This window comes from Molossus molossus, unplaced genomic scaffold (genome assembly GCF_014108415.1).
Source record: "Molossus molossus isolate mMolMol1 unplaced genomic scaffold, mMolMol1.p scaffold_m16_p_15, whole genome shotgun sequence".
Classification (NCBI taxonomy): Eukaryota; Metazoa; Chordata; class Mammalia; order Chiroptera; family Molossidae; genus Molossus; species Molossus molossus.
In genome coordinates this window covers 50,019,352-50,163,530 of record NW_023425350.1, presented here as the reverse complement: position 1 = coordinate 50,163,530, position 144,179 = coordinate 50,019,352, and the positions used below count along the sequence as shown (strand labels likewise).

The following is a 144,179-nucleotide window of genomic DNA, read 5'->3' as shown; positions in this document are numbered from 1 at the left end:
TTGAGTTTTATCAATCATAAAATGAATAACTTAAATTTGATATTCTCGTTTATACTCTAGGGAAGAGAGTTGGATCATCCTTTGTAGATACATTCCAAAATTTATCATAGTATTCAAGGAACAAGGCTCATATTTATAATTTTCTGGCCATCTCACAAAGTCTTTGGCATTCTTTTCCAAAATGAACATGGAACTTGTTTCATGCTTAAGGGCTTGTTGTGGTGACCATCACATTGCCAGGCTTTACTCTCTTTGACTTAAGAAATTATTTTTAACTGTGTACTCATTAGGAAAAATTTCTAAAAGCATTGTTGTAAATCTGTTTTCCTCTTCTACTTTAATGGAAATGGTTTGACTTTACAAAATCACATCTTTATCCTCCTGCAAATGACAATATGCATCTCTCTCTGCATATTGAAATTATGTAGAGAACAGAAAAGAAACACACGAGGACAAGTGTCACCTTGGTGGACTTACCACAAGTCTTTGGAGAAGCCATCAACTGGGCAGGCTACTCCTCGGTTCAATGACTCAGCCACTAACCTGAATAAGGCGTAGTGTTGTAGGGACATCTCCTGGTTCACTTTGCATGTGCAGACACTACTGTTCACAGGTTTAATCTTGGCTTATAACAGGCATAACAGGTCCTCAGATTTTCAGTCCCAGCACTCAGATGCTAAGAAGTATTAATGGTTTTAGCACAGAAGACTTATAGGAAGAGATATAAATCAATTAAATCTCTTTAGGATGGAAAAAGGTTTGTGGGCAATATGAGCATGAGTTAATACTGTTCTCACAATTTATCTGATCATGGAATCAGCATTTATTCAGTTTTCACTCAAAGAACCATCACACTGTAACTAGGAAAAACATGGGGGAGTGGAAATTACAGAAACACTATGTTGAGCGATTCTATGTGTATGATTTTTTTTATTTCACTTGATAACTACATACAATTTCATTCACTGTAAAATCACAAGCAGATGCAGTATCTAGAAAGATTACAGATAAATGAGTGAAAAATTGATACATTTTAGGCTGAAAAGCCAAAGAGGTTTGGTTGTCACATCTAAAAAACCCCTATTTAATATAGCCAACTATTGTTTAACATTCTTAATGAAAAAGGTAAACACAGTGACAACAAATTATATCATTTTGTTATATTTTAGTCTAAAGGCTAAATTTTCTGATTTTATAATGCAATATATGATTTTATAAAGAGTAAGATTGGCCCTGGCCAGTGTGACTCAGTGATTAAAGCATGGGCCTGTGCACCAAAAGGTCTCAAGTTCGATTCCTGGTCAAGGGCACATACCTGGGTTTCAGGTTCCATCCCCAGCCCTGGTCGAGACCTGTGCAAAAAGCAACCAATATGTCTCTCTCAAATCGATGTTTCTGTTGCTCTCTCGCTCTTTTTCTCTTCCTCCCTCCTTTCCACTGTCTCTACAAATCAATGGAAAAAATATCCTCAGGTGAGGATTAACAACAAAAAAAGTAAGAATTGTTTTCTAAGGCATAGTGGATTTAGACTAATATTTCAATTAGTTGTGTTTTTGTTTTTTTTTTCCTCAGAGTATTCTGATTAAACTGTAGGGTAAATCTGCTACATGATGAATGAAAAAATAATAGATTTTTGAAATTTATCATCCAGGGAAATAAAGTAACTATAAAAAATAAACTTTGCTACCAAAAATAAAGAGTTGACTACATTTGAAGGGGAAAACCCCATATAGGTTTCACTTAAATAGCATTATAAAAGTTTTGCTGTAGAATTATTTACGAAGAAAAGGACAAGTCAATTCTATAGCTATATACACTCATGAGAACAAAACAGATTGAGAAACAAGTGCCACATGGACCAGATTCATGGTGGCTGGGGAACAGGCATAGGAAGAGGGTCTGTACTTCCATGACCACAAAGATGCTTTGATTTGGAAGTTTCTAAAACCCTGAGCTCGTATTCTGACTGGAAACCAATATTCCATTTATTTCCCTTTATGTACACTTCTGCCACCCAATTTCACTGCCTTGTTGTACCAACTTTTTATGAACATAATGCATATAGCATTGCTGAGAGGTGTGAGGGAACAATTTAATACAAAGGATAATGAAAAGGAAAGACAGTGAGGTTTCTAGATAAATAAGCCAAGTTAACAAGTTTTTCCTTGTCCAGGCACATTGCACACAGTTATCAGTCTACTCTTTCGATTACTTGTGTAGTTGAAAGACTTTTTCCACATATTATCTCATTGGCTCTTCACAACCACCTCCTTGGTAACTATCCCAGGTATTATCTTCATCCCCTCCAAGAGACTTCACAAAGGTGACAAAGCCAAAGCTGGATCAGATCTTCTGGCTCAAAAATTCAAATTCCAAAATTCAAAACACCAAACAAAGAAGGCAATTAGAAAGTGGGACAAGCTCTCAATAAGCCCGTGGAGTCACTGAATCTCACTGTAGCCCCCTGGCCATTTGTATGTCCCTTTCTTTCCTAGGTGCCCAGGGCTCTACCACCCCCTGCCACTGGATTGCATGATTTCATTCACATGAAGGAGTGGAAATGTGATGGGTTATGTCTCCCAAAAGTACCTCCATTTAAAAATAGATCAAGTTTTAATCCAAAGGATTGATGACTATGATGGAATTCAGGCACCAGTGACAAAGGCATCTTGCCCATAAATTATACCAATAAGGGTGAAAGCTGGTGGGAATAAAAAAATGGCTGACAGCCACATTCATGAGGTGTTGTGTCTACTTTCAAAGACTCTATGCTTCACAAGCATGGAGACACGAGAAGGACTTAAGGGGAAGCCTAACTGGTCCAAGTCAGAATAACTGAGGGGTGGAAGCAGTATCACTCTTAGACCCAGAGAACTTGAGCCCCTTCCCTAAGCCCCACACACTTTCAGAGGTCCTCTACCTGTACCCCTCCCACTGAGGGTGAGAAGTCCATTGAGCCAAGGGGACATAACCATCCTGAGCTCAGGCTTTCCCCTCTTGATTTGCTCCAGGTACCCAGAATCCCATAATTCCCTGTCCAAATAGCTCCCAGGGTCTTTTTGTCTTCTCCCCTAGGTCCATTCTTACAATGGTGTGCTTCACCACATATGGGTGCAGCCCTAAGCCTGAGGGGTGGCCATGGGGCAATTTGGAGAAAGAGGATCTGGACAGAACTTGGCCATGCATACTGAGGTGTCCATGTGCACACGTGTAGGGCTCCTCACAGTGAGAGTCAGGACCAGAAATGAGAAGGGCTAAAGAAAGAACTGGGAGGCTACCTTGTATTCTTGCTCCAACCCCATAAATGTTAGCAGTGAAAATCAAGCCTAAGAACAATCCTGGAGATCGGCTACATCAGTGTCTGATTGAGTAGCTGAGACTGTCCAGAGAGGCCCTCAACCTACAAACACAGTCTAGATGCCTACTCAGGTTCCCTTCTGAAACCTCCTTATTCCAGGCTGTCCTTTCCCAACATTTTTCTTGATTTAATCCCTACTTCTTTTTGGTCATTAAATGTCATCGACATATCTAGGTTTCACCAGTGCCTCCTCTTTGCACAAATCAGACGTCCTAGTCGCATCCGTTTTAGAACATCTGAGCTCCTTGCACAGTGTTCACACAGTCGTCCATTTACTCTGCCCTCTGCGGCAAACCAGGACTTCTGGGTTGACAGTGTGTATCTCAGTACACGGGTCAACGTCCCCAAGGTCCCACGTAAACTGGTCCGCTGGGTTACTTCAGCCGGATGCAGTCCACCTCCTCCGTGGCAGGCACCCCCGTGGTTTTGAGATCAAGGTCCGCACTGGACTTACTCCCGTTATATGACTTCCAGTGGAGCAGCACGATCCTCTTGAAGTACTTGATGGTGTTGTTCTTGACAGTCACGAAGCACAGGGTGTTGATCATGCTGTTGCTCATGGCGATGCACTCCACGATGTAGAAGGCGGTGAGGTAGTGTTTCTCCTTCACGAACACGTTGGGGAAGAAGTCGCGCACGAGGCTGAAGCCGTAGAAGGGCGCCCAGCACAGCACGTAGGCGGTGAGGACGCACATGAGCACCAGCACCGTCTTCCGGCGGCAGCGCAGCCGCTTCCGCAACTGCTCCGTCTGGAAACCAGGGACGGCCTTGAACCAGAGTTCCCGCGAGATCCTGGCGTAGCACAGGGTCATGGTGAGCACCGGGACCACGAACTCGAGGCCGAAGATGAAAAGGAAGTAGGACTTGTAGTAGATCTGCTGGTCCACTGGCCAGATCTGGCCACAGAAGATCTTCTTCTGGTTCTTGACGATGATGAGAACCGTTTCCGTTGTGAAGTAGGCGGAAGGGATGGCGATGAGGATGGACACCACCCACACCAAGGCGATCAAGCCGGTGGCTGTTTGATACTTCATCCGGGGTCTCAGCGGGTGGACGATGACCAGATATCTAGGACAAGAACACGAATGGGTCAACCGCTGTGACAAGGAAGTGCTGGATGATGAGATGTTTGCAACCGAATGGTGTGTGTGCAGGAAAAACACGATGGTATAAGGGCTCTCAAGAAAGGCAGACTTGAATTCGAACTCCAGTTCCATCCCTTATTAGCTGTTGCCACTTAAAGCAAGTTTTGTTTAATCTCTCTGAATTTCAGTTTTATCTGCCAAAGTTGTTTGTTTTTAAGGATTAAATATGCTAATGGATACACAATTCCTGGCATATACTAAAAAAAAATGGTAACTATAATTATTAAATGCAATAATAATGCCTTACATCAGTTTCTAGTCTGGCATCATTCCCAGGGCTTTCCTGTTTTCAGGACCATTCATCCTAATTACCCCACAGTTTGGAGCTAAAAAGGCCTGCTAATTGCAAAGACTTATTGGGAGAACTTGCCCTTTCTAGTGGAAGCAGTGGGCAAAGGTTTATCTTCATTCCACATTTTTTAAAGCATTGCTCTGCATGCAAAGGGGGAAGAAAACATATCATCATTTATTTTACTTTTCAGGTGGAAAAATAGAGGCCAGTGAGAGATGAGTGGCTTTCTCAAGGTCATGTACCATAGGACCCTGGGCAGAAAACATATAACCCTATCTCACATGTTTGATGTGAAAATCAATTAAGAATATACATGAGTGTATTTTTTAACCACCAAGAACCAGACAGTAAAAGATACTGCTTTTGCTCCCCGCCCCGGCCCCCCCAAAAAAACCACACTGCTGTGACCACAGTGGTCCAGGAGCAAAGAGAGAGCACTTTCTGGGTGATGTCATTTGCGCTGTATGAAAGCCTCCTTCCCAGAGAGAGTGTGCATGTTTATGCAGAGAGCTTTGATTTCCTGGAAGACTTTCCGGTCTGGCAGGGGATGGATGTCGGAGAAGGAGAAAGATAAAAAGTGAAGTGGGAGGGAATGACTAATCAACATTGGAAGTGAAAACATTCTCACGTGCCCACTGCTTATTCCAGGTAAAACCAAGAGCAAATGTGATGGGAAGGAAAGCCAAACCAATTTTGTTGCCTTTGAAACCAATTCCTTCGAAGTCAACTTTCTTGGGAGTTTGATTGGAAGAGAAGGTTTATTCTTTTTTTTTTTTTTTTCCTTCTGATTATATTTCTGTTGTTTCTGTCCCTCCCTCTACCTCCCAACCCAAGAAGCCAGCTCCACTGAGTACCATTTGGAGAGTTAACTAGAGTGAGTCTCCATATGTCTTATAGATCTGAGATATTAGATGAAGTTGGATAGGTTGGGTCCACCCTCTGAACACCCAGCTGTCTGCCTGGCATGTTCCACCACCAGCAACAAACCTTGGCACTCTCGCCAATCTCGAGTGCTGGAGGGTGGAATGGCAGCGTCTGCAGGGAGTTGGCAGTGCTTTGTTAGCACGTGTACGGGTCCTTCACAAAAAACCATGGTGCTCCTGCTACATACAATGAGTGCACCAAACTTGCTCTGACTCATAACAAAAGCTAAGAATTTAGTGATTTCGCTCTCACTAGCTCTCTCTATCTTCCCCACCAAGTTCTGTTGATTACTTTGTCAAAGAGTATTTCTATATTCATACATGTTTAGTATATGAATTTTCACTATGTAATTCTACTCCTTCTTTTTCCAATAGCAACTGCCTATGTCCTTAAAATGTTGCAAAGTCAAAGTGGTTTTTCAATGAGCAAGTAGAAGACCATGTCAATCTAGGAGTCAGAAGATCAAGAATCTAATTCCAGCTTTGGCCCTGGCCGGTTTGGCTCAGTGGTTGGAGCGTCGGCCTGCGGTCCGGAGAGACCTGGGTTCGGTTTCCACTAAGGGCACGTACTTCGGTTGCAGTTTGTCCCCGGCCCTGGTTGGTCGTGCGGGTGGCAGCCACTCGATATGTCCCTTCACGTCGATGTTTCTCTCTCTCTCTCTCCCTTCCTCTCTCTCCCTCCCACTCTATCTGTACAAAAAAGTGGAAAAATATCCTCGGGTGAGGATTAAAAAAAACAATCTAATTCCAGCTTTGCCACAAACTTGTTATGCAAATTTAAGCCTTTTGTTTGTTTGTTTGTTTGTTTGTTTAGTCCAGTGGGCTCAATTTCCTCATCAGTAACATGGGGACATCACCTGCCTCACCAATATCACAGATACTGTGAGGCTCCAATCAGACACTGCACGTAAACAACAACAGACTCTTAATACACAAGAAATTGTTAGCATTTTAAAATGTATTTTTTTCAGAGTTATTCTGTATACATAGCAATTTTCTTTCACCTGTTTTCAACAAATATTGCATTTGAAAGTGCTCTACTACTTTCTATTTTATTGGATCTATTTTATTGATTCTATTTATTTTCACATCAAAACTAATTTACAGTGTAATCTGTGACTACACATCAGATAGAGATAGTTATTTCATCCTGGCTTTCTCTGACATCACCCTAACTCCATCCCCAGGAATAGCACCAGGAACTGACCAAAAGGACTTCCAAATACATTTACCAATAAGCAAATTGCAGAAATTGTTTTAAGGATTGCCACCCGCCTTGGCTATGCGAGGATCAAAACTCAGAACTCTAGTATTAGTAATACTGCTTCTAAAGCAGACTACAATTTACAGAACATTTTCAAATCCACTTTCTCATTAGAATGGGTAAGAGAGCAAATACATCTATTTTACAGATGAAAAGATTGGGGTTTGGAGTGGTTAAATAACCTGCCGAAACCAACACAGCTGGAAATGGACAGAACCATGATGTAGACCGATCCATATCTTGCTCCAAATCCAGTGAGCTCTCAAATTTGCCATCTGTCCCCTCCCTTTTCAACCAGGGCCAGCAATACCCCTTTCTCCTGCCCTCCTCTTGGCATTGAACAGTCCTTCTCTTTTCTCTCCATCACACTTGATTTCTATCTATTGATGTTCCAAGAAGGAGTCAGGCAATTGGCAGCTACTTTTCTCTGCTTATGAGTATGCCCTTGGCTTGCCCTGTGTGTCTACCACTGCATTGGCTCAGGTCCAGGTCCACTTAGAGCCAACATTTCCCAGAGAACAAAGAATGAAGGCTGCTAGACTAAGAAATGCCCAGGCAGTAATTATATGATGATAGTGGGCTGGGTGATTAAACTAAGAGCATTTGGGCTCCCTCTCTCTCCCCAGGACCTAGCCCCAGATCAAACCATGGAAGTGGAAGTTGCAGCAGCTACTAAGCTGGTCATGGGATGGGCAGGGATTGCATGACTTATTCCTTGAGCCAGCCAAGTCCAACCAATAAGCTCACTGGGGAGCATTTGTGAGACCTAGGACTGAGTGTGATTACTCATGCCTCATTCAGACAGAAGAGGAGAGCCGCCAATAGGCAGGCAGACTGACCAGTTTCCCCTGGATTTGGGGTAAAAGAAGGGAGAGTACCCCACTGCCCCACGTGCTGGTATCTGAGGGATTTATCTCAAGGACAGTTCTGGTGTCTCCACGTCGAAGAGAAAACCCAGACCCAGAGGGCCAGGGTCTTCTGATGATGTTTTCAGTTTCCTGCTGCCATCAGGTCTGACTCCCTGTGCGTAGATTTTGAGATCGTCTGGAATACGACCCTATCCTTTCTGATCTCTACTTTCCATACGTTCCTTGCCTCTGCCCTACACACCTCTGCAAGGGACCTCATACCTCAAGCCTTCCAACTTCTAGGCTGTTGTGCTGTTCCTCTTGGAAAATGTTTCCTCTACTTTACTGATCACCATTTGTTAAAAGACTCTTAAAAGTCCCCCTCCTCCATGAAGCCTCCTTTGACTACTCAGGTACATGGTGATCTCTCCCTTCTCTAAATTTCATTTAAAATTTATTTTTTACTTTATCCTTTATCTGTTTCATAAGTGTTACCTCACTCCCCACCCCCCCACCCCACTCTAGGTGAGGATTGAGGATCATGTCTTACATTTTTTTTAAGCTTTTCCTGTCTGTGAATTCTGGGCACCTAGGATTTTAGTGAAACTTCACTCTCAGTAGTTCCTGGCACTGAGCAAATAGAAATGTGGCCAGTGATGGTGACACTTTTCAAAAAGGTTGTAATCTTTTTTTGGAAAACAGGACATAAAGGTGTCTACCCAGCATGAGACTGGGAGACAGCCTGGGGCTCAATAATGAAAGGTTGCAAGAGCAGGCGAAGGGGCTTGAGGCATATGTTGTAGACAATGGAGTTATTAGAGGTGTTTAGAGCTAGAGAGGGGAGAATGCAAGACAAGAGATTAATTTGGCTACTTGTTGCTTTCTTCCCGTAGGCCACAGGGGCCTTCTCTCTGTTCCTAGAACCTATCAGGTTTGTTCCTGTCTCAGGGCCTTTGCACTTATAATTCTCTTTCTCTGGAATGCTTTTTCCCAATCTCCACAAGGCTGCCTCTTTTCTTTCTTTTCCATCATTCAGAGGTGAGTTCAAATGTCTTTTTCTCAGATACACTTTCCCCGACTCCACACCTGGTAGCTGCCACCCTCAGTCACTCAGTGTTTTTTGTGTTTGTTCTTGTTTGTTTGCTTTTGTTCAGCATTTCTCATGCTCTAGGATTACCTTTCTTTTCGTTTGTCTAACTGTTCACTCTCTCCATCCATCCATGGGTGTAAGCTCCATGAGGGCAAGGGGTTTGTTTCGTTTTGTTGTTTTATTCACCATCATATCCCCAGTGCTTAGAATAGTATCTGTCACATGTAGTCTCTCTACAAAAATGCGTTATTTGAATGAAGAAATGTATGTCCAGGGTGGATTATGAGGGGAGTAGGGTAGGCAGAATGCAGAGCCAAGAAACATGGAGGGCCAAGGGGAGGCTGTGGGAGCCCACCGCTGCAGAACAGGCGGGAAGGAGGCCATGGTGTCGGCAGGCCCCGGGAACGGAATGAATGCTGGAGAAAGGCAGACAGCAGCCAGGACAGAGGACACTTGTTATTTAGATGCCTGGGAAAACCATGGAACCAATAACAGAAACAGAGGAGTCAGGCGGGTAGAGGAGCAACAGTTCTGTTATACTATAGCTTGATAGCTGTGTTTCTTAGCAAACCATGTATTTTATTTCTAAAATCACATCATTAAGCCCTGGCCGGGTGGCTCAGCTCGTTAGAGCATTGTCCCATACACCAAAGGGTTGCTGGTTTGATTCCCATTCAGGACACATACCTAAGTTGAGGGTTTGATTCCCTGTCAGGATAGGTATAGGAGACAATCAACCAATGTTTCTCTCTCACATTGATGTTTCTCTCTCTCTCCCTCTATCTAAAAATAAAATTAATAAAAACAGCCCTGGCCAGTTTGGCTCAGCAGTTAGAGCGTTGGCCGTGGACCATAGAGGCCCAGGTTCACTTCCTGCTAAGGGCACATACCTCAGTTGTAGTTTGTCCCCGGCCCCATTTGGGGTTGTGTGGGTGGCAACCAGTCGATGTGTCTTTCTCACATCCGCATTTCTCTCTCTCTCTTCCTTCCTCTCTCCCTCCTGCTCTATCTGAGAATAAATGCAAAAGTGTCCTCGGGTGAGGATAAAAAAAAAAACCACATATCTTTGGGTGAAGATTTAAAAATCAAAAATCACATCATTAAAACAATCTCTTCAATGAGAACAAAGAGGTTAGCCAATCAGAAATATTCATTCATTTGCCCTGGCCAGTTTGGCTCAGAGGTTGGGCATCAGCCTGCAGACCAGAGTCCCGGGTTCAGTTCCCACTAGGGGCACATAACACACACACACAAAAAAAAATTCATTCATTTATCCAGGGTTTTTTAAAATTATCCCTTTAAGGATTAATTCACAAGCTATACTATCCACTGTTTATTTAGTGTTTACTTTGTTAAACATTGTTCAAACAATTACATTTATTATTTCATTTAATCCTCAAAATGAAGTTTTATTATTATTCCCATTTTATACATGAGAAAATTGAGGGAGAATGAGGTAAAAAAAAAAAAACTAATATAAAGCCCTACAGCTAATAGGTGATACAGCAGGAATTTAAACCCAAGCAGAAAAACAGCTAACATTATTTTCCTACAAAAATTTCATTTTTTTAAAAGGTGGTTGGTTTTATAACCGTAGATATGTTGTTATATCAAGATAAAAATTAGTTGCCCCAAACTAAACAAATCAAACCTGAAAATCACTGATCAACTTCTGAACAACACGTGAAGCCAGACAATAATATATGAGGTCCTGGACCACTAAACTGAAATTAGATAGTAAAAACACACACAAAAACAAAACAATTGGAAGCAAAGATCACAAACATCAATAAAGCAACTTGATGCACTGGAGCAGCTAGTCAGTGGACCAAGGCCACCGGGTGGCCCTGCGCAGGCGACAGTGCTTTCCTCCAGGGTCTGGGCTCAAGTTCTCGCTCACGACCCACCCTAAACAACAGCAGTCTCCCTGATGCCGGGCAGGGTCCCCAACTGATCTTTCTCCATGTGTCTAAACTGCATCACATGAACACACTGCAAGAGAAATGCCTGCAGTTTTTCAGACAAGCATTGTTTGGTATGAAAGCAGGATAAGGGCTGGGATCTCACCTCTTACATGCTCAGAACAACCCAATGCCCGTTAACTTACCCTTGTTACCCTCCCCCCTGAAGTCACTCCCTGCTACAGAGTTACACCTTTCGACAATGGGCCCCCACATGGCAAAATGGATTTCATCCAGACAGCAGGGTCCCACCCCCCAGCAGGCACCTACCTACCCCACTGGCAGTGGCTGAGAACACCCCTGTGAAAAGATGTCTTGCTAGAACAAAACTTCAGAACATGACCTGCTGTTTTGCTAAGAAAGATGGTGGCAGCTTCTACTTGCTGTGCTGCTCCCTGGAACATTGTCCTGGGGTGTCCTGAGTATGAGGGGCAGGCTGAACTCCACCAGAGCCCTGAGGCCATGGAACAGGGAGGACATCTGTGCTTCAGCTTTCTAGGTTAAGGTACAGAGACGGACTGTTCAGATCCAAGTACACACAGGCCTAATTTGATCCTCAAGGTAACTGTCTCTACACTGTAACAAGGTGTTTTGTAAAGAGAGTCCAACTTTGGGAAGAGGAGCTTGCAAAGATTGTCCTGAGGAAACCAAAAACCAGCCTGGCCATTAGCACAGGTGATTATGCTAAATGAAAAGACTAAGCCTAACATCAGAGAGCTCTGCGTAGGTTGCTCTTGCTGATTTTGCTTACCATCACTAGAAACAGGTCTATGCTGCCGCATGCAAATGTATGAAGAGGGAGGGACAAGCTGACCAATACAACTAGAAAGAGTAAGTAAGCATATGTTCCCTTTTAGTTTCATTTTGTTTTGTTGGCTTTTTTTTTTTTTTTCCAAAATAAATCCCTCAATCTTATTTTAAAATCAACTGGTGCTGGTGGGGATAGCGGGGAGGAGGAGGTCATGTTTCAGTAGAGGAAGTCTTGATAAGATAGAAACCTTCTTCAAGATATCCAAGTTGATTCAAGAGGTACCTGCCTAGCATTTAATCTTGTCCCTCCAGGTCTCCTCTTACCTGTCTATCTCTAGACCTTGAACAGATACAACATCTAGGAGCATGTCCACAGCAGAGGGACCCAGAGCCTTCCCACTGTCCAACTCACAGGGGCTCTGCTACCTCCTGCCTGCCCACAGCTGGACATCTAGAACCCTTCTCACTGTTCAGTAAATGGGCTAACTTTTGATACTACACTTAATCTTAGTCAAAAGGCCAAGAAGCAATGGGGCCAACTTTTGAGCCATTGTGAGTCCACATCTATGGCGAATATAGATATGTCCCATCAATTACAACTGCAGTTAGCAATTCCAATGCCCCTTCCTTTGTTGTCCCCTCTGTCCCCTCACTCACCTGTCAATGGCAATAGCCAGCAGGGCATTGGTGGAGACATAGAGAGAGACAGTACGCAGGTAGTTGACAGAGGCACACAGGATGTGGCCATGCTCCCAGGAGAGCTGGCGTACCACGTAGTAGTCCATCTCAAAGGGGCAGCAGACAATGGCCACCAGGAAATCAGAGACGGCCAGGTTGGCGATGAGTAGGTTGGTGAGGTTGCGAAGCTTCTTGTATCGGGCCAGGGCAGTGATGAAGATGAAGTTGCCAATGCCACAGACTAGCATGATGCCCACCAGGGCCATGCCAATGACAATCTTGGCAGCAAAGAAAGTCCGAGAGTTGGTGACATCCTCATCTTCATCCAAGGGCATATCATAGTCGCCATAGCTGAAGTTGAATGGGAAGGAAGCAGCTTGGGCTCCTTGGGGGTCCAGCACAGCAAGCAAGCCAGTGGAGATGTTGGTGGCATTCTCATCCATGACTCCCACGGTGATCTCTACTTGGCCAGGTGATACTTTGAGCAATGCTGCTAGGAAGTCCTCTGGGATGATGATGTCTCCTCTCTTTGCTGACACTCAGTTCTGCCTTAATGAGTCAGAGGGTCCCTGCCAGCATCCTGGAGGTACAGCACCCGAGCTCCATCCTAAGCCTTGAAAAGACATACGAACAGTTGGCTACATATCTGAGTGAACCTGGCCAAATTTAAAACCATCCTGTAACCTAAGCAGACCCATCAGTTACCTGCTCAGAGTGAAGACTGGGTGACAGAGTGGAAATAAATAAACCAGTGAGAGAAAAGAAATGATTAACAACCACATACCCACTCATCCAGGGCAGGTGGGATTGCTGAAGAGACCATCAGGCACCGACTCAGTTTATCTCCCTTCCACCGAAGACTCCACAACGTCGCACTTTCTCTCAGGGACCAAGGTTGGGTGTGGGGTGGCTGAAGAGAAGCCAAGTGACCTGCTCCAAACTCCATTCCCTGTCTTCACAGCCTGCACTTTGTCCTTGTCGAATTGTATCATTCTGTCTCTTAAAAAAAGCGACTCTGAAAACTATCGAAGAGGGAGGGGTTTGAGTCAACCCTGTCTGCTCTCCATGAGCTGGTCTCCTCCCTTCTGGCAAAACCCTGCTTTAAAGTCACAGAGCCTCCCTAGCAGCCACTTCCCATCTCCTTTCTGGGCTTCTGATTTCCACACCCGAGTCTGCGTGGACCCTAGAAACCAGGCACAGCATTTACCAAGGGTTGACCCCAGGCAGAGGTCACGGGGTAGAAGTCACAGCCTAATCACTGAATGGCTTAGAAAGGGGGCTTTGGAGCAAAAAGCTTTCCTTGGCTGGGTGTGTGTCCTGAGGCAAACAGTTTAAACACTCAGAGTTTCAACATGCTCCAGGCAGGAGATCAATAACGTCTGTGAGGCATGGGGTTCCTTGGAGAGGGAGGATGTTACACCCTAGAATTGCAACGCATTACTATCAAGTGTTCAGGCTTCCTCAGTCAGCTTCGAAGAAGGGGAGGAAAATCCTAACCCTGATGACTCTGCCACACCATACAATGGGGCTGCAGGGTAGATGAGGGGTGAGAGGGGAGGGGGTTGTCCGCTGCACTGCTGGGGACAAAGAACAAGAGGAAGTTCCCTGTCCCTTGTCCTCTTCCCCTAGTCCCAGTTGCTCACAGTGCCTGAAAACATCAGACCAGGTTACTAGGATGTAAAAGAGAGGTTGGGGTCTGGAAAGCACTGGAAATGTCAGGAAAACCTGAGGTTCCTGGAAAAGGGAGACACAAGGAAGACACCTAGGACCCCCAGGAAAGCCTGCTGCCCAGTCCCTCAAAGGTGAGACATCTGGAGCTTGTCTGGGGTGGGTGGGGGGCAAAGTTAAAATCCCTCTGTACCCCAATAAAGTTTAGCCCCATTCTTGCTTCTCTCCCCGGCTCCTCACCCTGTTTTCTCAGATTATTTTCCTTCCTCGGAGCCTTCAGTTCTGTCCCTCGGGCCTTGCCCTTTGCCCTTTGCCCTTTGCCCTTTGCCCTGGTCGGGTGTAAGGAGCAGAACCCAGAGCTGCAAGGTCAGAGGGGCCAGGCTTGCAGCCCAGACAGGTAGAGCTGCAGTCCAGGTGGGGCCGCCCTCCCCCCGCAGGCCCTGAGTCTTAGAGGCGGCCACCTCTGGAGGGGCGCCCTACAGGCGTGTCACCCAGAAGGCTCAAAGTCAGGTTTTAAAAACAAAGAGTAATAAAAACTTCTTGTGGGGCAGGAGTGTTAAGAGATTTTAAAATTTGGGGGGAAACTGTCCAGCGATGTTTAATCCTTAGTTCTCACATCTCAGAGAAGAAACCCATTCCTATCCGGGGTCCCCTGGGGACCCTGCCATTTGGCGCTGCCACCCTGGCCAGACCCTCCCCTTCCAACCCTGGAAACCACTCTGCAGTCCCCGCTGATCAGCCCTCTCGGCTCCCAGCTTTGTCCTCGGAGTTTCCGAAGCTACACCCAGGGACAAGAGTGGGAGCCTGGCTCCCCTGAAGAACGAGCTCGAGAGCGAGTCTCTTGAACAGCCCCCTCCCCACGCCAAATCCCCTGCGCGGCGGGGCCGGCGGAGCATCTCCCGGAGGGCGCGCTCCGTACCTGCGGCGCCCGGCGGTCCTGGTCCGGGTCCAGGTTCAGGTCCGGGTCCGGGTTTCTTTATTCCGGGCCGGGCACAAAAGCCGCTTCTCGCAGAAGCCCGCAGGGAAAGGACAGGTCCCTTTTCTCTTCTCGCCTTCTCCGGCCTCTTTCCCGGCTCTGAAGGGGGTGCGCTTGTGCCGCCGCCGCCGATCCGAGGAAGGGCGGCTCCGCCGCGAGGCCACCCTGCCCTGCGCCGCCTCGCACTCGCTGTCCCCGCCCAGTGGCCTCGGGCACCCAGGCACTGGCGTGGCTCCACAAGGCGTGCGCGGGGTCCGGCCCGAAGCACGGCGACCTAGGAGTCGCCCGGGCACGCACGACTGGGGACTGGTGGCGTCCCGGGCAGCTCCGGCTAGGACACCCCGGAGGGAGCCGGGCAGGCGGGGGGCGCGTTCCCCGGGCTCAGTGTCCGCCACCGCCGCCTCGGGCGGGAACGAGGGCGCCCGCGCTCGGAGCAGGGCTCGGCGAGGCTTCTGCCCTAGGGGCGCCCATCTGGCAGGGATGTGCCCGCCCAGGGTCCAGGGCTTCTCGGCTGGCTCACCTGGTCAGCTCAGCGCCACCGCCGGGGTGGGCGGACACGGCCCTCTTCTCTGGAGAGATTTCAAAGAACCGGGAGGAGCCTCGGCTCCTGCCCAGGACACGGCCCTCGCAGGACACGCAGGGACCCACCCAAACCTCGCTGGCTCCGGAGGGCTCACGGGACACCGGGGTCAGCTGAATTTCAGACGTTTGTACCTCTGTGGAGAAGAGCCTTAGAGAGATGCTTTCCTCGCAGCTCCAAGGGGGGGAGGTGGGCAGTGCGGAGCCGGAAGGAGGGAGACGTCCCCCCACCCCCGCGGGATATCTGTTCAAGAAGAAGGCGAGGAAGACCAGAGCTAAGTTACAGAGCACAGACCTCCTTAAAAGTCTATAGATTTCTCAAGAAGTTAGACATAGAATTACTCTATGATCCAGCAGTTCGACTCCCAAGAAAAACTGGACGCAGGGACTAAGATAATTGTACACCAATGATCATAGCAACACTATTCAAAATAGCGAAAAGATGGAAAGATCCCAAATGTCCATCAACTGGAATTAATGGAATTTTAAAAATGTGGTGTATGCATACATTAGCATAGTTCTCATTCTTTTAAGAAAGGAATGAAGTATAACACGTGTTAGTGAGAATCTGGAAAAATTAAAACCGTTGTGTCCTGTTGGTGGGAATGTAAAATGATGCAACCACAGTGAAAAGCAGTATGACACTTCCTCAAAAAGTGACGAATAGAATTGCCATATTATCCAGAAAAGAAAAATAAATAAGTAAATACTTGAAAACAGTATTTGCACTCAAGTTCACTCAAGTTCATAACAGCATTATTCACAGTAGATAAGGTGCAAGCAACTCAAATGTCCATCAACAGATAAATGGATAAACAAAATGTAGTGTATACATGCAGTGGAATATTATTCAGCCTTGGAAAGGGAAATTCTGACATATGCTATAATATGGATGAACCTTGAGGACATTATACTAAGTGAAATAAGCCAGTCACATAAGACAATACTGTACAATTTCATTTATATCAGGTACCTGAGTAGTCAAAATCATAGAGACAGAAAGTAGAATGTGAGTTGGTAGGCAGGTGCTGGAGGGTTAAGGAAGAGGAAGTTATTGTTTAATAGATACCCAGTTTTAGTTTAGTTTTGTTTGGTTCTTTATCCTCACCCGAGGACATTTTTGCATTCATATTCAGACAGAACGAGAGGGAGAGAGGGAGGAAGAGAGAGAGAAACATCGATGTGAGAGAGACACATTGACTGGCTGCCACCCACACGACCCCAACCAGGGCCATGGACAAACTGCAACCGAGATATGTGCCCTTAGCAGGAACTGAACTCAGGACTCTCTGGTCCGCGGGCCGGCGCTCTAAACTGGCTAGGGCCCCAGTTTTAGTTTTTCAAGATGAAAAGTGTTCTGAAGATGGATGGTGGTGATAGTTGCACAACAATATGAATGTAGTTAATTCACTAAACTGTACACTTAAAAATGGTTAACATAATAAGTATTATGTGTATTTTACCATTACAAATGCTACAATATGGCCCTGGCCAGTTTGGCTCAGCGGTTAGAGCGTCGGCCTGCGGTCCGGAGAGACCCGGGTTCGGTTCCCGCTAAGGGCACGTACTTTGGTTGCAGTTTGATCCCGGCCCTGGTTGGTCGTGCGGTGGCAGCCACTCGATGTGTCCCTTCACGTCGATGTTTCTCTCTCTCTCTTCCTCTCTCTCCCTCCCACTCTATCTGTACAAAAAATGGAAAAATATCCTCGGGTGAGGATAAAAAAAAAAAAAAAAAAAAAAAAAAACAAATGCTACAATATGGGTGAATCTTGAAAACATCATATTAAATAAGCCAGATACAAAAGGACAAATATCATGATTCCACATGTATGAAGTACCTAGAATAGGCAAATTCATAGAGACAGAAACTAGAATGGTATGTAACAGGAGAGGAGGAATGGGGAGTTATTGTTTAATGGACACAGAGTTTCTGTTTTGGATAATAAAAAAAGTTTTGAAAATGGACAGTAGTTGTGGTTGCACAACATTGTGAGTGCACTAATGTCATCGAATTGTACACTTTAAATGGTGAAAATGAGCTAAAATAGTTCAGACTTCCTTAGCAAGGCATCCAAGGCCAATTCCGTTTGGCCTCCAATTGTCCGCAATGGAAAGGGAGCTGCCTGAGAAATGTACCTTTAGTTTGCTTTGCTACTATCAACTATGTGACGGGGCACCCTTTCCTAACTTACAAAATGAATGGGTTGACTTGCACTAAGTCACTGCCCGATTCTAACACTGCATGTAGTATCTTTCCCTGGACACCTGTCATTTGCAAAAAAAACCCCACAGCCCCTATACATCTCTGAGACTCACGTCTGCTTGGACGTAGAACCCAACAGTGGTTAAGAGCATGGCTTATGAAGTCAGCTGCCTTCTTTCTACCTGACTCTGCAAGCAGGCGCTGTGTAACCTTGGGCAGTGTGGTAACCAAATCCTAGCTTTCCCATTTGTAAATTCCAGATCACAATAGCTCCTACTGCATAAGATTGTTATGAGGATTAAATAAGGTAAGGCAGGGAAAGTGCTTGGCACAATGCCTGGTGCTTAGCAGGCACCTGATAAATACCAGCTGTTACTACCACTCTGTGATTCTTTGCATCTCTTGCTCCATGAGATCTTAACCAATCTTGGAGACCTTGCTCTTGTGGCATTTCTTCCAGGAAGTATTCCTTGATTCCCCCAATGCTTTTCACATCATTCCTTACCAATGGCGCCTCTCTTTCAATGCTCCTTTGTGTGCGCATTTGCTTTCCATCTTGCCCTGTTGCCGGAGGAAGGGCTATATCTCATTCACTTTTGAATCCTCTTCTGCAATATTTCTTAAACTTGCCTGATGACAAGGATTATCTGGGGGTGCTACTTAAATGTACTGATTCCTTGGTCCCACCCCAAACCCAGAGAAGGGTCCTAGAAATCTGTGTGTTTAACCAGAACCCCAGGCAATTCTTATTGTCAAATTAATTTGGGAATCTAGGAACCTAGGACTGAGTCTGGCACAAGATAGACCAATGTTGATGTGTCATTCCACATAGCAAATGTCTTCCTGATTCTATATATCCCTCCACTCAAAAATCAAAAACAAAGCGCAGACTATATTAGCTATCTGTTGCTGTGTAACAAATTACTCCAATACCTAGTGCCATATAACAAACATAAATTATCTCGCAGTTTCTGAGCATCAGCTGGTTCCAGGATCAGGGTCTGTCATGACATTGGAATCAAACTGTCCACTGCAGTCACATCTGAAGGCTAAAGCAGGAGGAGAATCCACCTCCAAGTTTACTCACAAGGTTGTTGTTGGGTCCCAGTTTTTCACTGGTGCTGGATACTTTAGTCATGTGGGTATAGCCAGAGGCTGCCTGACCTCACCACATGGTAGTTGACTTCCATTGCTTATATTACAAGCTGTTTGTCACAAAAACCAACAGCACAAGTATGTGAATACCAAGATCACTGGGGACTGATTTGGACATCACCTTGGAGGCTGGCTACCATGCAGACCTTAGAATTTTCCTTTTTCCCCCTTCAAGGACCTGACAAAGAAAGGTGCTTGAGGCTAACAATGAGATTGCAATGAAGCCACAATGAAGAAGTATTTTACCTTCAGAGTAGGGAGGCTCTGGATTATTTCTGGAATTAAAGTCGGGAGGACGTAATTGGAATAATGTATTGGCCAATGATCAGCATGGAAGAAACAGAATAATGGATGGAGATATAGTCTGGCAGGCTCTGTGCACTGCAGGTCCTATTGAGGAATGCTTTGAAGGACGTGGTTCCCGTAGGTGGTCCCTACAGGTCAGTTTCTGCCAGAGGCTTCCGGAGATCCCCTTCATCTGAGAGGCAAACACCCATCGGGCCCTGTTGAACGGTCCGGCTCTGTGACAGAGCTAAACTAGGACTACCTTGGATTACAGCAAAATCTGGAAGCAAAAGATTTTTTTTTTTTTTAAGTAAGGGAGTTAAAAATGAAATTGGTAACTCCAATGATACCATTTTTTTTCAACCTTGTAGCCCCAAGGACACTAACAGCTGCAAATTGTTCCTGTGAGTACAGTGTGCTGCCAGGAGGGGCAGAGGTGCCGTGCTGTTTAAGACACCTGGATTGTCAGGAAGAATATATGTACCCCATGTTCACAGCAGCACTATTTATAATAGCTAAGATCTGGAAACAGCCCAAGTGTCCATCAGTACATGAGTGGAGAAAAAAGCTGTGGTACATATACACAATGGAGTACTACGCAGCTGTAAGAAAGAAAGATCTCTTATCCTTTGAGACAACATGGAGGGACCTGGAAAGTATTATCCTAAGTGAAACAAAACAAACAGAGAAAGATAAATATCATATGATCTCACTTATTTGTGGAATATAATGAACATAACAGTCTGAGGAACAGGGTAGTCCCAGAGACGTGGAAGTGGGGTACCGACTGACAATCCCCAGAAGAGGGGGTGGTGGGGAAAGATAAACCACAGAACTTATATGCATGTATGCATGAACAACGGACATGGACAACAAAGCTGGGGAGAGGGTGGGGAGGGAGGATGAGGGGAGAATCAGTGGTGGGAAAAGGAGAAACATCTGTAACAAAAATAAATAAATAAATAAGTTTTTTTTAAAAAAGACACCTAGATTGTGATAGTTATAAAGGAAGCCACGGTGTCTAGGAAAGATCACCATCCCAGGAGCCCTCACCAAACAAGATCAAGGAACTCAGTTGGAAAGCACTTTCTTTGGAGATGTCCCTTACCCCTAAATAATGCCCTTCAACTACTATAGACTTTTTTTTCTTTTCTATTCCACTGGCAGGAATCATCCCAAAGGCCCTTTGAATTGCCATGTTTTTATCATTTTATTCTTTAATTATGTCCTTTGGTTCAGATGTGGCAGTTTTTAACATCTTGGGACTTTTTTCAGCCACATAGCTCCTGTGAGGCTCTAGTATATACGACTCAGCTCAGGAGGCCTCCAAGTTCACTCAGAGAGTCCTTTGTGTTGATAAAGGAGCAAACACATGCTCAGGAGGAAAAAGGCCCCCAGCCCAAGGGAACAGAGAGAGCTGAGTTCAGAGCCCAGATTGGAATCCAAGTCTCCTGACTTTCAGCCCAGCCCTCCATCTCTGGCCGGCCACGCCCACAATTCCTACGCTACCTGCTCTCAGTTTGCCCCCCTTCCCATATTCCTTGGCTCCAGGGCCAAGCCACAATTCCTCCTGTCTGGCAAATACATTAAATCAGCTTGTTTTCTGCTTTCATCACATTTGTTCTCTCAGCACACGCTCTCATCCAGTGCCATGAAAAAAATCAAGGATTCCTGGAATGTACCCAGAGCTGGCTCAGACTCATCCTGCCTCCTTTTCCGATTACCCCTTCAGCACTGGAGCCAGCGTTGCTTGACCAGCTTCCCGAAGCCCACTCAGCAGGTCCTCGGCCACTCTCTGCCATCCCTCTCCACTCCCGGGTCCCTCTGGAGGAGACGTGAAGGAAGATTCAGATGGTACAGGGACGTGCCCTCACTCCTGATGGAGGGAAGCCAACACTTCAAAGACCGCAAGTGTTCATTAATTTCACTAGTTTAATGTCATCCTGAACAAATTCTTAGTAGTTTGCAAAACGAGTCCGATGTTCATCGGGAAGAATAAACAGGCAGTAGCACACAAGAATTTTTTTTGAAGAAGAATAAGAGGAAATTTGACCTGTTAATATAAAAACATGAACATTCAAGAAGGCAGCAGGTAATAAGTTTGAGCATAAAGTGGCCCCACTGTCTTGGCATGAAGTCTGGTAACAGTGGACTCATCCATCCAGAATATTTTACATGGGGACAGGGATGGGAGAGGTGAGGGCGGGAATGGAGTGACCCATGAGATCTGTCTCAGATTCTGGTCTCCCTGACTAAGGCTCAGTGACAGGGCTATAGGCAGTGGGACTCTAGGAGACAGGGGGACACCAGTAGTGCTGTTTGGGGGCTCCTTGCTTGGTTCTAATGCAGCGAGGCCACATGAAATGCCCCAGTGCCCTGGCACCTTGCAGGCTCAGCTTCTGAAGCCCTGAGATGGGTCCTGTCCACTGATAATGCATCCGAGACCCAGGCCCCCAAAAGTCTTTGTGAGAGAACATGTTAAGGAGTTGGGTTGGAGGAGAGAATGTGAGGGGATATTGAATGATAACTTGAACTTGAACCCCCCAGAGACTCCCAGAGATAAGGGGCTGAACATTTTGCTTCATGCAGATGACGACAGGAGTCAGTTACCTCTTTATGTGGCCCCACCACACCCGGAGGCTAGGGAATCCTGGGGAAACCGCAGTTACGAACGTTAGAAAGAAAGCGGCCCGTGTCACCTGTGTCATCAAGTACAACACTTACAGGTAGTGACTTGATGATACAGCCTTTATCTTACTAACATTCCCTGTTAATATTCTTTGATACAAATAGTTCACTTTTATTGTTTCTTCTAAGAAAAACAATTAAAGGAATATTCATAACACTATATAAAATAATAAAACATTAGGAAAATCCCAAATCCATCAAAACTGGGTTGGGTATCTATCAGTTTTCCAGGGTTGCCATAGCAGAGTATCACCATCTAAGTGTTTTAAAACGACAGAACATTATTCTTTCATGGTTCTAGAGACTGAAGTGAAGTAAAGGCATCGGCAGGACCGTGTTTCTTTGAGTCTCTGAGTAGAATCCTTCCTGGCCTCTTCCTAGCGCCTCCCGGGGGCCGTCCAGTCTGCTGTTCTTTAGCTTGTAGCTGGGCCACTGCACACTCTGCCTCTCCCATCACACGGTGTTCCCCTCGGTGTCGCTGTCTTCATTTGGCACTTTCCTCTGGTCATAGTGGATTAAGAGCCATCTTAATAGCTCTATCTTAACTCGATTACAACGGCAAGGATCCTATTTCTAAACAAGGTTATATTGGAAGGTACTGGGGGATTAGTTTTCAACATAACTTTTGATAGGACAAAATTTAACCCAAAACAAAATGATTAAGACACATTTATGGAATATACTATGTATTTATCAGAATCAAATAGGGATAGAAAAACAATGGGAAAGGAGATGACTGGAAAGAGCCATTTCGGGGGCTGCTAGGGTGCTGGTAATGTTATTTTACTTGATCTGGTAGCTAGTTGCATGTGCGCATTCAGTTGGTAAAAATTCATCCAGCTGTACACTTGCAAAATATGCACCTTTCTGAAGGTACAGTATATTGATTGGCATGGAAAGACAGTCATGATATATTACTGAATGGAAAGACATCAGGTTACAAAACCATATTGCAATATGATTCCATTTGGAGGAGAAATATATGCATACATCTAATAGAAAGAAACAGAGAAACAAAGCAAATTGCTAATACTCCACTCAGAGTGGAGAGAAAATACAAGTATGTTTCCCTTCATTTCAATTATTTGTAATTTCTGATTTTTAAAAACGAATCTATATTACCTGTATAATGCTTTAAATTTTATAAATGAGCAAAGGGTGAGTTAAGCAATAACAGTAAATAGGAGATTCAACTATTTGGGGAAATTATTAATTTACATCTTTATCTCACTATATTTCAAAATGCAATATGGAAAGATTAAAGAGTTAAATTCAAAAAAGTAAAAACTGAAAGAAAATATTGATAAAAATGATTTCAGAGCAGTGAAGTCTTATTAAGCAAAAAAAGCAATAGAAGATATTCCAAAGGAGAAGATGGATAGATTTTTCTACATTAAAGTTTAGAACATTTGAAAGCCAAAAAATAAACAAACCTTAAAAATAAATGCCAAACCAGGAACAATATTTTTGACAATATTGGAAACAAAAGGTCAAGATCCTTAATGCATGAAGTACTGTTACATTGTAATAAGGAAAAAAACTAGTACCAAAAAATAATGGGCAAAATCCACAAACAGGCAATTCACGAAGATAAATGCAGTAACAATATACATGTATTTTAAAGTTTGCCCCCACCAGTAATCAAAGAAGTGTCCTCTAACAACAAATGAGATACCATTTCGCCTATCAAATTAGTCAAAATCACAAAATGTAAAAATTAAATGGAATCAGTGGCTTAATGTAAGAATTCAAATGAACCCTCTGACTTGGGAAGTATCTTGAGCTTTCTCTGATTCTTCAGCCTTTACTGCGTTCGTCCCAGAGCAGCTTTACAATAAACGTGGGTTGATTCAGTTAATTCCACGCAGCCTTCTCCTTCCGATTGCAGGTCTGCCTGACATTTGCTTGAGCTGCAGCCAGGAGAACAGCCTGGAGCGCGGGGCCAAGAAGATGATGTCATTCCAATTAAAGTCTCCGAGTTCTGTGCTCCCGGTACTTGCAGAGAAATGCACAGGAAGCGGCTGAACTCAAATTACACCTAAAAATGTATAGTTCATCTTTTACATGTTTATTGAGTAAGTTACAAAAGTGTCTTATATTCAAACCACTTTCCAGTTGCGTGTGCGAGATGTGTGTGTTCCGGGGCTCGGGGTGGGAAGCAAGTGATACACATGGCACAACCCCAGAAGCACTTTTATCATTGGCCAAAAGCCAGGCTGAAATACAGCTGACCTAATGAAAATGTTTTCAATGCTAATTAACCTAAAGAACTGGGGAGGAATGAGAGGAGTGAGAATGTTGAGACAAAGGACTAGGACTTCCTGTAAAGTAGGTGGAGTAGGATGGAAGCCATCTCTTAGCAAGAAGGCTTTGAGAAGAGTTCAAGTTGCCAAGACAGAAATGCCACTGTCACCAGTCAGAGGCCTGAGGGTTCAAAAGGCCAGAACTCAAACCATCCAAGTTTGGAGTAAGGAAAGGTTTACTGATGGAGAAGGCACCAGCTGAGCAGGTGGGAGCCCAGAGCCATCTTGGCAAAGTACGGAGTTCGGGCTTCTTTTATGTCAAGGGGAGGGGACATGAAAGGAGCTGTTATTGTAAAACTCCGGGTGCAAGCAGAATTCCTCTATCAATGAAAATGTCTACATGCAAGACTAAGCAGAAGCTACTAACCTGAAGGCCAGGGGACAAAGTGGGCTTGAACAAGATGCACTGTGAGAAGCTGAGCGTTTCACTGTTAGGCCACTTTGTGTGGCAGCACTTTCTCTGTGACTCCTTGGCTCCCTCATCAGCTCTTCCCTGTTGATGACATCACTTCATCCGTGTTCAGGTGTGCCCAGAGCTGCTCATGCTCACCTGCACCTGTTCTCTCTCCCCCCCGATATGAAATACTATTCTCAAGAACAAGAATAGACATTGGTATACAGATATACATCTAGAGAGAGATAATGTTTAATTAGGCATAATACATGAAATTTTTTTTCAATGTATTTAACTTTTGTCTATGTTCACAAAAGTAACATGTGTTAGTTCAAATTTTTTAAACCATATTAAGTATAGAAAACAAAAATTGTTACGCTGTTATCTCTAATCCCTTTATCAGCAGTTTGGTATAGTTATTTTCCTAAATATAGAGTCTCTTAAAATAACCTTATAAATAATTTATCAATGTGATATTAGCATATGTTAATGTATATTTTAACAGAGAGAATAGATTATAAAGTCACAAATGTTCAAAATACCCACCCAGTGCAGAGTGTTAGTTTAACAGTATGATGGTATACATGGTTTGCAAGAATACTTCCTATGTAGATATGTATTAAAGAAACCAGGTAGAAGACAGAACAATCTGTGCTTTGGTAGAATCCCAAACTCAGATTATTTTCCTTGGGGAGAGTCTCTTGGAGCCCATGAGGACAAGATAATAATACAGTTATTCTGATCGTAGTCATACTCAGGCAGGAAATGAATGGGCCTTGGGTGAGGAAGAGGGAACATTTGGGATATGTGGCAGGGAGGAACAAAGAGGCCCTGTGGAAGACCAGAGGTGGAGTGAACTGCCCTGGTGTTGGAGAAGCAAGATGGCTGTGTGACCAGCACCCTATTCCACTCTTCTGACTAAAGATGAGGACTCTGGAGAAAAGCGTTGGAGGTGTGTTGGAGCCCCAGGTTCTAGGCAGCAGCCTTAGACACCTCCGACCAGGAAAGCAACCAGACTGGCCCTTTGGACTCACTAAAGGGGAGAAGTGCATTCTGGTATTAGAGGCAGCAGCAGAGAAGAGAGGATTCCATTGAGAGTCTCTGGTTCAACGGTTTAGCAGTGACAGCCACAGAGCTCAGCTACACATCCTGGAGGAGCAAGGTCAGGGAACAGTGTGAAGTCCTCCAGCCTCAAGGGGGCATATCTGAGTTCTGATTCCATTAGCTAGAGAAGTGCACAGAAAACTGGGTTTTGCATACAAAATTATCTTGGAAGTTCCTAGGAGGGGGCTGTAATGACAAGAAGGAAATTCTCATAAGGGGTTGACATGTAGGCTCAGTGACGTTGACTCTGAATAGCAAAATGAAATGGGATCTTGTTTTGGACTCTCATCTAATGAAGTGAACACATCAGGAATAAAATAATAAAAATTATAATGAAAATAAACAAAATAGAGACTAGAAATATAATACAGAGAATCGATAAAATAAAAGTTGATTTGAAAAAGATCAACAAAATCAAGTAATCTTTAGCTAGACTCGCCAAGAAAAAAAGAGAAAATTACTAAAATCAGGAAGGAATTAGTAAAATTAGAGATGAAAATTACTAAAATCAGGGATGAAAGAGGGTACCAACTTTACTGAAACAAGATGGATTGTAAGAGACTACTAAAACATTTTAGGTCAAAATAGGATAACCCACATGATATGAACAAATACAAATAACGAAAATTGACTCAAAAAGAAATAGAAAATCTGAAGAGACATAAAAGAAGTATAGAGATTGATGTAGTAATAAAAAAACTTCCAACAAAGAAAAGCCCAGAACCAGATGACTTCACTTCTATTAAATGTTTAAAGAAGAATGAACACCAATCCTTCTCAAACTCTTTCAAAAAATAGAAAAGGAGTAAAAACTTCTAACTCATCTTATGAGGTCAATATTACCCTGATACAAAAGCCAGACAAAGATATCACAAGAAAACTCGAGACCAGTATCCCTTATGAATACAGACGCAAAATCCTCAACACAATACTCATAAGCCAAGTCCAGCAACATATAAAAAGGATTATACACCAGGACCCAGTAGAATTTTATCTCTGGAATGTTGATTCAATAAATACAAAAATCAATAAGTAAAACATACCATATTAATAGAATAAAGGGCAAAAACTACATGACCATTTCAATTGATGCAGAAAAAAAATGGACAAAATCTAACATTCTTTCATGTTTAAGAACACTCAACAAACTAGGAATAGAGGGAGCTTCCTCAGTCTTATAAAGGACATCCATGAAAAACACAAAGCTAACAGTTCAAAGGTCAGCAATTTGAGTAATCAGTTGGAAAAGCATCAGCAAAAGTAGTTTATGGATTTTTTTAAAAATTCCGTTACTTTTTATTTGGTTTCACACAGACTTTTTAGATTAAATAAACAAACAAGCAACAACAAAAATTATCATTAAAAGATGCTCAATGGCCCCGGCTGGTTTTGCTCAGTGGTTAGAGCATCAGCCCTCGGACCAATGAGTCGCAGGTTCAATTCTGGTCAAGGGTACGTACCTCGGTTGCAGTTCATCCCCATCTCTGGTCGGGTCATGTGGGAGGCAACCAGTCGATGTGGCTCTATCACATCAATGTTTCTCTCTGTCTCTTTCTGTCTCCCTCCCTCCCACTCTATCTAGTGATAAATAGAAAAATATCCTTGAGTGAGGAATAAAAAATAATAATAATAAGGCTCTCAATGACCCAGGGGCATTCAGTCAAGATTTTACCTATGCACACTGGCTTTGTCTGAGGCATACACGTTATTTCTGGAAATGGAGGAGACTGACTCCCAGAGAGAGAATCCAGCTTCTCTGCAGTGTGCTCTTCCTCCATGTCCCCGTCATTCATCTCTAGACGCAGAGGCCGAACCCTGCCCAAGAAGGCAGCAGTGTTCTCTGAGCACCGATCACGTGCCAACACTGGACATGCATTGTTCACTTAATCCTCACAGCAACTTTCTGAGGTAGGTCCTATGATTAATTCTATTTTATTCGGGGGGAAAATATCTTTTAGTAATGTTCTAAAGTCGCACAGGCAGTTAAGTGGCGGAGCTAGGATTCAAATGCATGCTTCCAGGACTGAGCATGTGTGCCCTTTCCATTCTGGGGCGGCAAAGGCGGCACCGATTTGGAGAGCAGGGCAAGATGCAGGACCGGATGTGCCTCCCAACTCCCACATCTGTTTGGGGAGGACTACGAAGGTTCTTGGAGGTTTACTTTGTTACCTCTGTAGAGATGATTTTTAATATGAGTTGTGCATCAGAATCACCTGAGGAACATTTTCATTATGCCCAGGCCTGGGATTCACCCCTGAAAGTTCTAGTTAGCAAGAGAAGAAAATGTGTTAAGATTTTTCTTGTCCTTCCTAGAAAAGATACCAAATAAAAACGGTGAGAGAATTAAGTTTAAAAGAAATGTAGTGAATGAAAAAGGTAGACCTTAATTAATTTGAGGCCGAGTTATTGGCTCTTAAAGACATCTGAAAATCTCAGTAGGGTGGCATTTTGTGCTCTTGTGTGTAATCCTTGAATCAGACGAGGTTGTCTGGGTCTCCATCGACAGCTATATTCAAAGAGCTGTTCTTTTTCCTGTCCTCATTCTTTTTTAATGCCTGCTCTTTGAAAGGCTGCATTTTTTTAGAAGTCACATCAAGAAGAAAAAGTTAAATTGAAAAATAAATGTAACAAACATTTATTGACTGCTTGATGTATGCAAGCCCCACGCCAGACCATGCCGCTCTTGAAAGGAGAAGAGGGGAGACCAAGGTAGGGAGGGGATCTCAGGAAAAGGAAATGGCTTTTCTAGCACTGCACAAAGCCATGTGATTGTGCAGAAAACCTCTGCTAGATTTCGATTATGGTAAATGTGATCAATTACTTATCCATTGTGTGTGTGTGTGTGTGTGTATGTCTTGCCCACTCTCTCACCACCCCCCACCCCTGTCCAAAGCTCCTTTTAAGCCATAAGGTCTGTGCAGTAGACTGTGTTATTTGTTTACACTCCACTATAGGTAGAGAATACTTTCCTACCTCTATTAGCCCCTTTCCTCCTCCATGACTTTGTGCTTGGTCAGATGACTCCCTTTAGTCAATGGAATGTGAATGAATATATTCTATATGACCACTTGCATGATTTGTCTTGACCTTCTGAGCTCTGGCCTTCACCTGAGAACATGTCTCAGAAATGGCTGTTCCTTTAGTCTTGCTCACAAGATAAGATAGAGCAGAGGATCTTCCCCACATGTTGGCGCCAAGTCCAGCCCAGACCAGCAGCATTAAGTAGAGCCACAGCCATTCACCCATGAGTGAAATATAAATGTTTGTGAGTTTGGGGATTGTTAGTAATGCATCATTATTGCACCAAAGGCTGACCAACATAGCCTGAGCTGGATTACAAAGCCTAGAATCATGAGATGTTGGAGTATTTAGAGATACTCCTAGAGATACCATCTAATGTAGTGCCTGTATTAGTTTGCTAGGGTTGCTTATAACAAAACACCTAAGCAAATGGCTTTAAAAAAAAAAAAAATACAGAAATGCATTGGCTCGACAGTTTTGGAGGCTGGAAGTCCAACATCCAGGTGTAGTTAGAGTTGATTCTTGCTGAGAGATGTGAAGAAAAATCTTTTACATGTCTCTTTCCACTTCTGCTGGTTTGCTAGCAATCTTTGACACTTCTTGGCTTGTAGAAGCATTACCCAGATTTCTTTCTTCATCCTCACGTGGCATTCTCCTGTGTTCTTGTCTGCACTCAAAGCTTTTAATAGGGCATGAAATCTTTTGATAAGGACACCAGCCATATTGGATTAGGGGTCCATTCTACTCCAGTTTGATTTCATTTCAACTTAACTAATTACATCTGTAATGACCTTATTTCACAATAAGGTCACATTCTGAAGTACTGGGAATTAGGACTTCAACATGTTCATTTGAGGGGTACACAATTTAATTCATCACAGTGCTTTTTATACTTGTACTCCTTGAACTAGAAGAGAACTAGAGACCAAACATCATTATGGCTTCCTTCCCCATCTGGGCCACTGACCCCTATTGTAATGATCTCACTTTGAGAGGAAAAGATAGTTCAAGCATGGTATATGTTTGTCTACAAAGCTTGTAAGTTGTGGAACTAGGATGGGAATCCAAGTGTCTTGATATTAGGACATTTTTCCTATTTCATCCTATCTTTTACATGGTCAGTGATTCAGGGAGGCAGCCAAGGAAAACAGAGTAAAGTAATTAACCAGTTAGTGCTGGGAAAACAAAAACAATTTAACAATCATACAATTCAAATCATCCATAAAGTTCACTTACGCTTACCAAGGAAAAGTTTCAAAGGCATGGAATCTCTGAAGGAAATAAACAGAGAAATGGTGAAGGATAGCTTTAGCAATAAAAAAAAAGATATAAATATGGTTGTCCCGGAGATTTTGTCTAATATGAAAGTAAAATTTTATAAATTTAATGGAATGGATCATTTTATGAAAATTATAAAAATTGACCCAAGAAGAGGTAGAAATCACAGTAAAGATAGATAAATGAAAATGTAGTACCAAAATGGTACCAAACCCAGATTTATGTGAAAAGTTTACTGAACTGTTGAGGAACATATGGAAATATCCCCAAATATTTGCTCATTGCCCTTATGAACAAAGATTAAAAAAAAAACTTTAATAAATATTAGCAAAATTCTATACAGCAGGAGAATCATGACCAGGAGATAGTCTCAGAACGCAAGCATGGCTCAACATTAGAAATATCTGTTATGTCATTTGTTACATTAATAGGTGAATGGTAAAGATGTATACTTACTAGATGCTAAGTTTTTGATAAATTTAAAACCACTCTTTCTTTTTAAAATTCTTTCTAAGCTATAAATAAAAGTAAACTTAACCAGAAACCTCTTTCTTGCACAGAAGAAAGCAGACTCAGTAATCAGTAAAACTTCATGTTCTATATTCTACATTGTTATCATCTCAGCAAAGAACAACTTAATAGTTTACTCCTCTGCACAAAATTTGTGATCTTTATAGGTCTTCAAGGTTTTTCCTCTGGAGAAGACGCTGAGGAACCTTCCCAGACAGTTTCCCGGATAAACAGCAAGTGTGTTACGAACACCCTTTGTACATGGACTTTGAAGTTGTCTAAATTAATGACGAAAGTGTCACTTCCATCTTCCTTTTTGAGTATCATGAATGTTAAATATATACATATTTTTTATTTTATATACATATATAATATTTAAAGGTCCTGTGATTGCAAATGTAAAGGACTGAATAATTGTGTTTGTTTTCTTAATTTCTTCCTCTATACAACTTCTTTAGATAAAAGGCAATTTATCTAAATTGTTTGTAAAATTCCAGCTTTGTAATCCTTTCTCTCTCTCTTTCTTTTTCTCTCTAATGACAGCAAGTCCCATACTTCATGGTAAAACATTAGAAACAATCCCATTAAAATCAGGAGCAAGATTAGGATACTGGCTTTTACTTCCACTATTCAACACTGTTCTGGGAGTTCTGGCTAATGTAACGCAACAGGAAAGATAGTTGAAATATAAATATTGGCAAAGAATAAATCTAGCTGCCATAGTTTGCAGATATCATTGGCTAACTAGAAAATGTCTCAAGATATATTTAAATAAATATTAAAACTAATAAACATAGTCAATTACTTTGATCTAATAAAAAAATCCGAAAAATAAGTTTTTTTAATTCATTGCCATAGCAATAACCATTTATAAAATGCAAAGGAAAAACATATTTCATTCACAAAGGCAACAATAATTATTAAGTACTTAAATGAAAGTGACAAGAAATATGCAAGACCTTTTATAAAAAGTGTAATTCTGAATGACATAAAAAAAAAAAGAACCAAATAAATAGCTGGAGGGGATGGTATGTTTCTGGATGAGACTACATTTTGTAAATATGTTAGCAGTCCCAAATTAAATTGCAAATTCAGTGCATTCCTATGAAAACTCTGAATGGAATTCCTTATCGAATTTGACAAACTGTCTAAAGTTCATCTGCAAGAACAGCCATGACAATTGTAAAAAAGTACTGGAAGGGTTGTGGTCAGCAGCATCTAAAATGACCCGGAAGGTCCCTGCCTCCTACTACTCATGCCCAGCGTAATGCCCTCCCCTTGAGCGTTGGGGTAATAGTGTCTCGCTTTCACTAAATAGAATACGGCCAACTGATGATATGCCACTTCTGAGATTAGGTTCAACAAGACTATGGCTCCATCTTGGGCACACTCTCATGCTCTCTTATTTGATCAAAACCCCGCAAGCTGCCGTGTTTGAGCTGCCCTGTGGCACAATCATGTGGAAAGGAACCGATGTCTTTGGCCATAACCAGTAAGGACCTAAAGCCTGTCACCAGCTACGTGAGCTTGGCAGTCGGTCCTCTCCAGCTGAGTGTTGAGATAGCCACAGCCCCATATGACACTAATTTAGTCTCGGGGAGATCCTAACACAAAAGCCCCCAGCTAAGCTATGCTTAGACTTCTGACCCATAGAAATTGGGTGAGAAATAAGTATTTGTTATTTTGGGTAATCTGTAGGCAGCAATCAATAATTAATATACCCATAAATATTTGTGTCTTTTAACCACCACTGGCCTCCATCTCATTCAGTGTCCACTGAAAATTAAAAACAGAGGATAGATGTGTCACGGGGCTCTGTGGATTCAAGGTCCCATGTGAGCTGGGCTCCTTGAAACTCCTGTTACCCTGGGTGGTCATGTTGAGGAGTACCGTGTGCAGAAGCAGGTGCATTCACCCAAGGAATGGCCTGAAGCCTGTCTTCCCTCACAGGGCAAACGTCACCTTCCTGAGACTCGGGGTCTAGCCTGCAGCCTCGCAGGCTCAGCAACCTGATTTTGTGATCAAACGAGGGTTGATCCATCTGGGAGGAGGGCCTCATAGTAGCCAAGCATGTGAGACTGAAGAATAAAATCAACATTCCACTGACGAATTTAAAAAGAGAACTCTAACTCGCACGGGAGCTGAATACACAGATCCCCATGAACCACCTGTCCTCTCTGGCTCAGTTTCTTGGGCAGCAGTGGAAGCTGAGCAAGGTTGGACAGTTGGTTAATCAAATTCAACATGAGAAAGATTATATTAATTATAGACTGCTATATAAAACTTATCCAGACTTAGCAGCTTAAAACAACAACTTTAAAACTTTGAAGAGTTTCCAACCTAAAATGCTTACTTACCACGGAACCTGGCAGCTTTCAACAAAGAGCTGCTATTATATCACCCGTCGGTGTTCTCACCAGCTCTGCGGTACGAGAGGGGCAGCGTGGAGTCTTGGACAGAACGCGAACCTCAGAACCAGACAAGTCTAGGTCCAAGTTCCTGTGCTGCCACTTACTGCCTGTGCTGTCAGCTTACACTGCAGAGGGGAGGAGCACTTAACGGAGGGGACTTGACAAAGTGGATACATAGTGGAGGTATTTGCAGTCATCTAGATATGAGTAGTAATAAGCCCTGGAGATACAACACACAGCACAGTGAATATAGACAACAATATTTTATCAGTCATCAAACTTGCTAAGAGTCTCGAACTTAATGATTCCAGCTACTAAAAAGAAAGGATAATAATGTAACGTGACAGAGGTGTTAATTATCGCTACAACAGCAATCATATTACAATATATAAATGTATCAAATGAACATGCTGTACAGCTTATATTTGCACAATGTTATATGTCAAATATATTTCAATAATAAAAAATAAAAACAAAAAATAAAGCTAGATAATGCATTGCCACAAAAAATCATCTAGGGAAATTTAAGGATTATAAACAAAACTACACCTTAGCAAGGCTGGATGGCAAAAACATTTTAGAACCAGGTACTGCAAACTCAGATGTCTGTCTGGAAGGCAATGTAACTAGGTGAAACCTAGTTAAAACTACATTTGAGGGTCATGTAGCTCCTCCAGGTCTTCCAGGGGGAGGAGAAGTATGCAGTTCATGCTGGCTATTTGGTAAACCAGCCAGCTGTGCCATGGCCCATATGCTGTGGCCTAGAAGATGCCTGAGCTCCCCAGCCACCATCTGACAGGGGTGCTGGGAAACATGGGAAACCTTCCGATAGGAGTGTGGGAACACACAGAGCAGAGAGAGAGGTCTGAATGCTTGGGCCACCGTGGTTTCATCATTGTGGGTATGGTTACATTCATATGGAAGCTCAAGGAATCTTGAATCGCCAAAACAACCTTATAAAGAACAAAGTTGGCCCTGGCTGGTGTGGCTTAGTTGGTTGAGCATTTTAGGTTGGAAACTTTTTGATGCTATTATTGTAAATGGAATTTCTTTTCATTTCCTTTTTAAATTGTTCGTTATTAGTGTACAGAAATTGCCATTGATTTTTGTATCCTGTAACTTTGCTGAATTTGTTTCATAGATCTAACATTTGTCTTTTGTGGAATTTTTTTTTTATCCTCACCTGAGGACATTTTTGCATTTATCTTCAGATAGTGCAAGAGGGAGAGAGGGAGGAAGACAGAGAGAGAGAAACATTGATGTGAGAGAGACATGTTAACTGGTTGCCACCCACACAACCCAACCGGGGCCAGGGACAAACTGCAACCGAGGTACATGCCTTTAGCAGGAACCGAACCTGAGACTCTCTGGTCCGCGGGCCAGTGTTTTAACCACTGAGCCAAACCGGCCAGGGCATTTTTGTGGAATCTTTAAGGTTTTTAACATATAAGGTCATGTCATCTGCAAGGAAAATTTTACTTCCTTTTTTTTCAATTTGGATGCTATTTATTTCTTTTACTTGCCTGATTGCTTTGCCTATGACTTCCATTACTGTGTTGAATAGAATTCATTAGTGAAGCCATCTGGTCCTGGGCTTTTCTTTGTTGGGAGACTTTTGATTACTGCTTCAATCTCCTTACTAATTATAGGTCTGTTCGTATTTGCTATTTTTTCATAATTTATTCTCGGTAAGTTTTGTGTTTCTAAAAATGTGTCCATTTCATCTAGGTTATCCAGTTTGTTGCTGTGCCATGGTGCATAATCTGTTGTAATCTTTTTATTTCTATAAAATCTGTTGTAGTGTCTTCTCTCTTTTCCCTTAGTGTAAGTTAGTTTTTTGTTGTTGTTGTTTTATCCCTACCAGAGGACATTTTTGCATTTATCTTCAGAGAGAGCAGGAGGGAGAGAGGGAGGAAGAGAGCAAGAAAGAAACACCGATGTGAGAGAGACACATTGACTCGTTGCCACCCGCACAACCCCAACTGGGACCGGGGACAAACTGCAACCGAGGTACATGCCTTTAGCAGAAACCGAACCCAGGACTCTCTGGTCCGTGGGCCAACGCTCTAACCACTGAGCCAAACCGGCCAGGGCTGGTTAGTTTTTCTTGGTTGAGTTTTCTTTCTTTTTTCATAGTTAATCTAGCTAAAAGTTTGTTAGTTTTATTGAACTTTTCAAATAACCAATTTTTTGTTTTATTGATTTTCTCTGTTGTTTTTCTAATCTCCATTTCACTTATATCTATGCCAATTTTATTATTTCCTTCCTTCTGCCAATTTGGAGTTTAGTCTGTTCTTTTCTAGATCCTTATGGTGTAAAGTTAGATTATTGATTTGAAATCTCTCATTTTTTTTACTGTGTGAATAGCTATAAATTTCACTCTTAGCACTGCTTATGCTGTATCTCATAGGTATGTTTTGCTTTTCTTTTCTTTTCTTTTATCCTCACCTGAGGACATTTTTTCATTTTTTGTTCAGATAGAGTGGGAGGGAGAGAGAGGAAGAGAGAGAGAGAGAGAAACATCGAAGTGAAGGACACATCGAGTGGCTGCCACCCGCACGACCAACCAGGGCCAGGAACAAACTGCAACTGAGGTACATGCCCTTAGCGGGCACAGAACCTGGGTCTCTCTGGACCGCAGGCCAATGCTCTAACCGCTGAGCCAAACTGGCTAGGGCATATTTTCATTTGTGTCAATATATTTTCTAATTTCTCTTTTGATTTCTTTTTTATCCCAGTGGTTGTTTAAGACTGTTTTGTTTAATGTATGTGTAGATTTTTTTCAGTTTTCCTTCTATTACTATCTAGTTTCATTTTGTTATGATTGAAAAAGATACTTTGAATGATTTCAGTCTCTCTAAATGTATTAAGACTTGTTTTGTGGTCTAACATACAGTGGATTCTAGAAAATATTCTGGTGTACCTGAGAAAAAAATGTGTATCTTACTATGGTTTAGTAGAGTGTTCTGTATATGTCTATTCTAATTGGTCTGTAATCTTGTTCAGGTCCTTTACTTTCTTACTGGTCTTCTATCAGATTGTTCCATCAATTATTGAAGGTGAAGTATTGAAGTCTCCTACTATTATGTAGATTTGTCTGTTTCTTCCTTTAATTCTATCAATGTTTGCTACATATATTTAGAAGTTCTGATGGCTGGTGCTTATCTATTTATTACTGTTATATCTTCCTGGTGAATTGACCCTTTTATCATTATATATTGTCATTCTTGTCTCTGATAACAGTCTTAGATATAAGTATATTTTGCTGACATCAGTATAGCCATACCTGCTCTTTTGGTTACTAATTGCATGGAATACCTTTTTATATCCTTTTACTTTCAAACTACGAATGTGCTTAGATCTAAAGTTAGTATATTGTAAATAGCATATAGCTGGATCTTGTTTTTTTATTCATTCATCCAATCTATGTCTTTTAATTGCTGAGTTGAATCCATTTATATTTAACATTATTACTGATAGAGAAGGACTAACTATTGCCATTTTTAACAGTTTTCTGTATGTCATATAGCTTTCGGTCCCTCAGAGAAGAATCTCTTGAGGGAGCTCCTATTTCTAATTGAATAGCCTTATGTCTTGTACTACAATGGAATAAAATGGAAGTAGCCCTAAACTTTTTACAGAACCTGAAACACTTTGCTAAAAGACTCCAAAGGTTCATAAACAAAGATAACATATATTTGATGAGTTTGTCTTATAAAAACATTTGTTAAAGGAAGATACTCTGAATGGGGGTAATAGTGCCTCTGCAAATACTTGGATTGACATATTGTTCTACTTCAATACAAAACAAAAATAGATTTTGGAAGAGTCTCCACTTAGTGAACTGGCTCTCAGCTTACTGGGTAACTCAGCATCTATACATAAGAGTATCTCTCTATTAAAAATACTATATTCTACAGAGGAGAGACAGATGAAGGTATAAGTAATTTCAAATTTATTGATCATAATGACAGTTTTGAAGAAGACCTGAGGTGATTTTATGAAAAAAATTGAAAATAAGACCATATTGAAAAAAATATATTCTTCAGTGAAATACTAGTGTCACAGAACAAGACAGAGCTATGGCTACAAAATTAATTAAAATACAAGAATATGTCAAAAATAAGTGTTCCACTTGTGCTATTTGTTATTTTAAAGGTATATAATAGAATTAAAAATTGTGATTTATTGTGTACACATGTGTATTTAGGATTTTAAAAATATTTTTGTTTTTGAAAAACAGTTTCAATAAAACTTTTGCAGGTCTGCCAATACAATAAAACCAGTATGTTGGTTAATAAATAAATGTTTCTAATGTCACTTAATTCTAAAACAATTTTAGTGTCCCCTTTTATTTTTAAAAGTGTTCCAGTGTGGTGGTAAATTATGATCGCCCTGGTCTGAGCATCCTGTGGCCCCGCAGACAGGTGTCTGAGGCTTAAGGCCTGTCCTTATCTTTCCTTGGACTCAGTTGGGAAGAGTTCTTAGAGACGGAGCCCAACCCCTTGCTTACAGATGAGATTGCCTCCTTCGAGCTAGCAGAGTTCTTGGAGGTGCCATCCAAGGAGACAACTGAAGAAATTCCAAGGCAAGTATCAACCACAGAAAGAACCCAGAATGTTCCCAGAGTAGCCAAACCAAAGCTGATAAAGAGGGAAAATTTTCTCTCAAGAAGCTGATTCTCTTTGAAAAATTTGAGAAAAGTAGGATGGGGTTTTCAAAATAAACGTTGAAAGGGCATGTGCAAAGGCCACATGGCAGGAGAAGTAGGGTCATAAAGAAGACTTTGGATATATAAGAAAATGAGAAGAGGGGTTACATGTACCCAGTGCCTACCACAGCGTGTGCCAAGCACTTGCTGAGCACATTACATACATGGTCTCCTCTCATCTTTTCAACACATCTTCAAGGTTGGTATTGTTATCCCCATTTTACAGATGAGAAAACCTGAACCTCACCGAAGGCTGAAGGCTCTTTGCTGCTGCACCACCCTGTAGCCCCAGTAGAGGGCAGTGGAGATCACATAAGGAAACAGAAAAAGAGAGCAGGTGAAGAACAGCAGGAAAGTCAAGGGGGCAACTTGAAAAAACTATTTGTTCATATGAGCCTGCATAAACAAATACCTTAACAGAACATAAAAAATCCAATGAATGGATTTCGGAGACTCTGGAGAGAAGTGGCCAGCAAGAGCCTTCCTTCATTCAACCAGAAGTAAATATTTCCTCTTTTAGGGTGAGCGTGTGCAGAGAGACGAAGCTGGGGAATAATTCAAGTGGCTTCAGCTACCAGCCGTCCTCTAGAACTCCTCAGTGGAGTGAAATGTGGAAATAGCAGAAGTAATCAGGTCTGTGGATTGCTGGGGATGATGCAAACCCATTATTTCCCCCAAATTAAAGCACTTGATTCATGTCCAGAGCTCGGAAATTCATTTCTCAGTAAAGGTCAACAAAAACAAACATTGCCTAAATTTAATTATTAAGCCAGCTGTCGGTCATGACAGTGGCAGAGGATGACATTTTGAGACAGGATATCAGTTGAAATTAACATGGCAGGGTCCTTGCATCTTTAATCAGGAACTCCTCTTTCAGAAATACTTGGTCACTAAAATGATGATGACAAGTTGGCATTCATTTTATTCCCTTACTGATTTATCTTGTTCTTTCAAACAGCAAATCTAGCAAACAAGACCTTAGCTCACTGAGGCAATGGATTCCCATTAGGGCTGATCACTGTATTCATCTGGCAAGGACTGCCCACATTCTAAGGCATTGGCCTGAAGCAAATTCAAAGCATGGTTTTGTATATAAGTTTAGGTGTGGGGGAGTTGGTCCAGGCTTCAGAGGACCAGGAACCCACCACTACTAACTAGGGGCAGCTTCAAAAGGTAGAATGGACTTGACGGTTTGGAAGGAAGTACTGGTACTATTGACATAGCATGAATGAGGAAACAGCCTGAATCATCTGCCACCCCTTAGACTCACTGGTGCCACTAATTTTTTTCTCTCCAACTTGGAAGAATTCACTGCAACTCTCTAATCTTTCACTTAGCACTTGCAAAATGAGGGTAGGATATTCAAAATGAAGTTACTAGTGATGATCTGAAGGTAGGGGTGGTTGTGGGTGATTTTATGTTGTGCTTTTTGCTTGCCTTTCTCTGAGTTTTCGAAAAATAAAATTTTAAGCATATTGCAACATTTCAAGATCAATTCTTTGATCTTTATACACCAACATTTCTTTAAGATTAAGTTATTGCCTAGCCTACTGATAAATTTTCTTCTATATTTTTTATGGTCCTTTCCATCTGGGGTCGTAACAAAGAAGCAATCCTTTATTGACTCAAATTATAGTCAACTTTCTTTCACAGTCCATGTTACTTCTCAAGAAATTTAAAAGCTTCTTCCAGCATTAAAATTAAATGACAATGATACTTTTATTACTTTCATCCAATATGCATTCTCCAGTCATCATGATGAAAGAAATACTTTTAGGGGTTAATGTCTGACAGGGAGTTAATGAGCTATGTAGAAAAATTCAGGAATATTAGCTAACCTGCCATCCATTGGAGAAACTATTTAAAGGGCACGATTAATCACATTTTCATTTTTAGTGTAATGAGGGCCACAGAAAATAAATTACCTTTCTGAGTTGGATAGACTAGATAGAAATGTCATAATTAAAAAAAAAATGAACACGAAGGTTCTAATGCACACCTAACACCAAAGAAGTTCTTATTTTTAAATTTATTTCTCTTATATACATATCCGCACAAATAATAACACATATTTAATTAATATGAATACAAGGTCTTCACTATTTTCATCTGAAGTATTTTAACTTTTAACAAGTTGGGTGTTATTAATGATTGTGATGGAAATGTTTATAAGAATTCTTGTGTTCTAGATTTATCTTTCAGGTGATATGAACTTGGATTTGTTAGCTATGGCATAAGTCACTTTTTCTTCCTGCGTATTCATTGTCTCAAAATCCCAAAATCGCCCTGGCCGGTTTGGCTCAGCGGTTAGCGTTGGCCTGCGGCCCGGAGAGACCCGGGTTCAGTTCCCGCTAAGGGCATGTAACTTGGTTGCAGTTTGTCCCCGGGTCGTGCGGGTGGCAACCACTCGATGTGTCCCTTTCACATCGATGTTTCTCTCTCTCTCTCTCCCTCCCACTCTATCTGAACAAAAAATGGAAAAATGTCCTCGGGTGAGGATTAAAAAAAAAAAAAAAAAAAAAAAATCCCAAAATCTAAATTCAATTCACTGGAACAAACACTTACTGAGGAGGATCAGCTATTTATACAGCGTGGGGCTAAGTATTATGTGAGGAAAAGACAACCCAGTCCCTACCCTCACGGAAGTAGACTCACATGGCACACCCAGGAAGACGGCCTTTTCCCCGCTGAGACAGTGCCTCAGACAGAAATAAAGGGGCCCCGAAGAGCTCTGAATGCCCCTGCTAATACTCTCTCCGCCCCTCCAGGATACCACAAGCCTCCGCCGGGCACAGGCAATCCAAGGCAGCAGCTGCAAGCGGAGCTAATTGTTTCCTATGGGACTTATCCTATCACGCCTCTCACTCCTGTTTGCCTCGGTCAAGTTTAAGATACCAGGTCATTCGTTTCTCGGCTAGTATCTTACCCCTCTGTGCTCAGCATGTACACAGATCTGACTCAGTTTCTCACTCCTTCCCAACCCCAAATGCTTGCCTTTGTAACTCACCGTTGTTATCTGCAAAATCCCCCGAATGCTCACTCTTCTCTGAAGAGTCCCATGAGCCTGCCCCTGTCTACCTCTACCAAAGGGAGAGGTCTCTCACCCTCCTGTCTCCCCTTCCTCCTCGCCTCCTGGCTCCTTCTGCCTTAGGCGACTCTTGCCTGATGTTTCTGAAACTCCCCAAGCGCCTTCCTGCCCCATAGGCTTTGTACTGGTTACCTCTGTCTGTTGAGAAGATACTTCCCCTGGATCCTCACGCGGCCACTGTCTTGCTTCACTCTGGTCTCTACTCAAATATCACCCCTCGGGGGCACTTTCTAAAACAGCCTCCATCACAGCCCCTCCCCCCTTCTCTCTTCCCTGCTTTATTTTTATAGTACATACTACACTACTATCATAGTCTCTGTTTTGTTGGTATTTCTGCTTTTATCTCAATATAAGTTCCATTTGGGAGAAAACATTGTCTTAACTCATTTCCGCATCTTCAGTTACAGCTGCTAAACTACATTTGTTGAATGAAGGAGTGAATGAATATTCCAGAATGTCTAGAGAGCTCCAGAAAAAAAGAAATCCTATTTATATGTTTCAGAAATAGGAAATACTATAAACCCCATGTGGAAGATTCACAGTACGAATTTGCTTACACAAGACGATGACATGTCTCAGCGTGAGAAACTCGCTGAACCCAGCACCTCACGAGCTCCCCTCTCCACTGTGCTCCTTTCTGAGTCCCGCCTATGCCCATCCTGCGGACTCAGCATTCCTCTTGGGAAAGGCTACTGCTGGCTATGGACGTCTGAGGAGGATGTCTGAGGAAAGGAATGACACCTTCTGACTTCCAGGCCACCCCTGCTCTCTTCTTGCCCTCTGCCCACTCCACTTCCCTGATTTCTCTCCTGGACCAGAAACTGCACTCCATTCTCCGCAGCCAGGGCACCTGGCATCCGGGACTCACATGAGAGAAGCAAGAGTCTATATGCTGAAAGAGTTTGTTACCCAAAGAACGTCATGGAGACCAGCAATGTGACGCCCTGACAACTCACACAGGTCACAGGGACCTCCAGAACAGCGTTCTCCAATCTTCTCCAGCCCCGCCTCCTCCCAATACCAAACTGCCTTCCTCACCGCAGGACATGAGGGTTAGCGGCACTGTTAGGAGAGTCAGCATAAATCTGCTTGCTAACACCACCCCCTGCTTCCGCGGGAGATCGTGGTATTGTCTTCCCATGAGCCTTGGTTCTGGGAGCACTGCAACCAGAGCCCGAGGAGCCTGGCTGTAGGAAATACCTGGGGCACATCACCTAGACTCCACATTTCCACTGGAGCAAAGTGGAAGTCTTTGAAGACAGAAATGCAGTCTCAAGAGCTCTCCAACTTTGCTTCACCTTGATGCAACCACACCCCCAGCTTCTGATGCTTACGTGAGAGCCCAAGAAACTCTCCCAACCGACAGAAGCACCGCCTGACAAATCCTTCCCAGCTGACCACCTGCTTCTGTTCTCTCTGCTTTGCAAACCTGCAGTCTGGTTAGGCTACCTGCCTTGGTAGCCATTCAAAAGTTGACCTGGAAACATGAGGCATTGTAGGCATGGACGTGGTCTCCAAATATTTTTAATTGAACATTGCAGGAGCACGAAATTTTGAGCATGCATATTTATTTATATCAAGTATTCATGTAAATACTTGACATAAAGTATTTACATGCACCATTATATTAATATATTATATGCACTCTAAAACAGAAACAAAATTAAAATTTTAAAAGGATGAGGTCAACTTGAAATAATCAATATTTTAAGTGTAGGATTCTTTTGTTTGAGATTAACTAGGATAGAGCTATGCATCACCTCCTTTAATAATTTAAGAAATCACCCCCCTGTTTTCCTTTATTGTGTTCAAAGATTTTTTTTTTAATTTTCAAACACACAGAAAAGTTAAAGTAATAGTATAATGAATATTTGGGACCTAGATTAAACATTAATAAACATTTTGCCAATTTCCATTATCTGTGTATGTGTGTATAAATGGAACCAAATGAAAATAAGATAAAAATATTATGCTACTGCAGCTATAAACACCTCAGCTTGGATCTAATACAATTAAGAACATTCTCCCTCGGAATCAAAATACTTTTACCATAGCCCAGGAAATTAACAACAGTTTCCTAACATCATCTAATATGTAGTTCAGATTCAAATTTCCCCAATAGTCCTAAAAATATCTTCTATAGCTGTTTTTTTCCATACAAGGATCAAATTAAGATTCACACATTTCATGTGGTAGTTACGATTTTTTAAAATTATCTTTAAGTCTAGAGGAGTCCCCATTTATCTTTATAGGACATTGTCTTTTTTTAAGAGACCAGGTAGAACGGCTTACATTCTGTATTTGTCTGATTATTTCACTGTGGTGTCACTTACCATGTTCCTCTATCTGTTCTTCTCTCCCGAGAGCTGGGTTCAGAGGCTTGATTAAATCAGCGAAGCACTGAATTTGGCAAGAACACTGCTTTAGAGAGCACAGAAAGCCGGGCCCTCCCACTACTGACCGGTGACACTGACCTCTCCAATGTCAAGCTACGTTTTCTCATCTGTAAGTTATCTGCGGGATGGTATTTTTCAGTCTATTGATGATCCTTGCTTGAATAAATTAGTACATGATGGGGTTAGAAAATGGTGATTCCCCCACTCTCATTCCTTCTCCATTTGTTAGCTGGCTCTACTGTAAAAATATTTTCCTCATGTACTGAGGCTAAAATACAGTTTCTCCCCAAGAGCAAGATATACGTGTCTTAAAAGTTTCCTGAGTGTGGAGTTAGTAAAAATCAGTTTTTCCTTACTTTCGCTTTAAAAATGTATTATTAGCCCTGGCCGGTTTGGCTCAGCGGTTAGAGCGTCTGCCCGTGGACGGGAGAGTCCAGGGTTCGATTCCCGCTAAGGGCATATACCTCGGTTGCAGTTTGTCCCCAGACCCGGTTGGGGTTGTGTGGGTGGCAACCACTCCATGTGTCTCTCTCACATTGATGTTTCTCTCTTTCTCTTCCCTGCTGTCTGAAGATAAATGCCAAAAAAAATGTCCTCGGGTGAAGATAAAATAAAATAAAATAAAAATGTATTATTATTAGCAGCATTCCTATGTACTCATAGATTATTTAATGTTTTATAATAAATAAGAGTCACTATATTTTTCCCCTCCAACTGCGGTAGTTTAAAGCTGTAACCGTCTCTAAGAAATAAGCTAAACAAACACTGGAGCAGCACTCCAGCGGGGGGAAGACCTGCAAGGACTTCTCGCCCTTGAGAAGCTCCTCTACATATTTGAGCTTAGGGAGCGTTGAAACAGCACCCACAGAACCATAAACGTGCAGACACATTACTCTGCAAAATGCCAGAAATTCATGTTACACCATTTTATCAGATGTCTTGAAAACATGAACACAAACTTTTTAGCATTTCTACCTCAGTCTGCCTCCTTCATTCCTGACTTTTGGAGAAAAAAGCCAAAGAAAGATCATAACAGTTAACTAACATTTCCTTAGTTAAAATGCACACCGTAGTGTTGACTACATCGCTCAATCATAATTTACACTGTAGCGTAATTATTTAAAGTACTTTTTTTTCCTTCTTGCTGAATGTAACAGACAATCATTCCCGATTAGCTCAAGGAAAATACAAATAGATCCTGGGGTAGTTCAATGAAAGGAAAGGTTGACCGGTCACGAGACATCTCTGAGGCCTCAGCAGTGAGTTTGAGGACCTGGTCTCCAGATGCAGCGACAGGTGCCCCAGCTGCAACTGCTCCTGTGGGTCTGAAGGAGCACCTGATGGGCCTGGCTGGGGGCTGGGCGAACCCTGGATGAGGTCAGGGAGGCGGATCATGGAGCCTGGACATGGCCCCAGAAGCCCACTCCCCAGCAACCTCCACCGAGGAAACCTCCTAAGTTCTCTAAAATGAACGGGGGGCGGCTGTCCGTGGCACGAAGGCGTGTTGATGGGAGCTGTTGGAATTTCGTTCACGTCACACTATCATTCTGATAGGAGTGATATTTCTGTTTTGTTAAAATGGAATGTCTTAGGTGAAGTGCTAGGATTTTTACTGGTTTAAACAGACCATAGCCCGGGTGCCACAGTTCGAAAAACAAAGCTTGGGACGAACAAACATCTACCCTTGACTAGGGAATGTTTACATAAATATCCAGACTGCTCATTCCAGACACTTGTTTATCTCACACACCAGTGAATCTGCTAAGTCACAAATGGGTCTTCTCTTTCTCAGGTGGCAGGGTGGTTGTGTGGGCGTGGGTGAGTGGTGCCATTGAGACGTCAACCACGAATCCGAAGTACCAAGTGCCACATCTAAGAAGAAAACAGCAGGCAGATTGCTCTGCGGCTATTAATTAGACACACTTGCAAGACAATTTTACCTCCCATCAGTTAGCACTTAGTTATCAACACCATAAAGGAAGGCAAATTCTTCCAGCATATAATGCTGGGCAGGAGTGCTGGACACAGTTTGCTTAATCTCAGTTTTGGGAAAATAAATTTCTCTTTCAAAACAAAAGGGATGAATTCCAATGCCATACTTCCATTAGGCTAGCGTGGACACACTAGGGGATATTCTGGACTTCCCACTTGAGCCCTGAGGTAGGGGTGGCTCAGAGTCTTCCACCTGCATTTCCTTACCCGGGGCAGTACAGAGAGATGAAAACCTCCGGCTTTTCACCGGGCCCTGCTGCAATATACAGAACAGCAACCGGTGTTCACTGCTCACCTAATGATACTGACACACTGGAGGAGTCCAGGCGTTAAGACGCCCAGGAGAACCCAGAGCATTCATGTTTATGACTGAGCTGAACATCGGAGAATGCCAAGAGACCCCAGAGAAGGCGAGAAGATTCTTTCCGGTGAAGGGAGCTGACTCAGCATCAGCTGCTTCATCCTGTCTTCCCTCCACCTCCACTACCCAAACTCCCCACCCAACAGACCTGACAGGTTTATCTTGGCAAGTGCCTGAAATGTGGAGAAAATTGGGGAAGTTCAACTTCTACATTCTTCCCTAAAACTGTTCTCTCCATCAGACGTGGACTAAAGAATTCACTGCTTAACACCCATGACATGGGTATGTCTTCCTTAAAAACTTTGTTTTAATCTTCACCTAAAGACATTTTTGCATTTATCTTTAGATAGAGTATGGTGGAGGGGGGACTGAGAAACATCAACGTGAGAGAGACACATTGACTGGCTGCCACGCACACGATCCCAACCGGGGCCGGGACCAACTGAAACCGAGGTAGGTGCCTTTAGTGGGAACTGAACCCGGGACTCTCTGGTCCACAGGCCAATGCTCTAACCGCTGAGCCAAACTGGCCAGCGTGACATGGGTATGTCTTGAATCCATAAAATCTCCTATGTTTCTACCAGTAAAATGGGTTTTTTTAGAGAAAAAGGGAGAGTGAAATATCAATCCACTGCCTCCTGCACTCCCCCCCCCCCCATGCTCCCTACCTGGGATGGAGACCCTAGCATGTGCCCTGACCAGGAATTGAACTGGCAACCTCTTGGTACATGGGACAATGCCCAACCAACTGAGCCACACTAGCCAGGCAAAATGGTATTTTTTTTAATATGCTTTTTATTGACTTTAGAGAGAGAGGATGAGAGAGGAAGAAACAATGGATGAGAGAGAAACATCAACATCCATGGCTGCCTCCTGCTGGGGATCAAGCCAGAAACTTGGGCATGTGCCCTGACCAGGAATCATGATACATGGTTCCAATGACTTCTTGGTACATGGATCGACGTTCAACCAATGACTTCTTGGTACATGGATCGACGTTCAACCACTGAGCCACACCGGCGGGCAGGGCTAAATGATTTTCTTGAATACATTCTTGTTATAAGATTCAGGCAACACATTAGTATGTAGATTGAATTTGACAGTCCATCCTTCCACCCTTACTCCCCTCCCCCTCCCACATCCATTTCCATTCTCCTAGGTAAGTACTATGAACAATTATCTGTATCCTGGTCTTTTTCTATTCATATTAAATAATATATGCAGTTACTCCTTAATAGCATAAATGGAATCATACTAAGCTCATTATTCACTGAGTTCCTTTTTCAAATTAACATTTTAATTTGCATCTGTGTATGATTGAGGTTGAAGTTTTCATACACATTGACAAACTGTTTATCTTCTGTGAATTGCCTGTTCATGTTGCTTGTCCATTTTATTTACGGTGTTTATAGCAGCTTTCTATGTGTATACATCACATGTGCTATAAATATTTGCTCTATTAAAACAAAAGTTTCTTAATCTTTATGAGTAAAATATGTCCCTTTTTGTTTGTTTGTTTATGCATTCTGAGGTATGGGTTTTGCTTAGAATGGTTTTCCTCGACATTAGGTGAGGGAAATAGTTTACATTTCCTTCCTATATGTTATTTTCCACAAAGTATGTTCTTTAATTTTTCTTTTTCAGAATCTGAGAAGAGTATAATTTCTTTATTTTTCGACTTGTCACAATGGGCTTAAAATTACACTTTAATCAAAAATTAAACTTATATATATACTTGGGTCTGTTTCTGCAGACTCTCTTCTGTTGTATTCATTTGTGTCTTTTCCTGAATCAATACCATAATTTTTAAAAAGTATGTGTAGCTCCATTGTTTTGATACACGTATTTTAACAAGGAAGTAAAATCTCCCATTGTTCTTGTTCAGAAATTATTAATTTGCCTAGTGTACTGTTTTCCTAAAACTAATTTTAGAATTGTAAACTTGTAAAAACCTTAGATTGTGAAACTATAACGAATACATCTGAGATTTTAATTGGGATTGCACTGAATTTATAGATTAATCTAGGGAGAATTTATCTTTCTCTTATTTCTACTTTATTGACGTGTGGTTAATAAATAAGCTTGGAATTTTCAGCCCTACCAACCCCCATCCTCCAGAGAGGGGAAAGGGGCTGGAAATGGAGTTAATAACTGACAAAGCCCCTGTGAGGAAGCCTCCTCCACACTGGGAGGGTGATGCACCCCGATTCTGTGGGAACAGACGCTCCTGCAACCAGAACGCTTCCAGAACTAGCCCTGTTCTTTTGTGTCCTTTAATAAACTGGCGTGTTTCCCCGAGTCCTGTGAGCCACGCTAGCAAATTAATGGAAGGTGAGGTGGGGGTGCCGAGGAGCTCCGTGATGCAGTCTATCGGGAGAGAAAGGGAGACATGGCCAGTGTTGCATCTTTGGGCATGTAAGGGGTCACTGGCTCTGGGGAGCTGGCTTTGAATAAGCACACAGACAATATCTCGATAATACCAGGGGAGAAAGCAGAGAAGGGTTTGTAGGTGGTAGTTGCAAGTGAGAGTTCTTGGCAGTTTTCAAGGTTTCCCCACGTTGTAGCATGTTTCAATCCTTCCCCTTCGTTATGGCCAGACAATATTCCACAGTTTTTAATCCATCTACCAGCTGATGGACACTGAGGTGCTTCTACTTTTTTACTGTAGTAAATGTAAATAGTAATGCTCTATGGACATTGTGTCCAAGTTCTTCTCTGTGGACACGTGCTCAGTTCCCTTGGGATATATCTGTGATTAGAAACACTTTAAGGATTAAGTTAGTGCGGAGATGAGAATAGGCTCAGAGATTTTTTTCAAAGGCTTGTCAAGCTCTCAAGACTAAAGGGACATTAGGAGGGAAAAATGAGTTCCCAAATAACAACAGAGGAAAAGTAGGAATATAGGTACTAATAGTCTATAGAAATATTTATCTTGCTCTGCCACAGTTTAAATAAATTGTAATAGTATGCAATTACTTGGAAAGATATTTAAACACTAAGAGTCCTGGCCATTTGGCTCAGCAGTTGGAGCGACAGCCTGGACAAAAGAGTTGTGGTTTCAGTTCCTGTCAAGAGCATGTACCTTGGTTGCGGTTCGATCCCCAGCCCTGGTTGGGGTCATGCAGGAGGCAGCTAACTGGTGTGTCTCTCACATCGATGTTTCTCTCTCTCTTCTCTCTCTCTCTCTCTCTCTCTCTCACCCTCCCTCCCACTCTATCTGAATCAATGAAGAAATATCCTCGGGTGAGGATTTAAAAAATAAATTAATTAAAACAATAAAAACACTAAGAAAACCATTACAAATCTGTATTGCTCTTTTAAGATATAAATTTATAGGTTCTCATAGAATAGAAAATATTAGTGTTTAACAAGGATACTTTTGTTTCAGTGACTTATTATTTTAACACTATACCTACTGCATGGTGTACATATACCCAACTATTATCAAAGACTTTAAACTAAATTTTCAAAAATTCTAAGTCACCTAAGATGAGAATGTTATGGGACCTAAAGGAGCTTAAGGACAGAGATCCAGAGATAAAGTCCATGACACTGGAGAACAAATAAAAGGCAGACTCTCCAACACTGGCAGGCGGCTCGCCACCTTCGTCTGAGGATGAAAGAACTAAGGTCATCTGAGAAAATTATGGTCAAAAATCATTTCTATATTCTTACTATAAGGACAGTACATTGAAAGTTAAGATAATCGGTAGGACTTTCATTTGAAACACAACTGTCCAATTCTTGGAGTTGTTCCACCTTTAAACTCAGACACACAGTTAAGTTACAGATGTGGCACAAAACATTTCCCACGAGAAAAACATTTCCCTTCTATAGTCCTGTGAAATCCATTTTAATATCCATTTGGGACTAATTTCCCCAAGTTTCAAAGAACAAAAGTAGTCAATGAAATGCAAAGCTTGCATCTAGGACACCAGAAAAATAATAGCTGTTTAGGACAGCTGTCATTTTTAAAGCCTGGTCCGGCTTGAAGAATTACTTCAATAGCAATGAAAAGAGCCATGCTTCTCCACCTATGATGTCATTTGTCTGGTTATACCTGCATAGTTTTCTATAAAGACAGAATCGTTGGAAAACAGAAGAAAACGACCAAAGTTTTGTGCAAACTATGGCTTTTTAGTGTTTATAACCAACAAAGTACATGAAAAAATATCAAGTGCTTGTCTTTAACTCTGTCTACTTTCCATTTCTAGATTCTTTAAGCAGGATGGAAGAAGCGAAACAACAGAACAAATTCCAGACACTATACTGAAGGCTGATGTTTCAATGTTTCATTTGCAAAGAGTTCATCATAAAGTCCTAACTATAGAAAAGAAAACAATTATCACTTAAGTGCCTCCTTAGTTCCTGAATATCTTTCTATAAAGAGTAAATGTGAGCCATGTATTATTGCAGAAAAAAGTTACTTCTTTCTTTTCATAAACGTTTTTGCTTCTTTCAAAAGCTCTTCCATATCTTCCTTCTCTCCGTCCTCCTTCCCGGGTTCCCAGTCAGAATCTTCATCCGTTGGCTCATACTCTTCTTCTTCATCATCTAGAAAGCTGTCATTCAGGTCATAGTCATTGGGTTGCCCACCATCGTCATCTACAAGGCTTCTCACTGAAAAACAGAAGTTTGGTACACACACATAAACTGCCACTCCACCTGGGACTAGAGATGGCTAACTGTAATATGTCCTTCTCTGTCAAGAAAAGTTAGTTTTACTTAATACATAGCCAATCACTACAAATATCTAGATGGAAGACTAAAATGACCACTTGCTATTTTTTATTTCTAGCTTTTCTTATCATGAGGCTCCTGAGACTAACATGTCCCATGAGATTCATAATAATGGTTGCTTTATAATATCGTAATCATAGCCAGGCTACCCCATCTTCTGAGATAGAATATATTTTTGTCGCAGTTATTCAGTGCCCCTCCCTGTGATAGGATTGTATTTCTTCACTCCCGGTGACACCAGACTTGAACAAAAAAATTAAGTGGAAGTGGCGTGTGGCCCTTCCAAGGACAAGCTTTCAGAGCCTTTCTGTGGTTCTAATGTTATTTCCCCTGTGCTGTGCGAACAGCGGGTCCCAGGCAGGGGCTGATCCTTCGGCCTGAATTCTAAGCTGGGACAAGGCCACAGCCAACACGCAGCTGGAAATGAAAAAATACATCTCAGTTCTGTGTAAGGCACTGAAACTTGGGGGTCATCACAACAAGCCTAACACAATCTGACTGACACACGAGGGTTGCGATCAAAGGAGGAGATATAAGTTTACAGACTTTGGAAAGTTTAGTTTATAGATCTATGATATTCTACAGTTCATCCTAAAAGTAAGAGTACAATGGTAACAGCCATTAGAATTTACAGATTTCTAATTAATGTTACAATATTAGAATTCTTCTGTCTCCAAATTGATTTCTTCCCTCATTCCACTCTGTTTTATATTCTTTATACAGTGAGCAACAGAGTTGGTTTAAAATAAGGCAGTGAAACACTCTGGGAAGATGTGAGCATTTAAGAAACAAGTAGGATGATGCTCTTTGGAAATATTCTGAAGGCAGAAGACAATCCCTGTGACAAAGAGCAAATGTATGGGCCCGGCCAGTGTGGCTCAGTGGATTGAGCACTGTCCCATGGACTGGGCGGTCCCAGTCCAATTCCTGGTCAGGGCACATGCCGGGGTTGCAGGTTCAATCCCCAGCAGGGGGTGTGCAGGAGGCAGCCAATCAATGTTTCTATCTCTCTCTCCCTTAAAAATCAATAAAAACATATTAAAAAAAAAAAAGAGCAAATGTATGGGTAAAAATTATAATGTACATACTTTCACATATGCTTTAGTTAACGTCTTCCTAAAATATTCACATGCAATAGATAGATAAAACTTAAATGAAACTCATGGAATTTAATGGGGAAAAAAATAAAGATGATAACAAAGAAATTAATTTAGCTGTTCTCTCAACTTTCACAGCCCAGAAATTTATATTTTTATTTTTATTTTTCCCTTTATTGATTTTAGAGAGAGAGAAAGGGAGAAGGAAAGAGAAATAGAAACATCTTGCTGGTAGGTGGTGTTGTTTCTATGTGGTCATCCATCCCCCTCACCCAACAAAAAGTCTTTAAAAAGCACATGGTTTAAGAGAAAGAGAATAAACTCAGGGAGAACAAGCTACTTTGACTTGGAAAAATCAGGCTCACTTCTCATTTCTCAGACATACTCTACAATTATATTTCAAATAAGCTAATGGTAATATAAGAAAACGCTATCCATTGGGCTTTTAAACAAATGGTTTCACATTATTTAGTTCTGTGGAAATCTACTGAAAGTTAAAAAACCAGAATGTGTAAATGTAAGAATGAAATATAAATGATGATTTGATAGATACAAACAATTGTTTTTAGGAAACAAATAGTATTCTTCTCATTAATATGGCCTTGTGTGATGTGTGTGTTGTGTATGTGATGTGTTGCGTGCCTGGGAGGTCTGTGCTGCTGCAGAGTTTATGTGGTATGTGTGTCTATATATAATGTGTTTGCGTGCTGTTTTTGTTGTTGTTGTTTGATTACTTGTGTGTTGTGTTTTTGTGTACTATATAAAGAATCCTACTTCGCGGAAATTCATTTATCACGGTAGAGTCTGGAACTGATTAACTGCGATAAACGAGGGACAACTGTATGTGTGTTTTGTAGTGTTATTGTTATGTGTGTTCTGTATGCATTGTGTACTGTGTGTGTGCTCATGTGATTTGTGTGTGCTTGTGTGATGTTTGAGCTTTTCTTCTGGTTGTGTGCTTTGTGTTCTTGTTTGTTTATTGCACTTGTTTGTGTGTTGTATGGTGTTTTGGTGATGTGTTTTTTACTGTGGTGTGTATTATTTGTGTTTCTTTTTGTGCTTGTGTGATGTTTGATTGTTTAGTATGCTTCTTTTTTTTATTAATTTATTTTTGTTACAGATGTTTCTCCTTTTTCCCCCATTGACACCCTCCTCCCGATACCCACCCTGTCCCCAGCATTGTTGTCTATGTCCATTGGTTACACATACATGCATATAAGTTCTGTGGTTTATCTCCCCCCCTCCCCTTCTGAGGTTTCTCAGTCTGTACCCTACTTCTATGTCTCCGGGTCTATTTTATTCATCAGTTTGTTTTGTTCATTATATTCCACAAATAAGTGAGATCATGTGATAATTGTCTTTCTCTCATTGGCTTGTTTCGCTTCGGATAATACTCTCCAGGTCCCTCCACGTCGTCTCAAAGGATAAGAGATCTCTGTTTCTTACAACTGCACAGTACTCCATTGTGTATATGTACCACAGCTTTTTTATCCACTCATCTATTGATGGACACTTGGGCTGTTTCCAGATCTTAGCTATTGTAAGTAGTGCTGCTATGAACATAGGGGTACACATATTCTTTCTGATTGGTGTTTCAGGCTTTTTAGGATATATTCCTAGAAGTGGGATCACTGGGTCAAATGGCAGTTCAATTTTTAACTTTTTGAGGAAACACCATAGTGTTTTCCGTAGTGGCTGCACCAGTCTGCATTCCCACCAGCAGTGTACTAGAGTCCCCTTTTTTCCACACCCTCGCCAGCCCTTGTTGTTTGATGATTTGTTGATGGCAGCCATTTAGTATGCTTCTTATTGTGTATGGTATACATGTTTTTGTGGTGTGTATTATGTGGTGTGTGTGTTTGTGTGGTGTGTGTGTTTCACTGGTATGTGTGCTTGTTTGGTGTTTGTGTGGTATGCATACGTTTTTTTGTGGAGTTTTTGTTTTGTGTGGTGTCTGGGTTACGTGTGTGTTTGTAAGTTGTTTCATCTGTGAGGCAAAGGATTACATGACTAAATGACCTCAAAGAGCCTTTCTGACTCTAAAGTTCTAATTTTAAGGCCATAGTAAAAATTTTCATTTTCTCTACAAATCAATGAACTAATATGAAGTGTGGGGAGGGACTGAGAGTTTAACTACTTGAAAGCAGCACAAAAGAAATAGGCTGTTACTTATTTTAAAAAACTGATGGGTGACATTGGACAACCATAATGAAAAATAACAACCTTTAGAAAAATAGCAAACTGTTTAACATGTTTAAAACAACATGATATTAACTATTTGATATTAATATGTAGTAATTTCTGACTTTTCTCATTACGCAGTGGGATTTATAATATCATAATGACAATTCCAAAATTTGTATCTAACATTTCCTTTACAATGTAAAATTTCAATGTCAATTTCTATCCTAAGAATGAAGTCTGCAGAGCTACTGAAGAGTACATTGTATCACATGATGTTGAGAGAAACACTGATTTTTACACAGAGGAAAGGTGTTATCAAATTGCTGGTTTTTCCAAATCGTTTTCTGACATTAAGATCTATGATGACAGCCACCTCAGAGCAGTCTTATAGCTTAACGTACCAAACTGCTTGTTGGATACTCATTTTTTGCTTTGAAAAAGCAGTTTGTGTAATTCTGATTAACTGTACTATACATAAAACTTATTTCTTTTAAAAATACCATTGCCCTGGCCTTTTTATATTCTAAAACCTCTTTATTTTCTCCACACTAAGGAGCAGTTTATACAACTCCATTTAAGTTCCACTAACATTCATTAATAGCTTTCTTTCTAGATCTTTTGGTTTTTATTTCTTAAGAAAATAATATATATAAGCACATGTACATACAACTGCAAAACTAGAGATTACTGAATATTAAAACTATTAGCATAGCATTCTAAAATTTCAACCATGAATGGTACTGACTGCCTAGAATAATAATGTACATCACATAATAATAAAAGCCAGAAAGAATGCCTCCAATAATCAGGTGATAAAATGCTGGAGATAATTACTTTTAAATGCTGTCAATGGGTAAGGTAGTTAAGAAAATATAAAATAAATATGTCCTGGCACTAATTACTCTTGTGTTCAGTATCTTGTGCCAAAATCACAGCACTCAGAAAAAGTGTGGAAAGTTAGTGAAATTTTAAACCAATCAGATATACAAGAAGCTTAACAGATGACAGCAGTCAAACCTACAAAACAGAACACATGCTATAAATGGTGACATATGTGGAAGAACCTAATAGACGGAAGTGTTTTAGGTGTGCTACAAATAAGAAATTAAATAGTAAGAGTTTAATGCTGTTATTTTATACCATGAAATTCTATAGTATTTGGTCTATAGTATTATATTAAATTATAGTGTCTCATTATATAGTGATGATACCCCACCTCAATGTTTAATTTTTTAAAATCTGACCTATTACACATAAATGTCAGCCCCAGTCTCCTGATAATTCGTACTTTCATCCTGAGTCATCTTTATTTCCTTTACCTCACGCCAGCCCCCACACTATAACCAATCAGTTGGCAAAACTTGTTTCAAATCTCACTCTTACCCAATCCCACCTCTCCACTCTCACGATGGCCTAATTCCGGCACTTTATTCAACTACCGAACTAATCTGCAGAAGGCTTCCCGACTCTGATACAGACGGCTCGTCGTCACCGGCTTCATTTGGGTAAAACTAGCTCACCATTATTTGCCGATCCATCCACACCTGTGTTCTAGCTTTTACAAGCTTTTATAACCTGGCCTCAATATACCCTTTCAGTGTCACCCATGGGAACTAGAGACTCCGTGTCAGTTAAACCAATCCACTTGCTAACTCCAAACACAACTTAACCATCTTCTATCTTGATGTCCTTAAGTGATCTATCACTCATTTCATCTTGGATGTCCTAAGCCCACCCACCACAAGCTATGGAACAAAGATGACTGAAATCCTAGCACCCTGAAGACCCACTTCACTTACAGTCCCCACAACTGGTGTACCCTGACAACCTCGGCACGAGGCGCTCCCTCCTTCCTCCCGGTGTTAGCGCATCTCCTGTCTCTCTGTGACTTTGCTCCCTTGTTAGATGTAGAGTGAGTGCACGAGTTAATGAACCATTACATAAATGAGAACTTGGGTAATGTTAAACGTTAAGGATGTGGGAAACGGGAAGGCAAGTATATTAGAATTATGTCAGATATCACTAAGTTAAAGAATATGAGAACTCAGTATTTAAATTAATATTGAAAATACTCCAGATACCTTAAGTTTATAGGTTTTAGAGTAGGAAGGGATGTTCTAATTATGCTGCTACATAACAACTCTGGAAAGTACTTAAAAAATATAAGGCTAAACTGTTGCTTCATAATATCTATACTTCCTTAAAAAACTGTTTACCGATGAAATAAAAAGATTTTCTTTAAAAATCCATTGTTCTCAAAATATGTCCTTCATACAGAACATACTTCAAAGAGACTTTCCAAGAAAATTCAGACATTTTTAACTGTGCCATATGATACATGTTGATAGTGTTTAGGAAAACGGTTCTTATTTCTGGGCAGATACACAGATGTGTCAAACGTTCTTTTCATGGAACAATGCTAACCTTCATCAATAAAATATAATTTTAATCAGTATTATTATATCATTGCTGGAAAGGAAGTTAAGAACCATAAACACACATCATTGGATGCAGCCTCAGTAAAAAAAAAAAGTATAACATATAACTTCCAGATAAAATGAGTATACTGGTATCTGGAGTACTATAGTACTAAAGTGTGTTTCAGTCAGAGACATCAAATGGAATTCCCAATGGTGAAATTAATTGTTTTTATCCCTTGGTTACAAGTTGGTTGTGTTTATACACATACAGATACACGCAGGCATAGCCTGGATAGTATGCATTTTATTCTCTCACTGTGGGCAGAAATGTTGTGCACTGAACTGGCCTCTGGCAATGATACAAAGAAGCCAGAATTTGTTCAGGGAAAAAAACATTAGAATTCAGATGTAGGAAAAACAGAAGGTAAAACAGACTGATGTAAATAGGACTGATGGACATTTGATCGTTGCTTGTCTAGTGTCTATATCCCCTCCTTCTCCTTTCCCCAAAACTTTAATTTTTATTGGGGATCCTTGTGGTTCTGAAGGAGGTGACTCTACCCTGGTTCCAAGGCTGGTACAAACTCATCAGTGTCCACAGTAAACAATCCAAGAGAAAGAATGTGACCTAAGCCAGTTAAAAAAAAAAAAAGTTAATTTTATAATTTTTTTTCCTAGAAATAGTATGACTTAATGTTTATTTTCTCTCTCTCTCTCTCTCTCTCTCTCTCTCCCCTAAAATGTAGAAATGGGTGCTTATCATCCCAGCTGAATAAGGACAGGGGAGAAGTCAGTCTTAGGATAATATTGACCCATCTAAAGACAGAATGATGAAAGAAAGTTGGGTCACTGGTGACATTATTAAGAATATTAATGAGCCAAAGCATAAATTATGTCTAAATGCAGATTTATATTTGGATTTTTCAGTTATAGAAGTAAGTTCTCTTTACTGTTTAGACCAATTTTTAATTTTGTCTTCAGGGACTTACAAAGAAAAGAATCCTAACAGATACAAAGACAAATATATATTATTATATAATGATTGCAGAAAATATTTGGTATGTAAAAATTTTACATTTTTTTAATCAAAGAAAAATTATTAAAATTAGAAATTCAACAAATTCATAGAAGAAATTTTGGGGAAAAATCATAATCACTGGAAACTATGTAGGTTTAATAGTAGATTCATTTGAAGGTTTCATTTAGAATTCCCTTTAGTAAAATTTCTTACCTGGAAGTGTACTGTGTCTATATTCTATCTTGTGCTGAGGATTCTTCCTGAAGGAAAAAAAAAAGGAAATAAAAAATAAGATCTAGCTTTCCAGTCACTAAAAATTAATGACTTTTAATTAAACTAGAACATTTACTAACTTACATGGAAAATTAGAAAAAGCATTTACTTTTTCTTTCTGTTAATTATAGTCACTACGCTGTTCAAAGCACTTGCTTTTTAATTCAACATTTACTGATGCCAGGCATATTTCTGGATGAAAGGATAGAGTGGTAAACAAAACCAAGTTCTTTCCTCATGACATACTCTAGAGAGTATGAGACAAACAGAATGTATCATATTCCTAAAGTAAAATATATTTTATTTCTAAAATGTCATATATTACATATATAAAAATACAATGTAAAATAGTACATAAAATATATAATACAAGATATCAAATAGGTGTGTGTTTGTTGTGTAATGACTAAAGGATACTTTTAAGGCTCTTCTTGAACACAAAGTTAAAAGTACTTAAGTCATGCCTCTTCAAAGAACACCAACCCACTGTTATGAAAAAACCAGGAAGTTAGTATGCATTGAGAAATTCATAACATATTCCAAAGTCAAACAGAAACTGTTGCTTGAATATCTACCTATGATTATTTATACTTATAATCAGTTATACTATTTTATTAGTTAAACAAATGTTTGGGCACGCTATATATACAAGACATTCTCTAGATGATGCAAAATTGCTCAAGCAGCAAAAATCCAAAGCAGTAATTGGTTGATCAGGATTCACTTAATGGGTAACTCCCTCTCTCAGAGGGAACTTACAAAGGACAGCTGGGGTACACACACAGATAGGTACCAGGATGTATAGTTCACATGAAGCTGTTGTAAGGATGCATGAGGAAGGCATAACAAGTCCTTATTCATGCTAGGTGGTAAGTAATTAACGTTAGCCATTGATTCATTCATCGTTGGTTCAAGAAACAGTCACAGGCCCTCATTACATGCCAGGCCCTACGCTGCAGATGCGGTTCCCCGTTCTCTGCCATCTTGGGGGACGTTCCAGCTGCACTCACATACCTCAATGGCACACGCTAACCTCACAGACTACCCGAAAAGCCAAGCCATTTCAGAATAAATGCATAGGAAAAAGTTTTACATTTGTATAGTCCATAAAGAAGGAACAGAAAAATATTTTATGAAGTTTCCTACTCAGAAAAGGAAAAGACTTATAGCTCCATGTGCAGATTTTCTTCTGCCTTAGAGGGGGAAGCTGTCTCTTGAGGCTCTGCTGATGGTTTCCATCCCTTCCCAGGAGAACCTGCTCTTTTCATAAAAACACAGGTATAAGACTGTAATGTAGACCCGAAAGAAAACAGTTGATTTGATATTTTTCCACATTTAACTTAAAGACCGAACTTCCCATTTAAAACAAAAGTATGGATTAATATCAATAAAGTTTTTGCTAGCTATTTCATTGAAAATGAAGAAAAATATCTTCTGTGACAGATTCAGAAGTTTGCTCTTTGGGGTATTTTCAAATATATTTTATTCTTTGTTGATGAGAAACATAACTCACAGAATAAATGGATTTTAATAAGAAAATGAGGCAAAACAGTATAGATAATATATCACATGCAAAAGTACATACTTAAAAACAAATTTTAGACATTTTGTTTACATAGCAATTTAAATGTGAAAAATATTCTGAATGTTAAAAGTCTTACTTTATCTTCTCCTTCAAGGACTCCATAATCTTAGTCCCAGTTTTATTTGAAGCCCAGTCCTTCATTTCTACTCTCAGAGAGTAGTTTCTGGTTCTTTCCCATTGACAGGCACTTGCTCACAGACTTTTTGCCAAGAATATTCTTCTTACTCTACACAGTCCCTCAGGAAGGCAACTCTGATCAGCACTGCAAGTGTCTCCAGAATGTATCGTCTATCTGCATCTACCACTCGGTGCTGACCCACATAATTTCTTATACTGTCATCTAAATTTTCAACACAAATGTGTGGTGTGGGTGTGTGTGTGTGGGTGTTATCTCTAACATCTGTCAAATGAGCTTCTGGGGGAAATGGGGTTCTTCTTATACTTTTTAATATCTTCTATAGCAAGTACAAGGGTGCATTTCATAAGGTGGCATTTAAATACATTTTTCATAAATTTATCTACTATATAGTATAGTCACCTTCCTCCTTCAAAACATTTTTTAATTAAGCTTTTACATGAGTTTCCAAAATGATGAAATAGTTTACATTTTTCTATTTAACAGGAAAAAAAAGACACTTGTTTTTGCTACCTATTATTTCTTAGGAAAATGGTTGTTGAAAAAAACTGGCAAGAATCATTTCCAATACAAAGTTTAAAATTCTCATTGGTAGTTTCTACTAATTTCTAGACTGATAATGAGTTTTCTTGAGTTAATGTTAATCCTGTACTTAATTTGTTAGTAAATGGTAATCCATAGATCCTGATTCTTTCTGAAGCCTGGTCCTTGAAAGATGGTTTTTCTATTGGAAATATGCCAGAAAATGACTATTCTCATTAGTTTGAAAAGAATGTCAATGTGGTGAAATTGCTTTGCACCTATAAAGTTAATAATCAAAGTACTCACTGGATCTTTTTACACACACCTACGACTTAAATTAGTTAGAATTTCCTGCCATCAACAATTCATATTACTTTTACAGGAAACAATGAAAATCAGATGGTCATATTAAGCAGACTCCACGGCAATCAGGTTCCTGAGATACTGACTGCTCAGCATCCTAAGACACTTAGCTGTAGTCAATCAATCTCTCAGGTCAACAAGGAACACTGAGTGCTTCACATATGCTTAAGACAGAGCTGCCACTGTGTCTCGGACGTGTTTTCCTCTGGCTGGTTCAACTTTGGCATTATGTTGTGGAAGGGGCTCTGGTTTCGGGATCAGAAGACCTAAGTCTGAAATCAAACTACACTGTCTGCTGGTTATGCAATTCAGGGCAAATCCTGTGAACTAAGTCTCCACTTCCTCATCTTAAAGCAGCAATAATAGTGCCTACTTCACCCAAGGTTGATCCAAGGGTTAAAATAATGTGTATAAACATTTGTAGGCTATTAAGTATTTTACAAATGTGAGCTATTTTTACAGAAATAGAAATAAATTTTACTTTAAAATAGCCAACAATGTCTGAAAACTGTGCCAGTAAAAGTAATTGCCAATTAATACTAATTAATTGAATTTTGTCTTCAATAATACACATAATTATTCTGGTTGAACAAATCCCCAATCACACTTCACACATTTATAGAATATTTACTAACATTTGCCTACACACATTCCATTTTTAAAAATCAGTTATTTCATAACAAGGCAGAATGCCTTGTTCCTGTAACCCTGAGTTAAAGCTAAGGGGCAATTTTGTTTGGTTCTTTGGGGGCATCCAAGCATCTGTAATAACTTTCAAGGAAAAGGCCAAATTCCATCCAGGACTTTTTCCTAATAATTAATGGAACTACTGACTCAGAGTCCATTCATAAAAGATTTACCTGAACCTTTTTCACAAGTGGCATTTTCCATAACTCAGCAGGCCTTCTTTCGGTTTTTTGTTTTTGCATTGTTGTTAATTATTAATAGTAATCTTTGGGCTCCAAACACAGGGCTATATGCCTATAACCACATCAGTTTTTTGTGAGCTGTTATATTTTAAAATATATATTTTCCAAAACATTTCTGATTTTAATGATATAGATACGTAAACAACAATACATATCTGAAGGAAGAACTCTTCAGGAAGAGGAAATGAAAAATGTCTGTAGTCTGCGAAGGCCGAGGTAGGAACAAGCCAGGGAGTCCCAAAAAGATCTGTGAGCTCGAGGGGAATGAGTGAGAAGGAAAACAGCAATAGGGACATCAAGTCAGAGAAGAACTGTGAAACATGCTAAAGAGTTTTGTGGAAGCTAATGGAAGGTTTTGGGGTAAGAAAATACCATTATACGACTTGTTTTGAGAGAACTCCTCTGGTTGCTGTGTGGAAAACAAACTACAGAAGGGCAAGGGAAGGAAAAAGGGTGTACTCCAGGAAAGAGGTGCTGGTGTTATGACTAAGATGACAGAGACAGAGGAAGGAAGAAGTAGTCAGGGTTTTGAAGGTTGAAATGGCCAGAACTGCCAATGGATTGAACGAGTGATGTGAAGAAAAGAAGAGGATCAAGGGTGTTTCTTGGTTTGGGGCCTGAACACCCTATATAAGGTGATCATTGACAAAGGTGGAAAACACTTGGGAGTGAGTTGCTTTCCTGATAGAAATGGAAAGTTCTGTTTCAGATGTGATAAGTGTGAACAACCAAGTGGGGACATTTAAACATGAGTCAGGAACCATTAAGTTACATTAGCTCACCTAGGGAATAAGAACAGAATAGAGAAGGGACGAGATCAGAGAACTGAGTCCTCCGGCTCTGCAATAATTACTGGGAGGCAGGGGAGGAGCAGACAGCAAAGATGGCTAAGGAAGAGTTGTTGGAATATAACTGACCTGACTATGAATATGAATAAATTGCTCTCTGCTCTGGATTTCTCCATCACTGAGTGGCGATCCCTGAGCACAAATGATCCAATTTCTGTTTTCCATGTGTTCATGAAGAACTCAGGGAGATAAAAGTTATGCTACAGAATTGGCATAATCATAACTAGAACATAAGTTAGCTGATTAAAAAACCCATTATCTCTTCATCATAAAGAGCTACCTAAAGATTAAATAGGCAGCAGTAATGAGAATACAAAAGTAATTTTTTTGTTGTTTCCTTCCAAATATTTGGTAACTTAATACCAAAACTTCACACTCAAAATTTTAAATGAACCTGAAATACTGTTTTACATCAGTGTCTAAAATAGTGACTAGCACATTAGGTGCTCAATATTTGTCCAATGAATAAACGGTTATACTATATTTTTGTTTTCATTTCAAAATAATTTATCTTGCATTTTTGAAATTCAACACATTTTAAAACCTAAAGCAAAAACATGAATTCTACATTAGCAAATATCTAAGTCTCAAAATTTAGGAGGAAAAAAGAATCGATAAGTATGATCTTTATTAAATAATAAAAGAGTAAACCAGCACAAAATAATAGAAAGTAGTCAATTGAAAATAATTACAATTTACTATCGATGACAAAAGAAATCTGAAAATTTTTATACATTTTCAGTTAATACTAAATATAATGAAGAAAAACACATTTATTATGAAAACGACTGCATATTCAAATAAAAGAGAAAGAAAAACAAAACCACAGAAGATAGTCTATTTTATCAAGGCTTTATGAATATAATTAACGTTGTTACTGCTATTTCCAAATAAATTTTTAAAACATTATAGCCAAGTCTTATGTAAAACTGTGTAGCAAGTGGTCACTATTTAGTCTAAAACACTACCTTCTAAGACCATATTCTTACACATAATTAAAGAACTAAGCATGGCAATAGGTTATACTTTCTCTCTCTGCAGATCCTATAAAGATGCATTAAGATACTATCAACTTTGACTATACTTAACAACAAATAAAATGATTGATAGCCTCACATGACTAATTCTAGAAATCTCAACTACCAGGCAACTAACTAGAGATTCCCTAATAAAACCTATTTATTTTGCCTCAAATAATATAATATAGATTTACACTAAATGCATGTTCTTAATTTTTATTAAGTGGCTTCTAAAAATCAGTATCTTGTAGTTTGAAGTGTACACCTGTATATATTATCAGTTAAGACTGCAATAACTTGGAATACTTTTTGAAAATAAAAGAGAAAACAAAGATATTTTATATCATAGCTATTAATCTCAAGCAGTAATAACAAAATATAATGAATTTACTTACTATCAAGTTTACATTTTAAAAAATGATTTATTGCTTGTGGTGAAACACTGTTCTTTCACACTATACAGATCATGTTGCAGATTCATTACAATGAGAACATTAACAGTTGATGACTGATAGTTTTATTCCTTACAGTTTTATTCCTTACCTCATCCCTCTTAGAAGATACTATATTTTTTTTTTTTTTAAAAAGTAGGGTGCTGGCTTCTGAGAAATATGAAGGCACCAACATTTTCACTTGTATAATACCTGCCTAAGGTTTTGTAAATCCAAGGCAATGTATGTGAGTTTGACTTTACATTTTTATACTAAACTGATTGAAAATTGGTTCCAGTCATTTTAGTGCAGATGCATTCTAAGTTGAGTGCTTAATTTAACAAGCAAACAGGAGTACTAGTGCACTGCATAAAACCTATTACACACCAGAGGAAGTGAATGAGTCAGAGGTAGGCACAGCTATCAGTAGGTTATGCTGGACATTAAGTATCTAATGTTCTAATTCAGACAAGTACCTTAAGCTAATCAAATCCATTAAACTGAGCTAGTTCTGACAGACTGCAGTGCACAGAGCAAAAAAAATAAATTAGTTAAATGGGCAAGATACTTAACAACACCAACTCGTTCATTTAAATTATCATGTTTTCAAGCAGATTTGTTCGTTTTGAAAATGTATAATGTCAGGGAAAATGGAATATGCCTGTAGTCTAAAATAAAACTAATAATTAAATATATTTTTCTAAACATAAACCTCCTATATTGTATGGGCTATGGAAATCTTTATTTTTACTATAGTATATATTTAAGATTACTTAATGTATTATACAACATTTGAGATCACCTAGATACATCCGAAAGAGAAACTGACTTACACATTCAAGGGATTAGAAAGTAAAACTGGGAAGCAAAACCTTAAAAATCAACTTAGTATTTCAATTGAGAGAATAATTGTTTTTACTTGAGAATAATTTTTATCCTGTTTTGTGAAGGCAGATTTCTAAAGATAAAAAACAAGCCAAGATGTTTTAGCTCATAAATTTAATCTCTCTTCCAAATGTGTCAACCATCATGAAAAACAGGCTTATTACAACTCTACTTGTGGAATATATAAAATGGGGCAAAAGTAGGTTTAAGGTTGTGAGTACGTGATACAGTTTATTCTTGTATTATTTACTAGTTATTGTATTATTTTCCATACAAACAATTGTAAACCTACTTTTGCCCCACCTTATATAGATATTTTTTTATTTTTCTGAATATAATAATTTCTGACCAGTTTTTGTGGGTCATTTTATGATCTGTTAGACTTCAATATTTTCCTTCAGTGGCTCTAGGAAAAATCTGGCATGAATTTACACAAAACTTTCTTTTAAGCAAACCAATCATTTGGACACAGTAGGCTCATATTCTCCCACCACTGACATAAATATCTAGGCCCAAGACAGAACCACTTCCGCCCGGGGCGCCAAGTTAGCCACCAAAATAATAACTTTCATGTCCCTGTAAATGCTGTGCTTGACTAGAAACAGGGTCTGTCCAGTCAGCCAATCCCCAAGCGCCCAGCCAACTCTAGGCTCCTCACTTACTCCTTGTTCCTTCTCACTCCAAACAAGGTTGACTATGTGGCACCAGCCAATCAGATATCTTCTGTTTTCCTCTTCCCTGTTTTTTTTTATTCCTTATCCTATAAGCTTCCTGCCTTCTGCCTGTTGTGCAATTCCATGAATGGGGACTGTCTGATTCATTAAGTGTTAAGTAAAGTTTGTTTGTATCACCTAATTGTGTTCTTGAATCATTTCTTAATACTACTAAACAATATATTGCTAGAACAATAATATAGTTTACAAATAAAGACTGTTAAAGAGTAAATGAATCATAATATAACATTAATTTTTAGCAATGATACAAAAATATCTAGTAGATCATGGTTTTTTGTCTAACTAATAATGATACTGCAACAAGAAAGGGCATATAAATATATATATATATATATATATACATATATATGTGTATATATATATATATATATCATGCTTTTGCAACTAGGATTTTTATTATCTTGTTGATCTGAAAATTCACAAGTTCTTCCATCAAAGTACCTTATCTGGAGTTTTCTAAAACTGCAAAATATTATGTTGCCATGTGTCTAAAGCGATACTTTGGAAAGCCAAGACTAACAATGGTGGAATCAGGCCATACCCCAGAGAAATGCTGCACTGAAGGAAGGAGGAGACTTGGTTTTCACCTCACTAGCTTTGGAGTCACAGGAAACTCATTTAACCTTTCTTAGTTTCCATTTCCTTATTTGTAAAACAGTAGTCAGAGTAAGCGATCATATCTAACATTCTCCAAGAGTCTCCCTGAACTGTAATTAAAATTAACAAGAAATAAAGAATCTTCAGATTTTATCTCTAAATAGAACCAGGACACCAAGCAGTTCACTAGATGAAAAAGAATATGCTATACGTATAGATAAATATATGTATAGATATGAAAGTTTCCATTACTACATATGAGTCACTGGCTTTGCAATAATATCTCTTGACTACTCTCACTCCAACTCATTTCAAAGTGATTAATGAAATGAAGGCAGCAATTTTTTTTTTATTAATTTTTGTTACAGATGTTTCTCCTTTTTTCCCCACTGATTCCCCCTCCCCCTCCCTCCCTGCCCCCTCCCCAGTTTGTTGTCCATGTCCACTGTTCATGCATACATGCATATAAGTTCTGTGGTTTATCTCTCCCCCACCACCCCCTCTTCTGGGGATTGTCAGTCTGTACCCCACTTCCACGTCTCTGCGACTACCCCATTCCTCAGACTGTTATGTTCATTATATTCCACAAATAAGTGAGATCATATGAAACTTGTCTTTCTCTGTTTGGCTTGTTTCACTTAGGATGATACTTTCCAGGTCCCTCCATGTAGTCTCAAAGGATAAGAGATCTTTCTTTCTTACAGCTGTGTAGTACTCCATTGTGTATATGTACCACCGCTTTTTTATCCATTCATCTACTGATGGACACCTGGGCTGTTTCCAGATCTTAGCGATTGTAAATAGTGCTGCTACAAACATGGGGGTACATATATTCTTTCTGATTGGTGTTTCAGGCTTCTTAGGGTATATTCCTAGAAGTGGGATCACTGGGTCAAATGGAAGTTCAATTTTTAATTTTTTGAGGTAACACCATATTGTTTTCCATAGTGGCTGCACCAGTCTGCATTCCCACCAGCAGTGCACTAGAGTCCCCTTTTCTCCACACCCTCGCCAACACTTGTTGTTTGATGATTTGTTGATGGCAGCCATTCTGACAGGTGTGAGGTGATACCTCATTGTTGTTTTAATTTGCATCTCTCTGATGGTTAGTGATGATGAGCATTTCTTCATATGTTTCTTAGCCATTTGTATGTCCTGTTTGGAGAGGTGTCTATTTAGTTCCTCTGCCCATTTTTTAATTGGGTTCTATGTCTTCCTTTTGTGGAGTTGTATGAGCCTTATCTGATATATCATTGGCAATTATGCTCTCCCATACAGTGGGTTGCCTTTCCGTTTTGATGATTGTATCTTTCGTTGTGCAGAAGCTTTTGAGTTTGAGGTAGTCCCATGTGTTCATTTTCTCCTTTGTTTCTATTGCCTTAGGTGATGTGCAAGTGAAAATTCTGCTGCATATGATGTCTAAAATTTTGTTGCCTACAGTTTCTTCTAGGATTTTTATGGATTCATGAGTCACATTTAAGTCTTTTATCCATTTTGAGTTTATTCTTGTGTAGGGTGTAAGTTGATGGTCTAGTTTCATTTTTCTGCAAGTAGCTGTCCAATTTTCCCAGCACCATTTATTAAAGAGGCTGTCCTTACTCCACTGTATGTTCTTGCCACCTTTGTCAAATATTAATTGAGCATATGAAGGTAGCAATTTTTGACATTATTCTTAGCAAGGCTTTGTATTTCATTTTTATTTTCTCAAGAATAGGCATATTTAAATTTGCTTCTTGGAAAATGTAGGACATCATGGCAGACCAATACTCTTGTTTTAATAACTAAAAAAAACTGATAAATTATAAAAATAATTTTTTAATGAGAGAATTATGGGAGCATAAAAATTTTAGATTATCTAAAATTCCATGGAGGAAAAAGCCCTTCTTAGGTGAGCTGAACTTCACCGGCTCTTTTCTTCCTTTGTGGGCTACGGGTAAGATCTGGACCAAGAGGAGGCACACTATCTGAACAACGAGCCAGCAGAGCTTTTCCTGGTCTCATGGAGTTGTCAGGACAGGTTAGGAATGAAAGGAACAAGGCTAGTGTTTCCAAAGGCAGACTGAGTTTTATTGAAATGTCAACCTAGCTATTATCTATCTAATCTCTGACAAGGCAGAGATGACCAGCTACTGTCTGCCAAAAAGAGGGGAAGTTAACATCTACAATCTCTACAGTTCTTTTTATAAGTAAAATTAGTATTACAAGAAAAAAGTTACTTAGACATGAAGAAGCAGAAAAATATGACTGACAACCAAAACAGAAGACACTGATCCAGAAATGTCGGTTAGCAAACACAAATTGTAAAACACCTAAAAATATATATATGTTAAAGAATATATATTAAAAAGAGTAAAAAAAAAAAAAGGCAAATATGAATGAAAAGATGGATAATTGCACCAAAATTAGAATGTATAAGAAAAGAATCATGGATATTCTGAAATTCAAAAATGCAGTTTCTGACATTATAAACTCTTTAGGTGAGTTTAACAGTGGACTAGATACCAGAGAAGAGAGGATTAGTAAACTCTGAGACAAGTCAACAGCAACTATCCATTCTGAAGCACAGAAGAAAAAAAATTAAAGGGCATTGTCAATAATGTAATATAGCCCTGGCTGGTTTGACTCAGCAGTTAGAGTGTCAGCCTGCAGACCAAATAGTCTTGGGTTTGATCCTGGTCAAGGGTACATACCTGGGTTGCAGTTTGGTCCTGGCCCTGGTAGGGATCATGTGGGAGGCAACCAACTGGTATGTCTCTCTCACATCTACGTTTCTCTCTCTGTCAGGAAAAGAAGAATAAAGGAACAAAGAATGTGTGGGAGAAATAGAAAATAAATAGTAAAAGGCAAAATTAAACTCAAATATACCAGTAATTGCATTAAATGTAACTGGACTAAGTATTACACCTAAAAGGCAGAGACTATCAGACTGGCTTTAAAAATAAGACCAAGGAACTAATTACATGCTATTTGTAAGAGACATGCTTTAAATATAAACAGAGGCTGAAAGTAAAAGGATGAAAAATAATTAACATAAGCTTGAGTAACTACATTATATCACACAAAGAGTTTACTTCTGGCAATGACAGAGAAGCCTATTAAAAACAATACTCTTAAGGCAATGGATAGTTACCCAAAGCAGGCAGAAACCAGAGGGGAATCAACACATGGAAAAAGGGAAGAGCTCTGAATGAGTTTCCCATTTCTATGGCTTTTCCGGTAAGGACAGACCACACTTATTTCATTAAGAAAAACTGACAGAATTAAGGGAAGAGATATTACTGTTTCATTTCTGATATCAGAAGGAAAAGTTTTAATATCTCACTTCTAAGTATGTATGATATTTTCTATTAGCTTTTTTCAGATATTCTTTATCATATTAAAGCAGTTTCCTTCTATTCCAACTTTGAAATGTTATTATGAATGAATGTTATGATTTTTTAAAATTATCTATTGAAATAATTATATAATTTTTTTTATATTCTGATATATGGTAAATTATATTATTATTTTTTAAATCCTCAATGGAGAATATTTTTTCCATTGATTTTTTTAGAGAGAGTGGAAGAGAGGGAGGGAGGGAGGGAGGAAGAGGGAGAGAGGGAGAGAAAGAGAGTAAAAGAAAGATACATAAACATAGATGTGAGAGAGTCACATTGATTGGTTGCCTCCTGCACTAGCTGTGACCAGGGCTGGGGATCGAACCTGCAACCCAAGTATATGCCTTTGACTGGGAATCAAACTCATGACCTTTCGGTGCATGGGCCAACACTCTAATCACTGAGTGACACAGGCCAGGTCAATTACATTATTTTTTAGTATTAAACAAAACATACATTCCTTGAACAAACCCTATTTGGTCATGTTATAGTTTCCTCTTTTTTAAACTGTTTGATTCACTTAACTAACCTTTTTTGTTCTTTTGAGAATATTTATATCTAAGTTCCAAATCTTGCAATTTTTCATTTTGTATTTTTCTTGCTGGATTTTAGTATTAAGGTTATACTGGTCTCATAAAATGAGTTGGAGAATATAAATTTTTTTTACTTTTTTTTGGAATACTTTGTCTTAAAAATTAAGTGTTTCTTCATTTTCTTTTTTTATCCTCACCCAAGGACAGTTTTTTTTTTTTTTGCATTTCTCTTCAGACAGAGCAGGAATGAGAGAGGGGGAAAGAGAGAGAGAGAGAGAGAGAGAAACATCAATTTGAGAGAGACACATCAAATGGTCGCCACCCACCCGACTCCAACCAGGGCCGGGGACAAACTGCAATCAAGGCACATGCCCTCAGCGTGAACCGAACCCGGTACTCTCCAGTCCGCTGGCCAATGCTCCAACCGCTAAGCCAAACCGGCCAGGGCGAGTGTTTCTTCTTTAAATGTTTGGTAAAATTAATGCCAAAGAGAATTTCTTTAGTGGAAGGTTTTTAATTAAGTATTCAATTTCTCTAATGTTATAGGATTATTCCATTTTTCTCTTGTATCTGTTTCTAAAAGTTTCTAGGAATTTGTGCTCTCCTAAATTTTCAAGTTTAGTGACACAGCTAATGAAAATATCTTATTATTTTCTGCACGATGTTCTCTGCTGGAATGGAACACTTATTTTTCAAATGAGAAGGCATTAGCTGTTTTATTTTTCTTTCTATCCTCAGAAGCTTATTCTGCCTTCTTACTAAAAACCACAATCACTGAAATAGCAACAACTTCAAAAAGTCCACTAGGTTCAGTAATCTGTCTGCCATAATTATCAGAAAAAAATGGCTGTATGGAATTAAAGCTCTCTAAGGTTAGAATCACTACTTCTTTCTTTGGTAGTGTGATCTATTTCAGATTCATTCATTCATTCATTCATTCATTCAATAAAGTTGCAGACACAAGGATAAAAGAGTTCTTGCTGTCAAGAAACTTCCGGTCTGGAGGAAGAGATATTCCCATAAATAAACAAACAATCTCCTCAGATAAATTCTACTCTGCATGATACACACAGGCACAAGATGCTACGGAAGAAGAAAGGAGTGGTACCTTTACTTTTCTTATAGGATCTAGTTTCATGTGTAGGAAGAATGATGGAGTTGAGGGGTGGAGGTAACATTCTGAACTGATTTGTGTCACACTAAGGAGTCTGGATAGAGTGTACAATGGGATAGCATCGACAGCTTTTAAATTACATTATCTGCATTTTATAAAGTTAGAAATTAGAAGAATTTCAGGCATTTCTATGGTTAATAACTTCAATAGTATAGAATTATCTAAAAGAAATATTATAACCCTACCTATAATCCTAAAATGGAAAACCTATTTTCTATGGAAGTTTAAAAACTAAAAGTTAAAGGCTTGAGATGAGAACTGCAGGCATAAGTGAATAAATAATAGCGATTAAGGAGAACAGGTATGTAAATGCTTCAGGTTTACATACCTGTAACAAGATTCTCCATAAGGACATTCAGGCCGGTCATCAGCTTCATCTTGACACATGACTTGTACACCTCCATAATCACTATCACCAGGGTGACTGAAATGTTGAAAATGGACGGGATTCTTCCTATAAGGGTTATAAATATACTGTGAGAAAAAATAATTAATAGGCTACACGAGATTTCTAGATATGCTAAAAAAAATAATTTATAGGATATGGCAGGAAACCAAGAGGCACACACATCTGATTATTCCAGAATGTGAACTAATCTGCTACATTGTTAAAAACAAAGCTCATCACATATTCAGAACTCTCATGGTAACAGAATTAATGTCTGGTGACATATGGCAGGCCATGTACGTCAATAGACAATTTGCAAATAGTAATGTCTGGCTTAATAGAGGGATCTGGGTTCTCATATCTGCTTCTGCATTCAATCATTAACATTAAGAGATCATGTAGCCTCTGGAAAACTCTCCTGTACACTTGTGAGTGAGAGACTGAGAGTGAAAAAGGCACACACACAAAGGCTTAGTATTGTTATGAAAATGGTTTTACCCTTACAGATTTCCTATAAACTTCCTGGGAACCAGAACTTCTCAGGGATCTCTTGGCCATACTTTGAGAAGCGATGTTATAACGCAACATATTATTTTTGTCTGTTCTTGAATTTAAATGAAAACATATAGTATATACTTCGTTGAGAATGACTGTTTGTGTTTGCATGATTACTCTATATTGTTGCAGGTAGCAGTATTATATTTTCTTTACTGTGTAACATTCCATTATATGAAGCTGCTACAATTTATTTGTCCATTCAACTATTCATAGACCTTTGGGTCTGTTCAAGTTATTGGCTTTTATAAATAATACTGACATGAACATTCTACTTTTGGTATACATGTCTATGTATTTCTACATATGCAGAAAACTCTAAAGATTCCACAAAAAACAGTCCAAAGTAATACACTAATTCAGCAAAGTTGTTAAACAACAAAAAAATGTTCAAGTCAGTTCCATTTCTATACACTCATAATAAATAATCCCCAAAGAAAATTTAAAAACAATTTCATTATAATAACATTTAAAAAACATTTACAAATAAACTTAATCAAGGAGGTAAAAAACTTGTACAGTGGTTTAATTTCTATTAAAGAAGACACAAATAAAAACATCCCATGTTTATGGAATGGAAGGCTTAATATTGTTAAAGTGTCAAGATTATTATGCAAAATAAGTCAGAGAAAGACAAATATCACATGATCTCACTTATATGTAGAATCTAAAGAACAAAATAAACTGAAAAACAAAATAGAACCAGAGGCATGGATAAATGGAACAGACTGACAGATCTCAGAGGGGAGGAGGTTAGAGAAGAAGGGAGAAGATCAAAGAATATATATGCATATACACATAGCCCATGGACACAGGCAATAATGTGGTGAAGGCCTGGGCAGAACAGGGTGGAAGGAAGCAAAGCAGGGGAAAATGGGGAATGTCTGTAATAGAGTCAACAATAATAATTAAAAAAAAAGTATGAATACCATATGGTAATAAATATTTCTTTTAATTTGAAAAACAAAAGATGTCATAAATTAATCAATTTAAAAAAATAAAAAAACAACAAAGATGTCAAACTACCCAAAGCAATCTACAGATACAATGCAATCGCTATCAAAATTCCAATGGCATTTTTTTTTTTTTTTTTTTGAGAAATTCATAAGGGATTTCAAGGAACTCTAAATAGCCAAAGCAATCTTTAAAAAGAATGAAGTTGGCCCTGGCCGGTTTGGCTCAGCGGCTAGAGCATCGACCTGCGGTCCTGAGAGACCCGGGTTCGGTTCCCGCTAAGGGCATGTACCTCGGTTGCAGTTTGTCCCCGGCCCTGATTGGTCGTGCAGTGGCAGCCACTCGATGTGTCCCTTTCACGTCGATGTTTCTCTCTCTCTCCCTCTCTCTCCCTCCAACTCTATCTGTACAAAAAATGGAAAAATGTCCTCGGGTGAGGATAAAAACAAAACAAACACACACAAAAAGAATGGATATAAGACTTGAAAAGACATTTTTCCAAAGAAAATATACAAATGGCCAACCATCATATAAAAGAAGCTCAGCTCACTAATTAACAGGGAAATATACATCAAAAACACAATAATCTATTACACCTCCCATCCATTATGATGGATGGCTACTACTTTTAAAAAACACACACACAGAAAAGGATGTGGGAAAATTAGAACCTTTGTGCATGTTGTCAGAAACATAAAATGGTGTAGTTGGTATGGAAATGGTATGATGGCTCCTCAAAATATTAAAAATAGAATTACCATATTATCCAGTAATTCCACTTCTGCATAAATATCCAAAAGAATTGAAAGCAGGATTTCAAAGAGTCATCTGTACACCCACATTCACAGTGGCATTATTCTCAAGAGCCAAGAGATGAAAGAAACCCAAGTGTCCATTGACAGATAGACAGGTAAACAAAATGTGATCTATACATACAATAGAATATTACTGAGCTTTAAAAAGGCAGGAAATTATGGCATATGCTACAACATGGATAGACATCAAGGACATTATGTTCAATGAAATAAGCCAATCACAAAATGACAAATATTGTATAATTCCAATTCTATAAAGTATCTACAGTAGTCAAATTTTACTTGCTTTAATACCCAAACACTTCTGTGATATATATATATGTTTTATTTATTTATTTTTTAAAGGGAGAGAGATAGAAACATGGATGTGAGAGAAATACATCAATTGGCTGCCTCCTGCACACCTACTGGGGATTGAGCCAGCAACCCGGGCATGTGCCCGGACAGAGAACCAAACCAGGACCTCTGAGCCCATGGGACAACACTCAATCCAATGAGCCACCATGGCCAGGCTTCACATATTTTAATTTCATGTATTTTTACACAACACAAATATTATTATTGTTTTACATAGTCGATATTCATTTATACATATGTTCATATTTTCCATCTTGAATGTCTATGCTTCCATTAGGGATGCTCCTGCTTGGCAAACACTGAACTGCATTTTTGTTGCCTACGTCCCATGAGACTGCCCAAAACTCTAGCTGGCCTCAACCTGAAACCCTAAAACACTGGCAAATGTCACAAGGAGAAAAGAAACCTCAAAGTCCTGGCTGCCTTTCATGTTCGCAAACATGAATGTTCAGCTTTCTTAGTTGTTCTCAGTGGGAAGTCTGGTCTTCAACAAGATACTCCACATTTACCAAGTGAAAACTTTACTGTATACACTATTAACTCTTCCATAATTTACATGACTCCATATTAAGATAAAAGCTACAAGTTGAAATTAAAGCATAAATTTCTTACATGCTAATAAGAGATTTCACTTCTGCCCAAATTTCTGCTATTAAGCAGAAAAACTAAATGAGCCCAAAAGAATAAACATTTCAAAAGATATTTTTTGTAAGCAACAGCTGCTACAAATAAAGTTAAATGCTATTTTGTTACTTTGTTTCACAAAGGATTGAAATAAGATGCAACTGCTTTAGACATGCTGAATTTGAAGGGGACATAGTGGTGAACATCTGCATCTAAAATTCAGTACAGAAATCTGTGTTGGAGATACAGATTTGGGAGTCAATACCAAGATATCAAGGGATTAAAAAAGACTACCCTTAAGGAGAAATTTTCTATGAAGAGAGACTAAACATGTAAATAAATAATTAGAAATCAACGATTAAATATTAAATATTATATTGAATGTCAAATATTAAAAATTGTATGCAGGAAAATGTTGCATAGATTAGGAATGAGCAATTTGGGGAAGAGTGGGCATGTCAGAAAAGGGTTCAGAAAGAAGCTGACTGTAAGCAAGCTCTTTAAGCAGGTCAGGAGCAGGAGAAAGGGAACAGCATGTCCAATAAAACAGCATGGTGCACGCGGAGAATTAGCAGATCTTTTGGACTGGCCTAAGAAACCCAGACTTCAGTCGCTAAAAGATTCTATGTAGGAAAGTGAAATCTCTCTTCTTTTTTATCTTTGTTTTTATTTTCTTAGCCAGATCACTCAGGCAACAATGAGGAATATGAATCTGAGGAAAAGTGGAGATTTAGGAGATTATTCACATGTCCCAGAGAGAATACAGCATGAAAAAAAGTAGTGGCATTGAGGCAGGAGAAGAGATGCATTTAAATGACTACGATGTACACCTATAACAAGAACGCAATATATGCTATTTTTCTCCTTTATTACAAATATATATTTTGTTTTCAGGATGTCAGTGGAAATACTTCTTAGGTAATAATTACACATATCAAAATTATTTAAAAATTAAAATAATTATTCCGAAACTATGACTGATTCAAACGAACATGTATCATCATCAAGGATGAATAAATTTATTAAGATCTTGATAAAGCATTCAATCACCTTTAACAAAGAAAAATGTCAGTGTTAAATACCGTTATGTACTGAATTGTGTCCCCCACTACCATGGTTCCAAATTCATACGTTGAAGCCCTAACCCCCGGTGTGACTATATTTGGAGACAGGGCCTTTAAAGAGGTAATTCAGATTAAATAAAGTCATGAAGGCAGGGCCTCAGTCCAATGACTGGTGTCCTCACGATGAAGAGATGCCAGGGATGTGCATGGACACAGAAAAGGCCATGTAAGGTCACAAGGAAAAGGAGGCCATCTGCAAGCCAATGAGGGAGGGCTCAGGAGAAACTAAACCTGCCAACACCTGGATCTTGGACTTCCAGCCTCCAGAATCATGAAATAATCCATTTGTGTTGCTTAAGCCACCCAGTCTGTGGTATTTTGTGATGGCAACCCCAGTGAACCAATACAAATACCAAATAGAATTTTTCAAAACTCCAAACTCATAAAAGGTTTATATACTTCCATTCTACAAGTTCCACATATGGAACTAAGACCATTTAAAAATATACAAACTGAATAAATGCATAAATTCTAACCATTGAAATTGAAAAATATTGTTATTCAAGTGCTAAAATGGCAAGGCATTTGAAAGAGAGATGTGAATGTGAAGTTAACAGAATATGATATTAACACACTATCGCATAGGAGACAACAAACTCTACTGGAATGTATCCATAAGATATTTGATTTCACAAGTTGGAATGGCAAGTAACTACTTCTGAAATAGGAGTGCATAATTATAAACACTCTAGTATAAACATTATAGATGAAACAATAGTCTAAAGCTAAGGGATAATAATTTGAATTTACAAAATATAAAATTAGAAAATATAGTGCAATGTTATCAAATGAGGTAAGTATAGAAGTAACCAATCAATCCAGGAAATACATATTTAGATGTTTTAGAAGGCATCATGGTGATTCAACAGCACCATTAGAAAAATATAGAGGAAAATGCACAAGTATAATAAGATGCCTAAACACAACCTAAAATTCTCTTGATAGCTATGATGTATACAACAACTATTTATAAAGCTGTCTTTCTAATATTTAAATAAGACACTAAAGCCCTGGCTGATGTGGCTCAGTAGCTGGCGTGCACTGAAGGGTCTTGGGTTTGATTCTCAGTCCAGGGTATATACCTGGGTTGTGGGTTCGATCCCTGGTCCCAGTCAGGGCATGTGAAGATGGCGACCAATTTATGTGTCTCTCTCACATCAATGTTTTTCTCTCCCTCTCTCTCTCTAAAAATCAATGAAAAAAATATCCTTGCCCTGGCTGGTTTGCCTCAGTGGTTAGAGCAATGGCCCACAGACCGAAGAGTCTTGGATTCGATTCCTAGTCAAAGCATGTATCTCGGTTGCAAATTCGATCCCCAGCCCCAGTCCAGGTCGTGCAGGAATCAACCAATTGATGTGTCTCTCTCACATTTATGTTTCTGTCTCTCATTTGCTCCCTCCCTTCTTTCCACTCTATCTAAAAATCAATAGAAAAATATCCTCAGGTGAGAATTAAAAATATAAATAAAATAAAAATAAATATATCCTCGGATGAGGATTAACCAAATACATTAAATAAATGAGTAAGACACCAAATAAGCCGGTATTTGGGTGATTCGATTTTTAAGTCTGGATTCCCCAGTTCAGATCCTTGCATTAACCAGCATGTCTACATATGAAACATTTAATTCTTTTTTTTTTTTATTGATTAATTTTTGTTACAGATGATTCTCCCCCCCCCCCGATTTCCCCCTCCCCCTCCCCTCCCTGCCCCTTCCCCAGATTGTTGTCCATGTCCACTGTTCATGCATACATGCGTATAAGTTCTGTGGTTCATCCCTCCCCCACCTCCCCACTCCTTAGGGGATTGTCAGTCTGTGCCCTGCTTCCGCGTCTCTGGGACTACCCCATTCCTCAAACTGTTATGTTCATTATATTCCACAAATCAGTGAGATCATATGAAATTTGTCTTTCTCTGTTTGGTTTGTTTCACTTAGTATGATACTTTCCAGGTCCCTCCATGTAGTCTGAAACATTTAATTCTTAAATCCCTCTAGCAGGAGTGGCAGCATTTGTAGGAATGCACACCAAGAAAGTACAAACCAAGTAGACATGTGAAAAAGCTCCTAACTTTTAGGCCAATGTGTTTTATTAGGTTTTTAATAGACGATAACATGTATCTAAATAGCAACATGCCACTGAAATAATGGAATTATATGCTACCTATAATTTCACTTTACCTGTAGCAGTTTGCCCCATACATGCAGGATGTCCTCTTGACCTTGTTCTCTTCTGGACCTTGCAGAACTGAATCAGCTGCCTTGGCATGCAGAGTTTCAGGGTCGGAGGGATCACAGCTGGACTCGGAATGAGAGCCTTGAGACTCACCATGGAAGGACTTGCCTTGGGCACTTGAACCGCTCTCAGAACAGCTCACTGCCTCTTCTTTATTCAGCGTTCCTTTAGTGGTGACTTTGTGTTCAGAAACCTTACCAAGTTCCTCTACTGGGATTTCATTTTTCTGTGCATTAGTTTTTGTATTATTCATATCTGTGTTACTTAATGTGATTGCAGAAACTGATTGTGGCATTTCCTATTAGACAAATCAGGAAAAAAAAGAAATGTTGTTTTAAAAGAAATATGTAAATTTAAGCCTAAAAGCATGGAACAAGATTCGTGCAATATGTATATTTTTAAAACTTTAAGATTTACTTCAAAGTTATTTAAAAATTCCATTTTCTATGTCTCTAGTTAATAACCTTAAAACAATATACAGTTATTAGAAAAGAATGATGTGAATAAAAGTTTCAGTTTAACCAATTAGAGGTGTTTTGAACCAGGTAACTATTCTCATTAGCGCTACAGAACCTTTTAAAGTTGTACTTACTGCCAGCAACAAAGAATCAACCTAGTCCTACACTATTAAAAATGACCTCTTACTCACTAACACTTTGTTTGGAGTGAAAACACTGCTCAGATACCCCCAAGTCCTCCTGGGAACCATATCTAGGAAGCGATGACAACATACCAGATACATATGAATGTTCACCTCCATGTATAGCTAAAGACCCATGTATACTGGCTGCCATCTGGAAAAAGCTAGTTTTGATATTACTTGATACCTACCAGCTCCAATTTCTTGAGAAGTGTGTGTGTGCATAGTGTGCTTTATTCCCCAGAGTGATACATGCTGCCATGGGCTGGGCTTGGGCTGATGCCCCCACATGTTCAGAACTGAATAAAGTGGGTCTCTGAGAAGAAGTCTCATTCGCCTGGATGTGGAGAGGGGACAGGGAGGGTGGAGATGGGCATTACGACCAGGGCATGTGTTCAGCCCTGTGCTGGTTCCAGAGGAATGCTGGGAGATGAGGCAGCTCTCCAGGCGGTCGCTTCCAGGCAGGGGTGCCTGCCGAGCTTGGACAGCCTTCGGTACCGTGTCTTCTCGCTGAGCATCTGGGCTCTCCTGGCCCAGGCAGGCCCCCTGCTGCAGGCAGGCTTACTCCAGCCATCGTCCTCTTCACCAGCTCTGCCTGCTCTGGGTCTGTAGGACTAGAGCTGTGAGTGCTCGATGCTGTAGCTCCCGCCTCATCTTCACCCTCACTCTCTAATGGCGGGTCTGGCAAATGAAGCCTCAGGGCCTGGATCCGATACTGGATGTTGGCAACTACATCTTCTCCATTCCCCACTGATGCCAGCTCCACCTCCTCCGGTTCAGGATCTTGGTTCAGGATCTTGGTTCAGGGGCTGGCAGAAGTAGCCAGCTGGGCCTGCCCCGGTTCCTCCTGCTCTTCCTCAGGCTTCTCACCGCTCCAATCCCTAGTGCTTTCTGTAGGGCCCTGGTGCGGCCCTCGTTCCTCCAACTGATTGGGGAAGATACACTCAGAGCCCATAGTGTCTCCTCCCAGAACTACTGCTGCCATCCAGACAGGGGCTGCTCAGAGCCCAGGGCCGAACCCACACCTTCACTTATAGAAGATATTGTTAACATGACTTCTTTTGTATTAATTACTTGTATTTTATTTTTTTTTATTTTTTAAAGAAATACAGTATGTAACTAAAATACCACCCAACTGACTAAATACCTTATAAATGGAACCTAAGTCTTATAATGTTTCTCCTAATAAATAACCTACAGGAAAAGTAATCATTTGGTTACCTCTCAGAGCTGACCCTCAGCTGGTAACATTTATACCACATTCCTCTAAAACACACTTTTCACCCCAATCTCATCTCCCTCTGCCACAGGACCAACTGACAGCCCAGAGCCTAGAACTCTGGGTGGGATAAGGCGATCCTAACCCACCTCCCCACTGGGAAGTCTCCCACTGGGTCACCCATCACAGGGTTTTTTCCACTGCTTATTCAGGTACTAATAGGGTAGGTAGGTCAGCAAATCCACTGGCTAAAGAGATGCCCAATTAAATGCCACTCTCTCGTTCCTGTTGGCACCTCTAAACTTCACTTTATAAGATAAAAGGACACAGCTGGGGAAGAAGTTAAATTAGAATGCATTCTTACTATGAAACACCATGAGGAGGCTGAAAAAGAAAAGTCTCTATGTATTTTTATTTTTATTTATTGACTTGAGAGTGAGAGAGGAAGAAAGGGAGAAAGGGAAGAAGGGAGGGAGGGAGAGGAGAAACAGTCAGACAGACACTGATATGTTATTCTACTTATTTATGCATTCATTGGTTAATTTTTGTATGTGCCCTGACCAGGGATTGAATCTGCAACCTTGGCCTGTCGGGACAATGCTCTAACCAGCTGAGCTACCCGGCCAGGGATATATTTTCTTTTTTTTTTATCCTCACCTGAAGATATTTTTCTATTTATCTTCAGATATAGTGGGAGGGAGAGAGCGAGAAACACTGATGTGAGAGGGACACATCGACTCGCTGCCTCCCGCATGACCCCAACCAAGGCCAGGGACCAAACCACAACCAAGGTACATGCCCTTGGCCAGAATCAAACCCGCGACTCATTGGTCCATGAGCCGACGTTCTACTGCGTAGCCAAACAGGCCAGGGCCAGGGCTGTATTTCTTTTTTATTAAACAAGAACAATATATATAACATCATGACTCCATTTAGCATTTAAAATTTTTTCCTAAATAGCTATGTGTGTACTTGTATAAACCCAAATGAAAAGGTTTAGGATACAAATAAAAATATTAATAAGACAATGGGATTGAGGGATGAGGCAATTCAAGATATTCACTTTTTATTCCACATGCTTCTAAATATTCAGGATTTTTTGTATTGTTTTGTTTTTTCACAATAAGCATGTATTATTTTGTTATTTAAAAATAAAAAATAAAAAAACAAAGAAAAAGAAATGAAATATAAGACATTAAATGTTTGGCATCATATTTCAACTCCCTCTACTTCCACAAAATATAAAGGATCTGGTTTTTAAAATATCTTCACAAGTGCCCTGGCTGGTTTGGCTCAGCAGTTAGAGCATCTGCCCACAGACCAAAGAGTCACAGGTTTGATTCCAGTCAAGGGCATGTACCTCTGTTGCTGTTCAGTCTCTGGCCCTGGTCGGGGTCGTGTGGGAGGCAGTCAGTCGCTGTGTCTCTCTCAAGTCGATGTTTCTCTCTGTCTCTCCCTCCCACACTCCCTCCCACTCTGTCTGAAGATAACTGGAAAAAAATATATCCTCGGATTTAAAAAAAATAGTAATAAAATATCTTCACAAGAAATACATTTAACACATTAATTTATTTTAAAGGATAAAAAAATGATAAAGTCATAGATATCAATTCTATGGGTCAGGGGGTTCTCAGATATACTATTTTAAGAGTCACAAGCTGGAATTCATAATGTTCTTTATGGAACTCCATGAAATATTGATATCAGTAGACCCTTGGCATTCAAGAATTTAACAATCATGGTTTCAATTATTTATAAATGATCCCAAAAACCCATTACATGCAGTAATTTGTAAGTTTGCTGAGACATAAATTTCTACCGTGCCAATTACAAAGCTTAGGAGCCAGAGCAAGCGACTGAGGGAGCAGGAAAAATGGAAGGTGCTCTGTACTTGGAAGTAGGGGAGAGGCAGAGAGCTCCATATTTTATAAGTACCCACACAGCTTATTTCTTAGATTATATGAGAAGATGAAGAATGAAGTGTGGGAGGTTAGAGATTCATTATAGAGAGGCCAGATCTCCTACACCATAAAAATACATGCTAGAGACCTCAGGGATCGAGGAGCATGGAGTTCATGGAAGGTGAGGAGCATGGAGTTCATGGAAGGTGACCTTGGTGCTTGGAGGCAGCTGGAATGTATTATTAAGGCTAGTAAGATAATCCATTAACTTGCCCTTCCATCCCTCAACCATCTGACGTTTTCATGTACTACAAGGGACAGGATAAAGAACTTCCTCCTGCCCTGGCCGGTTTGGCTCAGCGGTTAGAGTGCCCGCCTGCGGTCCGGAGAGACCCGGGTTCGGTTCCCGCTAAGGGCATGTACCTTGGTTGCAGTTTGTCCCCAGCCCTGGTTGGTCGTGCGGCCACTCGATGTGTCCCTTTCACATCGATGTTTCTCTCTCTCTCTCTTCCTCTCTCTCCCTCCCACTCTGTCTGTACAAAAAATGGAAAAATGTCCTCGGGTGAGGATAAAAAAAAAAGAACTTCCTCCTAACATAATTCAATGTTGTTTCCAAGCTGCCCTTAGAAAGAATATCTGTGCTAATAAGTTGCCTTAAAAGTCCCACATCAATCCCATTAGCACCCACATGCTAAAGACTAAGAATCCTAACCTCTAGTTCCAAGTTCACTCTTGAGCTTCCAACTCATATATTTATTCAACCACTATCTAGACATTTCTTCTCCAATATCCAATGCACCTCAAACTCAAACTGTCACAACTGAAATCCTCCCTCTGTATACTGAACCTCAGTCGTGGATAAACATAATTTGTCCATTCATTCTTGCCAGAACCTTGGAAGTCTATCTTTCCCTCCTTCTTTCCTTTACTTTCCCCAGATCAGAGCAACAAGTACTGCAGTTCTGCTTCCTAAATGTTTCTCTAATCCAATGCCTTTGAATCATCCTTAATGTTACTGCCTTGGGTTCCATTCTCTCTTTTTTTAAATCCTCATCCGAGGACACTTCTTCCATTTATCCTCAGACAGAGTCGGGGGGGGGGGGGTGAACATCGATGTGATAGAGATACACTGACTGGCTGTCTCCCACACAACCCTGACCAGGGCCAGGGACCAAACCGCTACCGAGATACATGCCCTTGACCAGAATGGAACCTGCGACTCTTTGGTCCTCAGGCTGATGCTGTAACTGCTGAGCCAAATCGGCCAGGACATCTTTATTTCTTGACTGTGTTAATACCCTATTCTCCTCCCCTTGCACTGTCTTTTATATTGTTTTCTTCCAATCTCTCCTCTGCAGAGCTGCCAGGATTATCTCCGTGGCTGAAAACATCTCAAGATCCTCCCTCTACGAATCAGTCCCCACAGCTGGCTTCACTCTCATCTCACACTGACACCCAGCTTTGCACTAGGAACTCTAAAAACAATAGTTGCCGGCAAAGCATGTGCATCCCCCCTGTTCCTATACCTGCCGCCCCATCTACCTGGGGTGGACTCCTACCTCTACCTCTTTTGCACATGGGTCATTCCTACTGCTCTTCTGTTAAGATTCAGCTCTATAATTTCTTTTAGAAACCCTTCCCCAGGAATCCTCCAGCTGGCTTAGGTAGCTCTCTTGAAAACTCTCATAAAAATTGGTGTGTGGCCACATTATTTTATGATTTGAATCATGTCTGCCACAAGACTATGAGCTCCTTATTAACTGTCTTATTCATCTTTTAATTCCTGACTCTGGCATACTTACTGCCTTGCATGTAACAGAAAGCTTGTTTAGTGAAATGATTATTAGAATAATCTTTGAAGTAAAAAAATCAGATTTTGAATATCAGCTTTGCCATTTCTTAACCTTTGACCTTGAAAAAGTTGATTTAAACTCTCAAACCCTCAGGTCTCTTAATACATAAATCAGAGATATAATCAACCTACTTTTCACAATTTTCTAAAAATTAAATGAAATAATATCTTAGTGCTGGGTCTTAGCCCAGAATAAGAACTCACCAAGTAGTTGTGTTTTTTTGTTTTTATTTGTTATTGCTAATAGTATAATTAATGCCATTATATTACTACCATTAATGAATGCTTATTGAGTGCGTGAAAGATAAATGAAAAGATGTTTCTATGGGACTGATCAGAGGTAAGCTATAAATGGTACTAACTCAAATGATCAATCAAGAGCAAAGAGTATAAAATTCCTGGATACAGTAAACCAATAGGAGCTCTGCGGAACACGGCCTTTCCTAAGAAATACCTGTGTGAATAAGCATTATGGTCTTCATTTCCCGCTATTTCCCTGAAGAAAAACGAGTGAAGACTCCACAGCAGGCGTCTGTATGCAGAGAAACGGGATACTTGACAGCTAGCTTATTTGCTTCAGCGACTACTGTCAGAGGGAAGCTGCGTGGAGAGGACAGAGCAGGCAGTGTATCTGGAAAAGGCTCTCATCGCCAAAGCATCCACCTCCACATATACTCTGAAGGAAGTATCTGCAAGTTTGCTTCCAAAGAATATGGTAAATGAGAGCTCTCCAGTGCCGAGTGTTCTCCCCTGGGAGGCAGACCCTCATTCTATTAGCCGGCTTTCACAGATACGCACCACTGCCTCAAACCAAGGCCAACCTCCCTTCCTGTCCCCAACTGTCGCATCTACTGCTTCTCTCCGCTCTGTTGAGAACATTCTCAGTATCTCCTCCTTGGGATTCTGTTAGTCATCAGGCTTGTTAATTCTATCTCCAAAATGTCTCTCACATTTCTCTACTTCTCTCTGGTCCCAATGCCACCATCCAGTTCAGGCTTTCATGCCTTGTGGCCTCCTGTGACGGTTTCTTAGGCAGTTCCTGCCTCCGTCTTACATATCACTGCTGCACACTCCTAACCTCATAACTCTCATTCAAAACCCTTCAAAAAGTCTCTGAAGCCATCAAGTACTGTCCTAATTGCTTATTTAATCTGGCTTTCAGGCACCATCCTGATTTGTTCTGTAGCTTCCTCCCCAGCTCTCGCCCATCCATATCCACACACACCCATGCACACAGGCACAAGACACTGCAGTGCAGACCGACACCCATGGACCGCACACACTTTCCTGCCTCCACACATATCCATGCACAAAGGCACAAGACGCTGCAGTGTAGACCGACATCCATGGACCGCACACACTTTCCTGCCTCCACACACACCCATACACACAGGCACAAGACACTGCAGTGCAGACCGACACCCATGGACCACACACACTTTCCTGCCTCCACACACATCCATGCACACAGGCACAAGACACTGCAGTGCAGACTGACATCCATGGACCGCACACACTTTCCTGCCTCCACACATATCCATGCACAAAGACACAAGACACTGCAGTGTAGACCAACATCCATGGACCGCACACACTTTCCTGCCTCCACACACACCCATGCACACAGGCACAAGACACTGCAGTGCAGACTGACATCCATGGACCGCACACACTTTCCTGCCTCCACACACACCCATGCACACAGGCACAAGACACTGCAGTGTAGACCGACACCCATGGACCACACACACTTTCCTGCCTCCACACACACCCATGCACACAGGCACAAGACACTGCAGTGCAGACTGACATCCATGGACCGCACACACTTTCCTGCCTCCACACATATCCATGCACAAAGACACAAGACGCTGCAGTGTAGACCAACATCCATGGACCGCACACACTTTCCTGCCTCCACACACACCCATGCACACAGGCACAAGACACTGCAGTGCAGACCGACATCCATGGCCCGCACACACTTTCCTGCCTCGGCACCTGTGCTCGGAAACGATGCCCTTCACTATAGTTCTCTTCACCAAACCAACTTGCTAACAGGCCAGCCATCTTTCAACACCTATCTCAAATACCTCCTCCAAATGAAGTTAAATAAGCGTGTTTCCTCTCCCCTGCTTACTGTGTACCCCGATGTTCCCAACCACTTCAAGCTTCCTCTTTTGTTAGGTTGATCTTGACCAACCTAAAAAAACTACCAGATTTTCCTCCTCTCTGAATTTATCCAAATCTAACTATAGATTAAAAAATAAAATACCACTTATTTCCTCCTACACCTCTTTCCAGCATTCATTTAATTATGAATGGACACATGATCCAAAAAGGGGTAATAATACTACCTCACCTTTCTGACCACTATGAATGATTAAAGTGGAGATTCCATAATCCAAGTCCTTAGAATTTAACACTGAAGCAACCAGACTCTTTTCTTTCTCTTAACTTAAAAAACTGGAAGACATGAGCCTAAAGCTACCTGTGACCATGCTGTACACCATGTGAAAAAAGGCTGCCAATAGCAGTGAAGAATAATTCAAGAAGCAACAATAAGAAAACTATATATAGACCAACCTGATTTTTGTTGTTGTTGTTACTCCTCACCCGAGAATATTTTTCCATTGATTCTTAGAGAGGGTGAAAGGGATGAAGGGTGAGAGGAGAGGAGAAAGAGAGAGAGAGAGAGAGAGAGAGAGAAATATCGACGCAAAGGAGACACATCAATTGGTTGCCTCCCGCATGACCCCGGAAGGAATCTGCAACCAAGGTACATGCCCTTGACCAGGAATCGAACCTGTGACTCTCTGGTCTGAGGGCCAACATTGTAACCACTGAGATAAATTCACCAGGACTAGACCAACCTGACTTTGATCAAGTCTCTGGCTGGTCCCTATGATCTATAGTTCCTGCTGTTTTTCTTTACATTCTGGAAACTGAATTATTTCTGTATCTTTGTGTGGTAGATAGTCATCAAAGATAGCTGCCAATAATCCCACCCATTCCTTTATGCACAAATCACTTCATTGGTCACGTGGAGTTTTATCTCCTCCCCCCGAATCTAGGCTGACAGTGGTAACTTGCTCTGACCGAAAGAATGCAGCAGTTTCAGTACTGGGCCTCAAGTAACCTGAAAGCTTCTCCTTTCACTCTCTTGAGATCCAGCTGTTAGGCAAAGATTCTCAGTTTAAACTACTTAGTGGTTAAGTGGAAGGAGGGAGGCCCCCCAGCCCCCAGCCAATCCATCAACCCTTGCTGGGGCACCCTTCATGTGGGTGAAGCCACCATGGATGCTCCGGCCTCAGCTGAGCTCCCAGCTGAATGCAGCCAAGCTGACACCAAAACAGTGTCCTAAAAGAACTTCCTGGCTGAGCCCAGCCAACTCACAGATGATAGGAAACAATAAATCATTGTCTTGTTAAGCAACTAAGTGCTGGGGTAGCCTGTTTCCCAGCAATAGACAGCTGACACACTTTATTATGCGTAAGTTGATCCAGTTGGGCTTTCTTCTGTCATTTACAACTCAGTCCTAACTAGATTGTATACAGGACATATCACTCTTTCCGTTAAAGTTCATAAATTCAAGCACCCTCGTTTTCACTCCCAAATTAGACAACTGCATGACTGGTAAGGGGCTACAGAAAGATGTAAGAAAACTGATGAAAAATGAACTATTTCAGAGCAATTTTCTGCATTATCAGAAGTTACTAGAGTAACAAAACTCTTGTAGACGGTCTAACATGTATGATAAAAAAATCCATCGTACCCAAAATGAAAAAATCTATGTTTGAGGCCCAAGGTCTCTAGCAATGTGCTCTTGGGCCCCAGTTACCTCCAAGGCGTTAAATGATGGTACATCAGTAGCTCACAACCTTGCATGCACGTTAAAATTGAAAAGCTTTATTTTAAATAACACGAATGTGCAGTGGCACAGACCAAATGCATCAGAATCTCGGGAGTAGGCCCAGTGCAGGAAAGGTGATTTCTGCACCTTCTCTCTACCTCCTTTCTCACTCTTCCCCTGGAGAATGAGACTGATTCTTTCCAAGTAAATCGACCCAAGTCTACTCTGCAGACCTGGCCAAATTGTTCTTAGTCCCTTGTAACTGGCAATCTCATGCCATTAAAGTAAAAATAGGAGGCCCAGCCTCCTGGTTTCACTCTTTTTAACTTTCCCTCGCAGATACCCCTCAGGGCCAGCTGCAAACCAGCGTTAACACTGAAAGTGGGTGGGGACGCAGGGTGGGGTTTGGAAAGGTTTCCTTGGGTCTCAGTCTAAGTCATCGTCTCTGGCCCAGCTGTACCAGACAGCCTGCAGAAAGGGTTAGGAAATGGTTATGAAACCTTGAGCCCTGTTTCTCCTGTACTATGAGATGTGAATCTCCCTCAGAAACACTAAGATAAGGAAAAGCAATGACCAAGTAGAGCTCAGGCATTCCTGAGTCCTGCCTGAGTACTCCCTTGATGTCATCAAAATCTCACAAATACTGCAAATATTTTGGATCTGTTTACTGTTCCTCTCTACAATCTATCATTTAAGAAGGTGTTTCTGAAAGTTTTACTTGTTATCATCAAACTGATGAGTTGAAATAAACACAGTAAAACATGTATACTATAGATTTTATTCTGAAAAAAACAAAAGCCACTCTTCTTGGAAACTAAAGGCAGCAATATTAATATGTTCAGATAGAGCATGTGAGGGGCTCAGATAAATAAATTTTACCTTAATAAGCTTTTATGGCCAATACATCGAGTCAGAAAACATTTTGTTTTCATTTACTCATCTTGACTCCGAAAGCAAGCAAGCGGCCGGGCCCATAGTTATCAGACCCGCTCCTCTAGCTGGAGGGACCTAGTGAGAAGCTGGTCTGCTGAGCGGAGGAAGGCAGGGGAGCGGAGGAAGGCAGGGGAGCGGAGGAAGGCAGGGGAGCGGAGGAAGGCAGGGGAGCGGAGGAAGGCAGGGGAGCGGAGGAAGGCAGGGGAGCGGAGGAAGGCAGGGGAGCGGAGGAAGGCAGGGGAGCGGAGGAAGGCAGGGGAGCGGGGAGCGCTGAAAGACGGGGCTCTGCCAGGCTGCGGGCCTTTCAGTCCTTCCAGGGCGCTGTCCTAACACCCACCCTGCTCCTTCGGCTCCTGCTGAGACTGAAGCGACCAGGACTCACAGAGATGAGCCGCACGTCTGCAAGATCACGAAAACTGTCATCTAAGCCCCCCTCTCCAGGAGAAGAACACCTGGCCTTTCTGCTCCAGGGATAGCTTTCTTTTTTTTCTTCTCTTTCTTTTTTTTTATATGCATTCAATATAGGCCTGATTTAAAGAATGTGCAAGATGTTCAAATCATTTTAGTAGTTACCAAAAACTCAAAGAGAAAGTGTGTAAATATTTAAGTTAGCCCAGAAGCAATCCTGCAATAGACTACTAAGCAGTAGCCCATTCGTTGTTCTTCTCTGCAGAGTCGTCAAGAAAAAAGTGGTTGAACAAAATAAGCTGATGAACAAAATAGACCCAGAGACATAGAAAGGAGTATGGTTCAGGCTGACAAGCCTCAGAGGAGGGGGGCAGAGGGGAAGGTATGAGATAAACCAAAGAACTTATATGCATGTATGCATAACCAATGGACATAAACAGTGCTTGGGGGGGGGGGGGGGCGAGTATCAGGAGGAGGGTGTGTGAGGGGGGTGAAGAAACATCTGTAACAAATAAATTAGTATAAATTGCCCAAAAAAAAAGAAAAGAGAAAAAGGTGGTTACATGCTGTTGGAGAATGACCAATAAAAATAGCCAGGTTTTCAGAATGGAGGTATCAATTATGACCATAGTCAAGTGGTCTTTACCTTTTCCCAGCCTGAAAATTTCTAAATCAAATAGCTTTGTTTTCTACAATGCAAATACTATATTAAAGGTTCATGTCAGTAAGCCACCAAACTATGGGCCAGTTTTTGGTTTCATAAACTTCACAAACTCATGAATAAAAAGTAATTTTCTTTTTTGCCTGCTGTATACAACATATCATTAATTCCTATCTAGAACCCTTGAAGAAAACAATCAGATAATGAACTTTTTAACTCACCTTGGATGAAGTGACAGGCTCTTCCTGATGAGCATTTCTGCACTTTTTTCCTGCATCTCGCTCTGCTGAGGTACTTTCTTCACTTCCTGGTGAAATCAATCGCTTTCTTCTTTGCTGTGTTATGTTTAGTTGGGCTTTATCTTTGCAGATTCCTTCTCTTCCACTTTCCTGGATTACATTATCTTAACACACATAAGTACACATACACAAAGAAAAAGGAGAAGGAAATTATCTCCTGTGTCTTCAAATGTCAATAATCCATACCAAAAAAAAACCTAACTATTCATTCCTAAACCATGCAGTTTAGTTTTGCCTTTTGTTCTTTGGTTTTGACTTACAATAAATATAAGCATACAGAATATATTTTGTGTCTGCCTTTTCTTTCATGGCCATATATTTGTGAAATGTATCCTTGTTGTGGCTAATCCTAGTTTTTTAAAAAACTTGTAGTGTCATATATCTTTCAATTATTTTTAAAAACTTGTAGTGTCATATATCTTTCAATTACACAAATATATCACAATTAATTTATCCATGCTCTTTTTGATGAACTGTTGTGGTTCTTATGAATTGTACTGTCATGCCCATTCTTGAATATTTTTCTAGTTGTACATGAATACACACTTCTGTTGGATACATTTCCTTTGGAGTAAAATTACTGGGTCATGGACAATGCACATATCCACTTTCTTGGAAATTAGTGACTGTTTTCTGAAATTGTTGTAATAATTTAAAACACCCCTAGCAGCAAATGAGACTCTCAATTGCTTCATTTGAAAGTGATATAATTGTCACCCTTGATACTAACAAACCAATTTTAGATCCTCTAGTTTATGTATAGTGTTTAATTATGGTTTTACTTTTATTTTATTCATTATTCATGAGTTAGGACATTTTTCATAAATGTATTGAACACTGAGATATTGTAGCTGTGATTTGTGTTTTCACTTAGCCTGTCTATTTCCTTTTTTCTTATTAACGATGTTAAGAATCTTAAATATAGTACTGAAACGACATTTGACAGTTACCGCGTACTACAGATCTTGTGCACTTTGTGGCTTGCTTTCTTTTATGCTTATATTCATAGTAAGTCAAAACCAAAGAACAAAAGACAAAACTAAACTGCCTGGTTTAGGAATGAATATTTAATTAGTAAATGGAAAAACAGAAACAAAGAACTGATTTCCATAGAATTCAGAAAAGTGGCTTCTTCTATGAAAAAAAGGAGCGGGAGCATCGAGAGGAGGGCACTGCGGTGGTTCCCGGTGTGTGAGCATTATGCTGTCACGGGGTGTTCTCTCTGTGCTGAATCACTGAACTGTAAGTACTGAATATGTGCACTTTTATATGTATGCTATATATTAAAAAGAAAAAAGAATAAAAATAAAATGTTACTTTAAAAAAAAAAGATAAAGGAAAAGAATAAAAGAGCTAGTAATATTAAAGTTCCAGTTATGTTAATGTCAACTTGAAAACACTTATTTTCAAATTCAAGAAGTATTAAGCAAACAACAGCCAAGAGCTCCAGCCCTGGGGCCAGCAATGTTAAGATGCTAATGTAGGCAGGCTCCATCCTTGAACTGTTTTCACTTCACCTCTCCGAACTTTGGTTTCATCATCTGGAAAAAGAAAATTATAATAACAACTCATGGAGTTCTAAGGAGGAGTAAATGAGGTCAGATATATAAACTATCTAGGAGAGTAACTGATATATGTTAGCTATCATGTTTTTTTTTTTTATTTTAGCATTGAATTTCTCTAACAAAAGAATATCTGACATATCTCTATCCAATGAATTTTATAGATATTTATTGAGTTCCCAACAGCCAGAGCGAGGATTTCAACTTAAGTGACCTTACAGAGTAAGAACCGAAAATAACTCAAAAGGGAGAGTGACCTCTATAAACTTCATCGATGAAGAAAATAAGTCCCAATAACAATGGACACTATATCCCATGTCACACTTCCCAAGGTTCACTATAGTTAGGAAACTTAAGTCAGTATAATATTTTGTTAACGAATTTATTTGTTAATATTTTGTTAACTGTCTAATCAGAAAAGAAAGATCTTATTTTAAAAGGAAAGTTTTCATGGTTAGTTGTCTATTTCTTCTACACTTGAATGATAACTTCTTGAGGACAGAGACTTCACTTAGACTGTAATTTACTCAGAGTTGTTCTAAATCTAAAGGATATTCAATAACCTGGAAAAAATACTCCATTAAATTCAGGGGGGAAAATACTAACAGAATTATGTACTGTCCATATTATTAAACAAGAAAATCAATTGAATCAACATAAATATAATGCATTTATTAAAGGAAACTTATGAATAAACTATCTAATAACTAAACTTTACCTAAATCAGTTAAATATTTGTTTTGAATCTAAATTAGGAGGCATTCCATATCATTTGAAAAACTGCCAGAAATAGGACTGTACAGCTTATTGAAACAAATTACCAAATGTTACAACAGTTATGAACTAGTCAAACCAAGGGAAATAACCAACTATGGTATTGTTTACTACACTAAAAACTAAAAAAAATATAAATTAAATAAGACACAACTTTTGCCCAAATGGCAGTGTGCCACATTCCAAGTGTCAATATGTACATAGAATTCTAAAATTAAAAATATCTGTATTTAGCCCTGGCTGGGTAGCTCAGTTTATTAGAGTCGTCCTGATATGCCAAGGTTACGAGTTCAATCTCCAGTCAGGGCACATACAAGAGTCAACCAATGAATGCACGTGGGTTGATGTCTCTTTCTCTTTCTCTCTCTTTCTCTCTGCCTTCTTCTCTCTCTAAAAATCAATCAATTTCTTTTTAAATCGATATTTAAAATATTCAATTCTTTACAATTCCAAATTCTCTACTACAAATATTCCTTCTAGGGACCAGAACTAATTTCTTTTGCATTGGAAGAAGTCATTTTGATGTTTTGTTAAAATGCTTTTCACAAAGAGTATATCAAACAAGTACGTTAAGTGGCTCATACAATCTTTGTATCTGACATATTAAAATTTTTTCTAAATCCAGGATAGGTACAATTATGACAGAAATATAAAAGAAATTAACTACTAAAACGAATCAGTTTATTTTATTTATTTTTAACTATTACTCATTATATTTACTTACATGAGCTGCTACACTAATTCTGTGTGAGTGATAACTCTACCATAGGCATATGTCATTAAAATGACATCCATTTGATTTTAACTCCAAAGGAACCACTCCTAATAGTTTTATTAACAATTTGATGTGTATCCTTCTCAACTTGCCCTGAATTTAAACAAATATATCTACAAATACATATATAAAAATACACACAGGGCTAAAAGTATAAATGCTATTATTTCTGTGAGATAAATACCTAGAATTAGAATTTCTGGATCAAAGTATATTATGTATTTAAAAATTTAAGAGATTCAGTCAAATAAATTTAAAAAGCTATACCAATTTATACTTCCACCAACTATATTCAATGATATCCACTCTGTCAGTACTGGTTACTATCAACTGCTTAAATTTTGATGAGTTTGGTAAACAAAAAATGGTATTTGGTTCTTTCAATTTACATTTTCCTATCTTATAGTAATTATATACTGATTGGTTATTTGTACTCATTCTTCTGTAGTATGTCATATACAATACCTAAGATTTCTACTCAGTTTTACCTTCTTTTTTTGTTACTAAGTAGATAATTATTTAAAACCGTCCATCTAAATTTTATAAGTATGTTTAAATACTGGTTGATAATATTGTTTGTCAGTCTACTACTTGCCTCTGACTTTGTTTATAGTGTCTTTTGCATATAAATTTCCTTGAATTTTTAATTTAGATAGAGCTGTAAATTTTTCCCTTATTGTTCTAGGCTCCCCATCATCTTAAGAAAGCCTATCAGAAGAATAAAAGTATTTCCCCCATATATTTTTCAAATGCCTAAATTCAATAGAAATTTATTTATGAATATGGTATGAGTCTATGCGCTATTATTTTCTTCCAAATTGAAAGCTAATTTTCCCAACATCATTTATAATAATGCATCCTTTCCCCAACAATCTGAACTGATCATTTTTATATATGAAATATATGTTATTCTGTCTTGTTTCTAGGTATGCCAGAACCATCAACTACTAAAAGTAGGTACCAGGCCCAGACTGTGATGTAGGAAAGTTCTATGAAGAAACCGATATTTCTGTTTTCAAACTGTCTTTGAGCATATATAAAAAAGCTCCTAATTCGTTTTATACAACGCTGATATAGCTTTACCACAAAAATCTAACATAGTTGGCACCTGTGGGGAAAAATACAAACCACACTTATGAATATAGATAGAAATGTCCTAAACTAAATATTAGCAAATCTAATCTAACAGAGTATACAAATAATAAGCCATTATGATAAAACTGAACTTATTCCAGGAACACAATATGGTATAACATTAGAAAATCTACCGACCATTCATTACATTAACACATGAAAATGCAAGACTATTTCTATTCCAAAATAGTTTCCAAAGAATTCAATAGTTATTCCTGAAAAGAAACAACATCCTAAACATAAGAGTATCAGAATTAATTCCAATCCTATTATGCTGAAATACTAACAGAGTTCCTATTAAAATAAGAAACAAGAAACAAATACCAATTTTATCCATTTTTATTTAAAATGTATAGGTATAAGCTCATGAAATAAGGTAAGAAAAATTTAAGAAGAAGTAGATAGATCACAAAAGCCAAAAGTGTTATAATTTTGTAGATATGATCATACAGGTAGAAAATCCAAGAGGCTAAAAAACTATTAGAATTAATTAGATCATTTAGCATTAATGTAGCAAATAAAGTAAATACAGGGTAGGGCAAAAGTAGGTTTACAGTTGTGAGTATGCAAAACACTTTATTCTTGTATTATTATTTATTAATTATTGTATTATTTTCTATATGAAAAACTGTAAACCTACTTTTGCCCCCACCACCCTGTATATAGAATAACTAGAACTTTAAGTGAATTTTGAATGATAGTCAAATTAAGCAGTGTCAGTTTAAAATTTATAATCTGAATTGAGTTGTCATACACAAACTATCCAGAGTACAAAATCAAATGCAAACCAACTGGTTTGGGGACTACTTACTGCTTCAATCTTTATCAGCACGCGCTTCTTTCCATGCCTCCGTGTTGGAAGTGAGAAGACGGGAAAATAAGAGTACTACAAGGTAGCATGATACCAGTGACAGTCTAAAAGCTCCTTTTTCAATCTAGCAAGAGCACCATAACCTAGCCTAACAAGGCATTATGGCTTGTCCTGCAGCCTAGAAGGCTGAGGGAACAGAGATAAATGGGAGTCAAGAAAGGGGAGGTTCTCCAATTAAAAAATGGGCAGAGGAGCTGAATAGACACCTCTCCAAACAGGACATACAAATGGCCAAGAGACATATGAAGAAATGCTCAACATCACTAATCATCAGAGAGATGCAAATTAAAACAACAATGAGGTATCACCTCACACCTGTCAGAATGGCCGCCATCAACAAATCATCAAACAACAAGTGTTGGCGAGGGTGTGGAGAAAAGGGGACTCTAATACACTGCTGGTGGGAATGCAGACTGGTGGAAAACAATAGCAGCCGCTATGGAAAACAATATGGTGCTACCTCAAAAAATTAAAAATTGAACTTCCATTTGACCCAGTGATCCCACTGCTGGGAGTATACCCTAAGAAGCCTGAAACACCAATAAGGAAGAATATATGTACCCCCATGTTCATAGCAGCACTATTTACAATAGCTAAGATCTGGAAACAGCCCAAGTGTCCACCAGTAGACGAATGGATAAAAAAGCTGTGGTACATATACACAATGGAGTACTATGCAGCGGTAAGAAAGAAAGATCTCTTATCCTTTGAGACAACATGGAGGGACCTGGAAAGTATTATCCTAAGTGAAAGAAGCCAAGCAGAAAAAGACAAATACCACATGATCTCACTTATATACGGAATATAATGAACATAACAGTCTGAGGAATACAGTAGACCCAGACACATGGAAGTAGGGCACAGACTGACATCCCTCAGAAGAGGGGATGGGGGGTGGGGGGCTGGGAAGAGATAAACCACAGAACTTATATGCATGTATGCATGACCAATGGACATGGACAACTAAGCCGGGGAAAGGGTGGAGGGGGGGGGGTGTCAATGGGGTAAAAAGGTAAAATATCTGTAACAAAAAAATAAACAAAAAAAAAATTCATAAAAAAAAAATAAAAAAAAAAAAGAAAGGGGAGGTTCTGATAGCATTTGCCCAGATATATTCACTCCCAATCACTAAGGGACACAGAGAAAATTTTATCCCAGATCTGAAAAACTCACAATAACATCCAAGGGCTAGTACCTGGGAACCCAGAAAATAAAATAACCTAGAACTACACTGCTCGAATAACAGAAAGGATAGCCTGATCACAGTAAACATTCACATACATATAAGGATTAAACCAAGAGTTAAACTGAGAAAAGGTCCAGGAGAGAATACAAGGGCACATTTAAAAAGAACAATCAGAACATACAGAGGGTAATTCAGTGACTGTAAGGTAGTAACATGGTTCAACATATGGGCCGCAGAGTCAGGAATAGCTAGGTCTCAATCACAGCTCTGGCATCTATTACATGACCTTGGAGAAGTCATTTAACATCAGTTTACATTATCTGTCCTGTATGATGCAGAAGGTTCCAAAATACCAAGTTGGTTTCTGTTGATCTAAATAAATTACCAATGAACACAGTATGTACTAAGGGTGCAAATGACAAGAAAAAAACTTTAAATGAGCTTAAAACAAATCCTGGACATGGATTTTTAAAAACAACTAGCATTGGTCTATTGACTTGAATGGTATATTATTTAAATAAACAAAACAATAACAATAAAATAAAAACTACATAGCAGAAAAAGTTAAATTACTCCAACCTTTAATTAGCTGGATTTAAGTATTAACTTACTTCTAAATCTTCCTGTCTTGAAAGAAATTCAACAACCAAACTTTACTCTAAAAATTCTCCCTCAAAGTCTAAATTTATAAGAAGAAGATATACCTGAATCCAAAGACTCTTCTATCTTATTTTGAAGTTTTCACATTTTAAGTACATTATATACTATATACTATTCTTGTCCAAATCACTGTGAAATTACTCTCATTTGTATTTTCAAGGTGAAGTGCCCAAAAATGTGCTTCATATTTTATGTGGCACATCTAGCAAGTGAAAGGTAATAACTTGAAACAAAATTTATTTGGTCTATTGTAAGTAATGTAATAGTGGTGACAAAGAAGCAATTATAGTACAAAACAATTGTGAAAGAAAACAACTTGTTTGCAGGGAGGTATCCAATTTTGGTCAAATGGAGTTATTCTTTCGTTTCAGAGAAATCATTCTGCTGAGGGAAAGTGTCTGCCCCTCTCCACTACCATCTCCCATTGCCATCACCTTCCTGCAAACTGAGAATTGGCACATTTAATGAGAAATGCTGCAGGTCAAAATATATTATACATATAATGATGTGGGAGGGGAGTGAAAAACACTACAATGGAAAAAATCTCTTACCAGGAAATTTTAGGTTTAGATATGAAAATTCTCCAGGTTAAATCACATCTACCTCAACACATAATATACAACCTATTTTTCCCACAAGTTAACATCTCTGATCCTACTACAATTCAAACTAGCATTAAGTGAGGACTATGCTGTCCATAACACACTCGATCAAAAACTTTAGAAGACATCTGTGACCACTACACTGAGTATTAGAAACAGTAAGTCATAATATCAACTAAAATAAATATACAGTTGTGCTGTTAATTTATAAAAGATGACGTTCAGGGTGAAATGAAAGAGGAGCTTGAATGAACTGATCATCTCAAACAAAACCATTATAAATTCTGGACAAAATATTAAAAAGCAACTATTTGAAGACACTGGAGAATGACCCAAAAGGCAAAACTTGCAAAGAATCTAAGTTTGGAAAACTCACTACAACCTGTGAGGTTTGTAAATTTGTGGCCCTTTCCCTAAAGCAGCTCCCAACTCACAGATAGCAGAAAGCTGCAGCCTTGGTGGCTTCACTGGTCAGAGGACAGAGTTCGAAACTCGTGGAGCAGGTAGAAAGTTAGAGATAAATCCTAAAAGGAACAAAGCTGCAGAGAGCCAAGAACCAAAATCAATGCATAAAATCAAAATCCTTAGCTGACTCCATGCACATGGGGAAAAGCCCTAGAACCCAGAGAAAAAGCAGCAGATGGAAGCTGAAAGAACTAAGCAAAAACTACAACTGCTGTGCACACAGGGGAAACAGAGAGTTTAGGACTTGAATTAACTGCCTATTAGAAGAAAACTGCCTATCAGGTCAAATTAATTGCATAGTGGGACAAAAATATTTATTCAGAGGAACATAAAATCAAAAGCTCTATAATATATTATTTATAACATCCAAATTTTCAATAGAAAGTCACTAGACGACAATAAACAGGAAAATGTAACCATATAAAAAAAAACAAGCTGTCAAAAGAAATTGAACCTGAGATGACAAAAGTGGCAAATAAAATGCTTACTAAATAAGACAATGCAGAACACTTTTTAGTAATCTTGAATCAATGGGCATACCCAGCAAATGACATATATCATTGTAATATCTGCATGACTGTGAGCTATACTAGGACAGAGGTCATCTCTTCTTTAAATCCTCCAGCACGTACTTTTTATTTAATTATATTAATGTATAAAGCCCTTTACTGTGCTGGCCTGTTATCTCAGACATGACACCACAGGTTTGTTTTAAAACCTGTGTTAATATGCTAAGTCTGGCACATGTTAAATAAAAAAATAATTCGCAGGATTTTGATAAATGGCATAAAATAAGAGCTTGTGTTTTAAATTAGACTTCATGTACACATCTAAAAAAAAATGTTAGGCTAAGTTATACACCTACACAACTACTACTCTATCTCCATTTGTTCAGAAAAACTTTCAAATTCTGCTTAATGTTTTCTTGAAACAGAACCTACTTCCACTGATAACAGGTGCTGAAAGGCTCTGATCACCCAGGTCTGTTAGCATCCAGGCTGGAAGGACTCTTTTCCTCTGGGCGGGGTTTAACTGCTTCGTGCTGCAGTCTGAACATTCACCTAGAAAAGACTAAAAAAGCACCTATTTTATTAATTACCAAAAAGAAGCATGTGTCCTTAATAAAATTGTAAATTTATTTACTTTGCAGAAAACTACCATGAAAAAAAAAAAAACCATCTGCAACTATGGACTGAGTTAGTCAAATTTCTCAAAGAAGTAACTTTATGATCTCTATTAGTTGAAGTGTTGGTCTAGTGTGAAACACTCCAAGATTTAACTTAAAAAAAGCAAAAGCAGATCAGTGCTAGCAGTATCATCATGATATGTCTAGTTTCAGATGTCTTTTCCTTCCTTGAAATAACTTAAGGGACAGGTTACAAATGGATGAGATCTTAAATTTCTCACCACACGACTTGTGGTAGAAGTCGGGGGCGTCGCTATTCCTGCGCTTCTCTCCAGCGGTGAGGCACCAGCTTTCTCATCAGGCAGATTAACCAAGGATGATTCTCGTGTTCCAGTCAATCTATCATCTTCATCCAGCATTTGACTATTTCTATAAAATAAAATCAAAATCATTTATTCATAATTTAAATTTAAAACACTTCTGTCATTTGTCTTTAAAATGTGAGTCTCCCAAGTACATCTAAGTTATGCTGCTTTTCTCAGACTTAGAAGAACAAACAAAAACAGATTATAGTATAATAGAATAAAGTATTTAGACTAGAACATGTTTTTCATCTTCTGACCACAAGATCATCATAAAATACATTAATCTTTCCAAATCACGGGCCTAAAAACCACAGCTATTTATGAGATGGGGAGCAGCCAACTATCTCAAGGCTTAAGAGCTATTTACTTATTCAATATTTGTCCAGATAGTCCATAAAAGTTAAGATCACCACCTAGCATCCAAAATGAAAATGCAAACTGCAAGTACATCAGCTAAGTTAGTTAGGCTCTTAAAGAAAAAAATAAATAAGATCCTGATGTCAAGTTCATACATAGCTGCTACTGGGCTTCCGGCCAGGACAGCTACTTGTGAAATCTACCCAAACATATAGCCTGACTGGAAGCTAAATGTCCATGGTCACATGTGGAACATACTAGCAGAACCAATTGCTTCCTACTTTCTACAAAATGCGATTAAGATCATCCAAAGTTGATGCACCATTATTACTTATGTTATGTGTAGAGATGATCCAACAAATTTATCTTTTTGAAAATTTGAAAATGGAAATAGAAATACTACTCAGAAATAAAGATGAATGAACTTCTGGTATATACAACAACATGGACACATCTGAAAGGCATTTTGCTAAGTCAAAGAAGCCAGACACAAAGAAGCTATATATTATATAATTTCATCTATATGACATTCTGAAGAGATAAAGCTACAGGGACAGAAATCAGATCAGGGGCTGGGGGTGGAATGGGAGGACTACACAGATAGTTGATTGCTACTTCAAAGAGGTAAGCATGCTAAAATGGATTTATTATATAAGATTAGAAAATCTACCAGCTAGCTGACTATGTTCTCCAGAAGGACCCAGAACAATAAGCAATAAGGGACGCACTAGTGAGGAACTACTGAGATCAATGGCAACTGCCTCTATAGAAATCATGCTGGTGGTAGGCAAGGCTGCCAAAAAACAGGGCTCCTTATTATCAGTGGAGATGACAGGATTCTAGAATTGTACAGGCCAGGTGGTTAGCATTAACCATCAACGGCTACATGGATGTTACTGGCATAACAGCAAAGTTGGAATGGCACTGAGCAGTAAGCATCTGTAACAATGTCTGTCCACCTAGCTGGAGACCACATTTTACAGCTTTCCTTGCAACTCTGTGTAGCCACATGCCTAGTTTTTTTTGGGGGGGTGGAGGTGGGGGGGTGGAGAGGGTGGGAGGGATGTAAATGGAAGTGATAGTGCAAGACATTTGTCCTGGATTTCCTTCTTCATTTCCTTCCTACCACTGGAAACACCAATGATGAAACTAATTTGAAAGCTATATAATGAGGATAACACAGCTATTCCATTAGCTGGAGTATATGAATTACATTATGAAGGAGAACACACCTACAACTCTACTATATAACAGAAAAACAATCTATCTTGTTTAAGCACTGCATTTGGGGATAGTTGTTTTTTTTTATCCTCACTCGAGGACATTTTTCTATTTTTTGTTCAGATAGAGTGGGAGGCAGAGAGAGGGAGAGAGAGAAAAACATGGACGTGAAAGGGACACATCAGTGGCTGCCACCTGCACAACCCAACCAGGGCTGGGGACAAACTGCAACCGAGGTACGTGCCCTTAGCAGGAACCAAACCCAGGTCTCTCTGGACTGCAGGCTGACGCTCTAACTGCTGAGCCAAACTGGCCAGGGCAGTTTTTTCGTTTTGTTTCGTTTTGTTTTGTTTTGTTTTGAAGCAACTCAGCTTTTACTCTACTACATGTATCAGCAAACTGCCACACTTAGTCCAAATTTAGCCTATTACCTGTTTTCATAAAGTGCTACTGAAACAAGCCTTGGCTGTTTGTTCACAAACTGTCTATGGTTGTTTTTGCATAAGAAGATCAGATTTAAGTTATTAGGACACAGAACATATGTCTGCAAAGCCTAAAATAATTATAATCTGGTCCTTTACAAAGAAAGTTTGTCGCCCTGGCCGGTTTGGCTCAGCGGTTAGAGCGTCGGCCTGCGGACCAAAGAGTCCCAGGTTCGGTTCCCACTAAGGGCACATACCTTGGTTGCGGTTTGTCCCCGCCCCGTTTGGAGTCGTGTGGGTGGCAACCATGGCAACCACTTGATGTGTCTCTCTCACTTTGATGTTTCTCTCTCTCTTCCTCTCCCTCTCTCTCTCTCAAGATAAATGCAAAAATGTCCTCAGGTGAGAATTAAAAAAAACAAAGAAAGTTTGTCAACAAATATTCTAATACATAGTCCCTTTTCAGAAAGTATTCAGTATTTTAGGTTCATCTTTATTCTGCCTGTTCAAATGTTAAATATTCAACCATTTAGGCAAAGACATCCTTAAATGAATCAAATATTGCCAAAATGCTCAAAAGGGAGGGCTATACACTTTGAATCACATATTAAATGATGCATATGTGATAAATATCTTCAATTAAAAATAGCAGTTATAGTTAAACTAATCTTTAGGCAATGGTCTTCCAACTCTTGTTACTACATAAGTAATAAGAATCAAAGTGAAAAAAATTAATTGCTGCAAATCAGAAATCATTCTATCATCACGGGAATATTTGAAAACTCAAATCACAAACTGAAAAAAAACTAAAAGTGAAATCAACACCCTGAAGAAAAATGTATACTAGCATGCTAAAACCAGAACACTTCATTTTTAATGTAAAATCACAATTAATTTGGTTACTCTAAATTATGCACACAATTACCAAAACATATACAAAATATTTACTACCTCTTTCAACACATTTGACTTGATAGCAGCAACCCACCAGTAATATTCCTCATAATAAGCCTGAAAAAAGTACAGTGCTCTTAAAGTGGGTTGTATTTTCAGTTTTATCAATACTAAAAAATCCAAAATTCACCAATCCACAATCTGATTGAAGGTATATAACACTGATCTTTCACACCAAAGGGGCGAGCTAATTTGAATAGACATAAATAAAATGAAAATGGACATATAATAATGTAAATAAATTAGCAGACAATGACCATACTTTAATAGAAATGTACAGCATTTTCCTGATTTTTGAAAAGAGTATATAATTCTACTATGAAAATTTATTATAACAAAAAAATTAGCTTCTCTATATTTCTCATTTCAGCAGCTGGTTGAAAATAGCATTCTTTATACATGTGTGGTAAGAGGAAAAAGAAGAGGAAGATTTGTACTTTAAAATGGCAAACCACTGTTATTGAATTCATTTGGCCAAAATAAAAATAAAAATTTCCTGAGACAATTTCTTTCCATTTACTATTTTTTAAATTTAGATATAATTTATATACTCTGAAATGCACAGATCTGAAGCACAACATTTGGTTCTTTCATCAGGCAATCTTACCTTATAGTACATTCCAATTCTGTTTCAGAATATGTAGAGAACACACGGAAAATGTATTTGTCAACTAACAAAGAGAAACTATCTCCAGGATTCAACCAATGCCATAGATTTGTCTTCAATGGTAAGAGCTGGCTCTTCTCAGAGGACTGATAAAAACATGGACTTGTGTGTATCTAACAAAGAAAGAAAGAATTCAGTGATATTATAACTCAAAATTATGACAAAAATACAACTAAGTATGAACTGACACAAATTTTTAATATAAAAATTTAGGTATATAAGAAACGTAAAAGTTTAATAAATCTGGTACTTATAAGTACCATAATTTTTATCTATGCAAAAGAAAAAAAGCTGTAATATACCTCCTATTTCTCTAGGAGTCAAAGAAAAGAACAAAGTTATCAACTAACTGGTTAAAAGATACGTCTGTTTTGCTTGAGATAATTTGACATTGGAAAGAAAAACATGAAAAAGAATTCTCAGTATGGGAACTAAATCCCTTAACTTTGATATCCAAAATTCACCAATCCCTTGGAAATAGCTAGCTTCTTTTCCACTGATTTTCCCTTAATAACTTAATTACTATGATTAAAAAATTAGAAACTATAAGAAGACTTTGGTCCTATCTCTCAAGCATAATTTGGATTTTTGTTTTGTTTTGTTTTTTAGCTTCCCACTGAGAAATCTTATTTTGTTCAAATGAAACCCCACTATGAAAATTATCATCCACATTCAAATTGCAAGTAGTAAAATTTCTCAGTGTCAAAACTATTACAATATCCACTATTTTGAGTTCTGTTTGACACCAAAAGCTTCCATGTTAAAGATAATGAAGTTTCCTTCATAACTAAGAGCTATTGAAAGACCTTAAAAATTCCAACTAGAATCAAGCTGAAAGGGGCCATTTCCAAAGGTCAATTGCCTTTTTGTCATCAATATGATTAAATGTTTAAAATATATATGCTTTAGTGTACATCAAAACAATCTACATTAATGCAGATCTTTGATTCTTTTACTAGAATCTCACATAGAGCAACTCCCCCTACCATCCATCCTTCCATCCATCCAACCCCTTCATCAATTTAAGTGAGACTTTTTTGAGAGACATCAACAACCTCTCCAGTACAGCAAGGTAATTACCACCTTGGTATTGGACATATGCTGAACACTTCTAGTTTTTCTATTTATACTTCATTCAAGTATCTTCAGATACAATTATATTTTCATACATTAAAACCTTTTCTGGTCCCAATCATTTTAAATATATGTAGGTGTTAAGGTATGTTTTATTTGTTCTGAGTTTGAACAGACTAGAATTCAGTATAATTACAGTAGGTAAAAACTTCTGTTCCTACTGTAAAAATACTCATTATGAAAAAATTAAGAAAGTTTATAATAGGCCTATTTTTAATATATTTTGAAGTTATAGAAATATATCTTTTTTTTTTCATTTTATTCCTCAACAGATTTCTCTGCATTCAAAAACTTGGTTAAATTTTTTATTAAATATACTCACTTTCATTTTGTAAAAAATTTAAGCCTTTGTATAATATAAACTAAGTAAAATATAAACAAGTCTAGAGTGTTTTATAAAACATGAAGAAATAATATTATTTACTTTGGTAGGCTACTTTGCATTGTTCAGTTATTATTTTTTTTTAAAGCCTATTTCTCCAGAATATGAATAGAATATTTCAGAAGTAAATGTATTATATATTAAAACATACCAAAATAGCCCTGGCCGGTTTGGCTCAGCGGTTAGAGCGTCGGCCTGCAGTCCAGAGAGACCCCGGTTCGTTTCCCACTAAGGGCATGTACCTCGGTTGCAGTTTGTCCCCAGCCCTGGTTGGTCGTGTGGGTGGCAGCCACTCGATGTGTCCCTTTCACGTCGATGTTTCTCTCTCTTTCTCTTTCTCCCTCCCACTCTAACTAAACAAAAAATGGAAAAATGTCCTCAGGTGAGGATTAAAAAAAAAAAAAAAAATATCCACAAACACTTACTGAAAATCTACCGTGTTCTCCTACTCCATCCAAATGTCAAGTCCCATATCATTTATTTACCTCTGAACTATCTCTTGAATCCATTTCTCTTTGCCATCTGCAGTCATGCTAGTTCAAGTTCATACCCACTGCTTGCGTTTCTTGCTTGGGCTAACATTACATCAAGTCTCCTGTTTGCATTCACCTCACTGCTTCCCAAGTGATTCAGACGTGTCTCTGTGTAAAGCCTCTGATGATTCCCCAGTACAAACAAAGCACAGCAGCGAAGGCTCTCATAAACCTGCAGTGGCTTCCAACCTCACCTCCCACTTTCATACGCCCAGATCTTCATACACGGAATCTTTGATACAATCATGGATGTCTATACTTAAAATGCTCTATGATTTACTACAGCCTGAGATATCATATCCCACCTAGCTTTCTGCATGAATTGTTTGAATCAGTCCTTATGAGTTCAAAAATTATCCATAATCATCTAATAAATCACCACTAGACTGTCAGGTCCATGAGTGCATATAACTGTACCTAACATAGAAGTCTCTAATAGCATAAAAATCGATATTTTAACTATCAGTCATTAGTGAATAATACCAGTAATGGTTCCAAAGAATTTACTATAAGAAATGAGGCTTAAAATCTAATGTATTTACTAAAAACACTACCTGTTGAGTCACTTAAATAGATTCATCACTAAAATCATTTCAATTCCATTCTCTATAAATTTTTAAACAACAATCACTTTCATCTTCTAAAAAGCCCCTGATAGCAAGCAGCTAGGCACATGGACTTACTGGCTCTCAAACCCCCCCTCAAAAATTGCACAAGTAACTTTCTCACTATACATGACCTCATCAAATACCATAACATTAGACTTTTAAACTAACCACAGAACCATAAAATTTGGGAAAAGAAACCTAGAAATGCCCTGGCCGGTTTGGCTCAGCGGTCAGAGCGTCGGCCTGCAGTCCTGAGAGACCCAGGTTCGGTTCCCGCTAAGGGCATGTACCTCGGTTGCAGTTTGTCCCCGGCCCTGGTCGGCTGTGCAGGTGGCAACCACTCGATGTGTCCTTTCACATCGATGCTTCTCTCTCTCTCTCTGTTCCTCTCTCTCCCTCCCACTCTACCTGAACAAAAAATGGAAAAATGTCCTCGGGTGAGGATAAAAAAAAAAAAAAAAGAAACCTAGAAATGATTTAGCTCAATTTTTAAAGAAAAAAACAAAACAAAAACTACATTTTAGAAGCTGAACTGTCCAAACAGTATGTTTAACCAAGCTGGAGACAGGGGGTGATACCGATATAGAATAGGGGGCATTAAAACAAAAGCTGTGTTGTTGAAAAATAAGTGTTGTTAACTAACGCCCCAATTTTAAAAAAAGAAAAAGATAACTTTGAAATGTAGAGTAAATATAATCTACCTAGTCCTGGCAATTTAATTTTGTGAGGTTTTGGCCATAAGACCTTCCTAGGTGTATCTGCAATGGAAAACATTTGTATTTCCTATAAATCTGTGTTAAAAGCAAGCAGTAAAATAAAAATTTGGAGATAAGAGGTGGAGGTAAAAATTTAAAACAGAGGCTATACAAATTTGGTAGGCAATTATTTTATTGGTCATTTTAAAAACCATATACAAGACTACATAAGAATGGAGATGCAGTGACACACCACATTCATAAAAAGAGTTGCAAATGTTTCATTTTTTTAAATCAAGTTCTAATGTAAACTTAATGTTCAGAAACCTTTCATTATTCTATCACTCACCCCTCATTTATCTCCCAAAGTGGCTCTCTGGCTAGAGCTTTTGAGTGCAACAAAGTATGACAAACCACCAAATTCGGAGCTCGTGCACACTGCTGGGCCTGGAAATCATTCCCTGTTACTCCTCAGGCTTTTAAGGGAAGCCTTCCCTTCCTTGAGTATGCCCTGGTCCCCAGAGTCAGGACTGTTGGGTAGCAGGAAGGACAAGAGTCAAAAAGGAATGTAGAGACTTCTGGTCAAGATGGTGGCGTAGGTAAACGCGGTATCGCGTCCTCCCACAACCACATCAAAGTTACAACTAAACTACAGAACAACCATCATTCAAAACCGCCTGAAATCAAGCTGAATGGAAGTCGTACAACTACGGAACTAAGGAAAAAAAAAAAAAGCAGCTACATCCAGACCGGTAGGAGGGGCGGCAGCGCGAGGGGGGGCGGCGGCGGAGCGAGACGGGCTGGTCCCACACCCAAGCGTGGTGGATAAAAATCAGGAGGATCCCGCGGCTGGGAAGGTCCTTCCTGAGGACTGAGGGGTCCCCGTCCCACACCAGGTGTCCCGTTCAGGGTTCCAGTGCCAGGAAGAGAAGTCCCCATAACTTCTGGCTGGAAAAACCAGCGGAAACTGAGGCTCAGGGAAGCTGAAGCAGCTGGAGCCCCAGGCAGCTCCCTAAAGGGCCCGCGCACGGACTTATCCGACTCTCTCCCTCTAAGCTCGGAGGCGAGGCAGCTCGAGGGGCACCAGAGACACACAGGGAAGAACTGAGCTGTTTGGCACTGGAGCGAGAGCTGGAGAGGCGGCTTCCTCGGGGACAAACGTGCTGTCAGAGGCCTTTGTTCCTTTGGTGAGCCCTTCCCGGGGCGGCAGACAGAAGCCATATCTGGGACTCCAGCAACCTGGCTCACACTCGTAGCCCCGCCCTGCTGACTCCCTGAGGCCCCGCCCCGCCCCGCCCCACACAACTTTCAAGCTGTTGCCACTTGCTTAACCATAGGATTGGCCGGTCTGGGATCCTGCTTCAGGTTTTTCCTAAATTCTTTCAAACGAGCACCGGGTCTCAGCGACCCCCATACCTCTCATTAAGTAATACACAGAAACAAACACAGGGAGGCAGCCAAAATGAGGATACAAAGAAACAGGTCCCAAATGAAAGAACAGAACAAAACCCCAATAAAAGAACTAAGCGAAAGGGAGATAAGCAACCTAACAGATACTGAGTTCAAAATACTGCTTATAAGGATGCTCAATGAACTTAGTGAGAACCTCAGTGAACTTAGGGAGGGCATCAAGACCATAAAAAAGTACCAGTTAGAAATCATGGATACACAGTTAGAATTAAAGGAGGCATTAACTGAAATAAAGAATAATTTACACAGCTTCAATAATAGAGTATGTAGATCCAAGGAGCAAACCATCGATTTGGAATATAAGGAAGCAAAAAATCCCCAATCAGAAGAGCAAAAAGAAAAAAGAATCCAAAAAAATGAGGATAGAGTAAGGAGCCTCTGGGATAACTTCAAGCGTGCCAACATTCGCATCTTGGGGGTGCCAGAAGGAGAAGAGAGAGAACAAGAAATCGAAAACCTGTTTGAAACAATAATGGCAGAAAACTTTCCTAACTTGGTGAAGGAAACAGACATACAAGTCCAGGAAGCACAGGGAGTCCCAAACAAGATGAACCCCAAGAGGCCCACACCAAGACACATCATCATCAAAATGCAAAAGGTTCAAGACAAAGAGAGAATATTAAAAGCAGCAAGAGAAAGGCAGCTAGTTACCTACAAGGGAGTACCCATTAGGCTGTCAGCTGATTTCTCAAAAGAAACTTTGCAGGCCAGAAGGGAGTGGCAAGAAATATTCAGAGTGATGAAAACCAAGAACCTACAACCAAAATTACTCTATCCTGCAAAGCTGTCATTTAGAATCGATGGACATACAAAAACTTTCCCAGACAAGAAAAAGTTAAAGGAGTTCATCACCACCAAACCGTTATTATATGAAATGATGAAGGGTCTTTTTGAAGAAAAAGATAAAATGTATGAACAAACAAAATGGCAATGAATACATATCTATCAACAATGGAATCTACAAACAAAATGAACAGGAAGAACAGAAACATTCTCATAGATACAGAGAACATTTTATTGGTTGCCAGTTGGGAAGGGGGTTGGGGGAATGGGTGAAAAAGGTGAAGGGATTAAGAAGCACAAACTCATTGCTAGACTGACAAACCTCAAAGGGAAAGGGGTTGGGGAGGTGGGAAGAAATAAACCAAAGAACTTATATGCATAACCAATGGACACAGACAATAGTGTGGGAAAAGGTGGGAGGGGGGTGGGAGTGGGGAGGAGGGGGTCAATGGGGGAAAAATGTGGAACATCTGTAATACATTTTACATCCAACAATAAAGATTTGGAAAAATAAATAAAAAAAATAAATAAATAAATTAAAAAAAAAAAAAAAAAGGAATGTATATTAGCTTTTGCCAGAACCCTGAATATTCATTAAATGAGGTTTGCCTCTTATAGGCTAAGATAAGACCATGTTCTTATTCATGAGTATTTTAGAAATTCAGATGAATCTCTCAACAACAACATTAATAATAGCATAGTCCTAAATTTACAAAGGCTAAGACGTTAAATACAAGGCATAAAATTCTAAGAGTAGAAAAGGTAAAATCCTTTTAAAGAAAATTAATTACATTTCTTTAAAAAGGCATCACAAGCCTGGCCAGTGTGGCTAAGTGGATGAGCGTCGACCCATGCACCAGGAGGTCGCCAGTTCAGTTCCCGGTCAGGACACATGCCCAGGGCCAAACCCCCGGTGGGGGGCATGCAGGAGGAGGCCAATTGATGTTCTCTCTCATCGATGTTTCTATCTCTCCCTCTCTCTCTATCTATAAAGAAAAAAAAAATTTTTTTAAATGAAATAAAAAGGCATCACAAACCCAAAGTCAAGGAAACATTCAGTTTGAGTATTTTTTTTCCTTAGGTGAAAGCATATTTAAGTTTTAGGTGGTTAGATATCAAGCATTTAGCAAATTTAGCCAAAAAGAAAGCAGACTATTGTGTGTGGTCTGTGATCATCTTTTTCTTTTCCTAAAACTATTCATACGGGGGATCCCAGAACTAAGAGCAAAAAATAATATTCCATGAAATCTAATGCTTAATCCTATAACTTATACCTAAATCAATATTATTCATTGAATATGTTTTTAAAATCAATGTCAAACTATATACACTCCAACTAAAAAGCCACACACAAAGTTCAAAGGATAGTTTTGTAAAAATCTAACAGTATTAATAAACAAAAAGGGAGAAGACATACACGCACACACAAAAATATTGGGGAAAAAAAACAATGACATAACTACACATAAAGCAAAACTTTTGAACTATAATAAAATACTATAAATACCTTATGCCAATAGATTGGGCCAAAATTGACAATTATCTTAAAGAATAAATACCAGACTTAAAAAAAAAGTATGTATATGTTTGTGTGTGTGTGTGGCTTGTTTAAAACGTAATTATAAAAAGAAAAGACTGAATTTGACCAATAATATTTTAAAAATACAATCAATAATTAAAAGCCTTCTCATCTTTCCAAAAACCAAACCCAAATGAATTTAAAGATTTTTTTGAATATTCAAACTCTTCTGAGGCTAAAAAGATGCAAGTTTCTCAAAGTCCTTCAATGAGGTTAGTTTAACTTTGATTTCCTCACGCAGACAAGGAATACTGGCAAACCCAAACCCCAGTGAATAAAAGATATGAGCTACCTATATCACAGGCATATCATTGGTGTGTGTCTTTTAACATATCCATGGGATTACAAAGGTGAACCTAAATAGATTACCCTATAATTTTAGAAGTGGTGCAAAGGATACATTATCCCTGACAAATGGAACTAAAATACAAATCAGTTTTCTATAGATTTCTCTTAGAGTTATCTTAAATATTAAAGGTTGGTAGATGTGTGCCCCAAAAAAGAGGCTCCTCTCATTTTCAGTGTGCTTTTTTTAACTTAGAAAAAAATCTCTCTCTTTTACAAAAGTCATCAAAAGTCATGGAAAAGCTATTGCAGTATTTTATAGCTATTTTAAAAGTACACTCATTTTAATAGAGATTGCATTGAATCTACAGATTATTTTGAGCAGCCTTTGAGACAGCATGGAGGGACCTGGAGAGTATTATGCTAAGCGAAATAAGCCAGTCAGAGAAAGGCATGAATCTCATGATCTCACTTATCTGTGGAATTTAATGAACAAAATAAACTGACAAACAAAACAGATCCAGAGACATGGAAGCAGAGAACAGACTGATGAATCTCAGAGGGAAGGTGGGAGGGGGAGTGGGAAGAGAGTAACCGAAGAACTTATATGTATATATGCATAACCAATGGACACAGACAGTGGTGCAGTGAACTTATATGTATATATGCATAACCAATGGACACAGACAGTGGTGCAGTGAACTTATATGTATATATGCATAACCAATGGACACAGACAGTGGTGCAGTAAACTTATATGTATATATGCATAACCAATGGACACAGACAGTGGTGCAGTGAAGGACTGGGTGAGGGGTGAGAGCAGGTGGAGGGGGTCAATGGGGGAAAAAGGGGGGACATCTGCAATACTCTCAACAATAAAGATCATTTTTTTTTACAAACCCAAGTACCTCTGCTCTATTAAAGGTATTTTTACTTATGTCTATATGGCTTGAAAATGTATTTTATTTTTTTAAATCCTCGCCTGAGGATATATTTCCATTTATCTTCAGACAGAGTGGGAGAAAGAGAGAGAGAAAAAAACTGATGTGAGACAGATACATTGACTGGTTCCATGCCCCGACCAGGGCTGGGGACCAAACCACAACCGAAGTGCATGCCCTTGACCAAAATCGAACCCACGACTCTTTGGCCTGTGGGCTGACACTCTAGCCGCTGAGCCAAACCAGCCAGGGCATAAAAATGTATTTTATTTTAAATAATAAATATCTTATTTAAAAATGAAGAAAGAAGCCCTCGCAGGTTTGACTCAGCAGTTAGAGTGTTGGCTGCAGACTGAAGGGTCTCAGGTTCAATGCCCAATCAAGGGCACATACCTGGGTTGCAGGTTTGATTCCCCGGAGGCAACCAATTGATGTCTCTCTCTCACATTGATGTTTCTCTCTCTCTCTCTCTCCCTCTCTCTGTTTCTTTCTCTCTCTCCTTCCCTCCCATTCTATCAAAAATAAATAAATAAATAAATGGAAAAATATCCTCAGGTGAGGATTAACCAAAGAGAGAGAGAGAGAATAGCTGCAGCAATCTTGAAAAAGAAGAACAAAGTAGGAGGGATCACAATACCTGATATCAAGAAATACTACAAAGCCATAGTAATCCAAACAGCCTAGTACTGGCATAAGAACAGATATATAGATCGATGGAACAGAACAGAGAACCCAAAAATCGACCCAAGACATTATGCTCAGTTAATATTTGACAAAGGAGGCAAGAGCATACAATGGAGCAAAGACAATTTCTTCAATAAATGTTATTGAGGAAACTGGACAGGTAAATGCAAAAAAATGAAACTAGGCCACCAACTTACACCATACACAAGAATAAACTCAAAATGGAAAAAGGCTTAAATATAAGTCATGAAACCATAAAAATCATAGCAGAAGTGATAGGTAGAAAAATCTCAGACATCTCACATAGCAGAATTTTCACTGATACATGGCCTGGGGCAAGAGAAACAAAGGAAACTTTAAACAGCTAGGACTATCAAACTAAAAAGCTTCTGTACAGCAAAAGAAACCAGCATCAAAATGAAAAGGGAACCCACTGTATGGGAGAACATATTTGCCAATGATACATCTGATAAGGGGTTAATTTCCAAAATATATAAAGCACTCATACAACTCAACAAAAGGAAGACAAACAACCCAATTAAGAAATGGGCAGAGGACCTGAATAGACATTTCTCCAAACAGGACATACAAATGGCCAAGAGACATAAGAAACAATGCTCAACATCACTAATCATCAGAGAGATGCAAATTAAAACCACAGTGAGGTGCCACCTCACGCCTGCCAGAATGCCGCCATCAATAAAACATCAAAAAAGTGCCGGTGAGGATGTTGAGAAAGGGGTACTCTAGTACACTATTGGTGTAAATGCAGACTGGTGCAGCCACTATGGAAAACAGTATGAAGTTTCCTCAAAAAATTAAAAGTGGGCCCTGGCCGGTTTGGCTCAGCGGTTGGAGCGTCAGCCTGCGGTACAGAGAGACCGGGGTTCGGTTCCCGCTAAGGGCACATACCTCGGTTGCAGTTTGTCCTCGGACCTGGTTGGTCATGCGGGTGGCAGCCACTCGATGTGTCCCTTCACATCGATGTTTCTCTCTCTCTCCCTCCCGTTCTATCTGAACAAAAAATGGAAAAAATGTTCTCGGGTGAGGATAAAAAAAAATTAAAAGTGGAACTGCCATTTGACCCAGTGATCCCACTTCCAGGAATAGATCCTAAGAAGCCTGAAACACCAATCAGAAAGACTATTTGCACCTCTATGTTCATAGCAACACTATTAACAATAGCTAAGATCTGGAAACAGCCCAAGTGCCCATTAGTACATGAATGGATAAAAAAGCTGTGATACATTTACACAATGGAATACTATGCAGCTATAAAAAAGATGGTTCTCTTACCCTTTGAGACAGCAGGGAGAGACCTGGAGAGTATTATGCTAAGCAAAATAAGTCAGTCAGAAAGACAAATGTCACATGATCTCACTTATTTGTGAAAATCTAATGAACAAAATAAACTGATGAACAAAATAGATCTAAAGACTTGGAAAAGCAGGGAACAGAGTGACAAATCTCAGAGGGAAAGAGGGGATGGGAAGAGATAAACCAAAGAACTTATATGTATATATGTATAAACAATGGACACAGACAAAAGTGTGGTGAAGGCCTTGGTGGGGAGTTGGGAAAAGGTATGGAGAGAGGTGGGGGGAACATTAGTAATACTCTCAACAATAAAGATCATTTTTAAACATTAATAAATAAAAGTACACTCATAATTTCATGGGAAGAAAAACAATTACAAGTCAAGAATTTTATTGTGCAATAGAAAAAAGCACAATCACCCAAAGATGTATATTTTGAGGATCAATACCAAATGAAGAAAAAAATATCTTTTACAATTTATGTGTAACTACATAATTTCTCCCTCAATCACCAAGAACCAAAAAGAATTAAATTCTATTAAAATAAAATAAAAACACTGAAAGTTAAGAATTCACCCTGAGGATATAACTAAACACTGGTAATACAGTCATTTATAGACAATATTATCATTTGGTCTTTATAATGTATTTTCTCCCTGCTGATACCAGACTGTGGGTTAAATTAGGGGGAAAAAAAGCTAACAATATCTCCTCATACACTATTTCCAAGAACTACTGAGAGTAGAGACCTTTTTAAGGGGAAATATTACAGGGGGAAAAAAAGACAAATTCATCCAATTTAAAAGTACAAATTAGTAATTGCTTAATTATATTCATTTATCATAGTCAAAGCTACTTTTTATTTGATTAGCTTTCTAAATTGAAAGAAAGCAGAAAACTAATCACGTAAACATAATTTGAAGTATACAGCATACAGAAGGAATCATCATAACAAAACATTTTCTATATTCATTTACATAATCTTACAATGGTTTCAAGCTAAAATTTTCTCTCAACACTTTATTATAGTTGTATATATAAATTGCGTTAGCACATCAAATAAAAAGTATTTAGCACACACTAAAATGAACTAGAAGTCGCTTGTTCATCTCATTCTCATTACTTTTAAGATCTTAAAACGTCTATTTGCAAAGTCAGTTTCAGAATTTCTCTAAATTTTACCCTGTAGGTGCAGCTACAATAAAAAGGTGAATAAATAAATAAACCTATTTTAAGGGAATCGACATTTTATTGAAACTATATTAATGTAAACAAGAAATCAAGCATTACATAGAGCAAAAGACCTATAAGTATATTACCAACTCCAAGAAGGAACTTTCCTTCAACTAGTATAATATAAATATAATAATTCTTGAAATAAAACCCAAAACCCAATTAAATATTTTTCTAAAACAGCAATCAAATTCTAGTACTACAGTTGTACATTTCCTTAAAAGTAAACACATCTTTTCATGTCTTCTGACAATTAGTAATTTGCCAATACAGAAGTAACTGCAGTACACTGTGCTATGCTTTATACTTTTTTTATGTCATAACTGTCCTGTAATAATTTTTAAAGACATTACATGTAAGATATTACATATGGACCCACCATCCAATTTAAGAAAAAAGAATATTACCGCTACCTTTTATATCTACTGTGAGTCTATTCCATTCTCTTCTCAGTTCCCTCAGAAGTAATTATTATCCTGATTTTTGTGTTTTTCACTTCCTTTATTTACCACCTATGTTTATGACCCTTAATATATTAATTATTTTGTAGAATTTTTAATTTTATATAAATGGAGCCATATTGTACATACTCTTCCGATGCTTGCTTGCATTGTTCATTATGATGTTCCTAGCTTTAATCCATGTTTTTCCATGTTTTCACTGTAATTTATCTTCACTGCTGTAGTATATTTCATTAAATGATTATATCACAATATATTTATCAATTCCACTGTTGATGGAAATTTTATATTGTGCCTAGTGTTTTGTTATTATATAAACAATTTTGCTATTCATGTTCTTATACACATCTCTTGGGGTGTGTGCGTGCATGTGTGTGTGTGTGTGCACGCGTGCATGCATGGTCTGGCATACAGAAATCCATGTCTTTATCTTTAGGAAATAATGTCAAGCTATTTTCCAAAGTGGCTGTACCATTTAAGTTTTCACCTAGAATGTATAACTATTTTCTGTAATATCTGAAAACACAGTAGGGTTTGAATACTAACAATACAAATCTAAAAAAGTCTATAAACCTATAGCAGGAACTACCCGTCTCTATTTTTGTATAAAAAATAACTTGAAATCCAATAATCAAGGACTATTTACATGTTATACTTGTAAAAAATGAAGTACCCATTATAAATTCATTTCATTAACATGAATTACAGAGCAATAAATGTAAATAATGTAGAAAGTGAATATTAAGACATTAGTCTTCTAGTGAAAAGCCACGTGTATTATTGGCCATGACTGCTATTTTGGAAAAAAAGTAAATATAAACTAATGATATGTTCAATTAGAAAAGGCAGGCAGGATAGGAATTTAGCCATCCCTATATTCTTTACCTTAATGTATTTCAGAAACAACAAAATCAAACTTCTTTATTTTAGGCCATAGTAGTTCATTGAAAGGGTGTTAGAAATTGGGTACTGGAAAATAACATTTTATAAAAATTCATGATATCCCTACTCTTAAAATGCCACATATAGCCTGGGTGGTGTGGCTCAGTGGTTGAGCGTCAACCCATGCACCAAGAGGTCACCAGTTCGATTTCCAGTCAGGGCACATGCCCAGGTTGTGGGCCTGATCCTCGGTGAGGGGCATGCAGGAGGCAGCCAATCGATGGTCCTTCTCATCAATGTTTCTATCTCTCCCCTCCTCTCTCTCTCTAACATCAATAAAGAAAAAATAAAATAAAATGCCACATATAGTTCTCACTGCAGCATTTACTCAAGGATTTAATAAATTAATTATCTACCATGAGCTAGACATTATGATGGATAGTAGAGATATGAAAATTAGTCAGTTCCTATACTCAAAAAGCTTATGATCTAGTAAGTCTCACTATGAAGAATAAGATAGTTGGAGAAGGTTCAGAGATGAATAATTGATAGTAAATAAAGCTTCCCCCCCGCCATGGAATGCTGACTACAGATATTAAGCAATTTTCAAGAAACTAAGACAATGCAGAATGAGATATAAACCTTCTTATATTATTCAAGATTGAGATAATATGAATTTATCTTTATTCAAAAATTTTCCCAATACTAGAATTAAAAGGATACTTCTCAAATTTGGGGATAATTCAACATAGGTTAATAAAAATACTATCTGTATAAAAGAAAGAGCTAATAAAACAACAGGAAGTTATACATATTAAGATGAAAACACATGTAGGTTTTTAAATGTTGAAAATTGATGAAATTCATTCCATAATAATTTTAACAGCACAGCACGAGTCTAAAATAAATGGACCCTCACATATATAGTTCATTCTTCTACACAATAGATTCTGCAATGAAAAGGAATGATCACATAGTATATTCTCAGAAGCCGCTCTCCCTACATCAGTGCTTAAACTACAAAGCTAGTAACTAAAACTCTAGCTCATAACAGGAACTTACAAATTAAATTATTTTTAAACCCTGAAGTTGAACAAGGTCTAAATTTTAGAAATAGCGCTACACCCAGAGGTACAGAAATCTGTTAAAATACAACTCTATAACACTTAAGTGATTTTGGTCACTATCCTACCCCCTTAGTTATGAGCTTTTTATAGGATCTTATTTGTAATATCCAGTTATGAACAAAATAATCATGCACATGTGAACTGGTAGTCATCTTTCATTAAAATTTTATGTAAATATAACACTGCCTGATGGGTAAGTAGATAATTTAAATAGTTTGATTTTTATCTCCCAATTGTCTTCTGGCAATAAGAAGGATATATTTTGACATTAATTCCTTATTTCCATAACCTTAGAAAATAAGCCCCTCTAATCAGAAGCTGGAAAAATGTGAGAGACAAGAAGTTAGAATGAATCATTAATAACATATTTACCGGTTTGATTCGAAGCTGACCACCAACCACCTCAAGAATCGCATGTCTTCTGGACACTCTCTTGTCTGTTATCTACAGTGGGGAAAAAATTAAAATTTCAAACACAGCCACATCCCTAAAAAACAATAACAACTACTATAAAAACATGACTGTACTCATTGAACAAAAACCTAAACAACTCAGAAATTAAGGGACCTGCCCAAAGTCAGAAAGGAATAAATGGCTGAGCAGAGATTCAAGCTTGCTATCTAACAGATCCCAAAACCTACACGATGGTTTCCATTCAAGACTGACATTTAGTGGGGATTCTTATCAATAACATTCATAAAATGGATTAAAAAAATCTATATAATATGTACTTATTAGAAAACATTTCATATACAGGAAATATGGTGTAGGTTATAATGACAAGCGGCTTTAAAAAGCAGTGGTCTAGTAAATGTAAAAGGTAAGACTACAGGCTTTAGGGTCAGGCAGACCTGCATTAGAGCTCTGGAGCCATCAACACTACTTAGGACAACAGGAAGGTAGGAGAGGGAGTAGTGAAAATAAAATGTTTACAGTGAAGAAGAGATTATTAGCATCTAATGTATGTGGTGTGTGTGTGTGTGTGTGTGTGTATTTGCTTCCTGTGTTTGAACCAAGAGTGTTCTACACATGCTCACAATCATTTCTGCATACAAAAGTTAAAAAATTGTTTGCACTTTAAAAGCTAAAATTGTCAATCAAGCCCTCGCTGCATGGTTATAGATACAATAGTTCAGATTATCTTTGTAATTTGTGGCTGATTCATAATGAAAACATTTCAAGCATCAATTTATCATAATTATTTGATCCATCTCATGGTTACCTTAGTATCTTTCACTTCAACTCTGATATTATCTACATCATGAACAAAATTATAGGTAAAAGCAAACTATAGAAATGCCTAAATTCAATTAAACCCATTAGTTCTACAAAACCTGGCAAAAATGTGAAACTGCCAGGAATCACTCCTCATTTTTTTAAGTCAGAGAGCAATTCCACATTTAAGACTATAACTAAAAAATAATAACATCAAGCATCACAACGGAATGAATTCCACATCCATAAATTTTCCACACAGCTGCAAGTTAATATTTAGGACATTTTCTAAAATAAAGTACCTTAGTGGTAGTCCATTTAAAATTATCCACTATTAGCCACAATGGCTAGTTCAGAAAAGTAAATATAAACTAATAATCTATTCTACCAGAAAAGAGAAGATATAAATTTAGAGGTTCCTATAATCTTTCCCATAATGTGCCTTAATGAGCCAAAAACAACAGCAGTTACCTGATAAACCACTTTATCATTTGCATAGAACATTCAGATATGGCTATTATATCATTCAGACATAGTTTTAAGAAATGTAAATTATTCTGTGGCTGGGAGTAAGAAGATTCTATTTCCAACTTGGGTACTAAGACCTCATTGTTAAGTTCAATAATACAAATCCATTTTCTAGCCAATACAGTAATAAACTGTCAAACATTAAACCATGACATATAATGATGGTTCTTGTAATAGTCCAGCTTGGGTTTCTTTTTTTTCAAGCTGTATTTTTACAGGAAGCAACTCTGGACTTTTCCTATCTTTCTTTGAAATAGGCTTAAAAGTATAATGTGACCTCTAGTGGTCACATGATTCCACAACAGTATAATTTCTTTGCAAGCTGTGCATCTCTATAAAACACCAAAAAAGTGTTGTCTTTGAAATTAACATCCCTAAGGCATTTAGCTGTAACTGTCCCTTCTAAACCATACCTCTAAAAAATGAGTAAAATAAAAAAATAATGTATGCTTTCTCAATGCAAAGCTTAAAGGTTTAACAACTATCATTAAAGCTTATTTTAATTTCAGGATGGGGTGAGAAGGGTGGGTGGTATAGGTGGAAGGTAGGTCACATATAGTTGATCATAAATATCTCATGACCTGCTTGCTTACTTTAACAGCTAATCACTGCTCCTTGTGCAGAGTAAATATCCATACATTCTTATTAACATATTAACTGTAACAGCAATTATGTATCAAGACCAAGACCACTATACTTATCATGTATTATCTTTTTTAATCTTCATAAAATCTAGAAGATACTATTATCTTCATTTTTATATGTGAGAAATGACAGTACAGAGAGATTAAGCAACCACTTAAAGTCACGTAGCCAATAAGCAGCGGAACCAGGATTTGAACCCTCAGAATCTGACTCTAGAGACACCTTTGCTCTTAACAATATACTGTCTCCCTCATTATCATTAGGTAAAAGGTCATTTTTTAGATCATTTACCAGAAGCTTAAACTAAGCTTCTTAATTCCCTAAACTAGAACCTATGAATAAAACTGGAAATAAAGCAGCATGGCTATTTAATCAGCAAGTAAACATTCTGAGAAAATTCAAGCTCTAAATAAAGCTCCAAGAGGCCTCGAGCTATCATTTGGTCCTGATTATTCTAACATCATACCCAAGGTTAACAAAATGTGTTATCTAAATTCCCAATTCTCTATTCACAGTAGAAAATAAAATGGATAGGGTTTCATAAGCAATACACTGATAATGTGGGTGGGGAGAATGATTGATGTTGGTCAGAGAAAGGCTAATAGAAAAGAAACCCAAGGACTCAAAAAGAATATGCCAGTTAGAGGCTATTGACAGTAGGAACAAGTGGCATAACATCCTTCAAAAGGTACTAAAGATTTACCCAATTTTCGTACTTATTACCAGGAGTCATCAGGTTTAAATGAAAACCTCACTTGTAAGTCAGACATTTTGCATCTTACCATAAAAATAGTTAAAATTGCCCTGGCCACTTTGGCTCAGCAGTTAGAGCGTCAGCCTGCGGTCCAGAGAGACCGGGGTTGGGTTCCCGCTAAGGGCGCGCACGTACCTCTGTTGCAGTTTGTCCCCGGCCCTGGATGGGTCGTGCGGGTGGCAACCACTCAATGTGACCCTTTCACATCGATGTTTCTCTCTCTCTCTCTTCCTCTCTCTCCCTCCCACTCTATCTGAACAAATAGAAAAATGTCCTTGGTGAGGATAAAAAAAAAAAAAGATAAAATTGAGGAATTCCAGTTTCATATAGGACAACTGTAGCCATCTAAATTCTTTTCATACCACATATCCCTCCCAAATCAAATATCAATAAACAAGGCAAATAAAACCGACTCTCTCCCACACCTACAGCACTAGGAGACAAAAATCACCACAAACTTTAATTTACATGTAAGACAGGAAAGAAACATCAAATGCAGAAGATCAAGCTTCAGGACCTATGCTACTGGGGGGAAAAGAGAAGAAATAATATCACTCTCAGAAACAAAGTCATCCCTTGAGTGGGAAATGCTGAAAACATATCTCACATCCAGCAGTTGGGAGTAATTTGGGCATTAATCATAATGGAAAATAACAAAGAATACAAAAATAATCCATTAATTGGTACTGAACTCAAAAAAGGGGCTGGAGTCATGGCTGGGAGGAAAAGCCTTTCTTTATAAAGTAATGTCAACTAATGTAGAAGAAATGATGGAACCAGAAAAATCACTATTTTGTAACCACCAAAGAATAAACTGACTCAGTAAACAAACAGGATGTTTATTTTTCAGGTGAAGGCTTGATGGGAAATAATACTCATGAAGTCTCAAAGCATCACTCCACAGATTACTCACAAAGGGAATGTCCTATTCGCTGGGAGAAGTCTGGCACCACCTTTGTCATCACACTAGTGACATCACCACCAACAGAACAAACCAACAGCTGGGCCTCCTGCTGTGCTGCCTGGGTTCGCATCACCTATGGAGCACTCTTGGGCAGACTGTTTAAGCTGAGCCTAATTATGTGGAAACCACCAGACAAATCGAACGTGTGGTCATTGTACAAAACAACTGGCCTGGACTCCTAAAGCATTAATTAGTGCCATGAAAGACAGAATAGGTCTGGATTAAAGAAGATAATATTTGATTGGATCCTAAATTTTTTTTAATACTAAAAAGGACATTATTGGAAAAGCTGGTAAAACTGAATATGGAATATTAAAATTTATTGCAGTTACAAATTTCTTGAGTGTGATGATGTGTGTATACTTATTTTCTATTTATGTAGAAATGTCCTTGTTCTTAGGTAACGTGTTGACATACTTAGGGATAAAATGCCATAATACGTACACTATACTTTCAAACAGGTTCAGAGAAAGTAAATAAGGCAACATGCTAACCATTAGTTAACCTGAACTAAGGATACAGATGTGCTCATAGTACAGTTCTTTCAACTTTTCTGCAGGTCTGAAATCTTTCAAAATGAAAAGTTCAGAAAAAATAACTAAATTTTCAAAAATGTTGGTAAAGAGTTATCATCAAGTTAACTAGAAAATGTAGTGTACATAATTGCTAAATAATATGATAAATGAAGTATAGTTCTAATTATAGTCTGTCCAGTAAAATTAATAAGCATCTTCCTATTTAGTTATATGTAATTTAACTAGGCACCACAAAGGATAGCCAATAGGCCACAAGTCACTCACAGTGTTTTGTTTTGTTTTAATTTTTACTTTGAAGTGTACATGTACCCTCCATCTCACCAGAACACCCTATAATCTTCCACTGAGTTCACTTCACTTTTTTTTTTCCTTTATTGATTTTAGAGAGAAAGGAAGGGAGAGGGCGAGAGAGATAGAAACATCGATGAAAGAGAACATCAATTGGCCGCCTCCTGCATGCTCCCCACTGGGGACTTGGTCTACAACCTGGGCATGTACCCCAACTGGGAATCGATCCGGCAACCTCTTGGTGCATGGGTCAACACTCAATCACTAAGCAACACCAGCAGGGCCCACTTCACTCTTCATTGCATACCTGGCATTTGAATTTGCAACGCATGGTTTAAACTGCACCTATATTTTTTAGATGCTAATTCTTCACATGTGACACTGTGTACCAAATGCTACTAGTTGCTTAATCAATATTTACTTATTTCTTCTACAGTACTAATAGTGCTCCAATTTGTTCGGGTAAAAATGTGCCCAGTTAAAAATGTCCAAATGCCTAGAATTCTTTGTAGTGATGGATGGTCAAGTAACACAGTGCTAGCAAAGGACATAAGAGGGACGGTGTATTAACTACATTTTCTAGTGTGTGTATCTGCTGCTTTGATATCTGGGCCATTAATGACTGGGAAAGAACTACCCCTCCCAGGGTTATGGGATTCTTAGAGATAGTAAAGGAATGCCTCACCTGCAAGTGCACATTTCATATGCAAACTAACCAATCCAAAATCACACACACACACACACACACACACACACATACACACACACAGCCCATGGCTTTACCTGGCTCTTACACTGCCCTAATCACCACAGGGCTAGGCATCAGACAGCAAAGGGTAGTCCCTACAGCCCAGAGCTCAATAAAATTATTCAAACTAGTCCATCCTAAACCTACTTCCCTGCCTTGACCATTCATTCCCAGAAAACTACAATAAAGGCTTATCCCACCAGTTCCCCTAGCTCTCTCTGCCTTCTGCCTTCCACTAACCCCAGGGCGCTAGTGTGGCCTGCTGCTGTGCCCTTCTTTGTCATGGAAACTGTAAGTTCTAAATTATCGTTTCAATGGCAATCATCTCCTGACCAGTTGGCCTCACCATACCTGCACAAAACCATAAAATCTATATTTTAAACCAGAGTAGAGCTCCTGGAAAGATTGTCTTCCTGAAAAAAAAACAGACCTGGCTCAACTGGCATGCACCTTTGCCTCTGCCTTTCTTTCTTCCTGCTGAAATGTGACAACTCTTATGACTACAGACATGAAAACCATATACAAAGGCTAAGCAAGGAGCACAGGAAAGCCCATTCCTGGAGTAGCTGTGCCAGCCCTGACTGACTGCCCCGAGAGTCTCTATTACAGAAGAAAAATCTATTTGATTAAGCTGTCATTTGCACATTTCTGTTACTTGCAGCCAAGAGCAATCATGATGAATACCCATTACTCTAACAACTGTTATATCGATAATGGACATCTAATAACAAATCCATTTATGCTCAACAAGTTAGAGAACGAATAGTAAGAGACAGAAAAGCTAACTAAATTGAACACTCAAGAGCAAGAACTTTCTTTAACATTAAAAGAACTGTGTATCATATGGCAGGAGCTCCGAAAAGAGCCCTGAAGAATACACAGGCTGAAGGACAGTGCCGCAGTCACTCCTATCCTGTTAGCAGCAGCTAAAATGATAGCAGGTTTTCTTCGGGGACTATAAAAATACCTTTTTACTTGAACTCTTCATATTGTTTCTTGAATGGGGACAGGGCTCTCTGTCTTTATATCACTTTTGTATTGATACAATGCAGTTCCCTTATCTTTGATTTTCTGGTTTTGAACTGAATGTTTTATACATTATGATGTATGTACAAAAGTTTGTGCCAGAAGAAAAGATAGAGACATAAAAACATAAAAGAACTGTTTGTGACCTGTTTGCCACATATTTATTTTTGGCATTTACTGAAGCCAAACAAAATGAAGATTTTCTTATGTTCCCAGAAGAAGTGCTAGGATGTTTTGAATTAAGGTCTCTAACCTATTTGTTTATTATTTCTAAAATTCTAAAAATAAACCTGAATAAAGTAAAAACAGAATAGCTACTGGACCCTGAAATAAAATAGAATGGTACCTTTCATTTCATTTTTGCCTATATATATTCACTGAAAAACCGACACCCTTTAATTTTTCTTAAGATGTTTTCCCAGAGAAATTTCTGAATATCACACACAGATATCATGAATTCAATGTTCCCATTTAGCCTGCTTCCTATAAATGTGCAAACAGAAAAGAGGTAAGATTTGTTTGTTGTTTGTTTGTTTTCAGTATAAACTACATAACACACCAAAGGCTAAGATAATAACAATTTCCTTGTACATGTATGTACCAAAAGGTCACCAGTTGGATTCCCAGTAAGAGCACATGCCTGGATTGCAGGCTCAATCCCAGCAGGGGACGTGCAGGAGGCAGCCAATTAATGGTTCTCTCTCACGTTGATGTTTCTATCTTTCTCCTCCCTGCCTCTCGCTCTTAAAAAAAAAAATCAATAAAAACATATATATATTTTTTTTTTATCCTCACCTGAGGACACTTTTTTATTTTTTGTTCAGATAGAGCAGGAAGGAGGGAGAGAGAGACATCGACGTGAAAGGGACACATCGAGTGGCTGCCACCCACACGACCAACCAGGGCCGGGGACAAACTGCAACCAGGGCACGTGCCCTTAGCGGAACCGAACCCAGGTCTCTCCAGACCGCAGGCCGACGCTCTAACCGCTGAGCAAAACCGGCCAGGGAAAAACATATTTTTTAAATTTCCTTGTACAATATTTTATTATTTACAGTGCTTTCACATAGGATTATCTAGCTTGCTCTATCAAAAACAAATAAAAAATAGACCAATTTAAACTTTCATGGTAGAGAAAAATAGGGATCTGAGCTTGTATTATGAGAAAATGCCCAAACCTAAAGAAGCATGGGATCTATTTTAGGCATAATATGCATAAAATTCTTTCCTCAAACTGTGTGTGTGTGTGTGTGTGTGTGTGTGTGTGTGTAAATGAAATCTACAATTAAGATCCAAATTGAATAGAGACTGGTTACTATACAATATTTACAAGCCATAAAATTTTCTTATCTAGAGAGCTTCCCAGTATCAGGTCCTGCATACACTCCAAAGTTCAATCATCAACACTGAGACTCTACCATAACATCAGGTAAGTTGATCTTATTCCTCAACAGACAAAAGTTAACTGATACAAGATGTTTATTATTATTATTTTTTTTGGTCAATCCTCAACCGAGGATAGTTTTCCATTGATTTTCAGATAGAGTGGAGGGGGGGGAGGGGGGAGAGAGAGAGAGAGAGAGAAAGAAACATCAATGTGAGAGAGACACATTGATTGGTTGCCTCCTGCATGACCTCGACCAGGGCCAGAGATCAAACTTTTTACCCAAGAACATGCCCTTGACCGGGAATTGAACACTCAACCCTTGAGTCCTCGAGCCAACACTCTAACCACTAAGCCAAACTAGCCAGGGCAACATGTTTATTATTATACTTTGAATTTACCAAAGTTCAATTTCTGATTAAGAAAGAACAAGTTTGAGAAAATATACTTGATTTTGGCCAGAGGCTCTCTAGACAGACTCCAATATACAAATAAGCTCTCTTTAAAAGAATGTGAAGTGTTTTTTGAAATTTGTGAAGACACTTTTCCGTAAGAATAACAGTATAAATACTAAGGTTATCAGGTGATCTCACAAACTCCTGTTTAATCCACAATACTGATGAAATATGGATCATTTAGATTTTTTAAAGTAAATTCCAATACTTGATCTCCTAATTTAACATTGTTGAATTGTTAGCCAATATGATGGAACTGTGCTGACTTGCTGCCATTAAAATTTCAACTCACCCAACCTGTTTGGCTTGGAATGCTGCTTGCAGAGTGGATGCTATACAAGTATAAGAACATCATCATCATCATTAATATATTATGATAGAGGCAACAGAGTGAGTAAAAGCATAAGCAGAGCTTAGGAAGACAAAACTGCGTTTAAATCCTCATTTGGAACCTCAGTAAATTAAAGTTTCTTAATTGTTACTTATCTAGTTCAGTTCAGCAGATTTCTTTTTTTTCCCCATGTCATTTATTTCTACTCTGACCTTGACTATTTCTTTCCTTCTTCTTGCTCTGGGTTTTTCTTTTTGCTTACTTTCTAGTTCCTTAAGTTGTAGGGTTAGAAAGTCAATTAGGAATTTTTTTTTCTTTCTTTTTTTCTTTTGTAACAAATGTTTCTCCTTTTCCCCCATTAACACCCTCCTCCCAATCCTAACCTGCCCCCCACAGCATTGTTGTCTATGTCCATGGTTACCCATACATGCATATAATTTTATAATTTCTGTGGTTTATCTCTTCCCTCTTAACCGCATCCCCCTCTTCTGAGGTCTGTCAGTCTATACCCTACTTCTATGTCTCTGGGTCTATTTTGTTTATCAGTTTGTTTTGTTCATTATATTCCACAAATAAATGAGATCATGTGATATTTGTCTTTCTCTCATTGGCTTGTTTTGCTCAGGATAATACTCTCCAGGTCCCTCCATGTTGTCTCAAAGGATAAGAGATCTTTCTTTCTTACAGCTGCATAGTACTCCATTGTGTATATGTACCACATCTATTTTATCCACTCATCTATTGATGGACACTTGGGCTGTTTCCAGATCTTAGCTATTGTAAATAGTGCTGCTATGAACATAGGGGTACATATATTCTTTCTGATTGGTGTTTCAGGCTTCTTAATGTATATTCCTAGAAGTGGGATCACTGGGTCAAATAGCAGTTCAATTTTTACAGCAGACTTTTCTTAAAGACCTACTCTCTGCCAAGTATTCATCATAGTGTGTCTAGAAGCGGTTTCGAACTCTGATTTCACAACAGAATCATCTTCAAAGCTTTTAGAAACACAGACATCCAGATACTACCTACAGAACCACATTATCAGAAAAAGGAGCTAGAACAGAAATATAGAGGCATATGAAAAGATGGCATATTCGGGTTGAGCAGTAGTACATGGCAGATGATTATATGTGTGTGTGTGTGTGTATACACACACCTATATATATATGAAAAATAATTCACTTCATACCTATTAGAACGGTCCAAATCCAAAACACTGACAATATCAAATTCTGATGAAGATTTGGAGCTCTCAGTCACTGCGGGTGGAAATGTAAAATGGTACAGCCACTTTGGAAGACAGTTGGCAGTTTCTTACAAAACTAAACATATTCTTACCATACAGTCCAACAAGCACTCAGTATTTACCCAAATGAACTGAAAACTTATGTCCACCCTAAATGCTACACATAGATGTTTATAACAGCTTTAGTCATAACTGCCAAACTTGGAGGTAACCATAATGTCCTTCAGCAGGTAAACGGATAGACTGTGGAACATCCAGACAATGGAATATTACTCATCACTAAAAAGCCATGAAAAGACAAGGAACCTTAAGTACATATTACTAAGTAAAGGAAGCCAATCTGAAGGTCTGCATATGCATACTATTTGATTCCAACTGTATGATATTTTGCAAAAGATAAAACTATAGAGACAGTAAAAGGTTCAGTAGTTGCCAGGGGCTGGGAGGGAAAGGAAGAATGAACAGATTTTCAGGACAGTGAGACTATTCTGTGATGCTATAATGGTGGACACAGGTCATTACATATTTGTCAAAACCCACAGAATGTACACCAAGAGTGAACCCTAGGGTAAACTATGGACTTTGGGCAATAATGACATATCAATATAAGTTCACAGACCATACCACTGTGGTACAGAATGCTGACAGTTGGGGCAGATGGTAGGTGGGACTCTGTAGTTTCCACTCAATTCTCCAGTAAACCTGAAACTATTCAACAAAATAAAGCCTATTTTAAAACAATAATAAAACTAATAAATACTGTAAAACTAATGGCTGTAAAAGTTAAACGGGATTACTGATATATTATCCCAGGAGCCTAGCCAGCACTTAATCCAATTACCCAGTGTGCCTCCAGTTTCAAACCTTAGAGTCTCAAATCATACATTTATTTAGTCTGAAGGAATCTTCCCTCCTACCACCCACTCTCCACCTATCGAAATTCTAGCACTTCACAGTGAGCTCGATACATCACTGACATATTGAAGGAGTAGTCATTTATGACACCACTGTCATTCATCATTGTCCCTATGTTGTTTATCTTACTTCCTCCCCATTCACTCACTCAAGTTGCCTGCCTGGCTCCAGTCCCATTTGAGGTTGGAACCCATTTAATTACTTGCTTCTGTGTCTCTCATACCGATTAAACTTGAAGCTGCTTGAGAGCAAGGACTTGTTTCTCTTTCATCCTTCCCATCTGACTATAGTATACAGGGGTTCGTAAAAGTAGGTCAACAGTTGTGAGTACACAAAACACAAGAGTTTCTTCTTGTATTGTTATTGTATTATTTATTCGTATTATAACTGTAAACTTACTCTTGCCCACCCCAGAATATTCATCCACTATTTTCTGAATTTACTAAAATATTAGTAAAAAAAAAAAAAATAGGAAAAATGGTAACATTGTGAATGTTGCTCCTTAAGTTTTAACAACTGGTAGCATTGCTTCTTTGGTAAAATTCACTTCCAAACTCTATTTCCTTTTTACCCTAAGTTACAAATGGATTCTTCTTGAGGACTGGAAGAGTGAGGGGTTGAGAATCCAACAGGAAGGAAGACATCAGGTGTTGAAGACCCACTATGTGCTAGAGATTGTACTGGGCTCAGTAATTAAGCGAGGGAGGAGCAAAACCCAGCAGCTGGTAGTGCTTGGCACATCCCTAGAGGTAAGCCTTGTTGGACGAGGTAGGACTCGCATTTCAGGTGAGACTGTGCAACAAGTACAGACTTGCCAGAACAGGGCGCAGTTACTTTGTGTGAACTTTGTGGGACACTTAACAGCATTCAGACAAGTGCTGAACTGATGCCACTAGAAGAGTCTACATTAAAGTCCATGACTCCCCCCATCCCCAACTGGGGGCCTCTTCTCTTCTTAACTAAAGCAGTAGATTTACTCTTAGGAAGTCTCACTAGATAGATATCTGGCACTGTCCTATTTCGTTGGAGGAAAATAGATCATAAAGGAATGCCATATAACTCAAGAATGTCATCTAATTCCTGCTTTCAAAACAGAATAAGAACAATTTGAAATCAAAAGCAGTGGTTTTCATTTAAGAATATAATAACTAATCATCTTTCGTAGAAGAAAAATCATAAAGCAAATACTTTGACCTAAAGGTACTGTGTTGTTTGAGATGCTGTACTGTAAATCCTTTTTCTAATTAATTTTGTTTAAGACAGTTATAGATTCCCATTTAGTTACAATATGTAATACAGAAAGATCTCTCATACCATTTCCCCAGTTTCCTCTCATACCATTTCCCCAGTTTACCAGAATTAACATCTTGCAAAACTATAGTACATAATCACAATCAGATACTGATACTGATAAGGTTGAGATACAAACACTTCCATCAGCACAAAATCCCCACTGTTGCTGTTTTATAACCATACCCATTCCCTCCTGCTGCTCCCCCCCTTTTTAACCCCTGCAACCACTAATCTGTTCTCTAATTTTACAATTTTGTCATTACAATAATGTTAAGTAAATTAAATACAATATGTAACCTTTGGGATTGGCTATTTTCACCCAGGTTAATTCCCTGGAGATTCATCCTGCTGTAAAACCTTTTAATTTGTACATATCATGAAATATAATTCCAATCTAGTGATGTAAACAAAGACTTTGAGTTCACTGATGACTCACACTAAAGCAAAGGGCACAGAAAGTAAATCTCACTCTGCTCTGTTATATATGTTTTCCTACCACTGTGAAGACATAGACATTCTTGCTGTCAAGCTGTTTTATCACCAAGACTATTTTACACATTGAAATTATAAACCTTGAAGCTTGTGTGGTCATAAAGTTTTGTGAAACTTGTCTCCAAAACAATATGGCTAGTTAAATGAGTTTTAAAAATCATCCTATTATTAATCATTTCATATAGATACAAATTTAAAATGAACTTCCTGATGAATACCTGCCAAACTTGGCAATATAATCCCACCACTGGATTTTGCTTAAAAAAAAAAAAAAAGGTAATGACTAACTTTCTACTCCTTACCATTTTCAAAACCACAAACCAAACAGGCTCGTTGTACAATAACAAACCTATAGCACAAAGGATCAAGCTATAAATAATGAAGTGTCTGTAACCTGTTACATGTTTATAAAACATAGGCCTAAAATTCATGTTTTTTAACTAGATCCACAGTACTCTATGCTGGTGATACAAATTATTAAGCAAATCAAAGCTCATTAGTCACCCATTAAAAGATTTATAAATAAAGCACATACTCTGCTAAGTTTCTAACAGAGAGAGGGAGAGGGAGAGGGGAGGAGGAGGGGGGAGGGAGAGGAAGGAGGAGGGGAGAGATAGAGGAGGGAGAGGGGAAAGAAGAGGGGAGGGGGAGAGGAGGAAGAAAGGGAAGGAAAGAGGAAGAGGGAGGGAGAGGAGGGAGGGGGAGGGGGAGGGAAGGAGGTGGGGGAAGGAGGGGGGAGGGGAAGGGAAAGGGAGGAGGAGAGGGAGGGGAGGAGGAAGGGGAGGGGAGGAGGAGGGGTATTGGAGGAGGAGGGGTATTGGAGGAGGAGAGGGAGGTGAGGAGGAGGGGGACAGGAGGAGGAGGGGAGGGGAGGAGGAGGGAAAGGGAGGAGTTGGGGGGAGAGGGGGGAGGGGGAAGGAGGAGGGGAGGGGGAGGGGGAGGGGGAAGGAGGAGGGGGAGGGAGAGGGGGAAGGAAGAGGGGGAGGGGAGGGGGAGGGGGAAGGAGGAGAGGAAGGGGAGGGGGAGGGGGAAGAAGGAGAAGAGGGGGAGGGGGAGGAGGAAGGAAGAGGGGGAGGGGAGGGGGAGGGAGAGGGGAGGGGAGGGAGAGGGGAACAGGAGGGGGAGGGGAGGAGGAGGAAGGAGGAGGGGGAGGGGAGAGGAGGAGGAGGAGAGGGGGAGGGGAGGATGAGGGGAAGGGGAGGGGGAAGGAGGAGGGGAAGGAGAGGGGGAGGGAGAAGGAGGACGGGGAGGGGTGGAGGAGGTGAGAGGAGGGGGAGGTAGAAGGAGGGGAGAGGAGGAGGAGGAGAGGGGGAGGGGAGGAGGGAAAGGGGAGGGGGAGGGGACGGAGGAGGATAGGAGGAGGGGAGAGGAGTAGGAGGAGAGGGAGGGGAGGAGGGGGTGGAGGGGAGGGAAGGAGGAGGAGGAGAGAAGGAGGGGGAGGGGTGGAGGAGGGGAGGGGGAGAAGGAGAAAAGGAGGGGGAGAGGAGGAGGAAGGGAGGGGGAGGGGAGGAGGGGGTGGAGGGGAGGGAAGGAGGAGGAGGAGAGAAGGAGGGGGAGGGGTGGAGGAGGGGAGGGGGAGAAGGAGAAAAGGAGGGGGAGAGGAGGAGGAAGGGAGGGGGAGGGGAGGAGGGGGTGGAGGGGAGGGAAGGAGGAGGAGGAGAGGGGGAGGGGGAAGTGAGGGGGAGAAGGAGAAAAGGAGGGGAGGGGAGGAGGAGGAGGGGAGGGGGAGGGGAGGAGGGGGGAGGGAGGAGGAGGAGAGAAGGAGGGGGAGGGGAGGAGGAGGAGGGGAGGGGGAGGGGAGGAGGGGGGAGGGAGGAGGAGGAGAGAAGGAGGGGGAGGGGAGGAGGAGGAGGGGAGGGGGAGGGGAGGAGGGGGAGGGGAGGAGGGGGTGGAGGGGAGGGAAGGAGGAGGAGGAGAGAAGGAGGGGAGGAGGAGGGGAGGGGAGAAGGAGAAAAGGAGGGGGAGGGGAGGAGGAGGGGAGGGGGAGGGGAAGGGGAGAGGAAGGGGAGGGGAAAGGGGGAATAATTAGGGAAGAAGGAAAAGGAAAGAAAAGGGGAGATGGAGGCCAAACCTCCAGGTATTTTCCTCAAATGTTTGTATACCCTAATAAATTGTAGAGAAAAGTAACACTGTTATTTAAACACTTAAGTAATTACTTGCCAGTAAAATAAAAACAACAGGTGAATTTCAACTTTCTTAATTAACCTTACTACATATACATATATGTACACACACACACACACCACACCCCTTTAGGGCTGACTTCCATGTCACAACTTTGAATTACCACTCCTTTTCCTGCTTGGAGAAGGGTTCTACGGCTGATACCAATGGTTCCATTTAGACACTGGAGGTTAACTAGGATAACAATCCACACTCATTACTTCCTCACGCACACAGGTTTGTCTCCACAGTCCAAGAGAAAACTAGAGGACAGTGACCCATGTCTCGTTCATATTTGTATGCCTCACAGTGCTAGAGTCTACAGAATGTGTTGCACAAAAGTGGGCACTAAAACAGAAATGTTGACTGTTAATAAAACAATATGCATGTACATATTTAGAGAGAGAGCTACAAAATTCCAGAATGCAACAGACCAATTTTCTAATTCCTAAACATCCCAAAGAGGGCAGAGATGAAATAACTTAGTGCCACTACGTATCCAAAGGCTTACGTGAGGCCTCGATTTTCTCATCTGAACAATGAGGATAATAAGAGCACCTAACTCACATGGTTTTTAAAGGATTAAAGAACTTGGTATGCCTGGAACACTACAGGCTACATAAGGGTTAGCTACTGATATAACTGAAAAAGACTATTACAGTAAAAGTAAGGCCATTCAGTCCCACAAAAGAGGCCAAAAGGGTAAAAGAAATTATTCTAGAATATATAAGGTCAGGGATTGGCAATTTTTTTTTTCTATAACAGGCCAGATACTACTGTAAATATTGTGGCTTGTCAGGCCAAGAGACAATATCCACAACCCCTGGAGAACAACCTTTCTCCCAGAAAGGCTAAAAGGTCTGTCGTTTGTTTACATTTTACATATTAAAACTCTTTTTTTTTTTTTTTACATATTAAAACTTAAGGGCCATTCTTCGTACGCGGGCCCTCACCAAAACAGGCTTGATTCGGACCCAAGGACATAGTTTGCCGACCGCCCAGATAAGATTATAACGATGATAACACAAGTTAGTGCTTTTAAAAGGTAACATAAGGGAAACGTTTGTGAGTTGATTAAAGTTGAGTGAACAACGTGCTGCCCCCAAACTTCTAAGCCCCAGACATGGCTGGCGAGGCGGGAGGAGGTCGGGACGGGAAAGGGCCTCGGATGCAGGCACAACGTTCGCTGCACGGCTCTCGCGGTCCGGCCGAGCCCTCTGCCACACTTACTCCCAGCAGCGGCCCGCGGCCGATCACCGTCTCCCCGGGCGCCAGGGCCACCCGGGGGCCGCCGTCCTGCGGCTGCAGCTCAAAGACCCCGGACATGGCGGCGAGGATCAGGCTCCTTCGCAAGGAGACGGCCCCCGCAGCCGTTTCCGCCTTCCAGAGACACTCTCGGGGCCTACACAGGGCGCCCCGGAAAAACACAGGGGGAGGGGAGCTAAGATCTGCTGGGGTGTGTCAGGTCCTCGCGCAGCAGGGGCCTCAGCGATCTGAGCGACGCGTTCCCGGCCCCGCCCCTCCACTCCACTCCGACCAGTGACGCAATCAGGGATTCCCCCCTCTCACCAACTCCCAACTATTGTTTAAATGCCCCGGGTAAGCCCACCCCCTCCCCCCTCACCGCCCACCTGTCTGGAGGACACCGGACCTTGTAGTCCACAGCCTGCTCCTCGCCCTCCCTGGCGCGGCGGGGACGCCCCAGTGAAACTACCAATCCCACAAGGCAGCGCGCGCTGCTCTCTACGCTTGCGCGGAACCCAAATCAGCCAGGCGGGGCCAGAGTGGGCGAGACCCGAAGGATTATGGAAAAGCACTCAGTGGCCGGAGGATTTAAATCGCAGGAGGAGCAGCCGGCTGGTTCCAGCAGGTAGGAGGGCTTCCTTTCCCTTCCAGTCGGCGTGCGGCTGTCAGTCTAGGCGGCGCGGCCCTCGCACCGGCGCGGCGTCCGCTCTGCAGCGCAGAGCTGAAGTGACAGTCGGTGCTCAGAGTTGTTGTTGTTGTTGATTTGTCAGTGCCCCGTGTTCTTTCAGTTCTGGCTGCTGCAGCCTGCGCGGGGCACGCGAGAGGGGTGGCTCAGATGGGACGCGGGGTCATTCATTCCTTCCCATTTGCGGCGTCTGGCCAAGGTTGGGGCTCCCGAGAGCCGGCAGGCGCCCGCGGCTTGCTCTGTCCTGCCTCCCGATCCAGCTCCCTGTGTGTGACACCTGGAAGGGGGCGACCCTTCCCTCACTTGAGAGGTAATTCGGCAAAGTTTGCTTCGTAAAGAAGAGGTGGGAAGGGGATAGTTTTTCAGGCTTCCAGGCAAAACTGGATTTAGAAGAAATATGCCTAGTGGGATTTTAGGAACCTCACCAAGGCACCCCCGACTGTTAAATCCAAAAGCCTTCTTCTGACTCTTGTTGAGTAGCTAACGAGAAGGAGCATTTTATTCCCCAGTTAGATCGTGGAAGTAGGAACAAACAAATAGTAATGCTCTTCTACTATGAGATCCTTTTCATGACCATGGTAGTTTAGCTTTGGTTTGTATTGATGGTGAGAAGTGGGAGGTTCGTGGCAAAAGCTTGCGGTTGACTCACGAACTTGTTTTTACCACTTTGCTTTCTTACTTCCCCAAACCCTCAAGAGGAGGTCCTCTGCTGAACACGGGGATTAAAATTCTAACCACCATAGTTAATTTGGATCATAAACAACCAAACGAATGGAAACAACTGTGGTCTTGGTAAATCCAGAAACATATAGGTGAGTAGCTGATCTAGAAGGAGGAATTGTTATGAGCTAAGTTAAAAGAAGTATGTACCGTAGCTGTATCTCAAACCCATCCTCTGATACCATCACTCCCTATTATAAAAGGAAGTGCAAAATGGAATAAACTGATTTTAAGTAAGTATATACTGTCTTTATATGCAAAAATAGCTCCATGCTTTCAACTGATTTTGGAAGCCTGTACCATGCACCTTAAGTAAATCAGCTGAAACCGGACTTTTTTTCTTTTTTTCCAGTAAGGAAAAAAAAGTCTTTACCTATGCATTAGTTTAATTTATAATTACATTTATATAAAACACTTCCAATATAGGAATTGGTGATAAAATTAATAGTACAAAATTTGTTGTTTATTTTTATTGACTTTATTGGGGTGACATTGGATAATAAAAGTATATAGGTTTCTGAGGTACAGTTCTATCATACATGATCTGTATATTATGGTCTGTGTTCACTACCCCATTCTTTTTTTTTAAATATGTTTTTACTGATTTTTTTTTTTTTTTTTTTAGAGAGAGAGGGTGAGAGAGAAAGAAACATTGATGTGAGAAACACTGATTGACTGCCTCCTGCATACCCCCTACTGGGGATGGAGCCAGTAACCTGGGCATGTGCCTGACTGAGAATTGAACTGAGACCTCCCAGTCCAGGGGATGACCCTCAATCTACTGAGCCACACCGGCCCAGGCCACCACCCCAATCTTTAGTCACATACTATACCTATCTGAATAATAAACATTGTTTACAGTGGGTAGTCACTGTTGGTCCATAGCCCTGTTGCTTTTACCCTTGGCTCATAATTAACTGTGCAAGTAGGATAGCTTCAGGAGTACATTTCTAAGACACTAATATTACCAGTGAATTGAATATTTGAGACTTTGTGTCATTGTAACCCTGACTTCAACCTCTTGTCCATTTCAGATAGTGTTTGTGTCCAATGTGAGCACCTACCCGTTAGATACAAGTAGGTAAACAATTCTTATATAAACTACTAAATGTCCATCAGGTTTATAATTAATTCACAAATTGTAGAGGAAGAACTTAATCATCAGTTCCCACAGACAATGAGTTTTCAGGACCTTAAAAGAATTGATTCATGTACATTTTCAATAAATACTTAGAATGTGTTCTCACAATAGGCATTTCTACTAAACTCAATAAATTATAGTCTATGAAGAATCACTTTTCTTTTTCTTTTTTATTTTTATTTTTTATTTTAAACATTTTTTTTTTTATCCTGACCCGAGGACATTTTTTTCCATTTTTTGTTCAGATAGAGTGGGAGGGAGAGAGAGAGAGGGGAGAGAAACATTGATGTGAAAGGGACACATCAAGTGGTTACCAATCAGGGCCGGGGACAAACTGCAACCAAGGTACACGCCCTTAGCGGGAACCAAACCCGGGTCTCTCTGGACCACAGATCGATGCTCTAACCACTCAGTCAAACCGGCCAGGGTTCACTTCTCGTTTTTAGATAATGTTCTTTGGGAGCAAGCAGAAAGATAAATATTTAGTAACAAGCCTATTTACTAACAATATTAAAAAGAAGAAGAGAAGTAACATTTGTTGAGTGCCTCCAATGTGCAGTTTAGATGTGAGCTAGATGATTCACACTTACCCCTGTTAATCCTAGCAAGAACATACATTAGAGGAGCATTATTGACCCCATTTTACAGGTTGAACAGCTCAAGATTTTCAAACCATTCCCAGAAAGTTAGCTGGCTCAGTGTAGGACCTATACTCTGATCTAAAGAGACTAAGATTAAACTCTGCCTTTTAGGTTACCTGTGAGGATAATTAACTAAAACATCAAGCTATGCAGAATAACTCCGAGAGGAACCACAATTCAAGAGTTTCTGACATAGAACTGAACTCTGTGGATGCTGAGAATAGTCAAAATAACTTTTTTGAACGGCTGCCTGAAGAAGTTATTCGACAAATTTTCAGTTCGCTGGACATGCAGAGTTTGTGCAGGGCTTCAATGACATGCAGGAGGTGGTATGACATAACAAAAGACAATGACTCCTTATGGAAACCTCATTGCTTGGCTCTAAGAGCTGTGTGCAAACGAGAAATAGATGATGATCAAAAAAGTGGTTATTCCTTCAAGGTAAGTTTAATTTTTGTGGTCTACAGTGTTCTTTACAAAATGTAGGTTTGAACCAAACTCTACTTTCTGCTTGGATGAGGTAGGATTTCATATACAGAATGACATACAGAGTGTGTTGGCTTTTGAACTTAAAGTTGAGTTATTATTCTTTTCCTGCAAACTACGCTGTCTATCATCCATCCTTTAACATTTTTAAAATCTTGAATTTGGGCATTTTCCTCTGTTAACCAGAAGGAAAGTGGCTTCTTCTTTTCACATTATCCAAAACCCCTAGCAAACTCTGCAGTTCACACTGTATGTATGTATATATATATATACACATATATATCTGCACACACACACACAAATTTAGTAGTATATATGTATATCAATATAAATACTTAATCTGCTTTTCATCCCTGTCAATCAGCTTCTCTGGTTTCAAACAAATTCAACTCACCAGGCAGCAGCCTTCTGTGATGATACTGGTTTGGCTCTTTCAGGACACACTATTGAGGAATTACCAGAAGAGTCAAGTGAAACTTCACTGGCTAAGTGGCAGATACAGCAACATATGTTCCCCTGATAACCTACCAGAAGCAATCATGTGCCCGATGGATGCAGAAACGTGGGGGGAAATTCTGGAAGTCGAAATGGAAAGACCCAATCACAAACAGATCTCATAACCAGGAGAGTCTAAAACTAAGATGACTCTTAGGTTGCAAAAGATATATTTTTATCCATCCATTTTTTGTTCACCTTTTTTAAATGTTTAACATGTAAAAGACTACTATGTAGTACATGTTGTAAAAGTCAAGCTTTTTTTTTACTTGGCACTTTAGTCAAAAATATTTTTCTGGTTTTACTGTTATGTGGGAAAATCATGCAATACTTTTTATATAAGACATAATGTACCAGTAGAATGATTCCAAAATGTATTGTTTCATGTATTTGTGTTAGTGTATTGTCGTACTTCAATGATAAGAGAGTTTGGTATTTTCTGCTTAATGATAATTCAAAAATTCAGGAAAACATTTGAAGAAACTGTCTTAGAGATCATTAAATAGTAGCCATAACTAGGCTCATATGAAGATTACCTAAATGAAATTAATTGCAGTATGTTTAAATGTATAATAAATTTATATTTCAGTAACTTTAAAATATCCATTTCAGTTAAATTAGATTGAATTGTTAAACGTTGAAACCATTTTTAAAATGTGCTAAATTTGTGGTTTAGTTTCAAATTAATCTGACCAAAGGGCTAAAACTTGTCAGATTAAGGTTCCCATTACTTGACTACAGACTTGGAATTGCTCTCAGGGACTGAAAAGTTATGGAAAGTTTTCAGAACATTTTATTACCACCAGAGCTGCCATCCCATCTTTCTTAGCAAAACTCTCTTTCTGACAGCCAAATAGCGCCATCTAGTGTACTACTCATAGATGATCAAGACGAAGGACAGCTCCTTTTTTTCCTCCACATTTAAAAGAAAGAAAAATATTGTTTCAGAGAACACTAAATAGCTGACTCTGTTAACGTTTATAGCTTTCCAGGAACCTTTAATTTAACTTTTGTTCTCTTTTTCGTAAAAGTAGGTGATATAGTATTCACTATACCAGCTTGTTCATTCTGAATCTGTAGCCAGCACCATAGTAGGTATCTACAAAGCATTTTAATTAGTATGGGATTTTCTTCTTAAACTGTGCTTTATAGCATGAAAAATAAGAATCCAGGAAACCAGTATTTAACAAATAGGAAAATATCAGAAAGATGCCCCATACTCTACAACTTCCCTGTGTTAGATCAATCGGGTGATGATTGATTGTCTCTTATCTTCTTAGAGTTGGAAGAGGCCTTAACAATCACACAGTCCAATTTCTAAGACTGTTTGTCAACCTCCTCTTTAGGAGTGTTGTTCCTATCACCCACCGTTAATTCCTTTCTTGGCAATCTCTTTTGTAAAACGTATCATTTTGATCTGGAAACCATCCCTAACTTCTACCATTCTGGATTAAGTGTACCTCTTAAGGTTCCTAGTAGTTCTTTTTACATACCACTCTCAAAGCTGTCATAGTACTTTAAATTGTCTATTTTATCTGTCTGTCTTCCCCTTTAGACTGTGAGCTTCATAATGGCAGGTAGCATTTATTTATTTTTGTGTTGCCAAAGCCTGGAAAATAGTAGGTATTTCATAAAGATTTATTAAATTATTTCTGTATTATTTATTTTAATTCTACCCAGAATATATAACAAAAATAATTTACTATATTGTTAGTAGACAAGTATTGAATGAATGTAAAACTCATAAGATATGTGGTATGCTTGATATTAATGCTAATATATGAATAATTGTTCTAGTCTTCTCTAAAGCTATAAGAGAAAAGGAAGAAAGTAGAAATATTTTGCTTGATTTTTTAAATAAATACTTGAAAATACATTTATATCATTTATGACTTTTTTTTTATCTTCACCCGGACATTTTTGCATTTATCTTCAGATAGAGTGGGAGGGAGGGAGGAAGAGAGAGAGAAACATTGATGTGAGAGAGAGACATCAAGTGGCCGCCACCCACACAAACCCAACAGGACCAGGGACAAACTGCAACCAAGATACGTGCCCTTAGCAGGAACCAAACCTGGGACTCTCTGGTCCACGGGCTGATGCTCTAACCACTGAGCAAAACCAGCCAGGGCTCACTTACGACTTTTAAATATTGGGTCACACCAATCAATTTTAAGTATTACTTTTACAAGTTATTGAATAATTTTTAGTATGGTTTTTGTAACATATAAATAATTCTTTATATAATAAGTTATGAGCTATGATCACGGTCTACACTGAAAGGAAAGTTTTGGAACACACGATAAATTTTGGTATGGCTTAGCATGAACTGTACATTTATCAGACTGAGCCATTAGCATCTGGAAACCTGAGTGGGTAGTATAATATGGGAGGAATTCTCTAAGTCATAGAAAAAAAATAACATACTAAGTATACACAGTTTGTAAAAGAGGCAAGATTATTGGAATTTCCAGTGTTTTTAAATATTTAATCAGTTTGAAAAACCTGAGGAACAGGCTGGCTTTCTTTCTTAAAATTGTCTTATAATATCTTCCACTGATTAAGTACCTTTTTCATGGCAAATTAACTCATCAAACAATCTCAAAAGGTAGTTTTTTTAACATTAATATTTTAAAAATATTTTTATTGATTTTTAGAGAGAGAAAGGGAGGAGGAGAGAGAGAAACATCAGTGTGAGAGCCTAACATTGATTGGCTACCTCCTGCAAGCCCCCTACCGGGCATGGAGCCCACATCCCAGGCATGTGGCCTGACCGGGAATCGAACCAGCAACCTTTTGATGCACGGAACAACACCCAACCAACAGCCGCCGGGGCTTAACATTAATATTTTAAAGATGCAAAAATTGAGGCTCGCAGAAGCAAAGTAACTTGAGTAAGGCCAAACAGCATGTACTTTGAAGAGTGACTTGGAAGCTGTTTCTGCGGCACCATCCTGGAGAGCTGGGCGATGCTAAAGGGCTTCCAGCAGAGGGAGGTATATTTCTATTGAAACCAAACCGAGAGCATAAGCATGAGAAAGTTCCTCATTGCAGCTGGGTTTGCTAATCTCAGAAGTCAGAATTTGTCTGAACCCTTTTAATTACGAATGACAGAACTGAAACGGTGAGAGGGTTGGGCTGGGAATGAAGTGTGGCTTTCCTAGGGAGGGTAGAGCCCCAAAATGATGAGCAGCCTCTACAGCTAGAAATGTAAGATGTCAGGGAATATAATACTCCAATGAGTACGATTTCTATTGCTCTCTGCCTTCAGTCCCGACCTGACCACCAAATAGTTTTCTACTTTAATCTCCAAAGGCACAATTAAGAACATATGAATTTAATTTTGCACTTTTTGTCCAAAAAAGAATGTCCAGTTATTCTGTGCAGATGGGTTTTTTTTTTAGGAGTATTATTTCTTTTCCACGGATTTGTTCTTTAAATCTTCATCCCAGTGTCTCCACTGATTCTGTAATTCTATGATGTTGGGCTCTAAGTGTGAGTATATTCCACTGAAGTAATTATGTGAACTCTGAGTGATTTTGTTCCAAAATCTTAGAATTTGACATTTATGGTTTAACAGTCTTTAGGTGTAAAGAAATTCCTCACCCTTTTACTAACATTGTGAATAAATTCTACTTCTAAATATGAAAAGACTAACTGTGAAAGGAATTCACCCAGGAGTGAAAACACTTCTAGAATTATGTTTTTATTCTTTTCTTTTGAAGTTCATTTAGGCAGAAATTTGAACAAGGACCCTTTGGGAGTTGAGCAAGGTAATCAAAATTTAAATGCAAGATTCCATTTCATTTAAAAATAAACCGGCCACTTTTAAACTTTGAAATCCATCTCCTGGATTAAACACTGTATTATGTATAGAATATCCACATCTCAAAATGGAAAGCAAAATATACCCAAGTATCATGTATAGTTTTATCTCAATATGACTTTGAATATAATTTATTCTACTATCATGACCCTGTCTAAAGCACAGTATATTTGTGATACAAGTCACCACTCAAGATCAAGGTTTATAAATAATAATAGCTACTCTAAGGTGAGTGCTTACTAGATGTTATCCTCCCAATAACCCTTAGAGATATTCCATGCCTGCAACTGTCCCTCATTAACTGTGTGGGCAAGTTATCATATTTTCATTTGTAAAATGAAGATCACAAAAGTATCCACTTCATGGAACTGTTATGAGAATTAAGTCATGTTCCATCTCCCCATCCCTGAACCCTTGCCTTAGTCATTATTAATCTACTTTCTGTCTCCATAGATTTACCTACACTGGATATTTCATTTTGAGTTAATGTTTGCCTATGGTGTGAGGTTGGCATATGTATATGACTCTTCAGTTGTCCCAGCACCATTTGTTGAAAAAGTGTTCTTTTCCCATTGAACAATCTTGGCACCCTTGTTGAAATCACTTGAGTGTGGAAATATGGGTTCATTTCTGGACTCTCAATTATATTCCATTTATCTATCTATCTATCTATCTATCTATCTATCTATCTATCTATCATCTATCCATCCTTATGCCAGTACCCCCATGTCTTGATTACTGGAGTTTTGTATTAAGTATTGAAATCGAGAATCTTTGTTCTTTTTAAAAATTGTTTTGGCTGTTCTGAGTCCCAGGAGGACAGTTTTTAACCTTACCATAGCTAGGAAAGTGTTTCATAAGAGAGAGAAAACTGTCTCAGAGGAAGCCTTCTGGGTGATCAGGCTGTCTTCCCTACCAATCCCAGACTCAAGTATCTCTCTTCTGTAGCTAAAGTTGCAGAAGGCGTTAACAGTACGTTCATACTCAGAAATAACAACCCATGCAGTATTTTCTGTATTACCCAATTTTCTGCAGTGACACAGGAACAGAGGTAGGGCAATAGAATATTAACACCAGTTAGTAGTGATGCTTCAAGCTGATTACTCACTATAGACCGATAGGCCTGCCACTGGCATGAAAGAGGCACTTGAGAGACCCTAGACCCTGGCCGTTCAGGGCATCTCTGCCCTCAAGAAGCTCTCTGGAGACTCCCAACCCATGGGAGTTACTTCAGCCCCGAGGCCACTCGTTGTAATTCCTGTGACCTGTCGGCTTTATTTCTTTTAAAATAATGAGAGCTTATTTTTCCAAACCTTCATTCCACAAATACTTGGGAATGTGTAGTTTAATTTTGACGAGTTTTAACATTTTGATTTTGTGTACTTCGTTCCTTAGTCTTTTGCCACCTCTCTGTTTTTGTTCTCTATATTTATCCTTTAGTTTATTTTAGCTCTGCCAGATTTGACCCTTCTAAATCTTGAGTTTTACTTTTCACCCTACCTATTCTTGACTTTGCAATGTATATTTTATTCTTTTTATGTCCTTTATTTAGCCCTATTTTTTTTTTTTCAGTCCTCACCTAAGGATATTTTTCCATTTATCATCAGATGGGGAGGGGCATCAATGTGAGAGACACATCGATTAGTTACTTCCTGCATGACCCCGACCAAACCACAACCGAGGTACGTGCCCTTTACCAGAATTAAACTCGAGACTCTTTGGTCCACAGGCCAACACTCTAACCACAGAGCCAAAATGGCCAGGGCTAGCCCTAATTTTTATTTTTAATCTGTTTCTTTAACCCTCTAGTTATGTACCTTTGAAACTTTTCTTCTGAAAAAATAGATATGTTTTTGTTGATTTTAGGAAGAGAGAGGGAGTGAGAGAAATATCTATGAATAAGAAACATGGATCAGCTGCCTCCCACATGCCCCCTACTGGGGATTGAGCCTGCAACCCTGGCATGTGCCCTGACTGGGAATCGAACCAGTGACTCCTCGGTGCATGGGAGGATGCTTAAGTTTGCCAGGGCAAACTTACTTTTTTATTTTTAACCAAATCTATTACTTTAATTTTTCTGAATACTTCTTGGCTCAGTCCTTTTATTTAAAGTTCCTTTTTAATTTTTTAACTTAAATTTCTGTTCATGTCGTTTTTTTTTTTTTTTTAAAAATGTATTCTTTTGTCCATGGTAATTATTTAAATCTTTATTTTTTTTTCCTTTTTTTAATGCCCGAGCACTAATGGTGGGCAGGATCTAAGGGTCTGGAGTAACACGGCTGTGGTTCAGTCCACACCACGAACAGGAATGTTAGATACCTTTTTCCTTCTAGCCATCTCTGTGCTTGCCCCTGTGGCTCAGTGTTTTCCTCTAAAAGTAAATATTAACTGAGTTATATCAGAGCCTCGGAAATGACAACTCCCTTGCATGGCTCTGAGCTTCCTATTTATGTAGGCTGCGTATATGAAATTCCGGAATGAATGCCTTTTGTAAGGAGTCACATGTTCTCAATTCTATGGTCTCAGACATGTACCACTAGTCTACATAAGGGTAGGAGATTTTGGCAGAAAGTCCCTCTTCTTCCTCCACTTTCCTCCATCCAGTGAACCATGGATGCAGCTGCTCAAACAAGAACTCCATGAAATATCCGTCCTCGAGTTCTGTCCTTTCTTCCTCCACGTGTCCCACATTCGACCCCTTCTCTTCAACTTCACTGCTCACCTAGGCTACTGCCATGTAGCCCCAACTTGGCTTCTAATCTTGATCCCTCTATCCTTTTCCATATGGCAGCCAAAGGGATTTTTTTAAATATCAAATCATATCACTCCCTACCTAAAACCTGTCAGTATTTTTCCATTGTACCGCAAATAACTCAGAGCTTTACCAGGGCCCTCACTCCATAACCTGCTCCCTGTTGAGCTTGTCCTCCTGGCCTGTTCCCGGAGCTTCCTCCCTGCCCGGACCCTCCCTGACCACACTCAGCTCCTTCCCACCTCAGGGCCTTTCCACGTGCAGTTCGCTTTCCCTGGGGAGCTTGCGTGTTCCTCTACTTGCAACAGGGCGACTGACCATCCTGGTTTGCCCAAGGCTTAAGGGATTCCGGAGCTGCAGGACTTCCAGTTTTAAAATCAGGAAAATCCTGAACAAACTGGGTCAAATTGATCACCTACTTTCACGTCTCTGCTGAAGTTTCTTCCCGCAGTGAAGCGTTCCTTGCCTGTGGTATCCACGGTCGGTTCCCATGGAACTGCCCATTGTTCATTTCAACCTCGTTTCCTTCTTAAAGAGGACTCGCTGCACTTTGCAGTTATTTTATTTTATCAACGTCTTTACTCATTTTTTCTTGGTCTCTTTGTCTTCGTCCTTAATGCATAGTGGGGACCATCATACCTGTCCTATTCCCTGCTGTATCCCCAGTGCCTACCAGTGAGCCTGGCACATGTTTGTTGAACAAAGGAAGGGGGAAAGGAAGGCAAGGAAGGGGAAGAAAAGAGAGTATACCCTTAACTTGAACACTCGGGCAAGCTTTTGTAAGGAGCCATGTATGTTTAATTTTCCCCCAAACCGCTACGAAATGAGGCA

General features: G+C 39.4%; 3 protein-coding genes across 11 annotated transcripts; 1 reads left to right on the top strand and 2 right to left on the bottom strand.

Annotated features, from left to right (window-relative positions):
• Positions 1 to 3,732: 3,732 nt before the first annotated feature.
• On the bottom strand, positions 3,733 to 13,255 carry PROKR1 (prokineticin receptor 1). The gene is made up of 3 exons (XM_036262411.1): positions 13,094 to 13,255; positions 12,289 to 12,836; positions 3,733 to 4,426 (listed from the first exon to the last, which is right to left on the bottom strand). Exons 1-3 carry the CDS (start codon positions 13,253 to 13,255, stop codon positions 3,733 to 3,735), a joined length of 1,404 nt encoding a protein of 467 aa, XP_036118304.1.
• A 36,383-nt stretch (positions 13,256 to 49,638) lies between these two features.
• Positions 49,639 to 132,698, bottom strand: APLF (aprataxin and PNKP like factor). Of its 4 annotated transcripts, XM_036262738.1 has the most exons (11): positions 126,438 to 126,507; positions 125,207 to 125,246; positions 116,744 to 116,815; positions 102,196 to 102,368; positions 98,551 to 98,698; positions 98,085 to 98,214; positions 89,037 to 89,218; positions 77,294 to 77,646; positions 70,626 to 70,751; positions 57,105 to 57,151; positions 49,639 to 50,052 (listed from the first exon to the last, which is right to left on the bottom strand). In XM_036262738.1, exons 5-11 carry the CDS (start codon positions 98,686 to 98,688, stop codon positions 49,856 to 49,858), a joined length of 1,173 nt encoding a protein of 390 aa, XP_036118631.1. In that variant the 5' UTR covers positions 98,689 to 98,698; positions 102,196 to 102,368; positions 116,744 to 116,815; positions 125,207 to 125,246; positions 126,438 to 126,507; the 3' UTR covers positions 49,639 to 49,855. The 4 variants fall into 4 exon arrangements, with proteins under 4 accessions (XP_036118631.1, XP_036118628.1, XP_036118629.1 ...); XM_036262735.1 differs by lacking the exons at positions 125,207 to 125,246; positions 126,438 to 126,507 and adding an exon at positions 132,588 to 132,698 and having other exon boundaries at positions 49,641 to 50,052; XM_036262736.1 differs by lacking the exons at positions 125,207 to 125,246; positions 126,438 to 126,507 and adding an exon at positions 117,513 to 117,551 and having other exon boundaries at positions 49,642 to 50,052.
• Positions 132,699 to 133,126: 428 nt separating this feature from the next.
• Positions 133,127 to 138,521, top strand: FBXO48 (F-box protein 48). 6 transcript variants are annotated; one of them, XM_036262742.1, is made up of 5 exons: positions 133,127 to 133,227; positions 133,984 to 134,099; positions 135,042 to 135,084; positions 135,901 to 136,230; positions 136,713 to 138,521. In XM_036262742.1, the coding sequence occupies exons 4-5, from the start codon at positions 135,937 to 135,939 to the stop codon at positions 136,893 to 136,895; spliced, it is 477 nt and encodes a 158-aa protein (XP_036118635.1). In that variant the 5' UTR covers positions 133,127 to 133,227; positions 133,984 to 134,099; positions 135,042 to 135,084; positions 135,901 to 135,936; the 3' UTR covers positions 136,896 to 138,521. The 6 variants fall into 6 exon arrangements, with proteins under 6 accessions (XP_036118635.1, XP_036118632.1, XP_036118633.1 ...); XM_036262739.1 differs by having other exon boundaries at positions 133,154 to 133,227; positions 133,391 to 134,099; XM_036262740.1 differs by having other exon boundaries at positions 133,160 to 133,227; positions 133,487 to 134,099.
• The last annotated feature ends 5,658 nt before the right edge of the window (positions 138,522 to 144,179 follow it).

Bases quoted from the DNA above. Each gene is read 5' to 3' on its own strand.
- PROKR1 (XM_036262411.1), bottom strand. From the start codon at position 13,255: ATGGAGTTTGGAGCAGGTCACTTGGCTTCTCTTCAGCCACCCCACACC. The intron at 12,837-13,093 runs GTATGTGGTTGT...GTGTCAGCAAAG, and splicing joins CACCTGCCCTGGATGAGTGG to AGAGGAGACATCATCATCCC. The intron at 4,427-12,288 runs GTGAGTGAGGGG...TTCTTGTCCTAG, and splicing joins CTGGCTATTGCCATTGACAG to ATATCTGGTCATCGTCCACC.
- APLF (XM_036262735.1), bottom strand. From the start codon at position 132,683: ATGTCCGGGGTCTTTGAGCTGCAGCCGCAGGACGGCGGCCCCCGGGTG. The intron at 89,219-98,084 runs GTAGGTTCTGTT...ATGTGTGTTAAG, and splicing joins AGCACCTGTTATCAGTGGAA to ATAATGTAATCCAGGAAAGT. The intron at 57,152-70,625 runs GTATGTAAACCT...TTTTTCCTTCAG, and splicing joins TATGGAGAATCTTGTTACAG to GAAGAATCCTCAGCACAAGA.
- FBXO48 (XM_036262742.1), top strand. From the start codon at position 135,937: ATGCAGAATAACTCCGAGAGGAACCACAATTCAAGAGTTTCTGACATA. The intron at 136,231-136,712 runs GTAAGTTTAATT...TGGCTCTTTCAG, and splicing joins AAAGTGGTTATTCCTTCAAG to GACACACTATTGAGGAATTA.